Genomic DNA, 144,179 nt, shown 5'->3' with positions numbered 1-144,179 from the left:
ATCAAACTGACATTTGAGACCATCAGCGATTTAGCTGCAATCTATCTTTCCAGATTTACCTTCAAGTTTTCTTCTTTACACAGCTTACACTTTACTCAGTACAAGATTGATGAGCTCTCCTCCTCTTTGACCTTCATCACGCGTCTGTCACATGCCTCAGTCTTGGTTTCACCCATCAAGTAATTTAGGCGTGTATGCAAAGATGCTTGTACAAGGATTGCTTATAATAGCAAAATATTGGAAATGACCTAAATATCTATCTCTAGGCAACCGCTTAAACAGACTGTGGTAAATTCATGCAATGTATACTATGAAGCAATAATGATGTACACTCATGGAAATTGTTCACAATTTATTAAGTACATAAAGCAACGAAGTATACATCGTCTCATATTTGTTCAAATACATAGAAAATATCTGGAAGAGTATATGTTGAAATGTTATTTATTACAAGTGACAAAAAAATAGACAAATTAGGCTTCTTCAAAACTTAAACCTTTTGTACCTCCAAGGTCACCATGAAGGAAGTGAAAGGCAACCCATGGAATGTGAGAAAATGTTTACAAATCATATATCTGATAGGGGACTTGTAACCCGAATATATAAAGAACTCTTACAACACAATAATAAAAAGGCAACCCAATTAAAAAATGGGCAAAGGATCTAAATAGACATTTCTCCAAAAAAGATACACAAATGGCCGATAAGCATATGAAAAGATGATCAACATCATTAGACATCAAGGAAATGCAAAACAAAACTACACTGAGACACCACTTCACACCCACTAAGATAACTGTAATCAAAAGGACAGATATAATAAGTGTTAACAAGGAATTGGAGAAACTGGAATCCTCATACACTACTGGTAGGAATGTAAAATGGTGCTGCTGCTTTGGAAAAGTCTGGCAGTTCCCCAGAAAGTTAAACATCAAGTTACTGTATGACCCAGTGATTCCATTCCTAGGTATAAATTCAAGAGAAATGAAAATACATTCACACAAACACTTGTACATGGATGTTCACAGCAACATTATTCATAATAGCCAAAAAGTAGAAAGAACCTAAACATCCATCAACACAGATAAGCAAGGGACTTCCCTGGTTCCGCAGTCGTTAAGAGTCCACCTGCCAATGCAGGGGACACAGGTTGGATCCCTGGTCCAGGAAGATCCCACATGCCTTGGAGCAGCTGAGCCCATGCACCACAACTACTGAGCCTGCGCTCTAGAGTCCACAAGCCACAGCTACTGAGCCCGCATGCCACAACTACTGAAGCCTGCACGCCTAGAGCCCATGCGCTGCAACAAGAGAAGCAACCGCAATGAGAAGCCCGTGCGCCGCAACAAAGAGTAGCCCCGCCTCGCTGCAACTAGGGAAAACGCACTCGCAGCAACGCTGCCAAAAATAAATAAATAAAAACATAGATAAGCAAAATGTGGTATATCCATACAATAGAATATTATTTGGCAATAAAAAGAAATGAAATCCTGACACAGAGTGCAGCTTGGCTGAACCTCGAAAACATTATGCAAAATGAAAGAAGCCAGTCACAAAATACCACTTATTGTATGATTCCATTTATATGAAAGGTCCAGAATAGGCAAATCTATAGAAACAGCAAGTAGATTCATGGTTACCTGGGGCTAAGTGTGGAGGGGCATTGAGGGGAAATATGAAATGACTGCTAATGGGTACAAAGTTTCTTTTGGGGTGATGAAAATGTTCTACAATTGATTGTGATGATGGTTGCATCTCATTAAAACTGTTTTAATTTGAAGGTGTTAATGGTATTGCTTTTATAAAGCTTGGAAAGGGTGGTGGCATCAGTAGGGAAAAGGGGAGAAGGGTTTATAAGAAATGAGCATGCAACTCTGGCTTAAGCAAAAGAAAAAGAAATTTATTGGAAGGGGCAGTTCATTCATAGAAACTAATGAATTACTGAATAACCAAACCTTGTAGGGAAGGAATGAGGGCAGCTCTGGTAATTTTGATGGTCCAACTTTCAAATTCCCAGGAGAGTATTTGATTGTCTCAGCTTGGGTTAGGTGCCTATCCCTGGATCAGTCAACTCTGGGTGAAGGGGAAGAAGGCTCAAGTAGCAAGGACCTGATTGCAGGAGGCCTTCACTTGTGTATCTGATTCATTTGCATAGTAAGAGGACAACAGCTGTAAGTGGGGCAGATAAACAGACAGTAAGCGGTACTTACTAAAATTAAGTGAAAATGCAAGGTTCAGAACAGTTTGTCTAGTAAGACTCATCTTTTTTTTTTTTACTAAAAATTTATAAAATGTGCAAATTAAAACAGGACCCAGGCAGGTAACATATATGAGTATTACAGTAAAGCCTAAGATGTACTGGGACTGTAGCAAACTAGAGAGAGGGTCCCACATTTAAAGGGAGCAGATGCAACTCCATTCCATCTGATTTTGTCCTGCTGGAATGCAATCCACTGTTGCCAGATCTTTGGGTTTTTCTTTTTCCTTTTTTTTTTAAAAATTATTTTATTCATTTATTTTTGGCTGCATTGGGTCTTTGTTGCTGCGCACAGGCTTTCTCTAGCTGTGGTGAGCGGGGGCTACTCTTCATTGAGGCACGTGGGCTTCTCATTGCGGTGGCTTCTCTTGTTGTGGAGCATGGGCTCTAGGCGCGCGGGCTTCAGTAGTTGTGGCACACGGGCTCAGTAGTTGTGGCTCAGAGGCTCTAGAGTGCAGGCTCAGTAGTTGTGGCACGCGGGCTTAGTTGTTCCATGGCATGTGGGATCTTCCTGGACCAGGGCTCGAACTCATGTCCCCTGCATTGGCAGGTGGATTCTTAACCACTGTGCCACAAGGAAAGTCCCGATCTTTGGGTTTTTCAAGCAAAGCCAAACACTTGATTTTTTTGCGAAATTTCCTGGGTTTAAAAATCCTCTGGGGGCCAAACAAAGATCTCTATAGGCTTTGTCTGTCTGCAGCTTTCCAGGTTGCAACTTCTGTTCTATATACTTGTATATAAATAGAAAATGTTTAAGACAGACCCGAGTCTGTACCTGCTGTGTGATCTTGGATAAGTTATTTCCCTCTAACATGTAAAATGGGGACAATAATTCCAGCCTTCAGAGTTGCATCCATGAGTTAACATAAAGTGTTTAAGAACTTTCAGTTAAAGATGGTGGATTGACTGCACACATATAATTTTACTCCCTCCTGAAAACCCACTAAAACCACAGTAAAGGGATTTATAATAACAGAGATTCACAAGGTTAGGGGGAAAGGAGACAGCAGGAATAAAAATTTGGAATCTGGAACGCAGATGGACAAGTAGTAAACTGACTTGGCAGATCTAAGAAACGAAATCCTACACATAGAGAGGGAAAAGCAGACAACTAACCTCGTCTATACCACAGAATCTTCAAAAAATTCAGGAACTGAGGACAAAGGAAGTGAGAGATAAATTTAAGAAAATTGATTGAACACTGCCTAAGAAATGGATTCTTACAGTCTCCTTCATGTTTTATCCCCCCTGAGTAACTGCCTTTACTCCACTCTAGAGGAAGACTGCTGGGTTATTTCAGTCTAGAAAGGATTTTTTTAAAGAGAAGAAGAACGGGACTTCCCTGGTGGTCAGTAGTAAAGAATCTGCCTTCCAATGCAGGGGACGTGGGTTCAATCCCTGGTTGGGGAACTAAGATCCCGCATGCTGCAGGGCAACTAAGCCCGCGTGCACCACAGCTACTGAGCTCTTGTGCCTCAATGAGAGAGCCCACATGCCACAAACTACAGAAGCCCATGCTTCCTGGAGCCCATGTGCCACAACTAGAGAGAGAAAACCCGCACGCCGCAGCTAGAGAGAAAACTGCATGCCTCAGCGAAGATCCTGTGTGCCTCAACTAGGACCCGACGCAGACAAAAAAAAAAAAAAAAATTAAGAAAATAAAAAAAAGAAGACTCCCTGTATTAAGGGCTGCATGGTACAGTTGTGGCTTAATGAATATATGTCGAGTGAAGCTGAATGCTGAGACCTCCTAGCTCTCTTTCCCTTCCTGGCTCCCAGAAGACAAGCAGCCAGGTATCTACCCTCTGAACAGATGATTAAAACATTTTTTCTGAAGGATCTGATCAGCCAAAGGGGAAACAAATAGAGCATGCTGCACTGGGGGGCTGCCCGACAAATGGCCTAGTCAGATCATCCCACAGTGAAACTCCAGCAAGCCTCACCCATGTGCTCAAAGCTTTGAATCTATCTTGTGTCCCTTCTTCAACCAGAGCAGACAGTCAAAAATTAACAAACATCTGAATGAAACCTCTAACAGGAAAGATAAAGACCAAAACGAACAAGCAGATAAAAGTAACTTAAAGGAAAGAAAGATAACACAGGAAAAGGAAAACTTCTAAATCACTATCATTAATATGCTCAAAGAGATAAGAGAAGAATTGCTATTTTTCAATAAAGGAACATTCAGAGAACAAAACAGGGCCTGTGGAAACTGAAACCATGATAGCAGAAATGAAAAATTCAATAGGAAGGCAGGAAGTTAAAATTGAAAAAACCTCCCAGAAAGTAAGGGGAAAATTCAGAGATGGATGGTGGGAGAGAAAAGATAAGAAAATTAAAGGACAAGTCCACAATTCTGACATTCAAATAATAGGCACTCAAAGAACAGGAGTAACTGAGGGAAAGAAATCATAAAAGAAATAATTCAAGAAATTTCCCCATAACTTAAGGTCTCATTTTTCCAGAATGAAAGGACTCACAGAGTATCTAGCACATTGGCTGAAAATATATCCATATGTGGAAACTGGAAACGGGAAATTCAGAACATCATTGTGTACTTTCAGATTCTAAAAGCTTCCAGTAAGAAACAATAGTTTACATACACTCAGGAATCAGAATGGCTTCAGGATTCTTAACAGCAACATTGGAAGCCAGAACAGAATAGAGCAACGCCTTAAAAATTCTATAGGCAAATAGTTTCTGACTGAGAATTCTATACCCTGTGAAACTATAATCAAGTGTGAGGACAGAATGAAGACATTTTCAGGCATGCCATGTCTGAAATCACCCTTTCTCATTAAAATAAGAAAATACTAGCCAAGAAAACAGAAGTTCCAACAAAGAAGAAGATTAAGAGCACCTGAGAGGTGACAGTGAAGAGAAGTCCTAGGATCACAGCTTTGCACTAGGTGTAGAGGACAACCAGTCCTGATGAGAGCAAGGTGATTCAAAAGAGCAACATTGTGGGCTCTCACTGGGCTAAAACTTGTGAAGCCATTGGTACCTGTGAGCTCCCAAATAGGGGTGTAACCCAAGAAAGAGGAAGACACCAATTCTAGGCAACAGGGACTCCAACTCAGGAAAAGTTAAAAAAAAAAAAAAAAAAAAAAAGAATTCCCAGGATGACAGGGAAGGAAGGTCCCAGGAAGAGATCTGAGCATGAGGGCTAGAGTGCAAACAGTTCCCATAGGAAAATGAAGGTCTCCAAGAGGGCTGTCTTCAGGAGAAAAATTTGAACTGATAGACTACCTGATGCCATTGACCACGAAGAATACTGTAGTGAAAGATTATTGGAATTTATCAGAAGAGTTAGCTATAGGTAATAATTACAAAGAAAATTAAGCATATGAAAAAAACAAGGCAATTGTTAGGAAAAGCAAAAGTAGGAAAAAGTATATAATTTTGGTATACTTCAACAGTCAATTGTAAATAGCATTTGCAAAGGCACAATGACAACTGATTTAACCAAAAATTGTAATAAAATTCTATTGGAAGGATGGGGGAGAAGAAACAGGAGGGATGGAGGTGAAGAGAGCTAAATCCTGTTAAAAAGGGGTCACTACCCTATGTCTAAAACTGATTAATCAAAAGGTAGCAATAAGAACATATTATTTAGGAAAAACAGAGATTTATAAATGCCAGAAGAAACAGCTAAGGGTCTAAAATTGTTACCCCTGGGGAAGGAGACTTAGGGGAATGGGGAGGGGAGAGGCAGGGCAAGGGATTATTGTTTTATATTAGGTGTCTCTCAAGAGTGGGATTGGCAGGGAAAGGGTTTTATTTACAACTTTATATTCTCTATTATTCAAAATTTTTATAATAAGCACACATTACTTTTATAATTATAATAAAAAATAATAAAACCAACAAGTTCTCCTTATTTTCTGCCTTCTTGGAAATTTCATTTCCAAGCTGTTGGGACACCCAAGGATGTTCTCACCATCACCAGTGTCAAGACCTGTCTGTGGGTTTGTTTCCTTTAAGCTTGAATGACAGTAGGGCAATGGCTCTGTGGGTGCCACACTATGGTTTCTCTTGTCACACAAGGACCCATGTCAGCTTTTAGCATAATCCTATCTTCAGGTCATCTCCAAGGGACAGGAAGCTCTGGTTCCCTCAGCTAAGTTAGTCACAGTCTTGCACACCAAAGAGCCTTTATCAGACCATGTCCTGCTATGCAGTGTATTTCTCTACTTTGAAGTTCTCTCCTCCAACATTTACCCGTGCTCCCACTAGACAGTCTTTTCCATTTTTGTACCCCCCAGCTCCTGGGATAGGTATTTATTGGAGCATAATAACATAATAGTAACTATTTAAGTTTGTGTTTAGAGCGCACAAGAGAAAACATCCTGAAATCAACTTTGACATTCATAGTGTATGGTTAAAAGCTGGAGGCTGCCAGCAAACCAGCTCAACCTTTGCCCAAGACAAAGACATTTTCTTATTAGATGGAACAAGAAAAAAATCTGCCCTCTGCCATGGAGGAAGACACCTTCTCCATCTTCCTAGGCTCTTTACTATACAAACATCCTTAAAAAGATAGTATGGAACAAAGTTGATACAAGATGTACAGATATGCAATGGAGAATTGTCTCCCAAGACTGACCCATAGAGACAGTGAGATAAATGTTTGTTGTTTTAAGCCATTAAGGTTTGGAGTAATTTGTTACACAGCAATAGATAACTAATACACTCATATATTTTTATTTCTACTACTCTTTATTCCTTTGTGTAGATCCAGATTTCCACCTGGTATGATTTTCCTTTTGCTGGAGTAGTTCCTTTAACCTTTTTTCTAGTGCTGGTTTGCTGATAATGACTTTTTTCAACTTTTTTATGTCCAGAAGTCTTTATTTCTTCTTTGTTTCTTTGAAACAGGTTTATTGAGGTATAGTTTAAGTACCACAAAATTCACTCATTGGAAATGTAAAATTTCAATGATTTGGTAAATTAGGGGAGTAATCACTGTAATCCAATCTTAGAACATTTCCCATCACTTTAAAAAGTTCCCCAATGCCCGTTTAATAATTAATCTACACTTCTACCTCAGACCTAGGCAACCATTTAATTTACTTTCTATCTCTTTAAGTTTGCTCTTTCTAGGTATTTCATATATATAGAATCATATAGGTAGTTTTTACTTCTGGCTTCTTTCACTTAGCATGTTTTTGAGGTTCATCCATGTTGTAGTATGTAGTAATAGTTCATTCCTTTTAAATAATAATATTCCATTACATGGATATGCCACATTTTGTTTATTCATCAACTGATGAACATTTAGATTGTTTCCATTTTGGGCCTTATGAATAATACTGCTATGAAAATTTGCATACACGTCTTTGTGTGGACATAAGTTTTCATTTATCTTGGGTAGATTTATAGAAATAGAATTTCTGTGTTGTGTGGTAAGTTTGTGATTAACTTTTTGAGAAACAGAAAAACTGTTTTCCAAAGTGGTTGTACCATTTTATTGTACATTCCCACCAGCAATGCAGGGGGTTCCAATTTCTGCACATCTTCCCCAACACTTGGTGTTGCATATCTTTTTTATTATTGCCCTTTTGGTGAGTACATCATTGGCTTCTCATTGTGGTTTTAATTTTCACACGATTGACAAATGATATTGAGCATCTTTTCATGTGCTCATCAGCCATTTATCTTCTTTGGTAAAATGTCTCTCAGAATTTTTTGCCAATTTCAAAATTGGTTTGTTTCTATTATTGAGTTCTAAGAGTTCTTTATATATATATACATATTTTTTAAAATTTATTTATCTATTTATTTATTTTTGGCTGCCTTGGGTCTTCGTTGCTGCATGCGGGCTTTCTTTTTAGTGGTAGCGAGCCGAGGAGGCTACTCTTCATTGCGGTGTGCAGGCCTCTCATTAAGGTCGCTTCTCTTGTTGCAGAGCACAGGCTCTAGGCGCACAGGCTTCAGTAGTTGTGGCACATGGGCTCAGTAGTTGTGGCTCACGGGTTCTAGAGCGGAAGCTCAGTAGTTGTGGCACACGGGCTTAGTTGCTCTGCAGCATGTGGGATCTTCCCAGACCAGGGCTTGAACCCATGTCCCCTGCATCGGCAGGCGGGTTCTCAACCACTGCACCACCAGGGAAGCCCCTTTATATATTTTATATACAAGTCCTTTATCAGATATATTATTTACAAGTATTTTATCCTAACCTATGGCTTGTCTTTTCATTTTCTTAATGGTGTCTTTGAGGCACAAAAGTTTTTTATTTTGATGAAGTCCAATTTATCAGTTTTTCATTTAGGTTCATGATTTTAGTGTCGTTTCTAAAAACTCTTTACCCAACCCAAGGTCATGAAGATTTTCTCCTACATTTTCTCTTAGAAGTCTTATAATGTTAGCACTTACATCTAGGTATATGATCCATTTGAATAAATTTTGTGTATAGTGTAAAGTAAGTGCCTGAGTTAATTTTTTTGCATGTGGATATTCAATTGTCTTAGCACCATTTGCTGAAAAGACTATCCTTTCCCCCACTGAATTGTTCTTGACCATAAATGTAAGGTTTTACTTCTGGACTATTATTTCAGCTCCATTGATCTAAATGTGTATCTTCGTGCCAATACCATCATCTCTTTTTTTAAAATTTATTTTATTCAAGTATAGTTGATTTACAACTAAATGTTTTATTAATTACTGTTGTGTTAATTTCTGCTGTACAGCAAAGTGATTCAGTTATACATATATATATATTATTTTTCATATTCTTTTCGATTATGGTTTACCACAGGATATTGAATATAGTTCCCTGGGCTATACAGTAGGACCTTATGTTTATCCATTCTATGTATAATAGTTTGCATCTGCTAATCCCAAATTCCCAATCCATCTCTCTCCCACCCCCTACCCCCTTGGCAACCACAAGTCTGTTCTCTATGTTTGTGAGTCTGTTTCATAGATAAGTTCATTTGTGTCATATTTTAGATTCCACATATAAGTGACATCATATGGCCAATACCACCATCTCTTGATAACTGTGGCTTCATAGTAAATGTTGATTTCCTTTATTTTTGAGAGATATTTTTTCTAGGTGTGGCAGTCTAGGTTGACACTTTTTTTTCAGCACATTAAAAATCTAATGTTACTCTTCTGTGGCTTGCATCATTTCATATGAGACATCTGTTGTCATTATCTTTATACCTCTGTATGCAACATGTTTTTTCTCTAGCCATTTGAAGACTTTTTTCTTTATCATTGGTATAAGTATTATGCTGTACCTTAGTGTGTTTTCTTTTTTTCTCCAGATTTATTATGGTATAATTGACAAATGAAAATTGTAAATATTTAAGGTGTACAATGTGATGTTCTGATATGCATATATAGTGAAATAATTACTATAATCAAGCTAATTAACAACTCCATCACCTCACGTAGTTACCTTTTGTGTGTGTGTGCGTGAGAGTGATGACACCACTTTTAAGATCTACTCTCTTAGGAAACTTCAAATATACAATATAGTGTTATTAACTATAGTCACCATGCTGTACATTACATCCCCAAAACTTATTCATCCTGGTACCCCTGAAACTTTGTATCCTTTGACCCACATCTCTTTTTTTTTTTTTTTCAATTTTATTTATTTTATTTTTGACTGCGCTGGGTCTTTGTTGCAGCGTGCGGGCTTTCTCTAGTTGCGCAGAGCAGGGGCTACTCTTTGTTGCAGTGTGCAGGCTTCTCATTGCGGTGGCTTCTCTTGTTGCAGACCACGGGCTCTATGCGTACAGGCTTCAGTAGCTGTGGCACACGGGCTCAGTAGTTGTGACTTGCGGGCTCTAGAGCGCAGGCTCAGTAGTTGTGGCCCACGGGCTTAGCAGCTCTGCGGCATGTGGGATCTTCCCCGACCAGGGATCAAACTGGTGTCCCCTGCATTGGCAGGCGGATTCTTAACCACTGCGCCACCAGGGAAGCCCCTGACCAACATCTCTTTATTTCCCCCTCTCTCCAGCCTCTGGAAACTGCTGATCTACTCTGCTTCTATGAGTTCAACTTTTTTTAGATTCCACATGTAAGTGATATTATGCAGTATTTGTCTTTCTGTGTCTGGCTTATTTCACTTAGACTAATGTCCTCCAAGTTCATCCATATTGTCACAAATAGCAGAATTTCCTTCTTTTTTAAGGCCGAATAATATCCCGTTAATGAACATTTTGGTTGTTCCCATATCTTGGCTATTGTGAATAAAGCTGCAATGAATGTAAGAGTGCTGATATCATTTTTGAGATACTGATCCTTAGTGTGTTTTCTACATATTTCTTCTGCTTTGGGGTTCATGAAGCTTCTTGGATCTTTGTGTGGGTTTACAGCTTTCATCAAATGTGTAAAATTTGGGGCATTCATTCTTTAAATATTTCTTCTGTCCTCTTCTCATCCTTTTTCAGGATTTCAAATTATACATATATTTGGCCCCTGGAAGTTTTCTAGTAGCTCAACGATGCTCCATATTTTTTTCAGTGATTTTTCCTGTGTTTAATTTCTATTGTTATGTTTTCAAATTCACTCATACGTCATTTTATTGTGCTTCACAGATATCGTGCATTATACAACTTGAAGGTTTGTGGCAATGTTGCATGAAGAAATTCTATTGATGACATTTTTCCAACAGTATTTGCTCACTTCATGTCTGTGTGTCACATTTTGGTAATTATCACAATATTTCAAAGTTTTTCATAATTATGTTTGTTACGGTGATCTGTGATCAGTGATCTTTGATGTAACCAACATGACTTGCCAAAGGCTTGGATGATGGTTAACAATTTTTTTAGCAATAAAGCGATTTTTAATTAAGGTATGTACATTGTTTTTTTAGACATAATGCTATTGCACACTTAGTAGACTGCAGTGGAGTGTAAACATAACTTTTATATGCACTGGGAAACTAAAAACTGCGTGTGACTCGCTTTATTGAGATACTCGCTTTATTGTGGTGATCTGGAACTGAACCTATAGCATCTCTGAGGTATGTCTGTATTTTCTTCCTCAGTGTCTAATCTGTTAGTCCTATCTAGTATATATCTCTAGTATTAGGACTCCTTTTTTTCCTCCCACTTTCAGGAATCAGTGCCCTCCATTGCTTGTTGTCCAATATCTAAAAACAGCCATTTCATATATTTTGTCTTGTTTTATAATTATTTTAGGCAAGAGGTTAAATCCAGTGCCTGTTATGCCATCTTGGCTGGAAGTGGAAGTCATCTATTCCAATAGCCTCCAAAGTTCCCCCCAGGTATTCTCTCTTATTGTGCGAATTTGGTACACACTCATTGGATTGGTCTGGGAATACTTAGATAACACATGTGAAAAAGAATATAATAATTCCCCTATAGTAATAACTCTGCTTAGTGTTTTGTGTATTTCATATTTCCTTATAGTTTTCTTTCTGTCTTTTGATTTTGCATGATTTTAAATCAATCTTCCCTTTACTTGACTTGTTTCTAGCCCTTGACACTAATGATCACTTCCTCATTTAAAAAATTTTATTCACTGTTAGTCTCCAGGGAATCTCTCTCTTCTGGTTCTATTTCAACCCTTCCAAACCCTAAGCATTCTCCCTCCCAGAGAGGTCCACAATAGGCTTTGGAGGGCCCCTTGAGCTCTCTATATTATATGTGAAATTATATGTTTTGAGGATATTTTCCTTAAAAGGAGATCCATTCTAGTTAACAGATTTTCAGAGGGGGCCGGATTCACAAGAATTTAAGTACCTCTACCTTCGAGAGAAACCGTAGCCAGGAAGTTGTTTTCAGAAACCTGAAGCTCAGTTCAGAGCTTAAACTTCACCTTGGGAATGGGATGACTTCCCACTGCAACTCATGTCACTCAGTTCTGGGATGAGGAGAGAACTGGAGGGGGCTGTGTGCAGGAACTCTCCACTGCGAGCAGGGACGTTCAAAAGGCTGACTTCTCAAGGCATAGGACTGTCCTCTCTCTCTTTCTCTCTGTCCCTCTCAACATTTCATGTTCTTGAGCACACATACCAGAATGAATGCAAACTCAAAATTCAAATGCACACACACACCTCTGCATACACACAACATACACACCCAGAAACATGCAGCCAGGCACACACATACCCATTCATCTGCATGCACACAGATACACATGCACACACAAACCGGCCGCATACAAATATGCAGCCTAGGTGGCACACAGCCTGGCCCACGCATGCTCCATATGTAACCACAGGCACGCACACCAGCCACGCATGTGAGGATCACAGGACCTGGCGCCCACCTCCCCCCTGCAGAGAGCAAGCGCTGCCCCTGGCATCGGGCCCGGGGAGACAGCCGAGTGGAGCCATCTGTCAGGCTGAGGTTCCTGCGCCGCCCATTCTGCCTGAGCTCAGACGATGGGTATGCCAAGCATGCAGCCTCGCTATTCTCTCTGGCTGAATCATGCTGAGTGAGCTGGCCCGGCCAGAGTTTATCGAATCAGAACAGAATTTTGGCAAAACAGATGACTTGTGAGCTTGGCATTTGTGGGCTGGGGAGGTGGAGACCTGTAGGGGGAAGAAGGAGGAGTGGAAGTGAGGAGAGAGGAAAATTACTTGTCAACACACGGAGAGATGGTGGAGAGTGTAGTTCAAGAGGCAGTATAGCAGGGGGACTTCGGGACTGGCTGTAAAGTCAAAAAACCTAATTCAAATTCCAGCTCTGGCTTGTAATAGCCATGTGGCTTTGAACACATTAAAGCACCTCTTTGAGCTTTGGTTTCTTCTATAAAATTGACCTAATAAAATTATCTCATAGAGTTGACAACAGGATTTTATGAGATAGGACTTACCAACTAGCACAGTGCCTGGCAGCACTGTGACACTTAATAAATGATGGCTATTATAGTTAGAGAGCATGAGAGTTCAAAGAAATCAAGTAGAGCAGCAGCCCAGCCTGACCAGCCCTTTTAACTCACCATCCCATCCCCACTGGGCCTGGGTACCCCGACGTTGTTTCCAGTCTTCATCTGAAAACCAAATGCCCTGATCCACCTTGCACCCCATTGGCTTCTTGTGTGGCTTCCTACTGCTCCTCACACTCCCCTCCTGAATCTGAGAATTGACACTGCCCCTCTGATACTTACCTTCACTTCTGCACACCCCCTCGGGCTGCTTCTGCCTCTGGCACCTCAGCCCATGTAGCTCCTACCACCCCCATTATCTCATTTGGGTAATAGTCGTAAAGATAGTAGCAATATGTGGAATTTATTAAGCCCTCACTATGTGCCAGAAATTTGCAGAATAAATCTAATTTACCCCTCCTGACAACCTTGTAAATACTATTGTTATCCCCATTTTACAACTGAAAAAACTGAAGTACCGAAAGATTGGTATCTGCCCAATGTAAGACATTGATTGTAAGTCTCACTATTGTCTCTTGTACTGCTAGGAGACATTGGCAATTAAACCATGTTACAGTGCTAAGATGCTTTGATGCAGAGATGTTTAAAATAAGGGGGTGGGGGTGGGGAGCATACATTACAGAATTAATGAAATACAGTAGTTGTACTGGAGCCAGGATTTGACCTCTGGAAGTCTGTCTGACTCTAAGGCCTGCATCACATTGTACCACCCTCAAACTCACATTTATGGAACGCTCTCTGGAATAGACATTGTGCTAAATTCTTTTCTTTTTCCTAATAAATTTATTTATTTATTTTTGGCTGTGTTGGGTCTTTGTTGCTGTGCACAAGCTTTCTTTAGTTGTGGTGAATGGGGGCTACTCTTCGTTGCGGTGCGCGGGCTTCTCATTGTCGTGGCTTCTCGTTGTGGAGCACGGGCTCTAGGCACGCAGGCTTCAGTAGTTGTGGCACATGGGCTCAGTAGTTGTGGCTTGCGAGCTCTAGAGCGCAGGCTCAGTAGTTGTAGCGCACGGGCTTAGTTGCTCCGCGGCATGTGGGATCTTCCCAGGCCAGGGCTCGAACCCATGTCCCTTGCATTGGCAGGCAGATTCTTAACCACTGCGCCACCAGGGAAGCCCTGTGCTAAATTCTTAACATGGCCTCATTCAGACCTCATTAACCATCCTGTGAGGTAGGTACTGTTCTCCAGTTTGTTTTGCAGATGAGGAAACTAAAGCTCTGAGAAGTTATTTAATTTGTCTAAGGTATCATCCGAGGTCATGAAACAGATTCAAAACCAGGCCTGTCTGACTCCAGAGTCTTTGCTCTTAGCCATCATGCAAGTCAGATACCTTCTCTCAGCCTGGATGGTTGTTCCCAGAGTTCCCTCCAAAGGTTTCCTTGGGGGCCGGCTATGCGGCTGAGACACAGCTGTTGTCCTGGTGATTTCTAACTGTAGACTTGGTTTTGCTGTGGGTGGTTGCTCAGTCCGTGGGGGGCACAGTCCTTGGCAGAACACTGGGCGTTTTGTGCTGCTCTGTCTCTGGGTGGGATGACCCCTCTGCAGGTCCTTCTTGCACTGGGCCTGGGTTACCCCACTGGTAACGTGGGGAGAATAATCCTACGTCTGGACCTATCAAAATTAGTATTCTCTTCTTTGAGTTCAAAAATGGAAAAAATCTGAGTAAAGGATTAGTGCTTCAGCAGACTGTCATCTATGGATCTAGCCCCCAGCTAAATTCCAGATTTAGTTCCCAAAAGTTCCCACCAAACCAGGAAAATCTCCAAAGGACCCTCATGTCCCTTCTTTTGTTCACCCCTTTCCATGTATTGGAAAGGCCTTCTTCTCCTCACCTAACATAATCACACCCATGCATCAAGGCCTAGTTCATAGGCTTCCTTCCAGGAGATGTTTCTGGACAGATGTCCTTGAAGTGATTCATTTCCCCCACCTAGTCGTTGACTATAAGCTCTTAAGACATGCATCACTCATAGCCTTGTCATGTAATTATTAATGTATAGTACATTTCCTCCATGGAGGACTTGTGTTGGTTTTTGCCTCTCCCCCTTTTGTTAGCAGCAACTTGATTTTCCCCTGCCTCTTCCTCCGGCTTCTTCACATAACCCTTCCTCTTTTTATTTCTCTGCCTTGCATATTGATTGAACTATCATAGTGATTATGAGTGCAGGCACTGAGCTGTGAAAAATTTTGCTTCTGCCACTTACTAACCATATGATCTTGGGGAAAGTCACATCTTACAAATAAGGACATAGTTTTATTTGCTTCATAAGATTGCTGAGAACATTAACTGAAACTACAAATTGAAGGACTGGGCCTGGCACAAGGTAATGCTCAAGAAATGTTAGCTGCTATTATTTTTATTGTCACAGTTACGAAACCTTTAAGTACCAGGGAACAGAAAACTTAACTCAAACTGGCATAAACAGTAAGGAGATTCTTCATCTTCTATAATAGGAAGGCTTGAAGTAGAGCAGCCTCCAGGCATGGGATAATCAGGGCTCTGACTCTGGTTTCTCTGCAGTTCTAGCTCTGCTCTCTCCTTTGTATTGGCTTTGTCTGTAGCCTGGCTTCCCTCATTGTCTAGAGATGGCCGTGTCACCATGTCCTGAGCAACTGTGACAACATGCTTCCTTGTTCACATTCATCACAACAGAGAACAAACCTCCTTCCCCCCGCCCCCAACAGAAATATAAATCCCTTCTTTCAATCTGTTTAGGCCAGCTTAGGTTATGTGCCTGCCCCTGGACCAATGACAGTGACCAGGGGGATTCCCTGTGTTAACTGGCTTAAGCCTGGCTTCTTGAACCGGTCACTGGTAAGTGAGGTTGAGTTGCCAGGATTGGCTTAGACTAATTGGGATCCACCTCTGGATTTAGAGATGGAGTCCAGCTTTCTCCCGATCATGAGGTTGCATCCTGGCAAGTGGGGAGGGGTTCTGTTAGAGAGAAGGGAGGAATATCTGGATGTTGGCTGGACAACCAACAGCATCCTCTGCAATGATAACTATTTCATTGTTTGCATGCTAGCTCACAAGGGTCTCTTCAGGCCTTTGCTCAAAAGGCTCCTTACCAGTGAGGTCCTTCTTGACCATGAGACCAGTTACGTAAAAAACACACACACATTCCCACCTTACATAAAATAATACTCTTCCACTCCTCTCCTTTGCACTTCCTATCTCCCTCACCCTGCATTAGTTTTAGCTAAAGCACTTCTCACCACCTGATACATCCTATACTTCTGGCTTCATTTTTTTCTTGTGTCTCCTTCTTCTAGAAAATAGAGATTTTGGTTTGTTCAATGCTGTATTTCTAGTGCCTAGAAGAATCCTGGCCTGTAGTAGACACACAATAACAATTTGTTGAATGAATAAATCATTCTGGCCAGCCCAGATTTCTCTGCTTTTCCTCGGAGACTATCACCTGTTGGGGGTCCTAGGAATGATTGCATCCTTCACAGATCCTCCCTTCTTTCTCCCCCTGTTCTTTCTCTCCTTCTATTCCCTCCTCATCTGACCCCCTGTCCCTCCAGCACCCATCTGCAGAGCAGGCTGGCATTTGTAATTTTGCCTTCCTTCTACACAGTATTGATTGTAAATCTTTTCCTTCTCCCTTTCATGCTAAGGATTACCTCTTATTCACTACATGCAAAATTTTAAATAATTTGTGTTCAAACAAAATTAGAAAATCTGAGTGGCCATTCCATCTGGCAAAGAATTAAGACATGGCATCTCAGTTTTTTGAGAACTACATTTATGTTTTTACACATGTTGTAAATACACTGTGTATTTATAGAAATGCATATGGAGTGTTTCCCTATAGGTCCTTATGAGTGTACCACTCCATAGCTTCCTAAATTTGTATCCTCTCTAAAGTTTCTTTTGGTACAAATATTAAACAAATTTTTAAACCCCATTTGAATTTATTGATGATAGTCTTTAATGTACAAGGTTGAAGTGCTTGAATGCTTTGACTGAGTTACGACCTTACAAGTAAAACACACATGGTGAAACACTGAAATAGGGAAAACTGTAATGAAATGAGAAAAGGAGAGCAGCTACCAACAAACTTGCCTGGTCTTTTGTGAAAAAAAATTTTTTCACTATCCAAAGAACATTAGAAACATCTTGCACTGAATTATAGTACAGTTTGGAGAACACTCTCTCCTCCATGATTGAATCTGCAGATCAAAGCATGTACTGAAAGCCATTTGCAAAATACTTTCCATTTTAGCTTCCTTGGGAGGTGTTTCCTACTATGCCTTGTCTTCAAAAGTTTAAAAGACTTAGGCTCTCAGGTTAACAGGTAAGACCTGCTATGTTGCATTCAAAATGATTCTTCTGTTTCCATCAAGCTCATCACACTTCCCCCAGGAGCGTCCATCAGCACTCCAGGACAGTGCTGCCGTAGTTCAGAGGGTCCAAATTATACCAAAGAAGTTTTAAAAAGTAATACTTTCTAGCACCAAAACAGGGCATCAATGTCTGGGGTTAGGTGTAAAAGTCCTTTATTTTTTCTTTTCTTTTTGGAAGTGTGCTCTACAATATAGGTGTGTTCTATCTACATCTATGCCAAGCAAATATGCCAATTATTTATCAATGAAACATTTTCTGAAGAGTTTGGCTATAAGCAATCTTACATTACTCAGAAACATCTCTAAATGCTGCCCCCAGTGTATATCAGGAATGGATGTCACACAGTAGGATCTCTCTACATTTTCCTTTTTAATGTGAGGATCTGGTAAGAAATTCAGTTATCGCAGAAAATGTGGGGTATTTCTCGTTAGCCAAGAGATAGTTCAGCTTGCAAAAAATTCCACGTGGGTCTGGACTGAGATTTGGGTTTGGATTCTGCTAGCTTCATGACAGCGAGCAAGTCACCTAACTTTAGAAAGAAGTTTTTCCTAATTGAAGTATAGTTAATTTACAATGTTGTGTTATTTCTGGTGTACAGCAAGGTGATTCAGTTTGATGTATCTCTATCTATCTATCTATCTATCTATCTATCTATCTATGATACAGAGTATAGTTCGCTGTGCTATACAATAGGTTAAACACATTTTTAAGGGAAAAAAATCTCTGATCTCCCCCATGCCACCCCTACCCTAACACCTGTCTGCCTCTAACGAAGGACATGTAAGAGGGGCCTTCTTTCCTTGTGTGGTATTTTCTGACTCTAGGACTGGACAAGAGAACAATAATAAATGTAACAACACATAACATGTATTTGCTCAGAAATTTCCAATGAACCTGCCCGTCATGCTTTTCTTAATTATATAATTAATATGTGTTCATAAAATATTACTTGTTTAAAGTAAAAAGTGAAAGACTCTCCATCTTTTCTAATCTTACTCCCCAGAGGTAATCGCTCTTAATAGGTTAGTGTATATTCCCCGAACTTTTTCTTTGCATACTTGGCGTGTCCTCCAGAATTTCAGTTCCTTCTCCTCGATACACATTGTTGCCAGGAGCAGCTACCTGGGCAGGGATTACATTTTCCAGCCATCCTTGCGCCCAGGTGTGACCATGCATATCATTCTTTGCCAGTGGAATGTAAGCAGAAAGGACGTGTGTCATTTCTGGGCCAAAGCTTTCAGGAAGGGAGCGTGACTCTTCCACACACCCTGTCCTCCTGCCTGCTGAAGCTCTGGGGGACCACAGAACCACAAAATGAAAGGAACGGGTCTTTGAATCACTGAGGGGAAAAGGGCCACCTGCCAAACAACCATGAATTTAACGTGAGTGAGAAATGAAATTCTATTATGTTTGGGTCTTTATACCTTTGCGGATTTATTTGTTGCCACAGCTAGCAGTATGATAATTAATAGAGCATATACAAACACAAGTTTTTTAGGTTACATTATATTCACGTATACAAAATTTTAAAAAATGGGATCACACATTCGAGCATGATATCATTTGGCTTTCACAGCTGAGAGAGGTCATCTGAGAAGTAGGGCCAGGAGGTGAAAGAGCCAGAGCTGGAACCTGGGCCTTGTAGCCCCAAAGTCTGTATTCTTTTCAGCACCCTCAAGCCAGCTATAAACTGGCCTTCACCGACCTCTTTGATGGTGTTAACATGCAAGAAGGTGTTATTTTTTAGGCTTCTTTGATGACTCAGAACAGCTGCGCTCCCCTCTGAGGTAGGGGGTGAGTAACCCAGGTAGGCTCTGCCCACCCAGAAGCCTGTGGCTTCCTGCCTTCCTCAGTTCAAGGGTTTCTCAGAGAAGGAGCCCTCAAAATGATCATATTTCTCAGAAGACGTAGTTTGATTTGACAAGCACAGGTTGCAAAGACTGCCCAGGGCGCAGGGGTGTGGGGTTGTGATGACCAGCAGTGAGAGAGGAAGAGCTGCAGCTGAAAGCCTCCTTCTCCAGCCCAGCACGAGCACCCCCAGGGCCTCAGCATTTACAACTAGAGAGGTTATGTCCCCAGAGGGACCTCCCTCCTCCAGGTTCCAAAACACCACCAAAAAGCAAGCTGTAGAACACCAGATGGCCTCAGTTCTCATAGGCTTCCAGGAAACCTCGACGGTTCTAAGAAGCCCCTGTTTCCTGCCTCCCAGGAGTCAGGGAGGCCCTCACTGGCTGCCCCCTCCACCCCCAGAAACATTCCCTGGGGGATACATCCATGTGCACAGCTGCTCATAGAAGCAATGTGGGCAGCAGGATGGGGCAGGGAGGGAGGCCCCTCAGCTTATCCAGACTCTGGGTCCCCCACACCATCCACACCCACGTCTCCCAGTTCAGCATCCATCTATCGCCTCCTGAGCTAAAGACAGGTCCAGAGGTGAGCCAAAGCAACAGATAACTAAAAAGGTACTTCACTGTGGTTGTGAAATTTTAAAACTTCAGTGTTTCCCAGTATGGTAGCCAGATAACCTTGGTGGGACATAAAATGATTTAATGATTCCACATAAACACCAGTATTAAATAATATTTATTCCTCTTTTCACCCCTTTTCAACACTCTTGATTACACCAAAAAAGAATGTCTGTTGGGTGCTAGTAGGTCTTTAACACCTTTCTAATACCAGTAAGACTCATCAGGAAAAAGAAAAAAAGAGAGAAGGCACAAATAAATGTTAAACATAAAAATGGGGTCATAACAATTGACACAACAGATATTAAAATGATATGCCAGAAATAAACATTTTCTAATGTAATGTAATTTTTTTAAAAAAAGATACCCTTTACAAAAGCAACATAATTTTATGCATCTAGAAACAAATCTAACAAAAGCTGTGTTCCTGGACTTTATCAAGAAAATTGTAAAACTTTAATGAAAAAAATAAAATAAAACCTAAACAAATGAAGAGATATAGCATGATAGGAAGAAGACTCAATATTATAAAGGTGTCAGTTCTCCCAGATTACTCTAGAAATGTATGCGATCCCAAACAATATATGGACAGGGTTTTGTTTGCTTATTTGTTTGTGTGTATGTGTGTGAAATTTTTCTGACTGATTCTAAAATGTATTTGTAAGAGCAAAGAAGGCTGAAATTTTATAAATTTATTTATTTATTTATTTTTGGCTGCATTGGGTCTTCGTTGCTGCACACGGGTTTTCTCTAGTTGCGGCGAGCGGGGGCTACTCTTCATTGCGGTGCGTGTCTTCTCACTGCGGTGGCTTCTCGAGGAGCACTGGCTCTAGGTGCGTGGGCTTCAGTAGTTGTGGCTCGTGAGCTCTAGAGGGCAGGTTCAGTAGTTGTGGCGCACGGGCTTAGTTGCTTCGTGACATGTGGGATCTTCCTGCGCCAGGGCTCGAACCCGGGTCTCCTGCATTGGCAGGCTGCTATTTTATATAAGGTGGTCAAGAAAGGCATTTCTGGGAGATGAGTGTGAGGAGTGAGGCCTTCTGGGGAGGTTGAGCAAAGGCTCTGAGGCAGCAGCTGGCTTGGAATGTTTGAGGAATAGACGGGGGTCAATGTGGCTGGAGTGGGCTGAATGAGTGGCAGAAATGAGGTCAGAGAAGGATCCAGGAGCGGGACTGCATGGTTCTTGTAGGCTGTGGTAAGAGCTCTAGAATTAACTCTGAGATGGGAAGTCACTGGAGTTTTTGAGCAAGGAGTGACCCAACCTAATTTAAACATGTTAAAGATTTTTTAAAATTTATTTTTACTTTAATTAATTAAAATTTTTTATTTTATATTATAGTTGATTAACAATGTTGTGTTAGTTTTAGGTGTACAGCAAAGTGATTCAGTTATGCAAAAACATGTTAGAGATTTTGAAAGGGTTGGAAATATTCAGTAAACATGTTTTCAGGTGGTATGTAAGTGCAGTAAAAACTGCGAAGGAGGCACATGATTGAATGACTGAAATTTTGGAAAATTCTGCTTTGAGTAATCCCTTGGGTCACAGATTTGGTCTTTCTACTTCACTCAGTCCAAACAGAATGGGAAAGGATCTAAGTTGTTGGAGCCAACACTGACAAATGTACAGTAGGGCCAGACCAGGCCCAAGTCCTCTTCCTGCTCCTTTGGTTCGTGGCTGATGCCCCAGGGAATCTCCCCCATGGCTGGGCCACTGATTACAGCCTTCCAGGGAGTGAGTCCAAAAAACGCTAACTCTTCCGGCTCCTGAAAAATATCACTGACTTCCAGACTAATGAGGCTTAAAGAAGGCTAAAGGTGAAAGGGACTCCAAAGAGAATAACAAAAATAAATTATAGTACAACTAGCATGTCCCTAAGGGAATTCATTATCTTCTCTAAAAAACTGTTCCTTCTCTGGTGTTCCCTAGTCCAGTAAAGGGCAATACATTATCCATTCATTCAGTCAACAAATATTAATTAAGCATGTGTTGTCAGTATGGAATTCACTGTGATGAGCAAAATAGACACAGTCTCTGCACTTACCTCATGGAGCTTATAGTCTAATGTGGGGAGAAAGACAATTCAAAAATAAAGTAATTCTTACAAAATGCTTAGTGCTGTGAAGCAAGCAAATAGGGTGACGTGGTAGATAGAACAAGGGTACTACAGGCAATGGGAGGGCCAAATGTGGCCCACTGCCTTTTCTTTGTAAATAAAGTTTTATTGGAACACAGCCATGGTCATTTGCTTACATTTTGTCTGGCTGCTTTCATGCTAAAGTGGCAGAGTTGAGTAGCTGCGACAGAGACCATATAGATTTCAAAGCTTAGAATGTTAACTATCTGACCCTTTATGGAAAAAGTTACCTACTCCTATGATAGAGGATAATGGACATCTCATACCAATGTCTTATGGAACTTTCTGCAATGATGGAAATGTCCTCTGTTTGTGCTAACATTGTAGCCACTAACCATGTGTAGCTATTGAGCACTTGAAATGTGGCTAGTAACTGAGGTACTTAAAGTTTACCTCATTTAATTAATTTAGATTTAAATTTAAGTAGCCACATGTGGCTAGAACAACATAGTTCTATATAATGACACAGGTCAGAAATGTAGAGGTCTTCCCTGAATCCTCATTTCTTCCTGATGCTTCTCCTAAATACCTCCTAAAGTCCCAATAAGCCAATAAAAGTCAAAATAAAAATGTATGTTCACCATAATTGCAGTTGTGTCCAAATGTGTACAAGGATATGCCGAAGTATGTGTCTAATACTTGAAAACTACTACTATTAGTAGTAGTTACTTAATTAAGTGGAGAAGCATGGCAAGTGATCTTATTTTGCTCTTTCAACATTGCCCTTCATTCTGTTCAATCATTCTATTTATTAAAAATCTGAGATTAGGCTGTGCTTCATTCTTTTGGTTGTTGGGAATAAAGAAACATTCAATTCATCTCAAGTAGTGTGTCTGACATGAGTGTGAGAGAGAGAAATGAAAAAGGAGACAGATTTCTTATTGACTCTAAGGAGAGGACCCCTGTTATGTCATTGGGCCATAAAGTCTGGAAAGTTGTTCTGGATCTAAAGAGGCTCAAGGGAACCTTAACAATAGGGTTTCCATGGCCCTTCATGGCTCTGGTCTGTGAATGTGACTCAGGTAGTCTGTACACCTACATGTCTGTTCCATTTTCTCAATACTATTGCCACTCATAGCTTCTTTTTTTAAATTATCATTTATTTATTTTTGGCTGCATCAGGTCTTAGTTGTGGCATGTGGGATCTTTCATTGCGGTGCATGGGTTTCTCTCTAGTTATGGTGCACGGGCTCTCTAGTTGTGGCGCTCGGACTTAGTTTCCCAGTGGCATGTGGGATCTTAGTTCCCCAACCAGGGATCAAACCCACATCGCCTGCATTGGAAGGAGGATTCTTAACCACTGGACCACCAGGGAAGTCCCCACCACTCACAGCTTCTTATTCTTCATAATTTCTGTTTTCTTACAACTTTTGCCTGCTCATCATAGTTGCCCCTGGTTCTCTCTAAATCAGAATCCCTGAACATCTGCTCCTGCTGCTAAATATCTCATTCTCTCAGCATTTCTCTGTTTAAATTCCTAAATGGGGAAATGTAGTTATCCCAACTCCTATTTTTGTGCCATCACATTCTGTAGGTCATTGGCCAGCCTGTGGATTTGTTACACTTGAGTTCAGCTTTCCGCTTCCCAGTCAGTTGTAACCAAAGGGGGGGGGGTAGGATCAAGTGGTAAAAGTAGGGCTACCCTTGGCTGCAGCTACCATAAGCAGAGGGACTGTGGGTATAACAGTTGAGTTAAGTGACATGTTGAATACCGTCCTATAAAGCCTGCACTAGCTGGGACCACCTCCAGGGGCCTGAATCTGTGGTACTATGATTCTCCCATGAGGTTTTGGGCCCTGGGGAGCTCGTTCTGTGACCTGAATTGACTCTTTTTACAGCCAGAAGTCCCAGATGGTTGCTTGGTTGAGGCAAACCTGTTCCTCTCTCTCCTCCCATGCCCTTAACTCAGACTTCCCCTATCTGCTCCCCAATTTAGAAATGCTTCAGCAAGGGAGGGAAGGACAACACTCCCCCCGTGTGGGGCTCAGAGTCACCGAAACAAACTGCTGTCCCTTGGGAGGAAGCCTGCTACGGAGGCTGCTGGAGAATTTCTGATTTTCTGCTTTGGGCCTTAGTAATTCAGGGATGATGTGGTTGGAGCCTGAGGAGAGAAGTTTGCAATTTCACCCCTAACAGCATTGGCTTGGGCTCTGAAGCTTGCTTGGGCCACCTCTGACTCAGGGCTGAGTTAAGGAATTAAATCTGCTGCCTCCCAAATTTGGCAGGGATAGTAATGGGCGGTGGCTGCATAGGCCCTGGGAATCTCCTAGGCAGGCAGAGTGGGCTTTACTGGGCCATATGTGGGTGGGAGTTAGAGGGGTCTAGAAACTTTTCATTCCCAGCACGCCTTCCCCAGCTGCTCTAAATGCCTAAAATAAACCAGCAGATCTTTCCTTTACCTTTGGAGGCTTTGATGCCAATTAAAATGCAACTTCTTTAATGCTCAAGACTATCCTCAAAGCTGACCTCAGTCCCATGAGCTTTATGGAAGACTGAGTTTCACATCCTTCCTTCTTATCTGGTTTGGAGAGGGCGACAGCGGGAGCAGTGGGAGCCTGAGGGAGGGAGCGTGTGTGTGTGTGTGTGTGTGTGTGTGTGTGTGTGTGTGTGTGTGTGTTTTGGAGGTAGATGTGGGAGGTGGAATTCACAGAAGAAACATACTCAGAATTGCGGCTGGAGCCCTCCTGAATGCAGATGTACCTCTATTAAAGACCTAGGTCTCTTCCTGGCTGTGCCACTAATTCTCTGTATCCTTCAGCAAATTGCTTAACCTCTCTGGACCTCAGTTTCCTCATGTGTAAAATGAAGAGGTTGGGTAAGGAAGTCTCTAAGGGCGTTCCCGTTCTGAATCATTGGACCTGAAGCAAATGCCTTCTGTAGGAGAAAGCCAGTGAGAGGAGGAAGTTTCCACTGGAATCTCTCCTTTTAGGCTTTGAAATAGTAAGAGCAGCAGCAGTGGCTCATGCCCAGAAAGTTGGAAAATGGGGAGCTCAGACTGCTCTAGCTTCCAACCTGAAATTCCAGAACCTGCCAGTTTCACCTCCAATCCAATTGAAAAAAAAATGTGCCCCTTCTTCAAGGTACTTGACTACTGTCTTCCAGGAAATTGTCTTAATAACTCTACAAATCTAGAATGTCTACAATGTGAAGGGCACTCTCTGGAGCTGTGCAAAACACATCCTGCATAGTCTTAAGCAGCAGGTTTCCACACCATCACATGTTCTGCCAGGGGCAGGGTGCAGGCTCTGGAGGCACTGGGTACCATAGAGACCAGACTATAGAACAGTGGTTCACAGACTGCTAGGCACCACCCCAGAGCTTCTGATTCAATGGGTCTGGGGTGGACTTTGAACATTTGCATTTATAACAAGTTCCCTGCTGCTTGACTGGGAACTAAACATTGAGAACCCCTACTATCAAGTATTAGAGCAGAAAGGGGTCTTAGAGGGGAAGACCCCTCCCGTTCTACATCCTTTCTTACAGATTAGGAAACTGAGGGAAAGTGATTTGTCGACATGATGGATCTATAACCAGATTTCCCATCCAGTTTTCTTTCTACTGCATCATCTTGCTGTTCCCTGGATAGTGATATTGATGGAAAACCCACCATCCTCCTTAGCCTTCCTGGAGATTTTTGAGGAATGGTGAGGTTGAGTTGGGGCTTCCTGGAGGCTAGGGAAAAACCTACATGCAGCTGGCAGGCCCTGGGAAATTCTTTCTTAAACTCAGGCTGCACCAGCAGTGGTGAAGCCTGGGCTCATTAAGGGATGCTGATGGGGCACGTGGCAGCAGTTCTGGCCTCAGCCCAGAAGAGGGGAAGGTCTTAGCAAGGACAGCCAGTTCAGAATTAACTCTGTGAAGCTGCGGTTTCCTGCTCCACCTCTGCCACCCCTTGCTGACCTTGAGTGTATTGTTTGGCATTGAGGCCCCAAACCTTGTGTTCTATCCCTGAATTCCAAATCTAATTTCTCTATAAGGCAAAAACCCTGCTTCTGCTTGAACACCTTCAGTGAGCAGAAACCCATGCCTTCCCAGTTAAGTCCCCAGTCTTCACTGGAGAATTTCCCTTTTCCAAGGATTATGTACATTGATGCCTAAGGTTTTCCTAAGACCTAAGCACTTTGTCTTCCCAAGATCAGAAGGACTCCCTCATGCCTATCAGCTAATTAGGTGATTAATAAATACCTGTTAACTGAATAAAATGGGATGAGGATGTGCGGGCAGAGTCAATCTGACCAGAAGACTGGCTTTATCAGCAGCTACTTTTTGGTGCAGACCACTCAGCCTTACCATGGCCCATAAGGCCTTGCATGGTCTGGCCACTGACTTCCTCTCCAATCTCCTCTAACATTACTTTCCCTCATACTCATTACTTTTGTAACTTTATATTTATTTGTGTGACTGTTTAAATAATGCGTCTCTTCCACCAGATTGGAAAGTCCAATGAGGGCAGTGACAGTGTTTGTTTTGCTCACCAGTGTATCCCTAGCACTTAGCAAAGTACCTATTATATAGTACGTGTTCAAAAATATTATAAAAAGAAGGAAGAAAGGGATTGCCTACTCTATGGAGGGTCCTTGCTTAGCCATCTTAAGTTCTCTTAAATAGGCAGAATATATATAGTAAATAATTTGGCTTAAATACTGAGGGTAACACTCCAAGAAAGAGCCTATTTCTAAAAAGAATATTGGATGGACGTTAGAGTAAAGGCTAAGTTGCTCTAACAAAGGGGCCCAAAATATAATGACTCAGAGAAAATGGAAGCTCATTTCTCTCTCACAAAAGGACCCCAAGGTAAGCAAGCCAGGGTGGCAGAGCCCCTCCGATATGTATAAGCATTAAGGGTCCCAGTTCTTCCATCTTATTGTTCTGTCATCCTCAATGCCATTGTCTTCATCTGCATGGTCAAAGATGGGCCATGCATGACCCATACATGTTTCCATTTGTGAGAAGGGGATAGAGTTGAAGCCCAGAGCAAGTGATTTTTTTTAAACAAATGAGACAAAGTGGCACCCTTCACTTCCACTCACAGTCCATTGGTGATGACTTAGTCACAAGGCCACATCTAGCTGCAAACTAGCTAGAAAACAGGTGGCCATTTGCCTGGCTTACCCTCTACTGCTACGAAAGAAGAGGAGAATGGATTTGGGAGGATACCTGCCAGTATCTGTCACAATAATAAATAACCTTTACTCAGGAGACATAATGTTAACCCAAATGTTTAGGCCTAAGCCACTAAGTCCTACCAATTAATTGCCAGGAAAAAATTTTCTTTATGGGCTCTCCCAGTTATCCCTTTTTTTAAAAAATAAAAATTGGGGGCTTCCCTGGTGGCGCAATGGTTGAGAGTCCACCCACCGATGCAGGGGATGTGGGTTCGTGCCCCGGTCCGGGAAGATCCCACATGCCACGGAGTGGCTAGGCCCGTTAGCCATGGCTGCTGAGCCTGCGCTTCCGGAGCCTGTGCTCCGCAACGGGAGAAAAATTGATTGATTTATTGATTGCACCATGTCTTAGTTGCGGGATGTGGGATCTTTAGTTGTGGTGTGAGGACTTGTTAGTTATGGCATGCAGACTCTTAATTTAGGCATGTGAACTCTTAGTTGCAGCATGCAGGATCTAGTTCCCCAAGCAGGGATTGAACCCAGGCCCCTGCATTTGGAGCACGGTGTCTCACCCACTGGACCACCAGGGAAGTCCCCTCCCAATTATTTCTGAGAATGTTTCAGGGTGCTATTCCATATGTGTTCAAGAATAGGTCCCTCCTCGATTTGATAACATATATCAAAATTACAAATGTTCATACCCTTTGAATCAGCAAGTCCACTTCTAGGAATTTCTCTGATAGATATATTTACCAACATGGGAAATTAAACATGCACTCTTGGTGAAAGGAAAAGATTAAATAAAATATAATGTTCCCATACAATGAAGTACCATCTAACTTTTTTTTTTTAATGAGGAAGCTTTTTATGCACTGCTATGCTAGAATATCTAAGGTATATTGTTAAATGGATTTTTTAAAATACAGAACAGTAAGTAGATTATGCTACCATTTTTATAGAATAAGGAACAATATATGTATTGCAGTTGACGCTTGAACAACACGGGTTGGAACCACACAGAGCCACTTACACACGGATATTTTTTAGTAGTAAAAAATACTACACAGTCCATTGTTGGTTGAATCCACGGATGTGGAGGAACTGTGGATGTGGAAGGACAACTATAAATTATATGTGGATTAACCCCTGCATTGTTCAAGGATCAACTGTATATGTATATTTATACTTGCTTTTGTGTTCATAGGATATCCCTGGAAGAATTGAAAAGACACTAGTAATGAGGGTGGGGAGGGGATTGGTTGACAAGATATTGGGGTATATACTTTTTATACTTTTTTCATTTATACTTTTTCATTTAGGACCATGTGACTACATTGCCTATTTAAAAAGGAGGGAAAGATGGAGGAGGTGGGTGGAGGGAAAGGAAAGGAGAGGAGAGGAGAGGAAAGGAGAGGACAGGAAGAGAAAAAAGGCAGAAAGAGGAGAAAAGGAAGAAAGAAAAGAGAGGGAAGGAAGACAAGAGGGAGAATTATTCCTATTCTTTCTCTCTGTCCTTCCCTCCATGCAACCAAACTGCTGACTCTCTTATAACGATCCCTGAGGTTGCTGCTCCGCGGGCCCAGCTGTCCGCTGCTGGCAACTCCGGTTGACAGTATTTGGGTTTCACAGAGAGCATTGCTCTCCTTTTGGCTTCTCTGGCCCAAATGTGAGACAAAATCTTCTCTTCAGTGTCCCATACCCCAGCAGAGACCAACCCATAACATTTAAAGAGTGATCACTGATGACTCCAGAATAAAGAAAGGCAAGAATAACAAAAGACCATCACTTCCCATGACTGCACAAACTCAGATTCTTCCTCAGGATCCTCTACTGGTCCATCTCCCTGCCATGTTCCAGGTCTGGTCTCTCAGGAGGAGTCAATGTTCATCATCACCAGGACCTCTCCAGGAATATCCCCACTTCAGAGACCAAGCCAAACTCGCCCAGAGAGAGAAGGAAGTTTCTCCCTTACCCCAGTCTATGGGGTGGCTCACCAGAACTTACTTCCGGCTAAAGGACTGAATTCCTTTTTTTTTTTGCGGTACGCGGGCCTCTTACTGTCGTGGCCTCTCCCGTTGCGGAGCACAGGTTCCGGACGCGCAGGCTCAGCCGCCATGGCTCACGGGCCCAGCCGCTCCATGGCATGTGGGATCTTCCCAGACCAGGGCATGAACCCACATCCCCTGCATCGGCAGGCGGACTCTCAACCACTGCGCCACCAGGGAAGCCCCCAAGGACTGAATTCTTGCCAGGAGGATTAACAGTGGCAATACCCATTCCCTGCAGGAGCTATTCCCTGCATGCCCATAAGGGTGTATTTTGGCCTTATGGTCCTCCAAAGACAATTCCAAGAATCTGACTTGAATACAGTTCAAATACCTTGTCAGTGGGCTTCAGAAATCAAATTAAAATCAAGTTAAGGTATGTAATCTGGGATATCAATTGCTGACCCAGGCAGAAATATACCAAACTAAGTCCAGTTTCAGTTGGTCTCTCCTCAAGGGCTCAAAAATCCTGGGGTCCAGGGTTTTCCAGAATCAACTTATTACATAAAGAAACAACAACAGCCAGATCTTAGACACAGTATTAGAGAAAGGATAAGCATAATGGTACCAAGAGCCTGGGATGACATCATTATGGCTATTGAGCTCTACACATAGCTCTAAGTTTCACCACTGTAAGAAAGAATGATGATGGATTGTATAATTGTCCTTGTGTGGTGAGAGGATATTTGTCCACAGATACAAACTTGTAATTCAAGGAGAAATTCAGCACAGATTCTTATATAAAGGATAGGGAGCAAAAACATAAGCAGTGTCTTCCATGGGAGTGTAGCAAAAACCTCAAGGGAAACACAAGCTGTGTCCCTGGGGCTGATTCCAGAACTCAGTGGGGAGGTGGGCAACAAGAAAGAGAGAGGGGAAATGTTTTTGGGGAGAAGTCCACATCGGAAGGGAGGGTAGTGAGGGCAGCCCATGTCTCTTACAGAGATTGCTGTCTGGCCCAGGCTAGCAGATTAGAATTGCAGTGTGCGATGCCGACAGCTCCATGGTGTGTGAACCCACAGAGGACACTCTGTGTTGCCTTCAGCTTCCATTTTAACAGAACCATGATTTTGTTCTGCCATCCACTTCTCCCTCACGCAGCTATGTGCATCAGGGGAAGTGAACTTTGCTCCCAGCTCCAAGGGAGAGGCCTGGCTGACCGGTCTAAAGGCAGTCTTACCCCTTGCCTGGGATGAGTGTAGCAATATGCATATGACCCAATTCTGGCCAATGAGAATGGAGAAGTCTGCTGGAGGATTCTGGGAAAAGTTTCTTTGTTTCAAAGAAAGAGCCGTAGAGAGTCGCTCTCTCTTCTTCCTCTGCATTTTGTGTGATGCCTGGAACTCATCTTGAAGTCATTTTGCAGCTTGAAGGATGAAGTCAACATCGAAGATGACATACTGAGAGCTGGAAAGAACCAGGATTCTTATGACATTGTTGAGCTTCTGTATCAACCAACCTGGGAACCTACCCTACCTCTAAATGTATTGTAAAGCAAATTTCAGTTGGGGCTTCAGTCACTTGCAACTGAAAGCACATACTACACAAATATTTATTGGAATCCAACTATTTATTAGGTGCTGAGGAAACAGTTTTAGATGACAACACATCTGTACTTCATAGAGCTTATCTTATAGTGGAGGAGGGCTAGGCATCAGACAACTGACTTCACAGTTGTTTAATCGTGATATTGTAAAATGCTACACAGGAGAATGTTGCGTAAGAGAGGATCTGACCTTGTCTGAGAGTGGTGCATTTGTTTCTCAGTCTCTCTCATCTGGGCTTTTTTATTTCAACTGTGCTTCTTGTAAGAAGATAGTCTGCACTCAGTTCTAAGATTTGCTTCTTGGTAGGGGCTTGTGGCATCCATCTGACAACTATAGGGCTATCCACAGACTTAAATATAAAACCATCAGGACCAGAGCTGACATGCTTCTGTGAAAATTGTGGAGCCTGTAATGTGTTCCTTCTTGGATGGAAAGAGCCTAACCTGTGGTTTGCCTAGGATGAGCAAATCCCACTTCACAGGCCAGCAATGCCAGAGAAACCCTGGGAAATGAGAGACCTAGGAGGGCTGGGGACAATGCTTGGGAACTTCTTACAGCAGTGCAAGTATTGAATAAATTACAAGCATCAATTAGTAGACTTCTGATTACAAGATAGCAAAATCAAGGCCTTTTTCTTCTTCTTTACTCAGAAATTAGCCCACATAAACAATGAGGTCAATAAAAACAGAAACTGCATCTTTCATGACACAGTCTGAACTAGAGAAAGCAGGTGGCCTTTCCTTCTTCCCTTGACTTCTTTTTCTCCGCTTCCTTACTCCTTCTTCCTGGAATCATCTGCTGGATAAACTTCTGCACCCAGGTTCTTGTCTCGGGCTCTGCTTGTGGGAGAAGCCAAACTAAGGCAGAGGAACTTGTAGAGGGGACCCTGACAAGAAGTAAATTGATTTTCCCTGCCATATCATACAACGTACCCTCAGGAATTGGAAAGACACCAGGAGCTCTGGAAGGCAGGAATGAGATCCTCCAATGAACACGCCAGTTTTCTGCCTATGGGGAAGCTACAGGGAAGCCCTCTATCAACAATCCTGCCCCTAGGCAGATTCTAATCAGCATTTTAGTGCCACACTCTTTTCTTCCTCCAGAAGAACAGTAATTTTTAAAAGCAATCTCAAACTTACAGAAAGTTTGCAAGTATAATACCTATGTAGGTGTCGGTGGAAACTGATGAATTTCAATACACGTGGAATAACTTTTACTCCCCTGAACTATTTGAGAGGAAGGCACTGACATGATGAGTCAGCACCACTGAGTCTTTTAGTGTGTATTTCCTTAAAGCAAGAAAAGGGACTTCCCTGGTGGTCCAGTGGGTAAGACTCCACTTTCCCAATGGACGGGGCCCAGGTTTGATCCCTGCTCAGGGAACTAGATCCTGCATTCATAACGCAACTAAGAAATCCACATGCTGCAACTAAGACCCTGCACAGCCTAAATAAATAAATAGTTAAAATTAAAATAAGATAAAAGCAAGAACAATCTCCTACTTAACCACAATGCAACCATCAAAATCAAGAACTCAGCATTGACACATTACACCCAGGCAAGTTTCACCAGTTGTCCCAATGAGATCATCTACAGAAAAGCATGCCAGGTCAGACTCACATGTTGCATTTTGTTGTCATGTCTCTTTAGTTTCCTTTAGTCTGACACTGTTCTTCCATCTTTCCTTGACATTCCTGACCTTGACACGTTTGAAGATTACGGTCCAGTTATTTTGTAAAATGTCCCTCAATTTAGATTTGCCCGAGATTCAGCTTTGGCATATATATCACAGGAATGATGCTGTGTTCCCATTGCATCCTATCAGGTGGTATAGGGTTTCAGTTTGTTCCATCACTAATGATCACTTTGATCACTTGATTCAGGTGGTGTCTGCCAGACCTCTCCACTGAAAAAGTACTCTCTCCCTTCGTAACTAATAAGTATTTTTATTGTGGTTTTAAAAAACCACACATAACATAAAATTTAACATGTAACCATTTTTAAGTGTACAGTAGGGTGGCGTTAGCTATATGCACATTGTTGTGCAATAGAACTCTAGAAATTTTTAATCTTGCAATACTGAAACTATCCACTGAGCAACAATTCTCCTTTTTGTAACTAATAAGGATTTTGTGGGAATGTGTTTTGTAACCATACAAATATACTATCCTTCATCAAGTTTTCAATTTACTTATTTATTTATATCAGTATGCACTCATTGTTTATATTTTATATAGTGGATTATACTCCATTTTTTAAAAATAAATTTATTTATTTTATTTATTTATTTTTGGCTGTGTTGGGTCTTCGTTGCTGCGCTCGAGCTTTCTCTCGTTGCAGCGAGCGGGGACTACTCTTTGTTGAGGTGCGCGGGCTTCTCTTTGCAGTGGCTTCTCTTGTTGTGGAGCACGGGCTCTAGGCACACGGGTTTCAGTAGTTGTGGCATGCGGGCTCAGTAGTTGTGGCTCACGGGCTCTAGAGGGCAGGCTCAGTAGTTGTGGTGCATGGGCTCAGTTGCTCCATGGCATGTGAGATCTTCCTGGACCAGGGCTCAAACCCGTGTCCCCTGTATTGGCAGGCGAATTCTTAACCACTGCACCACCAGGGAAGCCCCCTATACTCCATTATTATCATTATTTATTTTGATGTGCAAATTATTCTAGATTTGCCTGGTGGGGGTCCCCTCAAGCTTGCTTCTATGTCCTTTTTACCTGTCCCCATTGTTTTTTGAGCATTTCTTTATTTTCCTTATACAAAAGGAGGTTCCAGGTTCATCTTGTATATTCCCTCATTGAGCCCTTAAATCAACCATTTCTCCAAGGAACCCTGTTTCCTTTTGGTGGAGGATGGTTTTTAGAAACCAAAAACTGAGTGCTAGCTATGCTCATTGTGTTTGGGATATCACTCCTTCCAGACCCTAAGAATGGGCAGCTAGGGAATATACTTATGTATATATGTGTGTGTGTGTGAGTGTATGCACACATACAGACATTTATATGTACAGTATATTTATTTCTACATATGTTGAAATTCATCAGTTTCCACCAATCCTAATTCAACACTACATTCTGGTTTTCCCCCTTTCAATACTTTTCTTTTTTTTTTTTTTTTGCGGTACGCGGGCCTCTCACTGCTGTGGCCTCTCCCACTGCAGAGCACAGGCTCCGGACGCGCAGGCTCAGCGGCCATGGCTCACGGGCGCAGCCGCTCCGTGACCTGTGGGATCTTCCCGGACCAGGGCACAAACCCGTGTCCCCTGCATCGGCAGGCGGACTCTCAACCAGTGTGCCACCAGGGAAGCCCCCCCTTTCAATACTTTTAACTCCATACTCTGACAGTGAGAAAACTTATGAATGTCTAGGATACTCTGTTGAGTGAAAAAAAGAAAGTTACAAAATAGTATTTGCACTATGAGATCCTGTTTTTTAAAGTTAATAAAGTTTATATGCATTGTAAAAAAAAAAGTCTAAAGGAATTTTATCAAACTGCTAGCACTGGTGTTTTTTCAGAGAACTGTGATTATGGGAGCTTTGTACTTTCTATATTACATCTATATTTACAGTATTTAAAATTTTGCCAAGAGCAGGAATTTATTTATTTTTTCTTTTTTTGGCCACACTGAGAGGCTTGTGGGATCTTAGTTCCCTGACCAGGGATCAAACCTGTGCCCTCTGCAGTGGAAGCGCAAAGTCCTAACCAGTGGACCGCCAGGGGATTCCCAGGAATTATTTTTTTAATAGGATGTTAGTAGTTATTTTCTTACTGCCCTGCAGTCACACTAAAGCTGAAAGCTGGAGGAAAAAAAAAAAACAGAAAATAACTAAATATCTCACCTTCTAAAAAGGACAGCCTACATTTGGAGGTATACCCCCCCATACCTTTCGATCTTCTCCTGGTACAGAATTTGCCCTGCTGCCACCATCTATCACCTCTCCACTACTATACCCTCCTTTCCAAAATATATTAAAATATAGAGTAGGGAAGACAGCAGAGATTTCTTGAGGATAGTTGGCCTGTGGAGACTGTAGCATTTCTTCAAGGTGAGTGGGTTCTTTCTTGTCTACCTGAAGCCTCATGCTGGGGCATGGAGGGGGAGCCCCAAAAGAATCATTTGCAAACATTACAGTTGCCTGCAAGAAGAGACCAGAATTCTATTCTACAGTGGGACATCTGCCTAGGCAGTAGATTACTGAACTATCTCATGTCTAACTGAACAGGAGAGAATAAAATTGGAGAGGGATGGCAGGCCAGAGAGAAGAAGTGGGGCAGTGGAATAGTCTGCACACCCACTGCTCAGAGCTGAAAGTTTCTGTGAGTTCCTTGAAGGTCAAGTGAATATCACAGAGCAAGGGGGCTTGATCCTTTTTATTGTTGTTCTACCTAAGAGGGCCATCTGCCAGACAGGAAACCCCAGCATTAAGAAGCTGTAAAGTATGCTCAGGGTTGATATTCAAAGTTGGATGGCATGGCTGCTGCTTAATCAGAATATGCACTAGACATGAGCACTTTGACCGCAGTACTGCTGCTGTCACCCTGATAGTGGTAGCTGGGTGTGGAAGAGCAGAGCCCCACCTCCCATGTCATATGTACTGCATTTTGTCCGCTTGCCTCTCCAGCTCCATTCCCTACCCTTCCCTGCCCTGCTCTATGACCTGGGAGGTTTACTTCTATGGACATTATCACAAGCCTCCTTTGCCCTCTGGTTTCCAGTTGGGTCTGGGCAATAGGAGACACTAGCAAGAGATGAGAGGATGGGAGGAAAGAAAGATATTTATCCCCCTGTCCCAGTGCCCTCCATGCTGGGCCACTGTTTTACAATAACTTCCCTCATCTTCCTATGGCCACAGCATTCGGGTGTCCCCTCTCCCGTGGTTAACAATTCCTTCCCTATATCCCTTCCAACCTAGTGGTGGTACAGGCTTCCCCCTGACTGCCCTTGGGTGCTTCAGCAGTCCTGGTTGGCTCCCTTAACCTTTTCCACTCCTCTGCCAACAGTCTCTTCATTAAAGTCTCTTCAGTTACTCTTTTGAATGTGGGGTCTCTTTCCTGACTGGACTCTTGACTGATTTTTCAGATCACTCTCTAGTGGGGAGGTTCCTGCAGTTCCCTCCAAGAACTCCCACACATTCTCCATGAGAGAGCCTACTTTTAGAAATCTGCCTGACAGAGGTCATCAATGGACCATCACTGTCAGCCAGAGAAGCAACAATAACCAACAGAGGGAGGACTATAGCTAGGGCCAGTCAAATTAAGACAATCTCTCCTTCCTTCTTGCCCATCTCCCAATACTAGAGGCTTAAAGAGGGAAAAGGATTATTAGAGTCTCTGATGTGGCCCAATCAGAGTACCCGTCCCATTGTCTGGATTCTAAACAAATTGAGTAATTAAACAAAGAATAAGTTAGATAGATGGTAGGCAAAATATCACCTTTTTGGTGATAAAGGCTAAGTTGGGACATACAGCTGACAGTAAGAGCCAAATAAGTCTGCTAACTGAACTCCAAAATTATGCAGACTCACCATTCAGTGGAGGTAGTGCTGGACCACAGCTGCCTGCAGATATGGGGTGCTGCCCAGGTAAGACATACAACGGGGAGGAGCAGAGGAGAACTCCTGTTCCCTGCAGGCAGGCTCTCACCCAAGAAAAATGAGGAGAGAAGATGTCACTGAATCAAACATATCCAGATTATGAATCACTAAGTCATTCCACTTTCTGTGGACTGAATAAATAAATGGAGAATGTCACACTAACCAAACTCTCCCACTTTGAAAGAAAACACTGATGCTGGAGAAGGCTTCCCCCTATTCAGGAGAAGAGGTATCTTCACGCTAGATTTCACTCCCCTACTTATGCTCTAAACGATCAAGTTCCCAACCTATAATCTTAAATAATGAGTTTAAGATTAAACCTTTTTAACTCCAAATGGATTAGAGACTTGAACGTAAGAGTTAAAACTATAAAACTCCTGGAAGAAAACGTAAGAATAAATCTTCATGGGACTTCCCTGGTGGCGCAGTGGTTAAGCATCCGCCTGCCAATGCACGGGACATGGGTTTGAGCCCTGGTCCGGGAAGTTCCCACAGGCCACAGAGCAACTAACCCCGTGCACCACAACTACTGAGCCTGCGTGCCACAACTACTGAAGCCCACGTACCTAGAGCCCGTGCTCCGCAACAAGAGAAGCCACCACAATGAGAAGCCCACGCACCACAACAAAAAGTAGCCCCCGCTGGCCGCAACTAGACAAAGCCCATGCGCAGCAACGAAGACCCAATGCAGCCTAAATAAATAAATTTATTTAAAAAAGAAAAGAAAATGGGGGCTGAATTTGAAAGATGGCCCTAGGTAATAAAGAATCTAACTCCATTAAAAAAAAGAGAGAGAGAATAAATCTTCATGACTTTAGGTTAGGTAAAGCCTTTCTAGATGCAACACCCAAAGCACAGGAAACCAAAGAAAAAGTAGATAAATTTGATTTCATCAAAATTTAAAACTTCTGTACCTCAAAAGACACCATCAAGCAAATGAAAAGACAACCCACAGAATGGGAGAAAATATTTGCAAAAATACATCTGATAAGAGACTTACATTCAGAACACATAAATAACACTTACAATTCAATAAGTGTTATCAAACACTTATTGAAAGACAAATAACCCAGTTTAAAAAATGGGCAAAGGACTTGAATAGACATTTCTCCAAAGATATACAAATGGCCCATAAGCAAATGAATAGATACTTAACACCACTAATCATTAGGGCAATGCAAATCAAAACAACAATAAGATACCACTTCTTTTTCACTAGGATGGCTATAATAAAAATGATAATAATAAGTGTTGCCCGAGGATGTGGAGACTAGAACCCTCACACCCTGATGATAGGAATGTACATGGTACGGGGCTTTAGATAACAGTCTAGCAGTTTCTCAAAAGTTTAAACATAGAGTTACCATATGACCCAGCTATTCCAAGAGAAATGAAAATGTACATCCACACAAAAACTTGTACATGAATGTAAATAGCAGCATTATTCATAATAGCCAAAAAGCAAAAACGAACTAAATGTCTATCAACTGAAGAATGAATAAATAAAATGCGTTATATTATTCAGCAATAAAAAGAAATGAAGTACTGATACATCGTACAACATAGATGAGTCTCAAATGCATTAGGTTGTATATCTATCTACCTACCTACTTACCTATATATCTACCTATCTATCATTTATCGATCTAGAGAGAAAGAGAGGACAAAGTAGCAGATGAGCAAGAAAATATTTGCAATACAGAGTGCAAAATTCTACCTCAGAGATTAGCTCTGAATACTACAGTACAGATCAGAGGTGGGGAATCACTGAAGCTTTCATGGGGTTGATGATGTTTTGAGTGAGCTTGGAAAGATGTGAAGGCATTAGCTAAATGAAAACGATAGAGAAAAATCCTTCCTGGTAAAGCAAATAGGATGTGGTAAATGCAAAGGTAAAAATGAATTCAGGAAATATTTGTCAAGCTCCTACTCTGTGCTAGGTACAGTGGTGAGCACTGGAATTCTGCAATGAAAATGATTATGGGAAAAGTTCTTGGGCCCAATGTCCACCCTGGACCAATTACCCAATGATGGGGATGATGAATAGGGTGATGCAGCAGTAACATGGCTTCTGGGAGTAAACTCCCTAGAGTGAAGCAGATGGTTTCTCTAGAGACGCCAATACCTCAAAATATGTCCCACTGGGGCTGTGAAGGTAAGTGTTGGGTGTCCCAGGCTCTGATGGGATCTCTGCAGTGTTGACAGCTTTTCTGTGTCTCTTCCAGGTTACATACTCCTGATCCTCCCAAGGTACAGTCCCCTACTCTTTGCTTCTAGTCCAAGTTGTGCCACCAAGGGATGGACAGTGAGTGACTGGCCAGGGCAAAGGGCCCTCTGAGTCTGAAGGAAGCAGGGAAGCTGAGGGTACAGCCCCCCACCCCCACCCCGTCTGGCCTGGGGACAATTGATTGGGCTGGCCCCAAAGGAGGCAGAGAAGATCTAGAAGACAGATGCCTACCATAAAAGGCTCCCTGCTGGGCAGCTTAACTTTGCCTCAGAGTCATTTCCATGAAATTACCACCCCAAGGCACTAATGAGGTGATCTGGGAGACAGCTGGTATTTTGCATAATTCTCAGTAAGCCAGTATTAAGTGGAGACCATAATTGATTCCCGTGTATCTTCCAAGAACAATACAGGCATGTATTCCTTAGATGAATGTCATCGAAGGAACAGAGACTGAGAGACACCTGGCAGCCCCCTGTTGAGCAGCCATCCCTAGGGACCCCTGGAGTGACCTTGGGAGAGGAGAAAACTCTAGCTTTTGGAATTCTGCTCCAAAATTGTCCCGTATCTGGGTCAGGCAGGGCAACGATAGCATCTCCCTGGCTCTAGGCCCCTTTGCTCAGACTATAAACATGCTCAAGCCTCATTCCACGTTTATAAAATCCTCCCCCACCTGCCTCAATCATCACATTATCTCTCCACTCCCCTTCACAGACAGACTTGTAGAAAGAGAATGTATCAGTGTTATTAAAGCTTAAACCAGTCCCCTATCTTCCTAGCTCCTCTGTAAGATGTTACACTGTTTTGGAGTCCTCTTCCTTTAGCTTCTATAACACCACCCTCTCTGCTTCTCTTTCTACCTCTCTGATTTCTCGGGATCCATCTTTTTCACTGAATTCCTGTCCATGGCCCTTTCCTTAAATGCTGTTCACTCAGGGTCTGTCCTTGGCACCCTTCCCTTTTTGTTCTGGGGGACCTCATCCATTCCTTTGATTTTCACCAACCCCTCACATACTGGTGACCCCAGATCCCTATCTCTTTTCTGAGCTTCCAGCCTCTGTATTGTCCTGCTACCTGGATATACTGTGGTCCCCCAACTCCATAGTTACACAACTGAGCTAATCATCAGTTCCCTCAAATTTGGTCCCGTGATGTTCTTCAGCTCAGTTGGTGGTAAGACTCTTTCACTCAGATACAAAAATAAGAAATCTAAGTAGCATTCTAGCCAATCAATCTGTGTCTAATATCATGATAACCTAACAGCGCCAACTCCCTCCATTTATCTTCCTATCTCCCACCTCAACTGCTACCATCACTAACTTAGTTCAGACCTCATCATTTATCTTCCTATCTCCCACCTCAATTGCTACCATCACTAACTTAGTTCAGACCTCATCGTCTCCTATATGGATTTTGCAACAGTTTGCTAACAGGTCTCTCTGCTTCTCATCCATCCATCCCTCTGTTCCATCCTCCATATGACTCTCTAAGTGATCTATCAAAAACAGAAGTCTATGACTCCATCACCTGGCTGAAAATCCTTTAATGGTTCCCCATTTTCTGCAGGATAAAAATCCAAATCCTTGACTTTGAATCCACGATGAAGTAATGCCATTAGGACCTGAGAGGAAGTCTGCAGGGCGAGTATTGGCAGAGGTTTTCCTCACTACACAAAAAGGATGCACGGGAGCAAATGCTCTTCTTCTTTGGAGATGAAATGTCTGCTTGTGATATCTAGAAATGCTTTGGTTATCTCTTAACCGTGAGGGGACATATGGCAGATATTGCAGACATGCTAAGGAAAGACAGAAAGCACTTGGATCCTGGTGATATTCCGGAGCCACTGAATTAACCAGCCCTGGAAAGGCTTACTGCTAGATTTTCTGGAGCATGAAGATAACAAATATCATAATTATTTAAAATGCTTTAGTTAGGTTTTCTGCTACTTGCAGTTGAAAGCACTCTGATACATTAAGAGTACGTTTCTTTTTTTTTTTAAAGACCTCATTTTAACAAATGCCAAAGTTTTTGTTAAAATGAAGTCTTCTTCATTCCTCTTAGGGAGAATTAGGTCTGTATCTTTGTTTGGTTCACATAGCAATAGGTACCTTCCTCTGTTGTGGCATTTAGAACCCAATTTTTGTTTCAGATTTCTTTTAACTTATTACAGCCAAAGCATTTACTGCTGTAATGGATAGCCAAATGCATTCCCAAATTCAGTCTCTTACTTATGCAAACACAAACTTCGCCACCCCTCAGAGCCATATCTAGCCTGCTTTAGCCCTTAGATCAATGCAAGGAATATAATAATAGCTAGTCAGCTACATTCTGTGGGGAGCTGGGTGTAACAGCTCATCTCTGCTGAAACATCTAGTTATGCTGGGCTGGTCGTCATGGAAACACAGCTGATGATGTTAGCATATGGCCTAGAGCCTCTGTCTCTTACATTCCCAGTGAGGGAGGGGAGCTGGTACTTGAGAACAACGTGACAATGTCCTGTATTATCTGTTGTGCTTGTTGAATGAAGGGGGAGAATAGATTGCTGCGGAGAGAGCTGAATTCAGGGTGCCGTGAGGAATTAGGACTTAGGGAGCTCTGGTTCTTCTGTAAGCAGACACTGAGTAAGGCCTGTGCACCTAAAATGTGTGCAGATGGACGTGTGGAGGGTGGAGGAATGGCGAGGAGGATGCGGGGGAACAAATGTAATGAATACTCACTGTGTGCCAGATAATCTATTACAGATAATAATAATAATTGACATGTTTTGAGCACATAGTAAATGCAAGGTACTTTACATCATTATTTCATTTAATCCATGCAACAAACTCATGAAGCTGATTCCATTATTCTCCCAATTTTTCAGAAAAGGAAACTCAGTAAATAATTGCTCAAAGTCACGCAACTTGGAAGTGGTAAGTCCAGGCTTGAATCCGGGTTGTCTATCTCTAAAATAGCTGCGGAAACCTAAGCTATGCTCTCTCTCTACTGTGATAAGTGCTTTGGATATCTTATTTTGTTAAAAAAAACATTGTTTGGGTATTAGAGTTCACACCAAGCTTTTAACATATAGTACAAGGTGCTTGTCTGAAATATCCTCACATATAGCCGATGAAAGTCTTTTGAACTGTTAATTGTATTATAGTGTAATTCTCATGATAATTTGGTGAGGATGCTAAAATCATTTCCATTTCACAAATGAGGAGTCTTATGCTCAGAGAGATGAAGCAATTTGCCCAAGGTCGCATGGCTGATGGTAAAGAGGGAGTGGAAACCAGTGAGTGTCATTCAAAGCCTATGCTCTATCTACTCCCTATTCTGTTTTAGGGCCAGGCAGGCTGCCTCTCTCTGTCCATTGTGGCTTCTGTTGCCATATTGGGTTGACTCTGAAGCCCCCTCCTCTCTGACTGAGAGGCTTACATATCTAACTGCCTTCTCAATTTCACAGGCAAACTTAACAAAACAACCAGACCAAAACAACCACCATCACAACAGGAAAACCCAACACAGCCAAAGTTGAACTAAAGGTCTTCTCCCCCAAAAGCTGCCCCTCCTCTCATACCCCAATCCCAGTAGATGGCATCATCATTTACCCTATTGCTCATTCCAGTAACTCAGGGTACATCTTTAACATTTCTTCTCTCTTCCCTTTTTCATATCAAATCCATTATTGAGTCCTGATGGTTCTACCACATTGGTCTATCGTCCTCACTACCCTAACCCATGCCATTACCATCTCTTGTCTGGATTATTGCAAGAGCCTCTTAACAGGTATCCATGCGTCTACTGTCGTGTCTTTCCAATCCAGTCTTCACTGCAGCATACTCTCACCATCACTGTTTTGCTTAAATGATTTCCTATGACTCTTTGGAGAATATCCAAAATCTTTAACATGGCTTCTCTGTCATGTTATAATCTGTTTCGTACTCTGGCAGCATCCTCTGTTTTTCATTCACAGCACCTATCACGTTTATGATTAATTATTCCATTAATTATTTGTATGATTATCTGTTAGATGTGTCTTTACATTAGAGTCCAGATCCTTCATTCTAGTCCTCACTCTGCTACTGACTGTCTGTTCAGGCTTGAGCAAGAAGCAAGATTACTGCTTTTGTGCCAGTCTCTATTGTCTGTCTTTGTCTATGTCCTCTGCTGAACTCTGAGCTCCTTTGACTAGAAGAATTTGACTAGAAACCAAGTCCATCTGACCTCAGAAGCTAGATTTCCTGATTCTTGCAACAGGACAAGAATTAAGAAAATAATTGTGCAGATGAGGAAACGGAAGCCCAGAGTGTCAAAGGGATTTGCCTGACATCACACAGAGCCAGAGCAAGAACTCTAGCCTGCTGGCTCCTAACCCAGGGCTTGTTCCTTCATCCCACTGTCTCCCAAGAGCAACACCTGGCAGAGGCCAAGTGGAGCCGAAAAGGCACCTCCATGTCTACCTTGAGCATTGGCAGCATGATTACTAGACTTAGTGGAGTCTCTGTACCCCTCTTCCCAGCCCGAATCTGTATTAGAGCTGAGCTCTGGATGAGCTCAGCAGGTTGTTCTTACTAGTCTGATGCAGCACTGCTCACTGGCTCTGCAGGGGTCCTGGGGCGGGGGCATCTGCTTGAAGGGGACATGTCCCCATCTGGCCCCAGGGGACCTGCCTGGGTTTCATATCACCTTGCAGTCCTTGATAAAATTGTCCCTGGGACCCACATGGGGCTCTGCTACCTCATATAGCACCGTAGGGCATATTACAGCAGGCATCCTCTCAGGTGGACAAATGGGGAAAGGGAACCATTCTTAGAGCCCAGGTTAAACAGCCTCCCTTCCTCTGCTGGCTCAGCCTCAGCTGGGGACCCTGGGCTGCCTCCTCTGCTGGGTGCTTTCCTTCGGGACACAAACTTCTGAGCCCCGGGAAATCCTTCCCCTCCTCTGGCCATTTCTCTTCATCCTGTACGATTTGTTCCAAGCTCATTCACCACCCACTTGTCAAGAGGTCTAGAGGATTCCACCTCCACTCCTATTGTTCCGCACCAACCGCCTGAATCATGGCTGTTCCCCTCCTGGTTCTCACGATCTAGGGAAAGAGACCAGGAAAGAATCCCAGGTGGTTTTGGGAGTCACCGAAATTGCATCAACTCACCTTCTTTCAGAATCAGACATGGGCTCATTAATGGGACCTCACAGGCACAGACCCTGACTGAGGGGTCAGTTAGGATGGTGGGGGGAGGCACTCAGAGAAAGGCAGTGGGTAAAGGGGAGCCAAGGGCACTGGACTGGAGGCCAGGAAGCCTCAACCTGTCCCTCCCCTGATTTGTGACCTTGGGCAAGTCTGGTCCCTTTGCTGGGCCTTGCTCTCCTCGGCATGGTCTGGGGAGTTATCTCCAGTGATCTTTGGGATCTAGGATCTTGGGCAGTGTGGACATGCCATGATGGGCTCTGTACAGTATATTAAGGAAAATATAAGGCAAGCACTTAAAGGAGTGTTATATGTTTTCTTAGGAAATTTTTTTTGTTAGACTTGTTTAAAGTATTCATTTACTAAAAGTACAGGTGGCATACAGATACAGCAAAACATGGGAGAGTGGTACAACAATGACTGCTACTTCAGCAATGTGGATTTAGGGAACATTCCATTTCCCCTAAATGGTTCCTTTTACATCTTCTCGATTGTAAAACTCAGAGCTAAATTCAAAACTCAGTCTCAGAAATTGTATTGATCTTTATATTAGCAGGTATGTGTTCTCCTTTGGTTTGCATCTGATTTCCTTTCTACGTCTAAATTATCGTTTCTCTGTGGAGCTTTCCATCGCAAGCTGTGGAAATTGGAAGGCAGCGAGGTACCATGAAATATACAAATCACATTCAGAATTAGAGAACTAAAAGGCATACATCTGATGAACAGGGATTGACATTAGCTTAGTCCTTCATAATTTACAACGCAGTTTTCACATACCCTTTCTTACACCATTTTTTTGTCTTCATTAATAACACGCAGAGTTACCTGTTGGGGTAAATATTATCATTATTCCCACGTCACAGATGGGAAACTGAGGCATGAAGCAGCAAGAGGACCTGCTCATGGTTGAATGAGTTGAGAGTCAAGCCTAAGTCTGACTCCTGTTTCCATATTTCTTCAGTGTGTGGATGAAAAATTGTCAAGCGTCATCTTCTTCTACGAGAATTAGTCACTAGCCACTGCAGTCGGTGACCTTCAACACATCCTGAAAGGAGTTCAGGGCTCAGATCAAGAGTGAGGCACTCTGTGCTCTGGGAAAAACTGGCAGAACAGGCCTTCAGATAGATATTTTCAGGAGAAGAATTTATGAGCTCAATTCTTGCATCTTGTCATACCTAGAAAAGCATTAAGATCATTAATGGAGACATCTGCTCCTCATGAGTAGCAGCAACCCTCCGCCCAAATGCGTGCTTGACTGCACGTAACCTTATTCACAAAAATCACATACATACTGATCTCCACCCCTGCCTCCTCCCAGCAGTTCCTCAGAGCTCTCTGAGAGGCTGTTTCCCAGGCTATAGTCTTCATTTTGCCCCAAATTAAATTTAACTCACAACCCTCATACTGCGGTTTTGTTTTGTTTTTTTCAGTTGACAAGTGTCACCATAATTGCTTTGTTTTTGTGTTTGTAAAACTAGACAGATACCCACCTTGGTGGGGACGGAGGGGAGGACAGTAGGGAGTGAGGCATGCCCCAGGCTCTGAGCTTACAGCACATGGTTCCCACCTCCCAGGCTCACGCCTGCCTTACCGGGGCCTGGCCGGAGCCCCACTGGGTTTACAGCTCTTATTCGGGCTCTGAGCGCTCAAGGCCATCTTCAGCAGGTTGGGGCGCTTGCAGAGCCACTTCCCCTAGTTGGCTGGGCTTTTCACAGGCTTAAAGCGTCATACCTCTGTGAGCATAGCCTGTTAGCAGCCCAGGTCAGCAGCCCTGGGTCCTTCCAGTGCCACCCTTCCAAGTGCATCCCCGCCAACCTGCGGCCTGCGTTTCCTCTGACTTGCCCAGCCTCTGTCTCTGTCGTCTGTTCCTCTCTCCTTGTCATCACCTGCGCTCTTGGCTCTGGGAGCAGTTCCCTAGGTTTCCCCAAGCTCGAGAGCTGTGGAGAATGTTGGGAATTGTGGCAATGGTTTCCTAGGCATATGGGCAGTCAGCAGGTTTTTCTTAAAAAAAAAAAAAATGGGGGAAATAAAACCCGCCTCCCTAATCCTCCATAATATTTAAGGGAGGAAAACATGAGAAAAGCATGAAGGAAACATACAGAAATTTCTTCTAATTATCCCTGCCTCCCAACCTGAGGACTGACCACTGTTAACATGTTAGCATCTGTCTTTCCATATTAATATATTTTATGCCTATAATAGCATACATTGTTTTCTCTACAGAAAAAAAAGTCACCAAAATAGTTACTATTTTGTAGGGTTCTTTGGTTTTTGTTTTTGCTTGTTTGTTTTTCTTCTTCTTAGCAGTAGATCATGAATATTTTCTATGTCAACCAATATTCTTCTACAATATGATTTTTAATGATTGTACAGCATCCCATTATGGATATATCATAATTTATTTAATCAATACTCTTGTTTGGCATTTTAGTGGTTTACATTTTTTTTTTTCTGCAATGCTGTGATGAGTATTCAAGAACTTAACATTCTGATGCATTATCTCTGATTATATTCTTACATTCTTGGAAGTAGTATTGCAGAGTCAGACAGCACGCACACATATAAAGCTTTACTCCAGTTCTACAGTGCTTTTAAAACTCAGTTTTATTTACTGTAAAAACAATATTAGAGCAGTAATAATGAATTCCTCAAAAGAAACATCACCCACAAATTTCCTTCTCTGACAAATCAGTTGCTTTTTTTTGCTCACGTTCCTGTCCATATTCAGAGAGGAGTTTTACATGATTGTGTTTATGCCTGTGTTAGGCTATTATAATTCCCAGGAATGTATACTCATACAGGCTTCAGGGTCTAATTGAAACCATTTAGCTAAAAGGGAAAAGAGTCCCACCAAAATTCAGCAAAAGGGGTTGGAATCTGGTAAGTCTGTTGGACTGGAGCTGGAGAAGCTGTTCTAGATCTCAGGCAGCTTTCCAGAACTCGGTCGGACCTCCTGATAGCCATGCCAACACTCTGTCATTTACCTCAGTTAGCTACTCTTTGTGCTTTTGCTTCTTTCTGCGTCTCTTTCTCTCCTTTCCCCCGGCTGACTTCCTCACACTCTGCTCTGTATCTTTTCTCAGCCTAATATTTTCCAGTTCCAGACAACACACATGTTCACAGCCTTTCATTCCCATACTTGACCTCGTGATCTACATGTCCTTTAAGCTTCAGCCTCTGATATGATTTGCCTGATTCTCTTAGTATTCCCCCAATTCCAACTCCAAAGGATGAGAAACCTGGACAGAGACAAGATGGCGGAGTAGAAGGACATGAGCTCACCCTTCTTACAAAAACACCAAAATCACAACAAACTGCTGAACAACCATAGACAAAAATACGCTGGAACCTACCAAAAAAGATATCCTACATCCAAAGGCAAAGAAGCAGCCACAACGAGATGGTAGGAGGGGCACAATCGCAATAAAATCAAATCCCATAGCTGCAGGGTGGGCAACACACAAACCGGAAATTAATTACACCACAGAAGTGAAGGTTCTGAGCCCCACGTCAGGCTCCCCAGCCTGGGGGTCCGGCCACGGGAAGAGGAGCCCCCAGAGAATCTGGCTTTGAAGGCCAGGGGGGGTTGATCGCAGGAATTCCACAGGACTGGGGGAAGCAGAAACTGCACTCTTGGAGGGCGCACACAGGGTCTCATGCGCACCAAGACCCAGGGATGAGAAACCTATTGGTCCAGTTTACTCCTGTTTGAGCAGAGTTTTACACAAAGTATCTCAGAGGATGTTGGCCCCTCCCCCGCCTCCAGCCATTGGGCTGTATGGAGAGGAGGGGTCATAGAGCCCAATGGCACAGAACATGGTTGTTGGGCTACTCTGCTCAGCAGGTGCTGTGGGTGATCCAGTTCCTTAAAAAGTGATAGCGGTAATGGAAAATAATCTGAAAAAGAATATATATATATATATATATATATATATATATATATATAAATGAATCACTTTGCTGTACATCTGAAACATTGTAAATCAACTGTACTTTAATTAAAAGTAAAAAAGGTAAGGAACCTGAGCTCCAGTGAGACTAAAAAAAAAAAAAGTGATAGCACCTATTATAGGTAGCTGGGTTTTTATGTATAGTACAATAACATAGATAAATTATGTGTTCTAGTGTTTGAATTATTTTGTCATAAGCATATAAAGACTTCATACTTATCCAGCTTAATGTGGGTGTAATAGTTCATCCAGTGGGTAGACTGCAGTTTGTTTAAGCTATCTCCTATAGTTAAATATTTAAATTTACTGGCTTTTCTTAAAAAAAACAACAATTTGGAAAATTCTGTAATGAACAGCTTATCAGTATATATATTTAGTTTTTTTAGATTTTCCTCTTCGGTGTTCAATTAGTAATGTTTTTAGCAGCAAGGAAAAGAAGGCTTCTCTAAATGGCCTTTCAAATTAGGGGTTATCGTTCTCATATAATAAGTTACTCAAAGGCAAAAGACTGCTGGCTTTGGTTCCTGTGGCCTTTTTCTCATGTCAGTGTTCTCAAAATGGCTGCTGAAGCTCTAATCATAAAATCAGTATCCAAGGCAGAAAGGAAGAAGAGGTAACGCTGGTTCAGGCCTGCATTTTGTTTTTATCATCCCAGAATCACCACCAGTAGGCATAGACTTAGGTCTGTCTGGCTGGAATTGTGTTACAAGGTCACCCCTACCTGCAAGGGAGGCTACAAAATCATCTTTCCAACCTCTTTACTTGGAGGCAGCAAAGAAGAAAAGAGACAGTAATGTGCCTTAAACCAGCCTTCCTGGTGTTGTCACAAGGGCTTCTCAAATGTGCTGAAGCTTCAGAAATCTTCCTGCAAATAACATCTTGCCTGGAAGCCTATTCGGAAAGCAGATAAATGTGGAGTTGCTTTAGTTGAAGTGAGGATGGGGCCTTAGAGCTTTATGTGGTCAACACCCCATCACCCAGTAGAGGGTATTTCCTGCTTTCCAACTGTCCAGCACCTATATCGTCTTGCAATTCATACCCAAGTTTTCTGTTTGGGGAGACTCCCCATATGTGTGGAGACTTGGGAGAGAATTCCCATCTCCCACTGGTAAGCCAAAGACGGATATTCTTCACCCCCACCTCCTGCTTTCTTACAAAACCCAAGGCATGTGATTCAGGCTCAATTAGGCATTCTTTTCTATGTCTTTGAATCAGGAGCATGTGACAGTATGGGGGTGATTGAGGTCATTTTCCTCTCAGCAGCAGGGCCGCATGCACCGGACTCTGCTCGCTCTGAGACATGTAGTGTGGTTCCAGCTCCCTAGCCTGCTGGAATTGTCTTGTTTTCTGCCTGCTTTCGGAACCTGCTTGTATAGCTTCCCACTGATTCTGTGAACCTCTGAGTTTTTTCAGTGCATTGACTTTTGGCTTAAGATAGCCAGGGTTAATTTCTCTTGCTTATAGATCCAAATCCTGTCTAAAACATACCTTTCCTAGCAGTCCCATGGACAATTCTGTGGAATTTCTAGGGTTGCAAGGAGCATAGTTTAAAATCTGCTGCCTTAGGAGTAACCCTTTGGAATGGAATTAAGGGACAAAGGTACAAACAGTTTAAAGTTTCTTGATAATTATTGCCAAAGAGCGTTCCAAAAGAATCGTGTAACTTTACCTAACCACAAGCACTGGGTATTCTCATTGTTTTAATTTTTGCTAGTATAATGGCAGGGAAATGGTTCCTATTAGTGTTTTAATTTGCACATACTTGAAAATGTGAAGCTAAACACATTTCCTTATGTTGATTTATGGTTGTATTTCTATTTATGGAAGAGATCTGTTTATTCAAGATTTAATTTTTCTTTTTAATGATATCAATTTCATATAATTTATATATTAATTCTTTGAATATTTACTGCAAACATTTTTATATTTTATCTTCCTTTTGTTACTTTTCTTTGCACAGAAGCTTCACATTTTTACGTAGTAAAATCTGTTCATCTTTTCCTTTGTGATTTCTTCTTTGCTTCAATGCTTGAAAAGTTATTATTCCTCCAAAGGTCTGATAAATAGTGAATTCAATTTCCTGCCAATTTTTCTGTGATTTGGCTTTCATCTATTTAACTCTTTTATCCATCTGAGATATATTTTTGAGTATTGTATAAAGGTATGAATCTAAATGATCACACTGAGTTTTAGATTGATATGCTTTTATAAATAAGCCAAGCCTCTGCATTTTTGTTTTGCTTTGATTTGAGTTTTAGTAATACAAAGAATATTGTGCAGGGAGCTGGGGCTTGTTATTGAGACAAATGTGAGTAAAATGGAGAAAGAACTTTAGACAATTGAGATAGAAACAGAGAGAGAGGGAACGACTGAAACAGAGACAGAAAAGCTGAAATAGATACTGAAATAGAAACAAAGAGAAGTAAAGACTCATGGAGAAAAGACAGTCTCTTCAACAAGTGGTGTAGGGAAAGTTGGACAGCCGCATACAAATCAATGATGTTAGAACACACCCTCACACCATACACAAAAATAAACTCAAAATGGCTTAAAGACTTAAATATAAGACATGACACCATAAAACTCCTAGAAGAGAATATAGGCAAAACTTTCTCTGACATAAATCGTACCAATGTTTTCTTAGGTCAGTCTCCCAAGGCAATAGAAATAAAAGCAAAAATAAACAAATGGGACCTAATGAAACTAATAAGCTTTTGCACAGCAAAGGAAACCATAAACAAAACAAAAAGACAACCAACGGACTGGGAGAAAATATCTGCAAACGATGCAACCAACAAGGGTTTGATTTCCAAAATATACAAACAGTTCATACAACTCAATAACAAAAAAATAACCCAATCAAAGAATGACAGAAGACCTAAATAGACATTTCTCCAAAGAAGTCATACAGATGGCCAATAGACAACTGAAAAGATGCTCAACATCCCTAATTATTGGAGAAATGCAAATCAAAACTACAATGAGGTATCACCTCACACCAGGCAGAATGGCCATCATTAAAGTCTACAAATAACAAATGCTGGAGAGGGTGTAGAGTAAAGAGAACCCTCCTACACTGTTGGTGGGAATGTAAATTGGTGCAGCCGCCATGGAAAACAGTATGGAGGTTCCTTAAAAACCTGAAAATAGAGTTGCCACATGACCCAGCAATCCCACTCCTGGGCATATATCCAGAGAAACCTATACTTTAAAAAGATACATGCATCCCAGTGTTCATAGCAGCGCTATTTACAATAGCCAAGACATGGAAGCAACCTAAATGTTCATCTACAGATGAATTGATAGAGAGGAGATATATATATATATATATATATATATATATATGTAATGGAATACTATTCAGCTATAAAAAAGAATGAAATAATGCCATTTGCAGTAACATGGGTGGACCTAGAAATTATCATGCTAAGTGAAGTAAGTCAGGAAGAGAAAGACTAATACCATATATCACTTATATGTGGAATCTAAAATATGACACAAAAGAACTTATTTACAAAACAGTAATAGACAGACATGGAAAACAAACTTATGTTTACCAAAGGGGAAAGGGGGTGGGGGAGGGATAATTAGGAGTTTGGAATTAGCAGATATACAGTATTATATATAAAATAGGTAAACGACAAGGACCTACTGTATAGTGCAGGGAACTATATTCAATATCCTGTAATAAACCATAATGGAAAAGGATATGAAAAAAAATATGTATATATTATATATATATATATATATATATATATATATATATATATAAAACTGAGTCACTTCGCTGTATACCAGAAACTAATACAACATTGTAAATCAACTTACTTTGTTAAAAGAAAAAAAAAAGAGTGAAAAAGGAAAAGAAGTAGAGACTCAAAGGGCAAGATGACAAGGAAAAGAAACGGAGGTCCAGTGCAGGAGAGGGTTTTTGTGTCTCAGGCCTGGAGCTTGGCTAAGTGACCCCTGGGGCTGGGGAACTGACTGGCAGAGGCTCAGATGATGTCAAGGAGCAGCAATGGGGGATTTCCTTCTGCTACAACTGCTCCATCCAGCTTGAGTCTGTCCATTGAGAACGCCAATTCCCATTCATTCTCCAGTTGGCTCCAGGTCTGGGGGATCTCAGGAGCCTAGAGGAAAGTATCTTTCCTTTCTCCTATTCATAGTCTTCCTTCTCTCTGGTCTGGCTTCAGGCAAGCGTTCAAGGAAGGACAAGATCCTGAAGACCAGTCATCTAAAATGACCACCTGTGGGGGCTGTATTGTCTGAATGTCTCTGCCTGGTCCTGAAGCCCCATTATTATCCTTATTAGAGGGGTTGAGCAATTGTACCCATCAATAAAAGGTAGATGTGGGATTTGAACCCTGGTCTTATCTAATTCCAAATCTTGTGCTTCTTTCCTGTGCATCAAGATATTGGGTTTATCCCACATCTCCACTAAAAATTGTCTTCTCCAGAACGCCCTTTGTCTCTGCTTATCTATATATGTCATCTTCCCATCACATCAGCCTAAAGGGCTGTTTCCCACCTCTGATTTCCTATAGCTCAGGCTTCCTTTGGCACTGAGGCCTTACTTTTAGGCCTGTCTTCTACTCTTACCTAAATATTGCGGTATTTTTGTCTTGTCTCCTCAACTGAGTTATAACTTGGAACTGTATTTTACCCCTTTGGACTTCCTTGCATCACTTCACACTATACTGTCCAGTTATTGGTTCATTCATTCACTCAACAAGTATTTTATCAGAAACTTCTATGTGCCAGGCACTGTGTGAAGGACTGAGAAGGCAAAACTAATTGTTTGTCAAAAAATATTTTCCAAATTAGTTTTAATACATTCCTGCCCTGTAGTTTGGCCCCAGATGCTGGCATGCTCCAGTCACAGAAAGGTATGAATCAACAAGCCCCTTGCTGGTCCCTATGCTCTGGCTCTGGCATGAAAATCTGTGCAGAAAGGCCAAAGAGGAAATGGCTTTCTCTATTGCTCACTAGGGTCCTTTCAAGCCTGGACCTTGGGGTATTATGACTCTAAAATATGATTCCTTTTTTCAAAGCTCTTATCAAGGTTTGCATCTTTAATAGGTAGCACTGAGAGGATGTTGGCATATATCTTTCCCTGGGATCAAATTCAGGTTCTGCTTATGTGGCCCTTAACCAGTCCCTTCAGTTCCCCAAGTCTTAGTCTCCTCATCTGTAAAACTAGGGTGATAGTAGCTGCAGTGAACACAAGAGAATGTGCATATAAAGCTCCCAGCTCATAGCAAGTTTGAAGGACAGGGGAGATGTTATTTATAACGAGAGCTTCAAAATCCCCAAGTGTGACTTTGGGTTCTTCAGTACCTTCCCTGTCTTTCCTTTCCTTTTTTTAAAAAAAATATCTCCCTGGCTAATTAACACATTGTCTATACATTTTAAAGCTCTAGGTGGTTGTTAATAAACATTTTCTAGACATATTGCAGTTTGTAGTGTTTGTAGTTACAGTATCTAACTCTAAAAATAAATGTGTTTCTGAAATGAGTAATAAATAATTTTCTGAGTGTAAAACTCTTTTTCCACATTCATTTTAAAGAAGTTTTTACCTAATTAATTTGTTTTTCTGAATAGATAATATAAGAATAGTCTCCCAGTTTCTTGTTTATCCTTCTAGAAATAAAAAAGTCGATGATACAACTAGCTACACATTTATATACGCTCTCGTTTTACACAAATGGTGGTGTATTATACATACTGTCTGTTATTTCATTTAAGTAAATCTTGAAGATTGTTCCAAGTTAGTATGAATTCCTTTTTCTTTTTTTTCTGCATAGTATCTCCTTGTATGAATGTACCTTGATTTATTTGACCAGTCTTGAATTAATGGACATTTAAATTGTGTCAATCTCTTGCTATCTGCTATCACAAATAGTGCTTCAGTAAACAGCCTCATGTATGTTATTTTCTACATGCATATACCCATTAAATAAGTTATTAGAATCAGATTTGCTAGGTCAAAGGGCATGTAAATTTGTAATTTTGCTAGATATTGCCCACTCCCAAAGAATGTTTACATCTTGGTTGGGGTTCGCCCAGAAAAGCATATCTCTGTGACAATAATTCTAGTGCAAGTAGTGTATTTGGAAGGTTCAGGAAACACCAGAAAGCTGAGGGGAAGTGGAGTGAAACAGGGAAAGGAAGGCAACCATTGAAGGGATGTATTATGAAACCAGCTAATACAGTATGTGACTGAAACTTAATCCCACTTGGAAATGATGAGAAATGGTGCAGAATACTTGCTTCTGGATTTCCCTAAACAAAGGTGAGGAAGCTGCATCTCCCCAGAGTCATTGGCTGAAGGCTGCTCTGGGAGCATGGGGGTGTGAGATACGAATAGCGAATAGCGGGGTAGGTGTTAATTCCCTGGTCTGGCCTTCTGGTGACCAGAACGGACTTCCACAGTTCAGAAAAATCCATCAGGCAAAGAGATGAAATTTGGGGGGCATTGAGTCCCTGAGTACATTGAAAGTACAGGCTATGGACTGGACTCAACTAGCAATGAATGAAAATTACTGTTTCCCCTGACTTTTGCTCCATAAAGTGTTATCAAATATTTGATCTTGCCAATTGTATAGGGGAAAAATAGTACTAATAACACAAAAAATAGTGACTCCATGTAGTTTTAATTTTCAGGTCTATTATAATCCACATTGATTTTTAAAATAAAATAATTTAAAACTCACCATCTGTCTAACACTTCTCTAAATATAAAGGACTCTTACATGTTCCAGTAAATCAACACACCCTCATCCTACCCTATGAATAGGTGTTACAGTTATTCCCATTTTAAAACAATAAAGAGAAGAGTAAAGAGGTTTAGTAACCTGTCCTAAACTACTCAGTTTATCAGTAGGGATTTGATGTCAGATTTTCTTGTTTCAAAACCAATGTATCCTTGGAAAAACTGCTCTCTTCTAAATGGGATAAAACAGACCAGCCACGTAACCTCTCCGTTTCTTGATCTGTAAAACAAAGAGTAGTGAACATCTATTGTTTGAGTCTTTCCAGCATCCATTCTCCATTCTTGAGATAGCATCAATATTATCACCTGGGAATTTGTTAGAATTGCCAATTCTTGGGCTTTACCCCAGACCTACTGAATCAGAAACTCCTGGGTTGGAGCCCAGCAATCTGTGTTTTAACAAGCCCTCCAGGTGATTCTGATTCATGCTGAAGTTTGAGAAACACTGACTCAGGGGAAGAGAAATAAGTGGAGCCATCTTGCCAACACCAGGGCAAATCCAGCTTGAGACTTGAGTCATATAGGACAAACACAGCTGAGAGATACAGAGTGAAAGAGTCCTGACGATACCATCTGAGCCTCTGAGTCTAGCCGTCCTTAAAGTTAGATCAACAGCTGTATCATTTAGTTACATGAACCAATAAATTCTTTTTATTTCAGTTTGAGTTGGGTTTCTGTCACCGGCAACCAAACAAGTCCTTATGGTCAAAGGAATCATTTATTCCTCCTTATATTTCCAAGTGGAGAGATTCTCTCTGAGCACTGGTTCTCAAAGTGTGGTCCCAAGATAAGCAGCATCAGCATCACCAGGGAACTTGTTAAAAAATAAGACTTATCAGACCATACCAGAGACCCAGTGAATCAGGGTTCTGGGGGTGGAGCCCAGAAATCTGTGTTGTAATAAGCTCTGCAGGTGATTCTGATGCCCACTAAAATTTGAAAATCACCAGAGTAAGGCTCCTAGCCTCTCTTGGCATCCCTTATTCATCCTTCTCCACAAAGAAGGTATGACTTCTACTTGACTATCCACTTGAGTTTGGAAGAATGATGTGGGCATGCTCTGTTTAACTCCTTCCTTTGTTTTCTTTGGGAGTCAGCCTGACTAAAAGGGGCAGTTATTCTGTGTTCCTCTATGTGCTACAAGTTTTATGGAGGTAGAGCCCCATAAGATGAGGCCTGCAGTTTTTCCAGCCCTGCCTATAACTCAATGGTACACTTATTCTGGGAACAGTGTAAGCAAGCCTACTTAGCCTCACGTCTAAGACATATCCTCCAGTCTGTGTCTTATCAGCAACAAAGCTGACCTTTGGATCTCCATCTATTGGTTTTCTGTGTCCTATTTCTCAATTGGTTCAAAACTTGGGTGGGGAGGAGGGCTGTTATTTATTGGGTCCCCTAACGCCCCCACACTGACTAATATAGGAGGTAGAGTAGACCTGTCAAGTCCCTTCCCTTTCTAGCATTTAGGATGCCATGTCTCACACTCTCACTCCAGGGCTCCTGAGTTTTCCAAAAAGAAAACCTTGTTTGTTCTGACCAGACCACTGGTGTTGCAGCTGCAGGAGACAGAAGTATCCCATGTCCCATGGGGCACAGGAGGGAAGATTGCAATCACAAAGCATTTCCTTTCAGTTCTCTCCTGAAACAGTGTAATTCTGTGGGGACAGGAACAGGGCTTAGAAACCACTGCATTTTAAAAAGCTTCCTAGGAGCTGTCTACCTTGCCTTATTATCAGGTTCTACCAGCTATCTAACCTAAATCCATATAGCTGCATTTGAAGTTGTATCCTTTTGTTCTGGAAGCTAGAGATGTCTTAGCTTATTCGAAAGAAGAAAGGACTTCGCTCTTCTCTCTGCCACTCTTTCGGTCTTTCCTGAGTTCTTCACAAGTCTTTAAAACAGCCATAGTCACAGTCCTGGTAAGGGGTGTGGGTGAAAGAGAGAGCTGTTTGGAGCCCTATAAACCAGGCCTGGGTGCTAGAGGAAGCTCAATTTTCAGGGCTCAGTCCCCATAGAGCAGCAGGCATGTCTCTCTTTGGAAAGCTGCTGCGGGGAAGAAAGAGAGAAAGCAGCCATCACTGTTCACCCTGACTGATGGAGAATGACATAAGTATTTTCTATATATTGACTCTGATTCTCAATCTTCCTGGAATAGTTAAGTCTCCCAGATTATCTAACTACCACTTATTTTTACATAGTTCAATCATACAGGTACAATTTTGGCTTCTGCTTTGCCCATATCATTAAAAATTGTTCATAAACATAATCTTATATTTTTCTTGACTAAAAAGAAATAGAGGTTGGACTTCATTAAAATAAAAAACTTGTACATCAAAGAATACTATCGAGAGGATGAAGAGCCACAGAAAATATATTTGCAAATGACATATCTGACAAGGGTTTAATATCCAGAATATATAAAGAACTCCTACAACTCAACAACAAAAAGGCAAACAAACCAGTTGAAAAATAGGCAAAGGGACTTCCCTGGTGGCACAGTGGTTAAGAATCTGCCTGCCAATGTGGGGGACATGGGTTTAAGCCCTGGTCCGGGAAGATCCCACATGCCGCGGAGCAACTAAGTCCGTGCGCCACAACTACTGAGCCTGTGCTCTAGAGCCCGCGAGCCACAACTACTGAGCCCACATGCCACAGCTACTGAAGCCTGCGTGCCTACAGTCCGTGCTCTGCAACAAGAGAAACCACTGCAATGAGAAGCCCGTGCACTGCAACGAAGAGTAGCCCCCGCTCACCGCAACTAGAGAAAGCCCGCATGCAGCAACGAAGAGTCAACACAGCCAAAAATAAATAAATTTATTTAAAAAAATAGGCAAAGGACTTGAATAAACATTTCACCAAAGAAGATATATAAATGGCAAATAAGCATATGAAAATATGCTCAACATCTCAACATCATTAGTCATTAGGGAAATGCAAACCAAAACTATAATCAGATACCACTGCATACCTTTCAGGGTGGCTATTATAAGAAAAGGAAGATAGCAAATGTTGATGAAGATGTGAGGAAATTGGAACCCTCTCACATTGCTGGTGGAAATGTAAAATGGTGTTGCTGCTATGGAAAACAATTTGGCAGTTCCTTAAAGAGACATAAAATTACCATTTGACCCAACAATTCCATTCCTAGGCATATACCCCAAAGGTCTGAAAACAGGAACTCAGGTACTTGTACACAAATGTTCATAGCGGGTGGTATTATTCACAATAGCCAAATAGTGGAAACAGCCTAAATGTTCATCAACAGAGATGAATGGATAAACAAATAGTAGTATATCCATACAATAGGATACTATTCAGCCATAAAAAGGAATGAAGCATGCATATGTGCTATAACATGGAGGAACCTTGAAACATTATGCTAAATGAAATAAAACAGACACCAAAGGACACATGTATACTTACACTTATATGAGATGTCTAAAATAGGAAAATTCATAGACACAGAAAGTAGACTAGAGGTTATCAGGGGCTGGGGGTAGGAGGGAATGCGAAATTGCAGGAAAAAAAGGTAAAAAATACAGAAAAATGAAAAGTGGCAAATAACCTAAGATAACTGAATATCCTGCCTTTCTTTTTTAAAAAAATCTATTAATAATGATTAAATACAAAGCTTTGGAGCTGAGACCTCATGGGTTTAAATATGTACTCTTCAATTTACTAGCTATAGGACACCTCTGTGCCGAAGCTTTTTTTTTGTAAAATACAAACAAAAATAGAATCCACTTCAGTTGGTTGATTTGTGGATTAAATTGGATAATACGTTTTAAGTGATTAGCACGGTGCCAGGTTCATGGTAACTGCTCAGTAAATGGTAGCTATTATATATATATATATATATATATATATATGTAACACCGGAATCATACTGTATATACTGATTTGTATCCCACTCTTTTCATTTTCCTATATAAATGAAAAATATTTTTAATGGCCACATAGTGTTCTATACTATGGCTATAGCATTATTTATTTAATCAAGTCCCCGTTGTTGAATATTTAGGTGGTTTTTGATTTTTCATTATTTAAAAAAATGCAATAATGGACACCCTTGCTAGATTCTTCCTGGCAGTTATGCCTGAGAAGGGTGGTGTGACTTTGGCCCTGATTAGCCTTCTGGACTCTTGGGCTCCCAAGGCAGTGTACTATATTAAGTCAGGCCACAGGTTGGGAGACAGAATCTGAGTTCCAGTCATGCTTCTGCTCTATCTCTAGGCAATGGTGGGGAATGCTCTTTTCTATCTGGGCCTTTGCTTCCCCATCTATAAAATGAGAGCATTAGAGGGAATGACTTCAGGGTCCCTTTTCTGCTTTAAGGCTCTGATTCTCTGATCATCCTCCACAAAGCTGTGGATTCCTCCAGCTCTGTTGTGGCCTTCCTTAGGGCTGCGTGTGCACACGCTCCAGCCTGTGTTTCAGCTTCTATTCTTAGCAGCGTGATCTTTAAACAAGGAGTAGATTTGTGCGTCTGTCTCATCTCAGATGCATGCAGCTCCTGCTGGGTTGTTTCATTCTCCACCAGCCATTCATTCACATTAGAAGCAGGGGCCTATTAAGGAAATAGGTGGATGGTGCCCTTCCATTAACTGTGATGAGATTCGAATGGTCCCTGATCTGGGAGTTTGGCCCTCTTTGGTCACCAGGCCTGGGTTCTGTCTGACTCAGCTGTAGATGAGGTCAGGGGAATCTTAGTTTCAGCACCTCCCTCCCCACTCCACCCCCAAATCCTTTCTCTGGGATGGGCCAGGAATGGTATTTCGGCAATGGTAATTTTTAGAGATGATGAGTAACAAACATTCCAGATGAGAGGGTCATTGTTTGTCCTGAAAAAAAAAAGAGTGGACATGCATGAGTCTACTCTCCTCCAAGAGTTCCCAACTGTGGTGGTGTCTCAGAGTCACTTTGGGTATTTGTTTATTTATTTATTTATTTATTTATTTTGAATTTTATTTTATTTATTTTTTTATACAGCAGGTTCTTATTAGTTATCCATTTTACACATATTAGTGTATACATGTCAATCCCAATCTCCCAATTCATCACACCACCATCCCCCCACCATCACTTTCCCCCCTTGGTGTCCATACGTTTGTTCTCTACATCTGTGTCTCTATATCTGCCCTGCAAACCGGTTCATCTGTACCATTTTTCTAGGTTCCACATATATGCGTTAATATACGACATTTGTTTTTCTCTTTCTGACTTACTTTACTCTGTATGACAGTCTCTGGATCCATCCACGTCTCTACAAATGACCCAATTTCGTTCCTTTTTATGGCTGAGTAATATTTCATTGTATATATATACCACATCTTCTTTATCCATTTGTCTGTCAATGGGCATTTAGGTTGCTTCCATGACCTGGCTATTGTAAATAGTGCTGCAATGAACATTGGGGTGCATGTGTCTTTTGGAATTATGGTTTTCTCTGGATATATGCCCTGTAGTGGGATTGCTGGGTCATATGGTAATTCTATTTTTAGTTTTTTAAAGAACCTCAATACTGTTGTCCATAGTGGCTGTATCAATTTACATTCCCACCAACAGTGCAAGAGGGTTCCCTTTTCTCCACACCCTCTCCAGCATTTGCTGTTTGTAGATTTTCTGGTGATGCCCATTCTAACTGGTGTGAGGTGATACCTCACTGTAGTTTTGATTTGCATTTCTCTAATAATTTCGCTTTGGGTATTTAAATACACAAATTCACATTCTTGGTCTGCAAATAGAGATTTCTATTTACTAAGTCTGGGGTGGAGCCTAGGTTCTTCATTTTAAGATACTACAGGGGACTCAAATGTGCATTCTAGGTGGAGAACATTGGCATATGGTAGTAGGATTTGCAAACTCTTAAAGCCCACAGAAGCCAGACGGGTAACGTCAAATGTGTGGAGTGTGATACAAGAGTGCTGATTACTTTGAAGAGCAGGAACATCCATACTGTTCTCAAGGGCAGCCTGTACTTACCTTTAGCCATTGTCCTATGATAATGCTGGCCCAGTGTTGGTAGATGTCCCATTTAATTTTTTCAGGAAGAGTTAGAAATCTAGATTTGTTCGTGAAATATTCTAAATTAAAATATCAGCAACCAATTCAAAAATTGTATTCAAAACATATCTTTTGGCCAAATCTGACCCTGAATCTGCCCACTGAAGTCTCTTGACACCCCTTTAGCCAGACCGTCACTCCACTGAAATCAAAATGGTACATTCAACATCTCTTTTGATTGGCAGCATCACTCTGTCTCTGTGCTATGAGGCTTTGTGGGATTCTGGGTAACACCCAGCTTGGCATGGGGCATAGTGCTCTGAGCATAGGAGTCAGGATACCTGTATCCTGCTAACAACTTGCTAGGTGACATTGGGAGAGAAATTCCTTCCCTAGTCACAGGATTTCTTTCGGTAAGATTAGGGGCATGATCTCTAGTGTCCTTTCCAAGGTTCTGGGTCATTCCTCTGATGAAGATTTTTGTACTTCCCTGTTATCTCTTAGCTACTTGAGAAAGAAACTTTTTAGATTAAGATGAAAATTCATCTTTAATTGGCATAAATGACAACTAGTTCTTTCTCTGCCAGATACTCCTGTCTTCAGTGGTTTGTTTTGCAGGAGAATTTCTTTTTGCTGTAGGCTTGTGGGATATTTTGTAAGGGCAAGAAAGCATTTTGGGACAGAATGTCTACGTGGAGTTGAAAATGTGGGCTTCTTCCTTGCTGAACACTTGACTTTGAGTTAAATTTTTTAAAAATAAAGTAGAGTTGACATGAGGAATATCTTGAAGTAAAAAGACATTTCCTTAGTAGCTCAAATAAAACCCTGCAATTGAATCTTTCATCCTCACAGCTTTGAGATTTGATTCATATGCCATAAAACTCACTTTAAGAAGTATATAGTTCAATGGTTTTTAGTATATTTACAGAACTGTGCAACCATCATAGATATCTAATTCCAGGACATTTTCATATCTCCAAAAAGAAACCCCATACCCATTATCAGTCACAGAGCTTTTCCCCCTCAGTCCTGGCAACCATTAATCTACTTTCTGTCTCTATAGATTTTCCTATCCTGGACCTTTCATACAGTGGGAAACATATAATATGTTGTCTTCTGTGACTGGCTTCTTTCAATTAGCCTAATGTTTTCAAGATTCATCCATGTTGTAGCATGTGTCAGTACTTTATCCCTTTTTATTGCAAAATAATATTCCATTGTATGAATACCCTACATTTTATTTATCTGTTCATCAGGTGATGGATAATTGAGTTAATTCCACTTTTTGGCTATTATAAATAACGCTGCTATAAACTTGCACTTTCAGGTTTTTATATGGACATGTTTTAATTTATCTTGGGTATATACTTAAGGCTGGAACTTCCGGGTCATATGGTAACTCTATGTTTAACTTTTTTGAGGAAATGTCAGATTGTTTTCCAAAGCAGGAGCGCCATTTTACATTCCTACCAGCAGTGTATGAGGGGTTCAGTTTCTCCAAATCCTTGTCAACATTTGTTATTATCTGTCTTTTTGATTCTAGTTATCCTAGTGGGTGTGAAGTGGTATCTCATTGTAGTTTTGATTCTGTAGTTGAATCTGTCCTTGATTGGCTTCACCTAGGTCATACGCCCATCTATCAGCTAATTACTGTGGCCAGTGGGGGCTGATAATCTTCAGTGAATTAGGGTAAATCCCTGGAGCTGCAGGTGGGAGTCAGTCACTCTCAAACCACCGAGAGAAAATTAGGAGACACTGTATGAAAGGAAGGAGAAACGGATGCCTGGGAGGCAACCAACACATGGTTTCTACAGCATGGGTTTGCTTGCTTGGCTGCAGTGTTGGAATTGTCCTGTACACAGAGATTGCAGTGGTACAGAGTAGGAAGAAAAGAAAATCTTGGTCAGGACTCAGGCAGAGAAGAAGCTCAGCAAATAAGGATGGAAATAGGTTCTACTGAAAATAAGTTTCTCCCTGAAAACTCGAGTCACTGAATATATATGTGCACACAAGCTTGTATTCATTACCACCTTATCCTCTTTTTCTTTTACTGGTCAAACTCTCATCAGGCTCAGAACCCCCTGAGTGCTCCTATACCAGATGCAGAGGCACAGAATACTAAGGAATTCATTATAATTGCTTTAGGACCAATACCTTATTCCCCCAGTCTAAATAGTTGTGACTAGTATAGTTTTTTTTGTTTTTTTTTTTCTGGCTGTGCTGTGCGGCACGCAGGATCTTGATTCCCCCGCCAGGTATCAAACCCGTGTCCCCTGCAGTGGAAGCGTGGAGTCTTAACCAGTGGACCGCCAGGGAAATCCCTATGTGTTTTTTTTTTTTTTCCCCCGGTCAGGGAATAACTTTCTTTCTTTTGGATATTTTTGAGATTTGATAAGCTTTTCAGATGATCATATCTTCTTGAAAGGAGAGAAAGATTCTGGATTGTACTTTAGAAGAAAAGCGCATAAGGAGGACTCATTGGTTATCTTTTTGGTCCTGAAGGATTATGGGAAATTTCAGGGCTAAACAGGCACTGAGAGGAGCATAACTGGCCCTTTCTCAGGATTTCCTTGACATGGGCTCCTCTTTCTTTTCCTTTCTTTTCACATTGCTAACACTATCTGCTTTAAGTCTTTTCTGGCTATTACTGCTGTGTAAAAAATACCTCCCTCCCCTCAAAAAATAAAAAGGTGCTAAGACCACCATTTTGTATCATATTAAGAAAGCTAAAGAGATCTGACAACTAAATGCAATGCCTGACCCTAGACTGGATTCTGTACTAGAGGGGAAAAAATTGCTCTAAAGCACATTATTGAATCAACTGACAAAATTGGAATATGAATGGTAGATTAGACAAAAGTATTCATATCAGTGTTAAATTTACTAATGTTGATAACTGTATTGTGGTTATATAAGATAATGTCCCTATTCTTAGGAAATACACACTGAAGCACTTAGGGGTAAAGGGCATAATGCCTGTAATTTACCCTTAAATGGTTCAAAAATTCATTTTAATATATGAATTATATATATACATAAATTTATCATACATTTATATGAATAACTATATCATATATATGAAAGAGTGAGAGAAGCAGAGATAGAGAGGGGAGAACGATAAAGAAAGTGGGGTAAAATGCTCACGTAGTTGAATTTGGGTAAAGGTGTATGGCTGTTCTTTATACTTTATAGATTGAAATTATTCCCAAAGAAAAAGTTTTAAAAAAGCACAACCAGTTTACTGTTTTATTTTGCTCATGATTTTGTAGGTCAGGAAGGGCTGACCTGGGTAGCTCTTGCTTGGGGTCTTTCATGCAGTTGCAGCCAGATGCCAGCAGGGGCTGCCGTCATCTGAAGGCTGGACAGAGCTCCGTGTCCAAGGTGTCGCACATGGCTGGCAGTTGATGCTGGCAGTCAGCTAGGAGCTCAGCTAGACCTTTGACTGGCATGCTTACATGTGGCCTCTCTAGCATGGCAGTCTCAGGGTAGCCAAACTTCTTACGATGTTTCTCCCAGAGTGAGAATCCCAAGAGAACAGGTGGAAGCCACGTGGCCTCTTCTGACCTAGACTTGGAAGTTATACAGCATCTCTTCTGCTGCATTCTACTGGTTCCAAGAGAGTCACTAAGCTGTTTCCAAGAACTTGCAGTCATGTTCCAAAACTGCCATAAATGCTTACTACATGTCAGGCACTGTTTTATGTGCTTTATATGTATTAACTCATTTGATTCTTACTAAAAACCCCGTTAAGGTAGGTAGTCCTACGGTCTTTATTTTAGAGAAGAGAAAACCGAGGCACAGAAGGTCAGTAAGCTTCCAACATGATACCAGTAGTGAGAGAGCTAGGATTTGAATCCAGTCTGGCCCCAGAGCCCATGGTCTTATCTACTGCCCTACACTGCCTCAGTATACAGCTGTGATTCCTGCTACATTTGGTTAAACTGCTACACATAATCACTTTTAATTTACAAGCACACTCCCCCAACACAATCAAAATCATGTGACACATGGCTTACCTTCTCCGCTCTGACTTCTTCATATGCGGTTTGCTTTCCCTGGAATACTATTCATCTCTCTATATTATTTATTCTTCAGGTCTTTTAGGAAGCCTTCCCTGACCACCCAGCTCTGTAGTGAGTGCTTCTCCCATGGCCACACGGAGCTATTAGTTATAGCCCTTATCATTATGCCTGACAACTTGCCTGTTGTCCTGGCCGTTTCCCCATTGGATTCTTAGTTCCCTGAGGGCAGGGAACTGTTCATAAAAGGATCGGTAGCACTGAGTACAGTGCCTGGTATGTAGTGTGTAAAAAAGCATAAATTAATCTCTCACACTCACACCCCTCAAATACAATTACCGCACATTTTTCACATATACACACAGCCACTAAGATACTCTCCTGATACAACATATGCCACATATACTCTTGTCCACGCACCCTCAATCACTGTGATTAAGTCTCTGTGACATCCCTCACACACCGCAAGCATATCACACACACAATTATTGTGACAGCTCTAATCTTCAAGCACTGTCATATACTGTTTTTCATACAGTCATGGTCACCATCTGTACTCTTAAAACAGGATATTTACCCTCCTACAAACTGAATTAAGATGACAACAGCTCTATTTTTCACACACGCCTTCGCATACTGTATTTTTTATCCACACAATCCCTGACCATCCCTGACATATACAATTATGGTCACACACTGTCTACCATCTTCTTCCCACTCCCACACTCTTTGTCACACACACTCACTCACACACGCACACGCGTGCACACACCCACTCACAGTCAAGGGATTGCAGGGGCACATCTGAGGGGGTCTGAGCCCTCCGTCAGCGCCCGAATCTCAGCCCATGCCAGCGCGGCCCCGCCCCTCCCCGCCCCCTCATGCATATGCAGCACCTCAGCCTGGCGGCCCGGCCCCCAGACGGCCATTTGTAGCTGCGCTGGAGGCTGCGTTCGGTAGGCGCTGCGAAGACGTGTGCAGGAGTGCGCCCCCCGGACGCTGCAGCCCCTCGCCGTTGCGGTCACTTCGCTTCTCCGCGCCTCGGTTGGGACCCGGCCAGCCCGGGCGCCGCGCTGCCGCCCGGACCGGCCCTCCAGCAGCTCCCGGCGCCCGGGACCCCCGCCCGGCCGCTCGCCCGCAGCCCGCCGGCCGCACAAGTCCCCGGAGCCGGGCCTAGGGCGGGCGGCGGCTCGGCGTGGCCGGGCTGGGCTCGGCGGCGTCCCCATGGCCGCGGCCGGCTGGCGGGACGGCTCCGGCCAAGAGAAGTACCGGCTCGTGGTGGTCGGCGGGGGCGGCGTGGGCAAGTCGGCGCTCACCATCCAGTTCATCCAGGTGCCTGGAGCGGGCCTTCCCCGGGGCGCCGGGGCGGCGGCGGGCGGGGGCTCGCGCTACCTGTGGCGGGGCGGCCGCGGGGACCCCGCCCCGGAGGTGCCGCGCGGGCCGGGGGTGGGCGGGAGGCGGGCGGGGGGCTCCGGCCGGCTCTGCCCTACTGCCCTGCGGTCGGGGCGCCCCGCTCCTGCTTGCTGGGCGCCCAGCTCGGCGTCCCGGGAGTCGGGCTTCTCAGGAATGTGTCCGGGAGGGCGGAGCTGGCGGGGTGGGAAGCGCAGATCCACCTTCTCGCTGCGGCCGCGGCCCGAGCCCTTCGGGAGAGGCAGCGCTGCCGCGCCGGGCTTCCTGCCCCGAGGCTGGGGCGCCGGGCGTGGGGCTGGAGCCCCGCGCGCTGGGTTTCCAACCGCCCCGGCCGCCTCCTGCACCGTGGGTGCAATCCCGGTGGCAACTTGGCCGCGGCTGCGCGTGATCTCCGGGCTTCTTCGCGCACGCCGAGCCGGAGCTGCCCGCTTCAAGCAGTGTTTCTCTTTGTGTGTGTTTGTGCTTTTCTTTTAAGTAATCTCTTAGGTAATACGTCCGGGTGGGAGTGTGTGATAATGCCCCAGGGAAATGGTGGCCTCGAGGAAGTTAAGAATGTTTTCCGATAGGGGTGAGACCATTTCCTAGGTATTCCTGGTGCCTTCCTGCCTCTCGCTGTGCCAAGGTGAAGTTTGGGGTGGGCCAGGCTGGGAGATGACCGACCGAGTCGTGCGTTCTGTGTCCGTTCCAACCTCTCTCTCCCCCACCCCCAATCCTCTCTGGTAGCTGGAGGCGGAAAGTCGGGTTGTAAAGGAAAGGGCGGTGGAATTCTTGATTCTTAGGATTTGCTCTTGGTAGGAGGTTTGAGTGATCTTTTTTGGGACTATTAAAAGAGAGAAACCCAGCTATCTCTCTGCTTTTGTCAACCTGCAAGGTGTGGCATATGCTGGGAGAGAATGAAGGTATCGCGTTATAACAGGTAACAAAGATACTCTCAGTATATCAAGAGTATTGTTTAAGATGCTTTGGTGAAATATTTTTGTTTGACCCATTTGTTATCAGTTGGCATACTTGAATAGCGTATTTCGTTTCACTTAATGTTTATAGTGACATTAAAATACCGAGTACTGTAACATAAATGTGATTGTTACCTTTCACATTGACTAAATGAGCAATAATTGCTGTTATACTATTTCAAAGTATTAAAAACTGCTGCTGAAACCTTTGTATCCAGGAAGAGATGTTTATGTAGTGAGCATTTACAGTATGCTCATTAGTGGGTTAAAAAAAAAAATCACACTAAGAGGTGAGATGGGCAACTTGTCCTTTCAGTTTAGCTGCAGAATCAGAGATGCCCGTCATGTTGCTATTTCTCATAGGGCCAAGAGATACTTTAAGTAACTGATGGCAAAGCAAAACAATTTATAGCCAAGTCTTTCTTTGGAAACTGTAGTTAGGGGGAGGTGGGAGGTTGGTGAGGAGTGAGAGAATAATCCTGGGTTCCAGTATTAATAAATAGTGTTCAAAAAAAACATAGTGTTACCTAAAAGATTTAAACCACAAATATTTCTTTAGTGTTTTGGGGGGAGGGACCATCGAAATGTATTTGAATCTGTAAGTTAATTATTTAGTTAAGGTATTGGAACCTTTTGTTTTTGGAAATAGTATTAGAAACCATTAAGATAACCGTAATTTCTGTCTGCTTAATGATTTTCTAGAATTCATTTGTTAAAGAAACACCTTTATGAATAGTGTTGTATCTAGGTGCTCTAGATTTAAAAGAAGTAAAAGAGGCGTGTGTGCATGAGAGACGTGTATTTATACATAGAGAAAGTGTGAGCTTTGAGTCATACGGACTTGAGTGTTATATCTTGCTGTGTTATTTATTTACTGGGAGAACATTGCGAAAATATTATTTAGCTTCTCTGAACCTCAATTTTCTTTTCAGTAAAATGGGTCTGATCGCAGTCTTCATAATCCTTTAAATTATGGGAACATCCTTAGCATGCGTCTAGTATGTAGTATGTGCTCCATTAATGATGGCTATTATAAGCTTATGTGTACACTTCTGTTAACACGTTTAAATGCAAAGGGAATTCAGAATCGAGGAAAAGTCAGTTTGGGAAGGATTGATGAGAGTACTGTGTAGACGTGATGGCAGGAAGAGAGGACATGTCTTACCTGAGTATGGGGAGTGGGGGAGTCATATGCTAGCTTGGAGAGAGGAAGCAGGCAAGGAGGGGAGTGGGATAGGCCCGTGACCTGGGGCCAGTGAAAGGGAGGAACATGGCCTCTGACTTTGAGGAGGCTTTCTGGAGAGGTAGGAACCAGACTTGGATCAAGTCTCATCTCTACCACTTGCTGCCTGTGTAATCTTAGGTAAATTACTTAACTTCTCGGTACCTTAGTTTTTCCCATCTGTGAACTGGGGACATACAAAGTACCACATACAGTTGTGAGAATTAAATGAGTTAACATATGTTCAGGGCCTAGAACAGTGTCTGGTACATAGTAAGGCTACAAACATTATTATTATTGTTGTTACTATATTAATCTTAGCTTATGGAGCTAAGGTGACTATCATCTACACTTAATAGAGCTGCTGTTTATTGCCTGACTCCTGGGAAATTAAAATTCATTCTGTTATGATTGTCTCGCAGTAGTAATTGGAAGGAGAGGAGACTGCAGAAGGATAGTAACCTTAATGAGCGGAAGCTACTTCTCTCTGTAGGAGATCAGGATGGTACAGATTGGTTTTATTTATTTTGTAAGACTCCTGAGATATGACACTTTTTTACAGTGTTCAGTATGTATTTTTCTATTATGTAATCTTGAGTAGAAAAAATATAATGAACACATTTGGGAGTGGAGAACTTGAAAAACAACTTTGCCTTTAACCCTGACTTTCCTTCACCTTAAATTTACTTGTTGCCTTTTATGCATATGAAGAGCTACAAAATTAGGAAATTAAGGCTATAATTACTTAATTGAGATGGCTTTTTCTCTTTAAAAATGAATGTAACACATCATAAAACATCCATGATTAAAAATGTAAAATATTATTAAGAGTATATGTGTGTGCATGACCTCCTTGTTTCTGTTCATAGTTTTTTGAAAGACGTCTTAAGTTTTATTGGTGAATACAGCCCCTAAACGATGAGTGGATTCTGTCATTAGGAAATGATCTTAACATTGTACAAAGTGAAATGGAAAGAGCCTTGACTATCTGGGTTCTAGGTCCCCCTACTCAGGTGATGCTGGGGAATCTTTTAATTGTCTGTAATCTCTTAAGGGCTTAATTTCCTCCATAAAATGTTGGGTTTGGGTGAACAAATCTCTGCACCTTTGAAATTCTAGGTTCTTTCTTACTCAGTTAACAAACTAGGTATGTGTCTTAGGTCAAGTTTCTTAAGTCCTCAGAGCCTCAGTTTCCTGTATGAAAAGGGAGACTAATATTAGTACCTTTAGGGTTTCTGGAGTAAATAAAATAATTTATCCAAATCATTCAGCACAGTGCCATCTAAGAATAAGTAAAATAATAAATTTGCTGCTTTTACTTCTGTATCTTGTTCCTCTAAAACTAAATTTGTAATTTATTCATTTTTTCTTGACATGTAATCTGATCTGTTTTAAGTCTTCAGCCCCTTTTCCCCTCAGCCTCATACTCCTCTCTCACTTTTGTATGATATTTAGGTAATGAATGTTGATCCCATTTTGAGTTGGGGAAATTTTATCAGTTGAGCGTTGATTTTTGGAAATAATGGAGTAACCATTGGGGTTTCTGGCAACTCTGAGAAAAGACCATACGTGTTTTACAGAATTAAGGAGAGGAATTTCCCAGCCTCTGTTCTTCATTTATTTAGCGTCCTGACTTATTATTCAGCAGTTTGTCAGATTTTGAGCTATGTAGGGGGTAGCTGATTTCTCAATTATTGAGTTTTAGTCAATCTTACAACCTGTTAGCCTGGAGCTGACTCAGACATTGCTTTTTACCTAATTTGCGTTTTGGTGAATGTTTTCCATTGCCTTTTCCTGGGGCAGAGATCCTAGAAGAGATTTCAAGGCACATGCATTTGTGTTAAAGTTAGTTGATCTTTGTGTGAAGTTTGTGAGTTTAGATTCCTGAATTTCTCTTCTGTGGCTACATCTTGAACATGTGCCCTGCATTAGAAATCACTTAAAATAAATTTTATCTGTGAATTTGAAACTATACTGTAGACTTATTTTTAGTGTGCAAATTACTGTTTTATATTTTCGGAGTAATTTACAAATGAAGTCTTAGCATTGAAAAATAAGGTACCCCTCCTAGTGGTGGTACATACTAGAGATTTCCTCATTTTGGTAGGAGTTGAAATGGTTCTTGTAATGATTTTTTTTTTTTTTCCTAGTCTTTTGGGCACACTGTGTGTCATATGGGATCTTAGTTCCCTGACCAGGGATTGAACCCACGCCCCCTGCATTGGCAGGGCGGAGTCTTAACCACTGGACCACCAGGGAAGTCCCAAGGAGCTGAAGTGTTTCTGATGACTCAGACATTGTAATTCCTAGATACAAATGTTAGGCACTCAAGGAAGAACACTTTCTTTTAGAGGATGACTGCTTTTGTCAGAGGAGAAATTCTAACCTAGGGTTTCTTAAAACTCATTCGTTTTTAACCTGTGTGTGTGTGTGTGTGTGTGTGTGTCTGTCTGTCTTGGGATGCGGAAGTTGCAGGAGTTTGGTGGGGATACTTCTATTGAGTAGATTAAGAATTCTGCTTTCCCTTGGTACAATACCATTTGAAGGCAAAGTGGTGACAGGCAGCTACCTACTGGGATGGGATTTTTAATTCATCTGTATTGCTGAAATGTCAAGGGTCATTCCTAAGCTTTGAAATGAAACTAGTCTGTTTAATTCAGTGAGGAAAGTAAATTGCTAACTTTAAAGTGGGGGAGGAGTGCAGAAAGAGACTTTCTTAAAGCTGTATTATTTTAAAAATTTTAAAAAGTTCCTTTTTCAAATTAAAATTGATCTCATAAAATAGAAACAGATTTTGTAATGCTGCATGAACGTTTATTTATTTATTTTTTTGCCCCTTTTGGTGAGGAGAAATAGAAGTGTCTTTAGGGTATTAGTTCCTTGCTGAAAAGTGATAATGAGTAAAAGACTCTGCTTGTAAACAATGCAGAGTTAATTGTCATTGAATCTTCTTGAAAGGCCTTGATCTTGAATTACTTTGGGTAGAGCCATGAAGTCTGAGTTTGGGATTGAAACTTAGTGTAAAGTGATGTCCTTGGTAGCCATTTGATTTATTTCTATTTCGCAAAGAAAAATGTCTCTCAGGCCTTTATGAAATAGACAAAGATTATATATATATATATATATATATGTTTTTCTTTTATTTACTGTGTGGTTCTGAAAGAGGCAAAGAAATAGAAGTTGACTAAAATTGTGCTACTGGAGCTATATTGGGCTTGAGTTCCTTCTAAATTATATTTTAGATTTAGTATTTTATAAGATCAATGTGATAAACCAGTTGTTTATTGGTTACATAACATTAAATCATAGTTTAATTAAAAATATTATAGTTACAGAATTGGTTGTTTGTATATATTAGTAGTTTAATATTGCCAGCCAATTTATCTTGTCACCTCATATGATGGTGTTTTTTCCTAGGAGAAAGAATTTATATACAAGTTAGTAAATGTTCAGTACTGAAAGTACGGATATACATGCCAACATGATATCTGATGTTGCTCTTTAAAAAAACTTTACCCAGATTTCCCACATGCTACCATTTTACTGTATTTGTTTTATTCCTCCCCCCCATGTATATGCACTGTTTTTTTCTCAATCATCTGAGTGTAAGTTGAAGACAATGCTGCCTTATTTTTAAATACTTCCATGTATATTTCCTAAACACAGGGTACTTGCTTACATAAACATAGTGTATAACCAAAATCAGAAATTAATATATTACTAATGTAATACGCAGAACTTTTTCAGATTTTGCCAATTGTCCCAATAATGCCCTGTATAGCAAAAGAAAATCTCAGATTATGCAGTGCACTTTGTTTCCATGTCTTCTTTAATTTGGAGCAATTCTTTAGTCTTCGTGTTTTATGACATTGACATCTTTGAGTACAAGTTAGTTATTTGTAGAGTTCCCTCAATTTGAGTTTGTTTCTTCATGGTTAGATTCATTTTGGAGGCAGGAATAGCACAGAAATGATGTGTTCTTCTCAGTGCATTATATCAGGAGACATAAAATGGATGTTGATTTGACTACATAGGTGCTTACCTTTTGACTCGGTAATCCCAGATCTAGGAATTTACCCTGAAAATGTACTTCCAACAGTATGAAAATACATGTGCATGAGGTCACAGCATTAGAAACAACCTACAGGATAGAGAGAAGTTGAATAGAATATGGTACATTCACCCAGTGGTGCAGCTATAAAAAGAATAAGAACCATCTCTATGAACTGATGGGAAATGCATTCCAGGATAAATTGTTCAGTGAAGAATACAAAGTGCAAAAGTATCTACTGTATTATTGATATACTACTTTTAGTGTAAGAAAGAAGAGGAAATGAGAAAATAGGACTGTACCCATTGGGGCAAAAACAGCACAGAATGGATGAATTTGAGATTAAAGAGATTATTGGTTAGCTATGGGGGTAGGTAGGGGTAAGGAGAAAGCGATAGAGGGAATAGGGATAGTGACTCTTCTGAGGATACTTTTCTGACTTGTGGAACCATGTTTAATGTTTCACATACTCAGTATATAAACAGCAAGCACCAATAAAATCAAAAGGTGGAATACAAACAAAACAAATGAACTGAACTTTATATCGGATGACTAACATAACCACACTGAAGGAGGGAGAGAAAAAAAACTAATGTAAGTAACTTTTGAACCTGGTATTTGGACTATGTCCTCAGGATAAAGACAAAAAGAATTCGAAATGAACTCTGGTTAATAGGCTTTTTTTTCCCCCCTCCTTCATCACAGAGGCATGGGTTTGTAATTCTGAAACAATTTTCTATACTAGGATTAAGTAAATTAGTAAATGTATTGTGGAAAATGGGAGCCAAGTTCCTCACTATTGGAGAAGGGAGTTATAATTGTGGAAAGGGTGAAGGCTAGGAAGAACTCTTGATGGTTGATTGGAATTGAGCATACTGGCATGAACTCATGGTTTAAAAAGTATAAAGATAGATATAGAAATAGGTGTATGTGGATACTCATAAACACATCTATCTATACATCTTTTTTCCAGCTCTGTTGAGAGTGCATAGAAACAGTGACACCCTATTAACAGTGAGAACGCCCAGTGCTGGATCTTGGTTTCTAAATATCATTCTTTACTAAAAGGAACCTTGGAGAAATGACTGATCCCCGGGCTGGGGCAAGGAAAAAATAGAAGATGAGCTTGGAGCATCTTATAGTGCCAGAAAGTAAAGAACTGCTCAGAAAACAAAATGATGGTGACATGTCAAAGAGACACAGCCAGCCTGGAAGAACTCCCATTGGCTAACTCTGGGACAGTATCATCATCAAAATAAATAATGACAGTAATTGATTATTGCCCATAAATAATGTAAGAATCTAAGAATCCATAAGGATAAATAAATGAAGGAGGAAGGGAAGTTCTTCCTTAATGTAGAATTCTGACTAATAAACATAGAGGAAATGGTAGAATTAGAAAATCACCATTTGGCAGTCAAGCAACTGATTTAAGTAACAATCATAAATGGATGTTAAAAGTAGTATGTAAAAGTTTGAGAGTAGCTGGATATTAACATAGTCTCAAAGTATCTGCCCATAACGTATTGTTATCGAATTGGGAGTGCATAATCTTAACCACTGGACCACCAGGGAAGTCCCAAATATCCTTATTTAAAGCAACCAAAAGTGTGTGTGACTGCAGTGTTTTTAAGAGATTGTTTTTTGTCTTTTGCGTTTGATTTTGCTATTATAATTGTAAATACACTCAGTGGTATTAACCCCTTTCTCATTAGGAGCTGTTGCTTTTATTTGCCATTTCTTTCATTCTAACTGGTTTCAGTGCTTACAAGCAGTCCTCATGAGCAGCTAGTTTTTACTTTGAATTGTTATTTAGAGAACACTTTCGAGTACTTTTTTAGTCTAAGATTAAAATTTTACTTTTGCATGATACATGATGACTTGGCTGAGTATAAAATTATTGGATCCCAAGACTTGTATTACAGCAGTTGGAGGTACTGCTTTATTTATCTTCCGTGTCTTTGCCTTTATCTAACTGGCCTCAAGTTTCTATTCTGCAGGAGTAACTAGTTTTCTATTTGTATGCTTGTAGCCTTCTCTTATCACTGGAAATGGAAACATTTATCAGGATATGACTAGAAGTTTTTCTCTGATCACCAGTTTTCTCTGAGAAATGATGAAACACTCTCAGGTCTAGGAAGGTTTTCTTCTTCATTTTTGAAGTCATTTTCCCAATTATCTTCTGAAATACCTACTTGTTCATTGATTCTTTGAAATCATTGTTCCATATTTTCTTAAGTTAATCAGTGAGAAGGCTAAGATAGACTCCATTCAAGAATTTGTCAAATTTGCCTTCTGTATCACTGATGAAATTTTCTGGATGTCAAATCAAATTACTCTCTTAAACAGATTTAATGCCCTTGATATCTCAGTCTAATATTAATCAGTGGTGATGTTATGTTCTCTTGTCTTTTCTTAAGGCCACAAAACTGGTATTTTCTAAAGCTTGGTACTGCTTAAGGAAACAACTCCAGCCAGGGAAGGGTTTTTTCTTGAGTGGCAGAATGTAGTTTTTAAATTTATCCTCTTATGATGAGTTGATCTTAGCCATTCTTGGTGCTGGAAGTAAAGAACTGGCTGTCCCTCAGAATTACTGCAGACACTGAGATTCCAGTTGATCTTAGCCATTCTTGGTGTTGGAAATAAAGAACTGGCCGTCCCTCAGAATTCCTGCAGGACACTGAGATTCCCATTTTTTTTTTTTTTGATGCTGATGGACAAGTTGATACTAGGGAGCTTTGATATTTGGAGTATCAACAAATATGAAATTCTGTGAAATCTGCTAAGCCATTCAGCCAAATTTATGTTTTGGTTTTTTTTTTGGCTGAGAGGTATAATTTTGGAGAATTAGAGGTGGTTAAAAGGGATAGTTTTCAAGTTTATTAATACTTCAAATCTAAGCTTTCTGAATTGAGGCAAGTAGAAGAGGCTAGGGAAGATAGTGGAGGGAAAGTGTGTGTGTGAAGCTGTAAAATGAAGATCAATGCAAAGATTTTTCTTGTAGGTATAGAAATTAGAAGGGCCTAGAATCAAAACTTGGAGTCCTTTCTTTAGCGTGTGTGTGTGTGTGTGTGTGTGTGTGTAATCTGAAGTATGCTTATTTTATGCTGTATTTTACAATTTCAAATATAAAATTTGTTGTGCTTTCTCCTTTCTTTAAAAAATGGGATTGATCGCCATTTATTTCTCACAGTAGTGCTTTAAGTAACTTATCTGCTATAATTTATATTTGAAAGGTATTTGAAAGGATTTCTAGTAAGAGGTTTTCTAGAATGTTTCTTACATTACCATCATCACAAAGTCTGTAGTATCCTTAATGACTTTTGTAAAAGCATTGTAAAACTGATTTTGCATTATTTCTTTTGTTATGAAATCTTGTACTTTTTATTAATTCTTAGATAATTTTAATTTCAGTTTGGATATTCCCTTAATTTTTTTTTTTTTTTTGCGGTACATGGGCCTCTCACTGTTGTGGCCTCTCCTGTTGCGGAGCACAGGCTCCAGACGCACAGGCTCAGCAGCCATGGCCCACGGGCCCAGCAGCCCCGCGGCATGTGGGATCCTCCCGGACCGGGCCACGAACCCGCATCCCCTGCATTGGCAGGCAGACTCTCAACCACTGCGCCACCAGGGAAGCCCTATTCCCTTAATTTTTACATGATTTAAATTTGAGGAAGGATTGAGTGGCAGTCTTTGTAGATTTCTAGCTTTGTTGGGCTATGGTCAAAGAATGTGACCTGTAAATTCCCTGTTTTGGAACATTAAGAATTTTTAATGGCTAAACATACCATTGATTTTTGTAAATACTCCAAGAACATGAGAAAAGAATGAGTATTTATTTGTAGCTTATAAGGTGCAAAGTTTTACATAAATCTGTTAAAATGGAATTTGTTGATTGTATTGTTCAAATCTTCTGTATCCTTTTTTCTAGTGTATTTTTAATCTGTGAAGCTCTGAAATTTTTATTAAATTTGTTTTAATTTTTTCCTTGCATTTCTAATTTTGCTTTGTTTTGATGTTGTATAATTTGGTGTATAAAATGTTATGATGATTACATCTTTCTTATGATTAAATAGTACCAGTCTTGTGCAGAATTTTACTTTGAATTTCAACCTGTGATATTAATGTTACCTTTTCTATTTTTTGTTTGTATGCATTTATTTCATTTATGTTTTACTTTTTTTTTTTTTTGGTCATTTTATGGTAAGCTTTTGTAAATAATATGTAATGTGATCTTTAAAAGTCAAACCTGAGAGTCTTTGTCTTTTAGCAGTGGAATTCACCCCATTCACATTTATTGTATAATATGATTATGTATTTATGAAATACTCTAGATAAATTTGCTTTGATCCTTTTTACTCTTTTTATATTTTATATTCTTTGTTTTTAACCTTTGTTTTTGCAGACTTAATTTTGTTTTTGTTGCTTTATTTCCCCTGCATTGAGAGTAAAAAAATAAGAGATTATTTTAAAAGTAGAGGTTGTGTCTGAGAAACTTATTCCTTGTGGTTGCCTTTGTCATAGTCATAAGTAGTCTGTGAAATTAAACTCCACAGCTGCCATGTTTTTGTTTTTTAAAAAGATGTCCTAGACCTGGAAAAACTCACACTGCTTATCTGAGAACAGGCAGTTTGATGTAGTATAAAGAATCCTTCTTGCGAGTTAAGATATTTCTCTAGATCTTGATTTAGCCACTATATGACTGTGGCTTTGGATAAGATAACCATTCTGTGTTTGATTCACTTTGGCACTATTTTAAACTCTAAACAGTAGACTGTTTACAAGTAAAACGAGTATTTTAATAGAGAATTTTTATAGGCTTGGAATTTTTGCCTGAATGTCTGCTCCTTGGTTATACTTGTTTGTACATTTTATTCTTCATATTTAGATTTTGAGTGTCATAGACCAGGAATACTTTTGTTACATAGAATTAAGCATATAGCAAAAATATTTATTAGTATTTATTAATTGCTAGTATTGGGTCTTGAGCAGGGCATAATAAATAATTGGAAAAAAGAGGTCTTAGGAAACATGAGTTGTATCTATTATGGTTCCATAGCTGCTGGTCACTGAAGAGGATGTAGAACTAAACTGTTTTTGATTTTGGATTTCAGAGTTTCTCTGTAATTAAAAGATTGTTTATATGTGACATATGCACATTTGAATCTTGAGTTTTAGAAGTTTTAGCAGTTGATCCCACAGCGTTCAGTTTTATTCAAAATAATCTTTGGAGGAGATTGTCCTATTTTAATTTCTCTCTGGAAATTCTGACTCAGGAAATGTAAAACAGCTTGAGAGTAAGGTCTTAAAGATTTATTACTTTTGTCTTGTTTCCTGGTGGGTTTTCTCTTAATGCCTTGGTTAAATGATGACATGTGGTTGAGATTACAACAGTCAGCAATTTGTTAGCTGAAAGGAAAAGAACAGTAAGCAAGTAGTTGAGTCAAACTGCAAAGGAAGATTTGTGATAGATATAGCATTTAAGTTTCAAAAATCTTGTGGAAAAGATATGTAACTGTTAAATTTATAATTTTGTCTCTTTTGCCTCTGAAATTAAGATATATCAATTAAATAAGGTAGGGAAATTTGCCTTATGTATGTATATGCATGTGCGCAAGTGCACACAGGTGTGTATCTTACTTAAAATGAGAAAGGAGTGAATTTAGGTGAGAGAAATGTTCATTGTTTTTGGAATCAGAAAATGGAGATAAAATATAAAACAAAGGTGTAGGTCTGTGATAATTTAATGACTTGCAGACGTTTAAATGAATAATAATAGTAGCTTAATTGAGTACTACATGAATTTATTATTTTCAGATATTGCCATGGTCCATGCTAACAAGTTGGTTTGAATTAGCTTCTTTTTAATTAAGTTACTTAATGTTAAAAATTTCTTATAACCATTGCAGTGTTTTATGGTAAACATAAATCAAAAGTGCAAAGTTGAAAGTTAAGAATGGAGTAGAAATTGGTGAGCTTGCACGTTAGTTATTCATACTTCATCAAATGTTGGGTTTTGGGCTTATTTCCTTGCCATCATGAAGTCTGATAGGTTCTATGGTCATAATTTTAGCAGGTGGTAAAATAGTATGGAAAACGTTGTCTTCTGTTACAGTGTTACAGTGTGATTCTCAATTTTTAATTTTACATTTTAAAGACAGACTGATGTTTTGTTTATTTTTTTTCCTTCCTCAAATTGCAAATTATGTATTTCGATTTCTTTATAGCAGATAGTTTCAGGAAGGAGCCATTGGCTGAGCTGATTAGTCAAATGAAGTTGTCTGACATGGGTTACTTTAGTTTGTGGTTTTAGATGAGAACAGTACATGGTGCACAGCTGTTGCTCCAACAGCTTTGTTCCAGCTGTCTTACTGGCCTGTCACAAAATACCCCACATTCCTTTTTTTTTTTTTAATGGAACCCCTTGTAATATTCTATACTTTATTACTTAAAATGGATCCTGCCAATTGCTTTAATGACTTTTCTTCACTTTTATGCCTATCAATAGCTATTAATTTAGAATGATGCTAAAATGGATTATGAGTAACAGATTTAAACTTTGTCACCTTTGTAATTTTTTGTTGTGAATTAAAGTTGGAGATGTAAAATACTTATACAAGTTGTGTTAAACATTGAAAAAGGCACCAAACTTAAATAATGTCCCCAAATAAGTAGTTGCATCTGGATGATGAGACTGGCATCTTCTAATTTTTTTAACCTTGTGTTTGTATTAATAAGCTTCAATAGAATTATAAGATGAAAAGCCGTGATTTTGTGTTTTATAAAGTTTGTACAGAACCTATATAGGTAGACTTCAGTTTATTTTTTTTGAGCAGGTGGTTGTACTTCAATTCATTTTACTATCTTACACAGTAACTGAATTATAATACTAAGGGCTTCAAGATTTGTTTTGTTTTTTAATAAGGAACAAGGACCTATGAAGAGTAGTTTGAATCAGTAATGACTAATATATATTGAACATTTTCTCTGTTAGATACCATGCTAAAAGCTTTACACACATTGCCTTAATCTTTACAATTTATTGTTTCTTTTTTGCAGACATGGAAACTGAGGCTCAGAAGTTAAATAAATTGCTCAAGATCCCACAATAATGACTGAGATGGGACTTGAAGCCATATTTTCTTGATTACATAGCACCTAAGGGGACTATGCTCTATTACATTGCCCAAATAAAACATGTTTTATTAAGTGAGTTACCTTAACAATGAAGTCTTTGCTGAAGTTTTTCTTTGATTAGGTTCATGAAGCACTTTCCATTTAGTTGAAATTAGGAAACCTGGGATTGAATAGGCAGTGAAGGGTTGTTAATAGTATCTATTGGCCTCCCTCTCGGCTCCCTCCTGCCTGTCTGTGATCAGTCTCCTGTTACTCCTGGGCTTGCTGTTTTGGCTACCGCTCTGCCCTGACCTGGCAACCCCCAGATACCTGCTCCACACCTATTTGAAATTCCTGCTCTCACATAGTGCATTATGACTGGAGAAACACAGTCTGATCACACTTAGTCACGATCTGTGTGAAGTGTACATCCATGACTCTAGCTGTATCCTTTACCAAGTAGGCCCTTTTAATCTAATTGTTAGTCATCTTTCTAGATGTGACTCAGGGTTCATCTGAGCCTTTCCTGAGGGAATATTCAGATTGGATGAGGTGTCCCTCCCGTGTGCTTCCATAGTATCCTGTGCATTTTTTTCCTGAACCTTTTCAGAGTAAGTTGTGGAAGTAATGCCCCGTTAGTGTTTGTTTCCTGAAGAACAAAAAAGAGAGTCTTTTATGTAACCTTTGTACAGTTATCAAAATCAGGATATTATCTAACTTACATTATTCAAACTTCACCAACTGTTCCAATAATGTCCTTTATAACGAAAGAAAAACAATGTTTTTTGCCCAGGATCCAATCCAGGATTGCATGTTGCGCTTATTTTTCATGTCTTTTAGTCTTAAAAGTTATCTGTAAAATATCCCACAATTTGGGTTGTCTTGTGTTTTCTTATCATTAGAATCAAATTGTGTAGCTTTGGCATAAATATCACAAAAGAAAAGTCTTTCTCCAGTACATCATATTTAGGAGGCAACATTTCTCCATAACCTTTGATGTGAAATCTGATGCCTTAGTTAATTGCTGAAAAATTGCTACTGTTCCCTTTGTAATTAACATCTTATGGGTAGAGATCCTGAGGCCAGGTTAATAACTAGTTATTTTTGAGCTTTTGGGGTTGTGTCTCTTACTCTTTATTGGATGCCCCTCCTTTCTCCCTTCCTCGTTTCCTTCTTCATTTCTTATTTAAACTTGCCATCTCTAATTTGTGTTTTGAGACAAGAGTTTTTTTTTTAATGCTCTCAAAGAATGCTTGTGTCATACTCATATTTTCTTAAGGGGCAAAAGCCCCCAGTTACTACATTTTCGTTATTCTTTAGAAAGATCTACACTTTCTTGGCCTTGATTTTTTTTCATCTATAAAATGAAGTGGCTGAGACAGATTATATCTAAGATCCTTTCAGATTCTAAAGCACATGGGTTTTAAAAAATTAGATTGTTACATCCTGTTTGACCTTTTCCACCCTAAGTTTTCTAAAAAATTGTTTTCCTACTTCTTTCTGTATAAAATATAAATGTCTCATTGCTTTGGATTGTAATCGACCTGTTCCTACTTTGGGGCCATGATGTTCTTCACACCTAGATAATGTCTCTTGCCAGACTGAAAGACAAAGTGGTATTCTTCTTTTTTTGATGGGGTGAGGGTGGGAGTGGCGGACTCATTCCCAGAACAGTCAATAAATAAATCTGTCATTCCTTGGAGTTTTCTAAATTACTTAAAAGAGAAGAGAAGAAAAAACCAATTCGGTACAATAATGTTTATTACCTTTAAAAACATGATTTATGTATACTTCCTTTTAGAGGGTTTTACAGAGTTTCTAATCATTATATCATGATTTCTAAAGAAGTGAGAATCTTGATTCATTGTGGAATTTAGAACAAATTATTTAGTTGTAGAAGTTACTGTGCTATAAACAGACTGAAAGAATCGAGCCTTATTTCAACATTGTTAGTAATTTTACGTTCTGTAGTAAAAGTATTAGGTTATTTAGTGAATTATTAAAAATTAATTGGCCACATTTTAACTTTTAAAAATAATTCTTCCTTAAGAATTTTGTCATAACTAGCATTTACCTTTTGTGATGTTTTACATTTATGTAATATTTGTTTTCAGAGGACTTTTACGTACATGATTTCCTTTATACCAGCACCAACCCTTTATGATTGGAAGGTGGCATGACATTGTCATGGGCATCATTATTTCCATTCTGTAGTTGAGGAAATGGAGGCTTGGGAAGAAGTGATTTGCTCAAGGTCCTATAGCAGGTAAACAGTGAAGTTGGGATTTAAGTTGGTTTTCCTGATTCCTAAAATACAGTGGTCTTTCTACAGAACTAGGAATGTTAAGTTGGAACAAAAATGCCAACACTTTCTAGAGGGGAACTGAATAGAGTGATACATACTCACTTAATGAATGGAATTCTGTTACGTGACTGTTACCAGTATGAATCTGGGAGGAGCACTGAATAGCGGAGGGGTGGAGAAAGGGAAGAGTAAGTGAGGTTTCAACCAGAAGCACACGTGATGACTTGATATTTCTGCTAAAACTGCTGATGATGGCACCGATGAAAGCTAGTGTGGGGCCCAAGCTGTGTAATGGCATCCTCTCTCTAATGTGTAGCTTCACAAGACTGAGGTATCTGTTTTACGAGTATCACTGTGGTATAAATGCGTGAAAATGGCAAACACCAAATTTAGGTATTTATTACCTTTTGGGGTGAGGAAGGAGAGGAGAGGGGAGTATGATTGTGGAGGGACATATAAGGGTCTACAGTCATATTGCTAATGTTTTATTACCTAAGTTGGGAGGTAGGTATAAATAGTCTTAATATTTTTTCTTCATAACATTTTCTGAGATATTTTATAGTTAATTAAGAACAAGAATTTGCTCTAAATTGACTTAACTATGTAGTCAAATGGAAACTTTGAGCCTTTCATTTGGTGTTCAAGGTATCATGACTTGGTTGACAAGACACAAGTGTGTTCTTTAGGGGTTTCCCTTCAGGGTGGGAAACTGTTTTCTTCCCTGTCTATTCAAACAACAAATAAGACTTTAAGTGCGATTCTAATTACGTTAAAAAGTTGATAATTGAGTTTGTGAGTAAAACTTTTGTATGAATGTGTGTGTATAAGAGTATTTGTTGTGATTTGCTTTTAAAACTACTATACCCAGTTTCTGAAGATTTCTCCAAAGCACAGTATCTGATTTCATCATGGTGGTTACAGGAACTGATGATTCATTTTGCCTTAAATTTCCTGTATGAAGAACTGATACCTTTACCTTTTCCCAGAATAAAATTCTTAGACTATTAGTAGATATAAAAAATGAATGCTCACATAATGTGGTTTTTGATAGGTGTGAGTAAGGATTAAAAGAAAATCTAGAGTATTATATACTAGACCTGTGCTGTGTGCTATACTGTTAAACATTTTTGCTTATGAAATTCACTCATTTATAAAATGGATAATTCCTGGACTATTATCATCAAAAATTGATAATTTTGGGGGGATAAGATTATTTATTTAAAAATATGCTACCCATTTGATGGCCTTGTGAATGAAAAGGAATCATATTTCCAAGTTTGGGTGATTATAGGATTAGAAAAAATGCTGTTGGTGGTTGTTCATATGAAAGCTTTTTATTTGCCTTTATTTGGGTACTTCTGCATTTTGGAGAGGTAAGATGGGAGAGAAAAGGAATTCTTTGTTCTTCAGTGTGAAAGTAAGTATGTACGGTTAGATGTTGCTAATTCCCACAATAAAGAAATGGATTGAAAACGTGATTAAAGGGCATCTTTAGATTTAAAGATTATAATGTGTGCTTAAGAGGAAGTGGGTGGGGTAGAGTGGGTAAGAGGTAGAAGGTTGGGGAAGGTGGAGTAAATGCTCTTGTTCTTGAGTTTAGAGGTTTGAATGATCTCTTTTGGGGGGGTGTGTTACCTACAAATTAACTCATGATGTAAGTTGCAGGGGTCTCTTGGTGATTTTGGATGGATTCTGAATGTCATGGAAGGACTGGACTCTTGTGGTATTGATTTTTGGAAACTTGAAAAAGTGTTTTGCTTCTAGCATGGTTTAATTTTATAGGTTTTCTTCTTCTGATGTCTTCTCATAAGGAGAGCCATTCTTCCCATTCCAGTGGCAAGTAGAAGCTGTGATCCATTAAGACTTTTGTAGTAGACAGAATTTGGAAAATGTTCTACATGCAGGGGTTCTTTGACCTTTTCTTTGGTACAGAGGACTCTTGGGATTCTGGTAAAGCCTCTGGACTCCTCAGAATACTGTTTTTTAAAATGTATACCACATAGGTTTATAAAAGAACCAATTACATTTAATACAGTTATCAAAATATTAAAAACAGAAGTCTTTTTTTAACACACGTTGAGTGTAAATGCTATTCTGATTTATCTGCAACAGCTGTTATATGAAATACCTGTGATTTCTATTGGTGACAGTCACAGGTACTGTTACAGTGGTTTATTGAAGGAAATGCTAAATTTCTGGTTAGAGGTTAGTGAAAAAAATTTTCCCCATCCACGTTTTTGAAGTTTTAATCCCAAGAAACTCTTTTTAATGCAGAATGAATGAATAAATACAGTAAGGATTTGGATCCAGATGACTGTTGGATTGAGTCTCGTTCACTACTTACTAGTATCTGCATACTTTCTCAACTCTGAGCCTTTTATATCCTCATCAATATAATGGAGATGGTAATAGTACTTGTGGGAACACCTACAAAACTAAAATCCTAGAAGTACTGTTACCATTTCCATCTACCATCACAGTTGACTGGTATTGTCATTCTGCCAGTTTGAGTGAAGTATAAAAACCTTACCTCCCTTTATGTCCCTTTACTCTCCCCTGTTGATAATACACTTTTTAAAAAAATTTCTTCTGCATACGTATAGAACTGCATCAGACCATATATAATTTTTGCTAACTGTTCTTCCTTCCTGAGGTTCCTTCTTTTATTGTTCCTTTTCTGTTTAGAGAACTTCTTTAGTCATCCTTTAAGAGTAAGTCTGCTGATGACAGATTCTTTATACTTACTTTATCTTTTTGCCATAAGACAGTATTTTTTCTGGGTGTAGGATTCTGGATTGATAATTCAGCACTTGAAAAATTGTGCCACTTCTGGTCTTCATGTTTTCTGATGAGATATCTGCTGTCATTCTGTTTTTCCCCTATAGATAGGTGTTTTTCTCTGACTGCCTTCAAGATTTTTTCTTTGTTTTTAGTTTTTAGAAGTTTAATTATGTGTCTTGGTGTGGATTTCTTCAGGTTTTTTACCTTTTTAGGGTTTGCTCATCTTCCTGAATGTATAGCTTTATGTCTTGCCAAATTTGGGAGTTTTTCAGCTATTATTTCTTCAAGTACTTTTTAAGCCCTACTCTTTTTGTCCTCTCCTTCTTGTATGCTGATAATATGAATGTTTAATCTTTTGTTACAGTCTCACAGGACCTTGAGGCATCATTCATTTTTTTTTTTTTTTTTGCAGCCTGTTTCTCTCTGTTTTTCAGATTAGGTAGCTTCTACCTACTGTCTTCCAGTCCGTTGATTATTTCTGTTCTTCCATTCTGGTTATTTTGGTTATCCTATTTTTCAGTTTTAAGTTCCCATTTGGCCCTTTATAACATATTTGTTTGCTGACTCTTTGATTTCTTTGCTGACACTTCTTTTTTTTTTTTCCCATTTATTTCAAGCAGGCTTGTAATTATTGAAACATTTTTGTCCAGACTGCTTTAATGTCTTTGTCAGATGATTTTAACATCTCTGTCATCTTGGTGTGGGTGTCTGTTGATTGTGCTTTTATCATTCAGTTTGAGATCCTCCTGGTTCTTGGATTTTTTTCTTTCTTTTTTTAAAAATATTTATTTGGCAGTGTTGGGTCTTAGTTGCCGTGTGCGGGATCTTTAGTTGCGGCACGTGGGATCTTTAGTTGCATGCAGGATCTAGTTCCCTGACCAGGGATCGAACCCAGTCCCCCTGCATTGGGAGTGCAGAGTCTTAACCCCTGGACCACCAGGGAAGTCCCGGTTCTTGGATTTTCTGTTGAAACCAGAACACATTTTGTTCTGAGGCTTTGGATCTTACTCAAACCATCTGTGTTAGCTGACTCTTTGATGCTGCTCTGGCAGAAGGAAGGTGGAGGTGCTGCCTTATTACTGCCAGGTGGAGGTAGACATTCCAGATGCTTCACCAAGGTTCCACTGGAACGTGAGGTGAGCGGAGACACTCCTTATTACTGCTGGGTGGGGTGGAAGTCCAGACTCCCCTCATGTTCTTCAGTGATGCTCCTGGGTGAGAGAGGTTCATTATTGGTCGGTGGGGATGAAAGTCCTGGCTTCCTACTTGGCCTTCTCTGATACTATCCAGTGGGGTATTGGGGTGCCTCTTTATGGCCTTGAGAGTGTGGGGTTAATTTTAGGCATCTCACAGTTGCATATTTTTAAAAAATTGGCTGATGATACAAACAATTCCTATGTTTCAGAAGAAAAATGGCAACAGGTGAGCAACAGACAATTAAAAAACAAAGTATAATAAATGTTTTAAATTGTCACCCCTTACTGATTAGCAAAAAAAGCCATTTTAAGAAACGAAATTGAGTTATTTGTAGTGAGGTGGATGGATCTACAGTCTGTCATACAGAGTGAAGTCAGTCAGAAAGAGAAAAACAAATACTGTATTTTAACACATACATATGGAATCTTAAAAAAAAAAAAAGGTTCTGAAGAACGTAGGGGCAGGACAGGAATAAAGACGCAGACATAGAGAATGGACTTGAGGACACGGGGGGAGGGGGGAAGGGTAAGCTGGGACGAAGTGAGAGAGTGGCATGGACTTATATATACTACCCAATGTAAAATAGATAGTGGGAAGCAGCCTCATAGCACAGGGAGATTAGCTTGGTGCTTTGTGACCACCTAGAGGGGTGGGATAGGGAGGGTGGGAGGGAGACATAAGAGGGAGGAGATATGAGGATGTATGTATATCTATAGCTGATTGACTTTGTTACACAGCAGAAACTAACACACCATTGTAAAGCAATTACACTCCAATAAAGATGTTAAAAAATAATAAAAAAATAAAAACCTAGTTAACTTTTTTTTAAAAGCTATTTTAAAAATTATCAATTGACAAAGATTAATAAAAGGTTATCTGTTGTAGGTTAGAGATATAAGGATATGGGTACTCTCACATTGCTACTGAAATTGTAAATCAAAAATCTGAATTAGTCTTAAATGTCATAAATTTTGACATAGTAGTTAATTTTCAAGGCATTTTTCCTGATGAAGTAATTTGCTATAAGGTGCAAAGATTTATATACAAAGTTTTGAGACAGTGTTACTTATAATAACAAGATTTTGGAAATAGCCTATATCAGGGCTCCCAAACACCTGGGCTGTGGACCGGTACCAGTCCGTGGCCTGTTAGGAACCGGGCTGCACAACACGAGGTGAGCACCGGGCAAGTGAGCGAAGCTTCATCTGCTGCTCCCCATCGCTTGCATTACCGCCTGAACCATCTCCCCCCACCACTGCCCCCGGAAAAATTGTCTTCCATGAAACCGGTCCCTGGTGCCAAAAAGGTTGAGGATCGCTGGCCTATATGATGAATAATAAAGATGGATTAAATAATTGTCCATGTCATTAAAATTAATTTTTAAGAGAGTATTTGGCAAGGAGGAAATACGCATTAAGTAGGAGGTAAATGCAGAGTATAAAACTGGACATTCAGTACAATAGATTTAATTATATTTTGTTTTGTTTTTGGCATTGTGGCTAGGGACCTGGTTTTTGTTTTGTGTTGTTTTGTTTTGTTCTAGCTGCACGCGGGCCTCTCACCACTGTGGCCTCTCCCGTTGCGGAGCACAGGCTCCGGACGCGCAGGCTCAGCGGCCGTGGCTCACGGGCCCAGCCGCTCCGCGGCATGCGGGATCTTCCCGGACCGGGGCACAAACCCGTGTCCCCTGAATCGGCAGGCGGACTCTCAACCACTGCGCCACCAGGGAAGCCCGGGACCTGGTATTTTTAGACATTAGAGACGATATTTTTCTTTAGTGTAGGGACAGATCCAAGTGTTGAGGGGCCTGAAGCCTATGTGATTTTGGGGACCCTCTTTAAGAAAGAATACAAAATTATGTACGCAGATGAATATTTGTTTAGAATGAGAAAAGAGGCATTTGTGTAAATGAAGGGCCTCAAAACCCAACATTCATTTTGTGGTGAATCTGCCTCTGCTCTAAAGTATAAAATTTGGTATATGTACACTGAAACTTCATTAATTTTATTCATATCTTTTGTGTTCTATTTTTGATTACATGCTGTAATGTTTTCCTAAACTTCCCATGTTTCTAATAGTTTTTGCATTGACTTACATACTTTTTATGTAAATAATTTTGTTTCCATTATTGCATAAAGACATTATAAAATCTCATTATAGCTCTTGCCAAATAAATTTTACCATGTTTGATAATGATGTTTTCATTGTTGCTTTCCTTTGTTGACTAAATTTGATACGTTTTTTTGCTCACCCTTTTATTGTTAGCCTTCTATTTTTTTGAGCACTATGTTGTTCAGTTTTATTTAAAAAGAACTCCTGTTGAGCCTCTTCTTTTTTAAGGAAGCCTCTTAATTTTATTACGATTATTTTGGTCTCAGTTTGGCCTCTTTGTATTTTTCCCTCCTTACTTCTGTTTGACATGTGTTGTAGTTTCTTTATTTTACAGAGACTTTTAAGGAGTAACATCTATTTTTATTACTGGCAGTGTGTGTGTGTGTGTGTGTGTGTGTGTGTGTGTGTGTGTGTGTGTTGGGTGAGGGGAGAGTAAATAAAATTTTCATCCGTGAAATTCTTACTCTAACGAGCTGTGGTAGTGAGTATATATGAATATGTGAAGAGTCGGTTGGAAGAGATTAAAATTATGTACTGCACATTTTCTTTTTCCTTAAAGCATTTAGAGGTTCCTTAAGTAGGGGAGAATTTATGTGGCTTGGATTCTGTTGCATGAATTTATATTGTTATAATTCTAGTTGCAATTTGATAACTTGTCTTTCAAATGAAATCAAGTGAATTTTAAGATAACTGGTTATTCTCCTGGTTTTATAATCCCCACATCCTTGTGGGGTCCTTTTAGGTCGAGTGTTTGTGTGTGTGTGTGTACACTCAAGCAACGCAAACTTAGTTTGCTTACTTTTTAGTATATTAGTGTAAATTAAAAGGCAGTTTTTCTAGTACTGATAAAAATACTTCTGAACCTAATACAACACTGCTTGCCTTTTCTAGTGTTAGTAATGGCAATTTGTATTTGCTCTTTAAACATTTAGGAATGCCCTGGAACTGATCCCTGCCCCCCAAGTTGAATAAAGTTAGTATATAGAACGAGACTCTCTTCCCGCCCCCCCTTAACTCTGAAGAAGACAACTTCCTTTATTTTGCATTTTTGGGTGGTGGTTATAGCACTTGTTTTGAGGTTTGACCACCTTTTGTTTCAGCTATTTTTATTTTTACATGTCACTTTGAGTATACTCAGTGGTGTTTTAACTACAATATCTTCTGTAATGAAATTCATGCATGCATATTATGTCTTAAAACACCACTGTTGTTTTGACTTAATTTGGCTTAATTGTTTTATGCTATTTCTGCTTTATCTGAGTTTTTTTTTTTAACCAGTGAATGCCTGTTTTTCCACAGCCGAACTCATATTCTTAATAGATTTGCAATGTTTGTTTTAAGATATGACATGAATTTCAGCTGCTTGGTTTGCTGAGTGTCCCCACCCTTCCAACCCCCAGCAACTCAGTAGAGGACAGACATTTTGCTTTTATTGGAAGCTGTGTCCTAAATTGAATTGGAACTCCTGATTTATATGCCAATGTCAGCTGGCATATAGGTATAGGAGAACTTTTACCCCTTAAATTTGTTTTTCTTACCCACTGTTTAGCTTTCACAGGGCTTACTAAACAGTGAAACTTAATATATTATTTTATGTTGAATATTTACAGTCTTTTCCAAAACTTTATTAGCATTGGAAAGCATATATTCCCTGAAATAAGTTTCAATCTCACAACAATTGGTGTAGTTTAATCTAGTATGTGCCATAACCTTTTTTTAAAATTAATTAATTCATTAATTTAGTTTTGGGTGTGTTGGGTCTTCGTTTCTGTGCGAGGGCTTTCTCTAGTTGCGGCGAGCGGGGGCCACTCTTCGTTGCGGTGCGCGGGCCTCTCACTGTCGCGGCCTCTCTTGTTGCGGAGCACAGGCTCCAGACGCACAGGCTCAGTAGTTGTGGCTTACGGGCCTAGTTGCTCCGTGGCATGTGGGATCTTCCCTGACCAGGGCTCGAACCCGTGTCCCCTGCATTGGCAGGCAGATTCTCAACCACTGCGCCACCAGGGAAGCCCCATAACTTTTTTTTTTTTTTTTTGTGGTACGCGGGCCTCTCACTGTTGTGGCCTGTCCCATTGCGGGGCACAGGCCCCGGACGCGCAGGCTCAGCGGCCATGGTTCACGGGCCCAGCCGCTCCGCGGCATGTGGGATCTTCCTGGACCGGGGCACAAACCCGTGTCCCCTGAATTGGAAGGCGGACTCTCAACCACTGCGCCACCAGGGAAGCCCGCCCCATAACTTTTTATTTAAAATAGAAGCATCGGGACTTCCCTGGTGGTCCAGTGGCTAAGACTGCGCTCCCAATGCAGGGGGCCCAGGTTCGATCCCTGGTCAAGGAACTAGATCTAGATCCCACATGCCACAACTGAGAGTTCATATGCTGCAACTGAAGTTCGCGTGCCACGACTGAAGATCGTGCATGCAGCAACGAAGACCCTGTGCAGCCAAATAAACAAATATTTAAAAACATAGAAGCATCACGTAAAATAGTTAACAATTGCATACTTCCTGGCACAGAAATTCAATATACAGAATTACTTAGTAGCAGCAGCGTTTTAGAAGGTATATAATCTAGTTACTTGTAGTTTTAAGTTATTACTGTTTCTGGTTTTATGAAAAATAAGTAAAGCATTAGGTATATGCCCTGAGCTTTTTAGATTTGCACATATTCTTTTGAAGCCTTCACTAATGTTTTCATGTTCCATGCCATGGGATAATGAGGTCATTTTTAGTGCTATTGAAGGAAAGAAAACCAAACTCTCTTGAAGAGATTCTAATATGTCTGTGTTTTGCCTAATGCTTTCCTGTAATATTCCCAGACAGAAGGTCTTAAATTTGAGGAAGTAGTCGGGAGATGCCTAGTGAGATTCTAAACTCCATCTTCTCTCACAATGGGACCAATTGCTGCTTCTTCCCCAGCCCCCACTCCATTTCATAATTGGGCAGTGGTATTTTATGCAAAAATTATCATTTTCCAAACCAAATAGAAGTTATGTTGGAAGAAGAGATCTGTTGTACAACAGCGAACAAAGAGACAATTCTTCCACATACTTAAAAAATGTATAACATCTATATCAGGAAACCTGAGAATGCTACCACATTTCACATAGAAGACCTAATAGAAAAGCACACTATACTCTTGGATTTGAAGATTCAGGTTCTTAACTGTGTCAATTCTAGAAGTCAATCTACAAGTTTAATGGCATTCTAAAAAAAAACAAAAACAAAACTCCACCAGACAGTTAACTCTGTTGAGGTATTAGTGTAAGCTCATTTTGTAGATGAATAAAATGAAGCTCAGAAATCAAGTAACCTCTCCAAGGTCAGAAAGCTAGGAAGTAGTTGAAGCAAGGCATCACAAGAAGGTGTTTGAGGGCTCAGATGTAATAATAGCTAATATGTAGTAAGCACTTAGGTTACTAAGCACTACTGTTCCAGGCAAAGTACTATGTATTTTCTATTTAGAATAGCATCTAAATATATTTAGAAAATCAGAATTTGTGAGGCCTCTAGGGTGGTTCTAGAGCTAAAGCATGCTGTATTTATGGATTTTATAGGTCTTTTATAAAATCTCCTCCTCCCAATTTCACTTTTCCCCATATGCATGAGCAATTGTGTTCCAGCATCATTTATTGATTATTCTAACCTTCCCCTATGATTTGTTATTCTGCTTCTTTATATATCAAATTTCATATATGTGGAATTTTTCTTTTTTGGCCTTCTGTTTTATTAGTCTTTTTGCCTATTCCTGTATCAGTTCCACTCTATCTTAATTTCATGAATGGTTAGGATGAGCTTCACTGCTGTGTTCATTCAATGCAAGTTTCTTTTTTTTTTTAAAACATTTTTATTGGAGTATAATTGCTTTACAATGGTGTTAGTTTATTCTTTATAACAAAGTGCATCAGCTATACATATACAATGCAAGTTTCATTGAACAAATACTTATTGAGCAACTTCTTTGTGCCAGGAATTGTGTAGGTGTTGGGAAAATAGCACTGAACAAAACAAAAAATTTTCATGGAGATCACTCTTGTAAAGAATTTCTTGGGTATTTGTCTTGCTTATAAGTTTTAGAATCAGCTTGCAAGTTCCATGAAAAACCTGAGAGCTTTTCAACTTTAAATTGTATCAGATAAGGAAAAATTGACATTTTGTCAATTCTATCCATGAACATAGAATGCTTTTCCATTCATGTGTATCTCCCTCTCTCCCTCCCTCCTCTGTTTTGACCTTTGTTTGGCTTTATAGTTTCTTTTCATATTTTATTAGGTTTATTCCCAGTTATCATATATTTGCTGTTGCTATTGTAAATGGATCTTCTATTTGACTTAAGTTTTCTAATGGCTTGTATACAGAAATGGCTTATTTTTGGCTGGGGGTTATGTAGATTTAGTTTTGGGTATTCAAGTATCCAAATACCTTGCAAGGTATCCATATACCTTGCAGAGCTCTATTTCTCATAATTATTTTGTGTATTCTGTAGGGTTTTCTACGTAGATAATCATATCATCAAATACAGTTGACCCTTGAACAATGAAGGGGTTAGGGGTGCCCCACCCTTCTTGCAGTGGAAAAATCCAGGTATAACTTAGTTGGCATTCCGTAAAGGTGGTTCCTCCATCAACCAACCATGGATCATGTAGTACTGTAGTATTTACTATTAAAAAAAATTCACATGTAAGTGGACGCATGCAGCTCAAACCTGTGTTATTCAAGGGTTGACCGTTTGTGTGTGTGTGTTTAAGAAAGAAATGGAAAATTTTATTCGCACCAATCTGAGAATTATAGCCTGAGAGACAGTCTTTTCAGGAAACTCTAAGGACTTTTCTAACTGTAATCTGTTTTTAATTCTCATATCATTTTGTTTTCTTGACTTATTGCATTGGTTAGGATTGCCAATATAATGTAGTAACAGTGGACATTCTTTTTTTTTTTTTTTGCGGTTCGCGGGCCTCTCACTGTTGTGACCTCTCCTGTTGCGGAGCACAGGCTCCAGACGCGCAGGCTCAGCGGCCATGGCTCATGGGCCTAGCCACTCTGCAGCATGTGGGATCTCCCCGGACCGGGGCACGAACCCGTGTCCCCTGCATTGGCAGGCGGACTCTCAGCCACTGTGCCACCAGGGAAGCCCTCTTTCTTTTTTTTAATTGAAGTATAGTTGATGTACAATATCATGTAAGTTACAGGTGTACAGCATAGTGATTCACAATCTCTAAAAGTTATACTCCATTTATAGTTATTCTAAAATATTGGCCATATTCCATGTGTTGTACAGTATATCCTTGTAGCTTATTTTATACCTAATAGTTTGTACCTCTTAATCCCCATCCTTAAAGCCCCTCCCCCCTTTCCTTTCCCCATTGGTAACCACTAGTTCTCTGTGTCTGCTTCTTTTTTGTTGTATTCAATAGTTTTATTTTTTAGATTCCACATATAAGTGATATACAGTATTTGTCTTTCTCTGTCTTACTTCACTTACCATAATACCCTCCAAGTCCATCCATGTTGCTGCAGATGGCAAAATTTCATTCTTTTTTTTTTATAGCTGAGTAGTATTCCATTGTATGTATATACCATATCTTCTTTATCTATTCATCTGTTCATGGACACTTAGATTGCTTCCATATCTTGGCAATTGTAAATAATGCTGCTGCGAACACTGGGGTGTATGCATCTTTTTGAATTAGTGTTTTTGTTTTTTTGGATATATACCCCGAAGTGGAATTGCTGGGTCATATGGTAGTTCTACTTTTAGTTTTCTTTTTTTTGGCCACACTGCGTGGCTTGCGGTATCTTAGTTCCCCGACCAGGGATTGAACCTGGGTCCTGGCAGTGAAAGTGCCGAGTCCTAACCACTAGACCGCCAGGGAATTCCCTACTTTTAGTTTTTTTAAGAAACCTCCATTATAGTGGACATTCTTATTCTTGATTTTAAAGAGTTTCACTGTTAAAAAAAAAATGTTTGCTGTAGGTCTTTGGTTCCCTTCTAGTCCCCCTTGCTATGAATTTTTAAGATAAATGTGACATTTTCTCATGCTTTTCCTGTATTTCTTATGATCATATTGTTTTTCCTTTAATCTGCTCATGTGGTGAATTATGTTTGTAATTTTTTCAAAAAGTCTGTGTATCCTTATATTCCTGGATTCTTGGGATACATCTGTCATCAGTCATAATGTATATTCTTGTTTATGTACTGTTGGATTGATTCTGCTTGCTAATATTTTGTTTACAGACTTTTAATTTTTTTTGTATCTATGGTTTTTTTTCTGAAGTTGGCCTATAATTTTCATTTTTCTTAATGTACTCGTCTGGTTTTGGTATCTAGGTTATACTGGCCTCATGAGTTGGCAAGTATTTCCTCCTTTTCTGTTCTCTGGAAGAATTTGTGTAATACTGGAATTACCTGCTCCCTCAAAGTTTGGTAGAACTGGCTTTTACAACTTCTGGACCTGTTTTTTTGTGTGTATGTGTAACAAGGTTCTTTTGTTTCTTAATTTTTCCTTCTTTATTGGTCCTAGAATTATTCACGCTTACCTAATTACCCTGTCCCCAAGCTAGGGTGAGCTCAAGTAAGAGAAGGGAGCATTTATTGATAAGAAAACAGGAAATGCAGAATTTCAGGAAGGAGTCAGAATTCCAATTAGGAACAAGCTGGAGGGTGGAAAGGGAGCTAAATCTGAGACTTCTCTCATGAAGAGGGGTCCCTCCAACCAGGCTGAAGTGGTCATAGGTGGGCTAAAGTGGTCTTAGCAGGTTGACGGCCCCCTGCTCTCTCTACTCCCACTTGCTTCCAAATGATCAAGCAAATGTGCACTAACAGAAGACAAGACAGGGCAGAAATAACAAATAACAGATTTAGGCTCCACCCACACCCTGAGCAGGGACATCAGGTATTTTGATACTTTTTGATCATTCTTCAGAGTGTCAATATAAAGAATGAGGGACTCCACTGCCATCCTTGCAGAGTTCCCGGCCACATTCCACCACCCTTCCATGAAGGGAAATTAATTGAGAGAAAATTTAGGTTTTCTCATTAGTCATGCTAGCAGAAGGAGAGATGGTATGGACATTCCCTAAAGATTTTAAAGTATCGACGTTGCATTTACTTGTTTACAATCAGTTTATCTTTTATCATTAAGTTGCTTAAGTTACTACAAATATTAACTTACATTTTCAAAGTATTTTTCTATTTTATATCATGCTTCTTTTCATGATTGGTTGTCAGGGTCATGAGAGATGAATTTTAAAATAAATTTAAATTATTTGGTATTTTTATTTTTGCTAATCCATGATACTTTATATAAACTGACAGTATATTTAGTGCCTTTTAGAAAAGTTCCATTCCTGTGCTTTTATCTTAAGCCATTCTTAGCTATTGTTTTTGCATAACTTTTTCTGAAAACAAAAATTTGATTAAGGGGAATCTCTGGGGAATGGGGAATCTCTTTTAACTATGAAAGCTAAGGTCTACAGAAAAAAAAACTTCCTGATACTTTTATTTTATTTACAGATTGAAATTAGCTAAATGTTGTAAGTAAATAAGCGAGAATTGCTTAAAAGTCCATTTAAAATTTTTAACTGGATTAATTTCCAGTCTCAGTGTCAATTGACTTCTGACTTTTGGTAGAGAGCATGTGACTCTAGACAAGCATGCAGTCATTCTAGGTATATTGCCACTTAAGAAAAGGGCTTTTTAAAAATCTGTTAGAACATGGGAAAAAAAGATCTTTCTCTCTTGTGGTTTTACAGGGTGCCAGAGGTTTAGTTGCTTGTATGTTTCACTCAGTTGCTTTCTGTTCAATGAGTAGGATCACCACCATGCATCACAACTTTGCAGACTCACTGCAAAGGAAATAGCAAGAGATAAAGTGACTTCAGATGAGTGTGGCTTTTTTGTGGGATGGGGTGGGTGGGCAATGCTACAACTAAATAAATTGAATTATGCAAGAAGGCTTTTATTTAACTCATCTTTATATTCTTCTCACACTGACTCTTTTTTGGGTATCATTTCTTAAAACATTTTCACAGTGACCAGTTCATTGTAAATATATAACAATTACAATGAGGTGTTTAGTATTTTTATAGTCGTATTTTGTTATCATTTCTCTAGTGAGCTCTTCGTTTTTCTCTTTCGGGCGGATAGCTTACATATTTTGAGCACCTTAAGGTAAGAGATCTTAGGCCTCACAATGTGGAACTAATCCCCTTTATCGTGTCATGTCGGATTCTTTTACATCTGTTTTTGTTAGTTTATCCAGCAAGTTTCATTGTTTTACTCACACAGTTATTTTGCAGTAGGAAAAATAAAGCTAATACTTGCATCTCTCTACCATAAGCCTTTTGGATAGGATCATGGCCTTTTATCTGTTAAGTGTTGGGTGTGAGATATTTTGATAATACTTTAAAGGGGAAGGAGAAATCCTTCAATATGTGTGGTAAGCTTGCAGTTTTCTGTGCTCTTTCTTAGAAGGCAGAAGGGAGTCTGGATAGTTTATATCTGTGTTTCTTGCAATGCAAGTCATACTTATGTACCTAGGAAAAACTTCGCCTGTTTGCCAGCTTATTGCCAATGTCAGGGTTCACTGAGGTCTGTGGGGAGAAGGATTTGAGGTCTGGACATCTTACTCCATAAATATAGAGAAAATAGGGGTAATACATTTGTTTTCTGCAGGTAGCTCTCAGTGTAACGTAGTGGTTTGGGACATAGAATCGAGCCAGACTGCTTGGAATCAATCTCCACCCTACCACTTACTGTCCTGTGGCTTTGGGCAAGTTACTTAACCTCTTATGTCTCCCTTTCCTCACCTGTAAGATGGAGACAGTAATAAGAGTACCTGCCTACTTCATGGACTTATTGTGAGGTTTCAGTTAACATATTTGTAAAGCACCTAGTGCCTGGCACATAATAAACTCTATAGAGGTATTGTGACTTAAGGTGTACAGATGTGTTTCCCTGAAGGGGTTGGAAGTGTGAAACTTAATTTTTCTAAAAGTCTGATTTAAAGTTACTTTTGAATAGCCCCCAAAGTGGGGAATGTAAGAATCAATAAAATGTCTCTGCTTGGGTTATCTTTACTGTACACTGTCTGCCTTCCTCTGGAAACATTGCTTCTGTCTTAGCTGCTCCATGGCCTGGCTGAGCTGGGCTCTTTGCTGGGATAACCACAGGAGGGGAGACTGAGTGAGGGCCTCACCTGGCGGGATACAGGAGTCCTGCTATGAAAGAAGGGTTTTTACTTCTCTCATTAGGGCACCTAATTGAACAGGTGCCATCTCATCTCTGGGCGCTTTAGTGTTAAAAAGAAGTAAACATCCAAATAGGACTTATTGGGCTAGTGATTTCATTCATTCAGCAAATACTTCTCCAGGGTTTATGTGCATGACCTTAAAGGAGTTTTTGCAAAAACGGTTTTCCTGTCCTAAAGTAGAGCTTTAGTCCTAACTGAAGGGAAAAACATCATGAAAATGTTTTGTTCTTTCTGCTATCTCTGAAAAGAACCCAATTCTCTTTTAGAAATGTAGTTTATTTTACGGTTGTCTCCCTTCATACGCTAAAAGCTTTACTGTGATTTGTTTTATAGAGGAAGATCAAGAGGAACAACTGTTAACTTCTCTCATCTTCTAAGTATCTCGTTGATAAAAAGGCTTTTCTTCTTAGGTAAAGAAATTACCTGTGAATTTTGTTTCCCAAATAATTTAGTGAAATGTCAGTATGAATTTATTCATGTTGGCTTTAATAATTTTTATTAATAAAGGTATTCTGCATCTTTACAGGTCTGTCTTGCCTTTTATAAATAAAGCTCTTCCTGGCAAGATGTATAAATTTTGAATTCTATTTTTCCCATTGATTTATAGGACTAAGAATCTGTGGAACTGCTTATACCTAACCCCCTCCCCCCGCCCCCATAAAGATAGCAATGTCAGGTGGTAGAACATTCATATCTGTGCTCCCATATAGTTTCTTATGCTAACCTACCTAAGGCTTATCATTCAGAAACTATAGTATCTTATCCATTCTAAGACACATTAAAAAATTCTTATTTTAATATCCTTGTAAGTAGGATGCATCTTCTAATTGATGGCATCCTTGAGTCAAGAAAAGATTGTACTTGTTTTCTTGTCTTGCCTCCTACTTGAGGATGAGTAGACTCCTTGAGGGTAAGAACTGATACTCATTTATTTTTGTTATCTCCAATGTCTGATTTGCATTTAGAGCCTCTGCTTTTGCTGAACTACAGTGTAGCAATTTTTAAGATCATCTCAATAAACATTAGTTAAAATGAGACTTTCACTAGGACACTTTTGCAGGGAGAAACATCTAAAAGGAGGGCCTGGTAATTGCTGATAAGTAGTTAAATGCTACTTCTACTTCCACTCCTTTGCACCCCTTCTCTTTTGGTTGATTCTCTTGCTTAGTACTGATGCATACCTCACAGACAAAGTATTACATACATTTTACCTGAATTGGTTGCTTTTAGCAGATGCCAGTGATGTGTAAGAGTAAGAATGTTATATTTTTATGATATACTGTTATTTTTTGAGCATCCTTTGGATATTGCATGGTGTCAAAATCACTTTCCATTATGTACATGAGGAAACGGTGGGGGGGGGGAGGGGGAGTTAGTTGCTTAGGGACATAATGTGTAGTCCCTGGTGATGGAAGGCCAGACTTCTTGCTCAAGGCTTGTGCTTTAGAAGAATCCTCTTCTGAATACCTTTCTTTTGTTATTTTCATTAGTTTAAAATTATCTGATTTACAAATAGCTCTGTGATTATGAGACTTCCGGGTTTTCATATCCTTACCATAAAAAACCAAACGTTTGGGCTTTCCTGGTGGCGCAGTGGTTGAGAGTCTGCCTGCCGATGCAGGGGACACGGGTTCGTGTCCTGGTCCGGGAAGATCCCACATGCCCTGGAACGGCTGGGCCCGTGAGCCATGGCCGCTGAGCCTGCGCGTCTGGAGCCTGTGCTCCGCAATGGGAGAGGTCACAGCAGTGAGAGGCCCATGTAACGCAAAAACAAAAAAACAAAAACTTAACAAACGTTTGCTTGAGAAGGTGGGGTAGATCTAGCCTCTCTTTATCTTGCCCCTGAGCACCTTAATTATCAGTCTTGCAAAATCTAGATGTAGTCTTGGTGCTAGAAGAAACTGCTGGGACTTCAGTGGTGACACAGTGGTTAAGACTCTGCCTGCCAATTCAGGGGACACAGGTTCGATCCTTGGTCCAGGAAGATCCCACATGCCGTGGAGCAGCTAAGCCCATGTGCCACAACTACTGAACCTGCGCTCTAGAGCCCCTGTGCCACAACTACTGAAGCCTGCGCACCTAGAGCCAGTTGTTCCACAACAAGAGAAGCCACTGCAGTGAGAAGCCCGCGCATCACAATAAAGAGTAGCCCCAGGGCACTGCAACTAGAGAAAGCCCATGCACAGCAAGGAAGACCCAACACAGCCGTAAATAAATCAATCAATCAGTCAATCAATCAATCAATCTACTCATGCTTCTTCCATTAAAAAAAAAAGAAACTGCTTAGTGGATCTAGTTGTTTCCTTAGGTTAAGCTTTTATGTGTGAGGGATTAGAAAAGTCTGATCTAGGACCTTTATTAGTATTTTTTCTGGAAATGACTGCCATGTAAAATTTTAAAATTAGGCTTTATTTTTTTAAGAAGAGTTTTAGATTTACAGAAAAATTGAAAAAACAGAAAGTTTCCATATACTGGCGGCACCCCGGTCCCCCATTGTTAACATCTTATATGGAACATTTGTTGTAATTATTGAACCAACATTGATGCATTTTTATTAACTAGAGTCCATACTTCATTCAGGTTTCCATAGTTTTTATCTGATATCCCTTTTCTGTTCCAGGATCCCACCAAGACACCACGTTACATTTAGTTGTTGTGTTTCATTAGGCTCCTCTTAACTGACCTTGCTTGTTTTTTGGTGACCCTGACCATTGTTTTTTGTTTTTTTTTTGGTTTTTTTTTTTTTTTTTTTTTGCGGTACGTGGGCCTCTCACTGTTGTGGCCTCTCCCACTGCGGAGTACAGGCTCCGGACGCGCAGGCTCAGCGGCCATGGCTCACGGGCCCAGCCGCTCTGCGGCATGTGGGATCTTCCCGGACCGGGGCACGAACCCGCGTCCCCTGCATCAGCAGGCGGACTCTCAACCACTGCACCACCAGGGAAGCCCGACCCTGACCATTTTGAGGAGTACTTGTCAAGTGTTTTGTAGAATGCCCCTCTATTGGAATTTGTCTGATGTTTTCCTCATAACTAGACTAGGGTTATGGGTTTTGGGGAGGAAGACCACAGAGGTAAAGTGCCATTTTCATCACATCACATCACATCAAGCGTACATACTATCAGCTCGGTTTATGACTGTTGATGTTGACCTTGATCATCTGGCTGAGGTAGCATTTGTTTGGTTTCTCCACTGTAAAGTTACTCGTCTCCTCTTGCTTTTTTTCCGTATTCTTTGGAGGGAAATCATTATGCGCAGCCCACACTTAGGGTGTGGGGATGCTGTGTGATATTGAATAAACATATTTTAATGGCACAACAGTTTAAAAACGTACCTGGAGTTAGTGAAATTTTTGTTTTTAACAAAAACATCACTGTTTAAATAAAACATTAAGGAATGTGCCTGCATTCAGAGATTTGGTTCGGCAAAAAGTTTCAAGCTTATTTTCATTCTCAGTATTTCAGCCTTTGCTATCGCATGGCAGCTGTTAGGTGTTCCTCTTTACCTGCTTTTTGTGTTGTCTATTTGTTACTTTTGAGAAAATAATATGAAAGGGAAATATGGGAGATCATTAGTCAGAAACTCTTGAATAAAATTTGTTGATATTTTGATCTTCATCTATTGCTTTTCTGCACATGAAAATATTATTTCTAAAATTGAGGGCTTAGTTGATATGTAAATTATGATTAGAGACCAGAACAGTTCAGGACCCAAAATGATCAAGGGAAAGCACCTTGTCGGAAACCCCCATGACAATAAAGCTCTCCTTGTAGTTCCCATTTGTGTGTTTCAATTATAAGACTTATGTTAAAATTAGATCAGAATTTCCATTGTAGACTCTCAATTTCATAGTTGTGTAACTGCCATACAAACTTGATTGTAAACAAAGGCCTTTAATGATGGGCCTTATTCGAGCAATTTAAGAAAGGGTTATTCAACTTGCAGGGTAGAAAATACATGTCTGGTTTCACATTTTAAGTTGAGAAATCGTGAAGACAGGCTTTGATTTTAAAGAGGAACTTAAAATTCTTTTTCATATGCTTTTCCAAATTTTCTACAATGAGGATGTATTATTTTATAATAAGGAAAAACTTAACTGTTAAATCTTGGCTTATATTTTTAAAAATAAATTTATTTATTTTTGGCTGCGTTGGGTCTTTGTTGCTGCGTGCAGGCTTTCTCTGGTTGTGGCGAGTGGGGCTACTCTTCGTTGTGGTGTGTGGGCTTCTCACTGCGGTGACTTCTCGTTGCGGAGCTTGGGCTCTGGGCACACGGGTTTCAGTAGTTGTGGCACGTGGGCTCGGTAGTTGTGGTGCATGGGCTTAGTTGCTCTGCGGCATGTGGGATCCTCCTGGACCAGGGATCCAACCTGTGTCCCCTGCATTGGCAAGCAGATTCTTAACCACTGTGCCACCAGGGAAGTCCCATTGGTTTATTATATTTTAAAAGAAAGTATTACTTTGACTGCTTTCCCAAAACTACTAGAAATTTGGAACTATTTAACTCCATTTGCCTTCATTCACTTTTTGTGTTTTTGTTAAATAACTGAGTCTCTCAAGTTTAGAAAATGAAAAATAGTTATTACATGTGTCTGTGTATATATCTTTGTATGTATCTTTGTAGTAAGTTATAGTGCCAGTACTGTGAAGACGGCTCAATATTTGAGTTCCAATAGCTTGTGAGTAGAAAAAAATTCTCTTTTGTCATCCACCCCTCTTGGGTTTATAAGCTACATACGGAAAATAATTAGGAAGATTGGGGAGGTCAGATTTTATAGGTCAGTGTATTTCTTTCCTAGGTCTGCTATAACAAATTACCACAAAGTTCATAGTTTTAAATAACAGAAATTTATTCTCTCACAGTTCTGGAGGACAAAATCCCCAAATCAAATTGTCTAACAGGGTTGGTTCCCTCTGGAGGCTCTGAGGAGGAATCTCTTCCATCCTCTCTCCCAGCTTCTGGTGATTGTTGGCTACTCTTGGCTGCTCTTGGCTTGTGGACGCATCACTCTAATCTCTGTCTCCACCTTCACGTGGTCTTCCCTTCTGGGTCTTCCCTTCTGTGTCTCAAATCTTCCACCCTTTTCTCTTATTAAGACACAGTCATTGGATTTAAGTCCTGGATGATCTCATCTGGAGATCCTTAACTTAATTGCAACTGCAAAGACCTATTTCCAAATAAGGTCATGTTCACAGGTACCAGGGGTTAGGAGTTAAACATATCCTTTTGGGTGCCACAATTTAACCCACTACAGTGAGTAAACCCCTTCCTGAATTTGCTAATAAGCACTGTACTTTTACTAAATGGAATAATAGTTATAGAATCTGACTTATATGTATATAAATGTGATTCAGAATTTAGTTGCATGTTTACTTTCTCTTCATGTGGTTTGCAGTTGATGTGGCATTCTTTCACTGTGAAATTAGGCTGTACACATACAGACAAGTTATAATTTGTGACTTTAAATGGTGTGAGCAAAGTCCTGAATTCTGTGAGCATGGGCCATTTAGCTCTTGGCTTTTTAAACCTTCATAGTTGGGTATTTTTGTAAGATGAATGTTTATATGGTTCTTTTTGATATGAATCATGTCTGTCTCCACTTAAAAGAGTTTAAATTTATCCAGTGATCTAGTCTGATTTAAATTTGTATGCCACAAGGAGGGACTTTACAGAAACTACTGAGAATTGCTGGGTGGATAAATGGGATTAGATAATCAGAAGTAAGCAAGGTGGTCCTTGGTGTGCATAGACAGAGCCACTTTCTGAGAACTGCTGGCCCAGCCTCCTGGCATGTGGTTTATTTGGAGAGACACTCTGGTGAGAGCATTCTCTCCTTCTTCTCTCCCATTTTGAGATATGAAGGTCATGAGGAATTAAGTTCTTATTGTTTTTAGGATGAAACAACAGCAATATAGGCTCTTTCAGGTAGTTTTTTAAAGTTTAGTTGTGGTATAAACCCATAGCTATAATATTTGACAATGTAATTTCTAAAAGCCCCTGCCCCCATTCTCTATCCAGAAGAGTCTGTTTTTTTGGTAGCACTTATTTCAAAAATTGTCACCTTCATTCTGCTTGCTTATATATTGTCTCCTCCACTAAAAAGTAAGTTCTGCAAGTGCCAGAACCATGTCAAGTTCTATTCTCATTCAGGACTATGTTCCAGTTTCAAAGTGGCAAAATACTTGTTGAATAAGTGAACTTAATGTATCATAGACACTTAAAAAACAATTATTTATTTATTTAGTTTATTTTTTAAATTTTTATTTATTTTTGGCTGCGTAGGGTCTTCGTTGCTGTGCGCAGGCTTTCTCTAGTTGCCGTGAGCGGGGGCTACTCTTCGTTGTGGTGCTCAGGCTTCTCATTGTGGTGGCTTCTCTTGTTGTGGAACATGGACTCTAGGCGCGTGGGCTTCAGTAGTTGTGGCTCATGGGCTCTAGAGCGCAGGCTCAGTAGCTGTGGCACTCAGGTTTAGGTGCTCCATGGCATGTGGGATCTTCCCGGACCAGGGCTCAAACCCGTGTCCCCTGCATTGGCAGGCGGATTCTTAACCACTGTGCCACCAGGGAAGTCCCTAAATTTTATATTTTATACATCAGGTTCTTATTAGTTATCAATTTTATACTTATTAATGTATATATGTCAATCGCAATCTCCCAATTCATCCCACCACCACACCCCCCTTTTAAAAAATATTTATTTGGTTGTGCTGGGTCTTAGCTGCGGCAGGTGGGTTCCTTAGTTGTGGCTCACCAGCTCCTTAGTTGCAGCACTTGGGCTCCTTAGTTGTGGCATGGGAACTCTTAGTTGCGGCATGCATGTGGGATCTAGTTCCCTGGATCAAACCTGGGGCCCCTGCATTGGGAGCGCCGAGTCTTATCCACTGAACCACCAGGAAGTCCCTCACGGACACTCTTGAAATTCATACATAGAGACTTACCTCATTCCCTTTAATGGCTGTTTACTATACTATTCTATAATGTACAGACTGTAATTCATTTAACTGTTCCCTGTTATGGACATTTAAGTTATCAGTAGTTTTTCACAATAACAAACAAACCTGCCCGAACATCTTGTTTGTGTGTATGCGTATCTGTATATGTATCTGTGGTAGCTTACGATGTTGCTTTCCTCCATTTATAGTATATTCCTATAAAACAATTTAGCACATTTTAAAATGTACTATTGAAATAATTTTCAGGCATAATTGACCCTCTGTGGGAGGGATCTTGGCTTAATCTCTTTGAAACAAAGTATCATAACCGTTCTGTCCATTATGTATAGTAAGACTGGGAAGGAAAGCAACAGCCAATAGAGGATGAGATTAGAGCATCAAACTCTCTAGTAGTTTTCATTTCATTTAGAATAAAATCCAAAATCCTTACCAAGACCTTCAAGGTTCTGCCCGCCTCCCTGTGAACTTTCTGAACTTGTTTGCTTGTTGTGTTGTAGTCATGCAGACCTCCTTGCTGGTCCTCTGACGTGTTACACATCCTCTCACCTCACTGCCTTTAACTTCGTGTCCTCTCTGCCTGGCATGGTGTGCCCCCAGGTAGCAGCATGGCTCACTCCCTCAACTGATGCAAGATTCTCTCAGGTGTCACACTGTCTCTGACGCCTTCTTGGCCATCTTTTGCATTATCACATCCTCCTCTCTAGATCCTGCTGCTGTCAGCTCCCTTGGTTTTTATTCAGAGTTTTCATCATCTCTGATACATTATGTTTGTTGATTTGTTGATGGTCAACCGCCAAAAAACTGCAGGCTCTGTGAGAGCGGGGATTCCATCCTTAGCTCCTGACACATTGTAGGTACTCCATTAGCATCTGTAGACGGAGTACGTTAGTGAGTGAACCTAAGGAAGATTCATGTGGAAGTTTTAAAAGTTTAGTAGAATGTGGGCTGGGAAAGTCATCACCCTCCTTTACTTGTGGTTTTGCTTCTATAGGCCCCTTTTCTGATCTAGAAGAGATGAGAAATGAAAATTGGGGTATAGGATATTCATAGGTAGCAGTGGATAGAGGGGAAAGGAAGTGAAAAAGGAAGTAACAACCCAGGCTCTGGGGAGCAAAAGTTACAGCCAGAGTGAGTTGGTCAGCTCCCTGCTTGCAGGGCAGCCTTTTGTTTCTAAGTTTGGAGAGGAAGAGAACCAATTTTCAAATGCCCATTTTGAGCTAAGCAGAGTACTGGGTACTTTACAGTGTCGTTTCACCTGCACAGTAGCTCTTTCAAATAAGAATCATTATGGCCATGTTACAAGTCAGGAAATTGAGATTTAGGAGATTAAATAACCTTCCCCAGATCACATAGGTATCATCTCAGCTTTACAGGTAGTAGAACTTGGTGTCAGTGATGTGATTTGCTACAAATCCTACAGCTACAAAGTAGCAGGAGCTAGGGCTTTAAGCAAACCATCCTGACTCAAGATCTGATATTCTATTATGCAACAAACTTAAAACAAAGACATTTTCAATAGCACCTACAAATTATATTTGACACACTGTGGGAGCTAAATATGTCATAATAAAATTAGAGAGCTGGAAAGAATCTTTTAAAAGATCATGAAGAGGAAATTGCTCATTTACAGCTAAAAGCCAAGAAAGAGGTTGACTCATCCAGGAACACTCATCTAGGTGTCGAGCTGGGACTAGAATCTAGGTTTCCTCACACTCCTGTGCTCTGCTTTTATTACTAAAGGGCTTATATTTAATCTGTCTGGGTCTTTTCCCTTAGTTCCTTCTTTCATTCACATGTTTCAGATTTCAAAACCTGCAAATTAATTTTCCCTCCCACTCATGTCTCCCAGCAACCCAGTTCTTTCCACAGGTAATCGAAGTTAAATAACAGTTTCTTGTGTATCTTTCCAGAGATATTTTATGTATATAAAGCAAATATTTAAACTGTGTGTGTTTATTTAATGACGTATCATGTGGACTACTCCATATTAGCATGTGAAGTCATTCTTCTACTTCTTTTTTTATTGGCTGCACGTGAAGTCATTCTTAATTTTTTTTATTGGCTGCATTCATATTGAATGAATGTTTCATAATTTAACCAGTCAATTATTGGAGAACATTTTAAGTCCTTCCAGTTTTTTATTTATTTTTTAATTATTTATTTATTTATGTTTTTTGTGGTACACGGGCCTCTCACTGTTTTGGCCTCTCCTGTTGCGGAGCACAGGCTCCGGACGCGCAGGCTCAGCGACCGTGGCTCACGGGCCCAGCCGCTCCGCGGCATGTGGGATCTTCCCGGACCAGGGCACGAACCCGTGTGCCCTGCATTGGTAGGCGGACTCTCAACCACTGTGCTACCAGGGAAGCCCCTTCCAGTTTTTTAAAATTAAGAACAATTCAGTAATGAATGACCTTGCACAGGTCATTTCTTTCATGTACAGGTGTATCAGTAGAATAAATTTCTAGAAGTAAAATTGCTAAAGAGTATATGTTTTTGTATTTTTTTATATTGCCATACTTAGACCTTTATTTATTTTTTAAAATATATTCTTTCAATCTGTGGCTTTCCTTTATTTATTTATGGCTGTGCTGCTAGGCATGTGGGATCTTAGTTCCCCTACCAGGGATCGAACCTGTGCCCCCTGCAGTGGAAGGAAGTGCAGAGTCTTAACCACTGGACCGCCAGGGAAGTCCCATTAGACCTTTATTCTTTTTTTTTTTTAAATAATAAATTTATTTATTTATTTATGGCTGCGTTGGGTCTTTCTTGCTGCGCACGGCCTTTCTCTGGTTGTGGCGAGCGGGGGCTACTCTTTGTTGCGATGTGTGGGCTTTTCATTGCAGTGGCTTCTCTTGTTGTGGAGCACGGGCTCTAGGCACGTGGGCTTCAGTAATTGTGGCACATGGGCTCAGTAGTTGTGGCACACGGGCTCTAGGCACGTGGGCTTCAGTAATTGTGGCACATGGGCTCAGTAGTTGTGGCACACGGGCTTAGTTGCTCCGTGGCATATGGGATCTTCCCGGACCAGGGCTCAAACCCGTGTTCCCTGCATTGGCAGGCAGATTCTTAACCACTGCGCCACCAGGGAAGTCCCTAGACCTTTCTTCTTTTTTTTAATGTATATTTATTTTTGGCTGTATTGGGTCTTTGTTTCTGTGCAAGGGCCTTCTCTAGTTGTGGCAAGCGGGGGCCACTCTTCATCGCGGTGCGCGGGCCTCTCACTATCGCGGCCTCTTTTGTTGCGGAGCACAGGCTCCAGACGCGCAGGCTCAGTATTGTGGCTCACGGGCCCAGTTGCTCCACGGCGTGTGGGATCTTCCCGGACCAGGGCTCGAACCCGTGTCCCCTGCATTGGCAGGCAGATTCTCAACCACTGCGCCACCAGGGAAGCCCTAGACCTTTATTCTTAATGTAGAAATGGAGTATTTTCATTTTGAATATAGCTGTTTTTAACTGTCTTTCCTATTTGGCAGTAGCAGTTTACAGTTAAAAAAATAACTTAAGAGTAATGGGATTTCTTTTTTAAACTGATGTATGCTGATGCTCTGATGTTAATATGGTGGGTTAAAGAAAATGTAATGGAAGCAGTATTGCTTTGGAGCCAGACCTGGATTTGGATCTCACTTCCACCAACCTACTGACCTTGTGACGTTTGGCAGGTCACTTAACTGCTGAGTCTAAATGATCTTATCTGCAAAACGGGAATAATAACATCAGCCTTATAAAGTTGTTGTCTAGAACTACCGTCTTTCATTGATTCTAACTCACATTTTTTCTCCTCTACATTTTAGTGTCTCTGACATTAAGCTGCTTCATAATCAAAGATGTGCCATAGTTGTTTTGGCATATAAAATAATGATGGTCTTAAAATTGATGGCATCTTAGATTTGATGAAGTAGGGCAACTCCAAATACTTGCACAAGGGAACTTTGCTAGGGCATTTCATAGGCAGAGGAAGTTCAGTGTGATGGGGAAAGTTCAGGGTTGGAGTAGGTGTGGATGGGTGTTAGGGAGGTGGGTATGGCAATGGAAATTTTGTTCTAGGCAAACATCACAGCAGATCCACTACACAGTGGGAGGATAGTACAAATGACTGATGGAACACAGGAGCAGATATTACCCAGAAATGTGGGTATATGGAAGTTGGAATTATGGCAGTTTGTTGGTGGGTAACAGGACTTTGGCTCATGGTTGAGATTTAGGAACTGTGTATTAATTTTTGGCAGGAAGACTTTATAAAATAATGGGACTGTTGGAGAAAATATTTGCAAGTTGTATGTATGATAAAGGATTTGTATGAAGAATATATTAAGAACTCTTACACTCAACAATAAAATGACAACCCACTTTAAAAGCGGGCTAAGATTTGAATAGACATTTCTCCAAAGAGGACATACAAATGACAAATAAGCATGTTTAAAAGATGCCCAACATTCTATTAGGGATATGCCAATCAAAACTGCAAAGAAGTAACTGCTTTATACTAGGATGGCTAGAATCAAAAAGACGGACGTTCAGTAACAAGTGTTGGTGAGGATATTGAGAAGTGAGAGCCCTTGAACACTGCTGATGGGAATGTAAAATGGAACAGCCACTTTGGGAAACAGTTTGGCAGTTCCTCAAAAAGTTAAACATAGAGTTACCATATGATCCAGCCATTCCACTACTAGTTAGTTATAGACCCAAGAAAAACAAAAACATATGTTCACACATAAGACTGTACATGAATGGTCATGGCAGCATTGTTCATAATAGCCAAAATGTGGAAACAACCCGAATGTCCATTACCTGATGAATGGATAAATATAGTATGGTATACCCATATGATGGCATATCATAAAAAGGAATGAGAAATGAAGTACTGATACATGCTACAACATGGATGAATATTGAAAACATTATGTTAAGTGGAAAAAGCCAGAGACAAAAGGTCACATATATTGTATGATTCCATTTATATAAAATGTCCCTAACAGGCAAGCCTATAGAGACAGAAAGTAGATTAGTCGTTTAGTGGCCATAGGAATGGGAGGGGATGGGGGAAATGGGAAATTACTGCTAATGGGTATAGGATTCCTTTTTGGGGTGGTGAAAGTGTTCTGGAATTAGATAGTGATGGCAGCTGCATAACCTTGTAAGTTAATAAAAACTATTGAATAGTCTACCTTAAATGGGTGAATTTTATGGTATGTGAATTATATCCCAATAACACTCTTAAAGGCAAACAAACAAACAAAAATGAGGCCCTGGTTCTAGGAAGGGCCTGAGTTACTTAGCAGATTATCAGTATAAGAAAAGAGTTCAGAGTAGAAGAAACCCAATTATAAGAGCTGGAACACATGTTGATTGGGAAAGTCTATTAAAAGGGAGGAGAAATGGTGAGATTGGGGTTTGGGAGCAAAATAGAAGCAGTTATCAGCATTGTAGTATCGTGCCAAGGCCCGACGAGTAACAGAGCTAACAATGCTGAGACTCTGAATGTGGATCTTGTAACAGTTGAAAATGTTTCTTGCCTAAAGCTGGTCCTGAGGTGTGTGTGGTGGGGCTGAGCCTGCAGAGAGGACCTAAGGGACTCCAGTGTGGGGAGGACCCTGATATGGAGAGGAAGGATGCAGAGATGGGACCCAGGTTAAGCCTGGACAGTTTTGTGCCCCTAGAGGTTAGGGGCAGCCTCGTTCATCTAAAGTGTCCCACTGAGGGCAGCATAACATTGTTTAGGCAGCTGTGGTGCGCATGAGGTAGAGGTAAGAAAGGCTAACTTAACTAAGGTAATGGCTATGGGGATGGAAAAGATGGGGTGGGTGTGGAAACTCCCTAGGAGTGCAAGGTTCAGTCAAGGCAAGAACTGAAAGACACAAGACTTGTGCCTTGGTGTGAAAAAGGGAATGTCTGAGATTTACTCAGATTTCCCATGGGGATGGTGTGAGGTACATATGATACACAGGCTTATATGGCCCTCTTTGTTTATCTATTACTCTTTCTGTGCCAGTTATCGTTGTGCTTTTAAAAAATTGTTAATTCTTATCCTTAAAACTTCCTGTAGGCTTTATATGTTATCTGTATAAGACTACAATAATTGGGGGATGAGAGCAAACAACTATTAAGTTCAAGGAAGTGAAATAAACTTTATCATGCTACATGATAGAGGCCACTGGCTTATTGTTGCTCAATGGTTTGTAAATATGATGCCAACACTAAAGGATGACTGTCCAGTTACGTCAGGTAGCTCCTGAGTCAAGCTTGACTTACATGCAAATGGTTTATATATATGAATCGTGGCTGTAGCTGTGGCAGCCCTTTTCCTCTTGCTGACAGTTTTCAAAATCACTCACTGGCATTGTGAATGGAAAATGTTGGGTGATCTTGTCTACCCCATAGGTTAGCTTTACAAGTTGTAGGGTGGTGGAGGGCAGGGAAAGTGGAAAGAGGACAACCTTTCTCTTTTCTTCTCCCCTTTTAAAGGCTGTGGGTTTGGAAGGATGAAAGCTGTGAAGAATACAGGGAGCTGGCATCATGAAATGGCGGTTTACCCCCCGGAATAATTTTCCCTTCACAGAGTCTGAAGCTTTTCTTTTTCTTTTTGAACCGGAGGTAAAAATGTTACTGAAGATTCATTTTGGTTTAGAATTTTGCTTTTGAAAAAGAGCAAGCATTAGCAGGGTTGGGGTGAGCTGTCTCATACTGCAGTGTGCTCTAATTTGGACTGATAATTGTCTACCTAGCGCCTCTGGGTGAGAGCTAGCTTTCCTGAGGGAATTGCTAGTTTTACTTTGAGAGTAGAAGGAACAGTGGGGAGAGAGGTAAGTGGTTTCGCACCTAGAATGTGTTCAGGAGGAGGCTAAAGCTAGGGTAAGAGTGTAGTAGTGGGGAGTTGGGGCAGAATGAGGAGTCTGGGTGTACAAGGGGTGCCCCAAGACAAGGTTTTTCTCCTTATAAGTGTGGCTTCAGCTGGCTCTGTACTCTGGGAAAGGAACCAAAACTCTTCCCATTTCTTCTTGGGCCGGACGACTCTGCTTCAGAGGTTAGACTCAGGGTTAATACTGGCTCAGGACCAAATTTCAACGGTAGTTTTTGTGGTCTGGCCTATGGACCTAAACACAGGTTAGAACAGTTTTTCCCTGGGAAAATGAGCACCAAATAACTGATTTTAGAAACAAACTTTTGTAATAGAACCAGTTTGTAAGTTGACTTCCTACTGTACTTTTCTTAGTGCATACTGGACCCATTGATTTGCAAGCAGTTACTTTGCTTGAGGTATGTATATTATCGCTGAGATTGCACAGAAGTCACATGAAAGGCACATGGTGGCTTTAGACAGTCTGAGACAGCAACATTGAAGGCCTAAGTTTTGTTAAAAAGAAGCTAAAAGATTACAGGGTTTAGGGTAGCTTTTATTATTCTGCATTTGAGTTCTGGAGGATAAATTATGGAGATCTCTGTAATTATACATGTTAGATTAAATGAAATACTCATTTCGATCAGGAAAAAAATACGTACTTGAGTGAAGGAATATCAAGCATATTGGAAACATTTGACATGAAAGTAAGGGAGGGTGTTGCAGGGAACAAAGGTTCTCTGTGACTTGACAGCTGCTGTTAAAAAGTGACACCAGGAAGCGCCGACTCTGGCTCACAGCTGCCTGAAGTTGCTGTAGTCTTCTCTAGTGTTACCAGAGGAATTTGCACTGCTCCTGTTTTAGCAAACAGAGGCTGCTGATGGTTACCCAGGTCCTTATAGTGCTCTGGGAAATTAATTCCTAACTCCTCATTATGATCTTCCTAATCACTGGGTTTTCCAACAGAAAATACTTTGAGGCTCCAAGTATGTTTGTGCAGAGTACCTTGCTTAATGCCAAAGAAATTCTGAAAGGTGTGAGGTAGACCTTGGATTCATCAAATCTAGTTGGACATATATAACAGGATTTTAACTGGAACTCTAACCTACTTTAGTTTCTCTTGAAGCCCCAAAGGCTGGGAATAAAGCAGTAGTTGCCAAGTGACTCTCATATTTCAAGGACTTGCATAGAAGGTGGCCTTAAGTTGCTATTGCACATTTAGCCCATACTTTATCTCCAGGAAGTGAAAGTGTGGAGAGTTAAGGGTTCTGAGACAAGGATGTTTTTGGAGAGAGCTGTCAGTAGGCTGTGTGTTCTTTATCCTTTCCCGCCTCCACACTCTGCAGAGAGGAGAGGATGCTTCTCTTAAGCCCCCTTCATTGAAGCCTAATGATGGGGGAAGCTCTAATAGAATAATTCTAAGAACTTGACATGTATCCCCAGGTGTTTGGAGAGCATAAGGATTAGTATGTGAACCTGCGGATTGATAGCAGAGAGAAAGGAAGAGGGCTCTTTAGTTAGCAATATGCACTTTGAAAGACAGTAGGTTTCCCTGAGTTTCTGGATGGAACCAGCTTAAAAAGCCTTCTAAAAAGAGACACTGTGCATGGTTACCTAGAAGAGGCTGTGAATCAGGAGGTGCCCATGGGAACCCCAAGGATTGAGAGTTGGAAGTGTAAATGGCCAGGACTCACTCAGGTCCTGGGAATTGCGCGTGGAGGGTCTCACTGGTGTGCTCTTCCTGGAAGCCCGTAGGCCCTCATGAGAAAGCTAGCATGGACATCAGATCTCATTGGCGTGGTCTTTTCAACCCCCTTACTTCTCCCCACTCCTTCAGCTCCAGCCCTTAAGGAGCCAGAGCAGAGGCAGCCTTGCTGAGGGTAGAAAAGATGCATAATAAGATGGGGAAAGAGAGAAGATGACTGGTCTTAACTATCCCCCCACCCCTTCCTATCGCAGACGTCTCAGCTCTGTGTAGAAAGGGGAGAAAGAAACTTTAATTTAGATGAGTATTGACTAATGCAATTAAGACGCTGTACTAGAAATCTTAATTATGTTTTTTCTTGTTTTTCAGTTTTTTTAAATTGAAGTCTAGCTGATTTACAATGCTGTGCCAATCTCTGCTGTACGGCAAAGTGACTCAGTTATACACATACATACGTTCTTTTTTTATACTCTTTTCCATTATGGTTTATCACAGGATATTGAATATAGTTCCCTGTGCTATACATTAGAACCTTGTTGTTTATCCATTCTAAATGTAATAGTTTGCATCTACCAACCCCAAACTCCCAGTCCATCCCTCTCTTTACCCCCCTCCCCCCTCCCCCTTGGCAACCACAAGTCTGAGCCGTGTCTACGAGTCTGTTTCTGTTTTGTAGATAGGTTCCTTTGTACCATATTTTAGCTTACACATATAAGTGATATCATATGGTATTTGTCTTTCTCTTTCTGACTTACTTCACTTAGTATGATAATCTCTAGTTGCATCCATGTTGCTGCAAATGGCATTATTTCATTCTTTTTTTATGGCTGAGTAGTATTCCTTTGTATATATGTACCACATCTTTTTTATCCATTCATCTGTTGATGGACATTTAGGTTTGTTTCTATGTTTATTTGCATTTGTTATTCATAGACTTTTTAATGATGGCCATTCTGACCTGTGTGAGGTGGTACCTCATTGTGGATTTGATTTGCATTTCTCTAATAATTGGTGACGTTGAGCATCTTTTCATGTGCCTACTGGCCATCTGTATAGACATCTTAGTTATTAAAATCACAATGTTCTTGGGGTTAAAAGTAATTGCACAACTATTTATAATTGAAGAATGATTGGAAAAAATTAGGAGATTTGCCTTAGATTTCATTCAGGTGCAAGGAAAAACTTGCGCACAGAAGGGCTTTGAAGGAATGTTTTACGTGTATAACCTGTTGAGTTTATTAGCTCAGTGTTTCATTTATATCTTCATATATGCACATACATGAAAAGATGAGCAATTATAAAAGGAAATTGTTAAGTACCAATTACATGGTATACATAAAGCTTGATATACGTATTTTCCAAATCACAACTTTTAATGATAAGGTAGAATATTTGAAGTTGGGAAAATCCAGACTATCATCACCTTAAGGGTAAGGGGAATTTATTTTATTTTATTGATTTATTTATTTTTTAATATGATATCACTTTTATGTAAAATCTAAAAAACAATACAAATGAATCTATATACAAAACAGAAACAGACTCAAAGATGTAGAAAAGAAACTTATGGTTACCAAAGGTGGGGGGCAGATAAACTCAGAGTATGTAATTAACAAACTACTATACATAAAATAGGTAAGCAACGAGGATTTACTGTATAAAACAGGGAACAATATTCAATATCTTGTAATAACCTATAATGGGAAATAATCTGAAAAATATATGTATATAACTGAATCACTTTACTGTACACCTGAAACTAACAGAATATTATAAATCAACTACACTTCAATTAAAAAAGATAAAATAGAGTTGTTGAGAAATGAATACATTTTTGCAAAAACAAAAATTGAGTCTAGGGCTTCCCTGGCGGTGCAGTGGTTGAGAGTCCGCCTGCCGAGGCAGGGGACGTGGGTTCGTGCCCCGGTCTGGGAAGATCCCACATGCCGCGGAGCGGCTGGGCCCGTGAGCCATGGCCGCTGAGCCTGCGCGATCGGAGCCTGTGCTCCGCAACGGGAGAGGCCACAACAGTGAGAGGCCCACGTACTGCAAAAGAAAAAATTGAGTCTAACCTGGTGAAGAAAAAAGGAAGGTATACCCTGGGTTTAGCCAGTGCTTAACTACTCTGACTTCCTTTGTGTCTGGTCTCCCAGTGTTGGACCTCTCCTCTTCTAATCAATATGGATTCTTGTCCCTCCCGCTCGTTTCCACTCACCAGTAAACTGTGACCCTACACTACCCACTGGTCTGCAGTGGAGGGAACAGCCTGAGTTACTGACGGCAGGCATGGCTCAAACAGCTTGCCGAGAGTGAGCCATGCCTACCAGACCCACAGCGCTCCACTTGGCTCTCCCCCATTTCACTCACGTGCTGGTTTCTGCTAAACAAGGGTAAGAGGAATTTAGAGCGTACCGAGATCATTTCCTGGTTGGAGTACTGGAGGCCTTGCAAAGAAAATAAGATGTGGTTTGGGCTTCATTACCTATAACTTAAGGCTTACTGTGTATCATAGGCTGTGCTGTAAAAATACTCCACATACATTATTTTTACTTTTTACAACAATCCGGCAAGGTTAGTATTATTTCCATCTTACAGACAAGGAAACTGAGGTTCAGGCAGGTTAAATGAGGTGCTCCAGTTTCCCACATCTGGTAAAGGTGGTAGAGTTGTATCCTGGTCGGTGACTCACACCTCAGGCTCTTCCCACTTCACTCTCCTGCCTCCCTGGCGGCTGCACGCCAAGATCCAGTGGTGGGATGGGCTGGGATAAGCAGGAAGAGGAGTGGCGCACACAGCATCACTGGTGATCTGAGCTGTTCAGTCCCTCGGGGCAGCTCTGTGAGCAGCCCTAACCCTTCACCGTCCCCCTTCCTTGTGCCCGCTTTCTGCCTTTCCTTTTCCCTTATCCTTCAGTGCCACATCTGAAGTGGGCACTGGAACATGCCCTCCTTAAATTAGCCCTGTTCTCACTCTTTTCTGTTGAGAAAATGGGCTTTAGAGATGTTAATCAAACTAAGAGGAAGTAGAATGGCATCTGTGTTTGAATTTCAGTTCTCTCAAACTCTGTAGCCCATCCGTTTTCTTCTCATCCTGCTGCTTCTGGTGAAGACTTTATAAATGCATGTAGTAATAGAAAGCAAGCCCTCCTAAAACCTCCTGTTTGGGTTTATTTTATCATAATTTAAAAAACAATACAGGTTTTGTGGCTAGAAGTAATAATAGGAAAATACTTAAAGTGGAGGGGAGCCAGAGAACCACAGAATTTTGTGTCTAGAATGTTTCATGACCTGGGTTCTGTGTGTCGCTTGGGGGAAAAGGGAGAGGTGAGCAGGATCTCAAGGAAGGTAAGAAAGGAACATGAAGTTGTTAGTCTTGGTTTTTCTTGTTTCTTATTTTTCATGGTACTTTTACTCCTTATTTATAGGCCAATAAAGGAATGAAAGATTTGAAATTTTATGAATTATATTAAATAGCAGGAATTCTGAAACATTCATGAGGATAAGATGGGAACTTAAATTGTAGTTCTCCTCCTTATTAGCTGTGTGACCTGGAAGAGGTAACATAATTCTGTGCCTCATTAAAAAAAAAAAAAATCTGTTAAGAGGGAAATATATATCTAAAGGACCATTGTGAAAATTAATTGGGAAAATTTTATATGTATCAGTTATGAGTCCCATAACAAATGCTCTATAAATGATGACTCCTGTTACTGTGATTGAGAATATTTCATTTTTAAAAAATGGGAGCAATGGAAGCAGGAATGGAGGATGCGTGTGAGTGTGCTTTAACTCCGAGAGTCAGGGTGAGTAGAGCAGAAGGAACATTGGCCAAAAGCCTGGAAACTTTGCTTTTAGTGCTGGATCTGCCGGTGATTTGCTCTTTAAACATTAGGCAAGTCACTCTACCTCTGACAAAAATCTCTGTTCTCATGGATATTATAGTCTAGCCGGGTTGGGGGAAGCATGGACAATAAAAGTGAAAAGATAAAGCATAAAGAGAGCTGCAAAATAGTCTGGCCAAGAAAAAAAATTCAAGTTTCTAGGTGAGTTAGTTGGTCTTGAGTAGAGTGAGGAGAAAGCTCAGGACTAAAAAGGATCCAGTATATTCTTCCCTTGATTTGACCCTTCCTGTAGTATTTAATGTGCTACCACCAGATTTAAATTCTTTTAAATAATATATGCAAAAGTAGAGAGAATAGTATAATATACACTCGTATACACATTACCCAGATTCAGTAGTTGTCAAGGTTTTCCCATACTGTTTAACCAGTTTCCTTCCTCTGCTCTCTCCCTTTCCCCTCTTCTTTTTGCACCCTATGTGTTTAGAGGACTCCTAAGAATCATGCTATGCTCAGAAATGCCCTGTCATTTGTTTACAGGTCCCCAGTGCCACCTTAGGTCTAATCTCCTGTCCTTTTTATAGGCAAGGGTGGTGGACTTTAACCAGTGAGCTGGATTTACTGAGTTTCCCAGAATCTCCAGTAAATTACCCATCCCAAAGTGTAGACCAGGCACCGCTCTGTGGCAGTGCTTGGGAACTACACTTTCACCAACAGCTCGGTGTCTGGAGAGAGTGACTTGTCACTCTGGCCCACTAAATGCAGAAGTTGCCTCAGCTTACTCTCTTTCCTCCCTGGGCTCCTCCTTAGCTTCCTTAGGGCAACTTCTTTGAATGGGAAGAGAACGAAGTGGCAGTTCTCTTAAGCCAAGCGTGAGCTCCTGTTGTGCAACCTAGTGGCATATATGCAGGAATAACATTCCCAGCTATCACTATTCTGTTACTGAGAGCTTTGGACAACCCTACTCAGACCAGAGTTTATCAGGGAAAAGTCTCCCTGTCTGAATGGGAAACTTCCCTAATCTTAAACTTTTCTCCAATAAATCCTAACAACCTTAAAGAGACTTAGGTCCACATTTGCCCTTCTTACTACCTGGAAGGCATCCCGCTCATTGAAAGGAGGCATTCCATTTCTTTCTGGCTGAGATTCTTCTCCATGCATCCTTTCCTGTGTTTTCAAGAAAGCACATTACTTTCTCCACCCCCGACCCTCATTCCCCCTTTCAATGGAATGAACTCTAGTCCACTGTGCTTTCCTGCCCTTGCCTGAGCCTCTACTGTCTTCCACAATGCAGTGCTGTGTTTTGTTTTGTTTTTCTTGCTTTCTGCTACAAAATATCCTTTCTGGGCTGTGGTTGGTAACTGTTTTCAGTTTCAGGAGAGAGGCTGTTTTCAGGCACATTGCTGGGGCTCTGTGTTCATAAGTGAGTTGTACACATAGTTCCTATATGTGACTGCAGTATTAACTGCTTAAATTTTGTTGCCCTCCGAACAAGCATGTTACTCGCATTTCATGCTGTTTCTGTTCTTTGGCCAATGCAATTAATACTCCCCATTCCCCTTGCCCCCAGTCACAGCACAATTGCTAGATGTGTGAAAAGCAGTGGGTTCTGTGAAAGTAAGGACCTTGTCCCTGTGATGCCCCATAAATAATTGTTGAACAAATGAATGAAACCAAGAGCAAGAGCAATCAGCAGAAGGGTTTCAGGTAGTGAAAAATAACACTTTGAATGGTGAACAACACACATCAAACTGGAGGGCTTTGTGAACTGTGTAAAGAAAGAGCTGGGGCTTCCCTGGTGGCGCAGTGGTCGAAAGTCCGCCTGCCGATGCAGGGGACGCGGGTTCGTGCCCCGGTCTGGGAAGATCCCACATGCCGCGGAGCGGCTGGGCCCGTGACCCATGGCCGCTGAGCCTGCGCATCCGGAGCCTGTGCTCCGCAACGGGAGAGGCCACCACAGTGAGAGGCCCGCGTACCGCAAAAAAAAGGGCTGGATCCTATAAGCAGTGGGGAACCATTTATGCATTTTATAGAGGTATAATTTGTATATGTACAAAAAAGTGCACACATCTTAAATGTACTGCTTGATGAGGTTTTTACATATGTATATACTTGTGTAGTTACTGCTCAAACCCAAAAAATATTTCCAGAACTCCAGATGGGGAGCTTTATCTTGATACACAACATTTTGGATGCCAAGTTTGGTCTGTGGTATAACTAGGGTTGGAATTATAACAGCTGTTCCTGGTATTAGCACATCTTTTTACTTGAATAAAAATGTTAGTTCATGCCATTTAATCACCTGACAGGAACACTGCACTGACTAACGTTTATTAATCATCAGTGTGCCTTGGTGCTTTATATTCATGACTTCGCTTGATCTGTTCCGTGGGGTTTTGTTACTCGCCTGTTTTACAGATGCTGAAGGTTAAAGAGGTAAAGTAACTTGCCTTAGGTTCTACAGCTAGAAGGTAGCAGAGTTAGAATTAAATCCAGGACTGCCCGTCATCAGAGACCGATTTCTTGTTGGTGATCTGCTGCCTCAAATATCTGGGGCCCAGGTTTAAGTAACAAAAATGTTATGTCTTTGTGGTAGGAGGTAATGATTATCTTTCTTACCTGCACACGATGATTGCTGTTTTTAGGCACATTATAACCTGTGGCTTATTAGAATTTTGAGAGGGAAAGGGATCTTTGATTCTGTGACAGTCAGGCCTCAGAGTAATGTTCCTTAAGATGGATCTTTATGAGGGAGGATGATGCTGTGAGGATGGCTCTTTAAAATCTATATGTAGCAAGGCCTCTACGCATTTTGAAAATAGGACACAACAAAGATGAAATGTAGACCTAAATATCCAGAAATTCCAACAATTAATTTGTCTTAAAAATTAATGAGTGGAATAAATGCATGCCGGTGGTAGTGAAGTGGCAAAATTCTTATAACATTAAGATTGTATTTCAAGAGCTAAGACATCCAAAGAAAATATGAAACTTCCACAGTCACAGAAAGGAAAAACAGTTTATTTTAACTGCCCTCAAAGTTGCTCGAACCAACCATCCTCTGTACGTGTTATTTTTTTAAATTTGGTATCACAATGCAAAAAAACCCATCACATTGCGAGAGTTCTAGCTATTATACATGACTTGGACATTTGAAAATATATATTTAATATTTGTCCATTGTGTTTTCAGACACAATGGGAGGGACATTTTGGCACGTTTAGGCATAACTTGGCAGTAGTCAATGAATCTTAGGTTTTACAAGATGAAAGCATGGCAAGAAGTGTCAGATTACTATGGAGAAACATGTTGCAGGAAACTAATCTTAAGATATAAATAGCATGCTTTATCCAGCTTGCTTGGTGAAAGACTGCTGTTTTGTGTTGTTTAGAGTAGTGGATACAAAGAATATTGTTATTGCCAGTTGTATTTACTTTTTGAAGAGGTGTGGGTGCCGGAAAGTCAGTTCAGGATTGTTTTGATATCTGTGTATTTTTAACTGGGGCTGGGGTGGTGATGGAGATGGCTTTCTACTCGAAGCTGCTCCTGTTGGTAAATGTTTCTGTTTTTAATAGACGTTGTTTAATAAATCATGCATTTAAATGAAGCCATCAAAAGGGAAATAGGATTATGGATACCGAATTCTGTAATTAAAGTTAATCCAAAAATATAAATAAAAAATAGAAGGTGTCATTCACAAATAAAATAAATATGTAGAGTCATGGTAGGGAGGCAGATCAGTCTCCCTCCCCCCCGCCAAACCAGGAGTTTCTTTGCTGTCCTGTTCAGAGTGCCTACTTCTGAGTAGCTTTCTGGTGTTTGTACAGCTCACCATGCAGGGCTTGCCACTTAAGAACGATATGTTCCTGGAGCCAGCAGGTCCGGCTTCCAGGAGCCCTTGCCTGAAGAGTGACTGAACACCTTTGGTGCGTGTTCCTAGCATCAAGCTGCCTTCTTCCAAGTCATCCCTCAGATTTTGTAATGAGCCTAGTGGCAAAACAGGCTGTGAGGAAGTCAGTCAAGAGAGAGAGAGAGCGAAGGAGATACTCAGAACTGATGTCAGTGTCCTAGTTAGTGCCCTTTTGTATGAAGGGGGAAATAAGTTGTCTTTCAGATTCTTTTTAAAACCTTTAAAAAAAGATTGTGAAATGTAATATACAAACATTAAGTGGTTCGCTAAGACTCTTCTCTTCTTACTCTGCTACCTTAACTGCCCTCCTTCTGGTGATGATATCATAAGATAACAGTGGGGTGGCTTTGCTAACAGAAGAAGAAATAGAAGTTAAAATGAAAAACTAACAAAAATATTAGTGAAAGAATAAGTTTGAGATCCACAAAGATGAAAAAAATCGTGAAATCATTTCCTCAGGATAATACACAAGGCAGCTGAAAGGGAACTCTAAGACAAGGTGTGCGAAAAGTGGAGAAAAGATGAGGCATTGAATCAGGCAGACTTTGTGTTATCCTGTTTGTTTCAAACTGCTTTGTTCTAAGGACTGATGCCTGCCATCGGGTTGCAGATAGACCTGAATTATAGCTTACTGTGTTTTTCTAGTTTTTCTGGAATTAGAGATCTAGAGTCTTAGGTGTATATAAGTTATTATGAAAAAAAAAAAGATCTACTGCAGTAGATCTTTTACAGTCTTCTTGCATATTTCAGGTATGAAAATTCAGGGATATTTAGTACCCTTTCTCTACTTGAAACCTGCTCGGAATAGACTTCATTTAATGGGGAATTGACATAGTAGGATAAACCTTAATACAGTGAAATTATTTTGATTAATTCTGGATAAAGTTACATTGGTACTTGGGCAGGTAAACATAAATTTTAAAATAAGGTTCTTTTTCTTACAGTCCTATTTCGTAACGGATTATGATCCAACCATTGAGGATTCCTACACAAAGCAGTGCGTGATAGATGACCGGGCAGCCCGGCTAGATAGTAAGTAATCTTCCTTTATTTGATGGTTCACGTATCATATTTTTAAAAGTAAGCTTTGATGTTTTGCTAGGTTAAATACTGCAATTGAAGTGTTAGATGATCTTGAATATAAGCCCATCTCTTTCATTAGTTTTGATTGATGAATCTGCATATTAGGCAATTTAAATATTCCTCAGTAAATGTTATGTGAAATAATTGGATTGAGCTTGTTCTGGTGAAATTGGTCATGTCACTGTAACTTGCTGAAGTTGTGTTTGTTGGGACATTTGGAAAAAACATGAGGTTTTGGCTCTTCCTACCTTTTGATGAAGGCTGAAATGGGTGAAGTAAATATAGAAAAGCTTCAACATTTGCTAACTTGCTTAGAGTTTATAGCACAGAGGCCTTAGCAAATAGTGTTTTGTGCTTGGCTAAACTTTCCACCTCTCCACAAAAGAAAGCCCTTTTCTTTTAACTTGTATGATTCTTTTATTCACAGAGATCAAGAAATACATTAGCATCTGTACATTCAGTATGGTATTTGGGGGGTGGGGTAGACCAGCATTTCTTTCTTGAATTTACAGGTATCTTTTTCACTTCTTTTCATGGAGGAGGTAAACATCCAAGAGACTTCAGAGGTTATCTGACTGTCTGCCTAGGTGTATTTGATATTCTTAACCTTGTAATTGCTATGCTAATATAGTCTAAGTACAAAATCAACCTGCACTGATGAAGATAACTCTGAAACTGTCTGCCATTAGAATATATTTGTCTTTAGCATTGAATAAAGTACTAAAAGGAGAATGCCATTTTTTAAATTATACTAAGTATGGTGTGCTCCAGAGGACCCAGTTTAACTGGGCCTGCCCTTGTGAGGAAGCCATTTTTGTAAGATGAAAACACGAACATAATTACATTTCTTGTTTTTTCTTTAGTTCTGGATACAGCGGGACAAGAGGAGTTTGGAGCTATGAGAGAACAGTATATGAGAACTGGCGAGGGTTTCTTGTTGGTCTTTTCAGTCACAGATAGAGGCAGGTTTGTATCAATATTCAATTGCAGGTCTCCTGTTCATGTCTAGATCACTGTTTCATTGAATTTGCATTCTTATTTTTATAGAAAAAGGAAAAGTAGTAAAGTAGTAAATGGAGCATGGGACTCTGAATTCTGATAGTTGACCAAATTGATTAATTTGTTTTTGTGTTTTTAGTTTTGAAGAAATCTATAAGTTTCAAAGACAGATTCTCAGAGTAAAGGATCGTGATGAGTTTCCAATGATTTTAATTGGTAATAAAGCAGACCTGGATCATCAGAGACAGGTGAGAAGGAATTTTGCTATTGGGAAGCCAATTATTTGTAATCATGTAAGTGAACAGATATGTTTAATGAGAAAGTGCCATGATCAAAAACACTGTGCTGAGTGTGGCACACTGGATTTTATAGAGGTCCTATGATAGGTGACAAATAAAAAGGAAGTAGATTTGGGGACGTTACATTTTTACATAGTATACAGAACTTCAGTGGACTCTATAAGCCAGCAAGTATTTGCACCAGCTCCATTCACATGTTGTAATTTCTTAGGTAACACCCACAGCTCTAATTCAGTTAGATACTCCTAAACTTACCTGTAATTCAGTATTAATGCTAAATTACCTCATTTAGAGAATGATTTTGATTTAAATTACAGTATTTGGGTTTTTCCTAAGTCCCATTAATGACTGAATTTTCCGTTAATTCTTCACATGGGCAGCTCTAACACCAGTAACCTGCAGGACAATAATATTTTTAGTATTTAGTTGCAGGCTTGTTTATACTCACTTGTTCTTTACCCACTTATTTCACATACAATTTAAAAAATTTTTGGTAAATATTGGCCTCATCTTTCTGTGAGGGAGGGGAGCAAGTTCAGATATAAATTAATGGAGGCTCTGCATTATTTGGGGGTTCTTTTGGTGTCTTCATTTCTTTTAGGTCTTTAGTCTCTATCCCACATCTGGAATACAATTGTTTAAATACTTAATTTTTGCCAGTATTTAAGTTCTCTTGTTTCTATATAACCTTGTGTTAACAGATTTTTGTGTTAACAGATTTTGATTGAAAGTGCAAACATCAGGAAAAATTGGTTGACAAACAGCATTGAGGATAGCCTTCCATTTTGTAGTTAACTATTATTTAAAATATAATCTTTGATTTGTGTGCTCTATTTGTAAATTTTGTTGAAGGTATATCAAGTTTAAAGCATGAACTTAAGAGAATGATATTGTTCTAATGCTAAGGTTTAGAAATGTTTACCTGTTGTAGAATGAATTTTACTGTCAGACCTCTTTCAAATCTGAATTATTATAAACTTAAGGTGAAAACATTCAATCTTCATTTCAAACCAGTATAAGCTGTTGGAAGTAATTTAGGATATGACATTGCTCACATCTTAAAACCTGGAGTAGACAGTCCCATCTTTTTTTTTTCTCATTTATATTTTATTTTTGGGGGACCATTTCCTTCAGTGTTTCTGAATCTAATTATGTTTATTAAATATTGCCCAGTAGAACCTTTTTACTGCTCTTCTCAGTCCTTTCTAGTACTAGAAACACTTTTAGATGTCGTTGGATCTGGGGAATAATGGCAAAGTAACTCTGCAGGGAGCAAGCAGTTCTTGCCCTATCTAATGCTAGATAGATATGTTTCCTGCTGTGATTTTTCTCAAACTTTTTTACGGTGGTAACTCCAGTAAAGGAGTAAGTGGTAGGCCTGGGGTGAGGTGGGAGCCTTCTATAGTTTAGGCAAGATTAGGGAGAACAGAGGAAAGGGAGTATGTCCATCAGAACTAAACAAGCCTTGCTATGATTAGCTTGGGGGCAAGGGGCCTGTATGAGTTACTTTTAAGTCATTTATATATTGAAGATTGCCAGTATTTGGAGTGTGGTTTCCATCTGTCTGCAGATATTAACATATTGTGGCACTTTGGCTTTGTTTTTACCATAGATTTATAAATTTTTCTTCTAAGTTTTTTCTTTTTATAAAAGTAATAGATTTCAGAGTAAAATAAGAAGAAGGTGGTAAAAGAAGCAATATAGGGGATGATAAGTTTAATATTTCCATCACCTTAAAGATAGGCAATTAGCTTGGAGTAAGTTCTTAATTTCTCTGCTTTAAAACATATACATAGACATTAAGTACTATGTACATGCTGAAAAGTTGAAATGTATATATATCCAAGGGAGAAAAGCAAATGGCTGAAAACTGACTGCTTAGTTTTCTGCTCGTTCCTATAGATTCTCCTCTCTGAAAGATAGGCACAAAGAAACATTTTATTCCTCCCATGCTTTGTCTTCTCTTTTCTAGGTTCCTTCACCCTGCACTCAGGCGTAAAAGTCATCATCATTACTCTTATGTGGGAGCCTTTAGTGCTGACTGGAAATCCTACTACATTTCTCTAGTCTATTCATTTCCCACTTGTTTGGATGATTATTACTTACTTTCTATTTTTAAATTAATAACACTTTCTTCCCCTTCCTCGTCCTCAGCAGATTGATGATGAGTGGTATTTTCCTATTTCACTGAGATATTTTTACATGTTCCCACTTCCACATGCACTAACCTAAGGGCACGTATGCCCCATTAATTCTGCTTCCTGCCACTTGCATGGATAAACTTCACCTCCCTGACCAGCCTCTCTGATAGGCACTGAAGCCCGTCCGTTGCTCCTCGTGGGCATCACCCCAGCAATTGTTCCATCCAGGTGTTCCATTTCTCTCCTGCATGATTATTCCCATCAGCTTGCGACATGCTACAATGCTCTCACCTTTAAAACAAAAAGTAATAACCACGGCAAAAGCTAATCTCACATTCCTCCCCGAGAACCTTTTTTGCTGCTCCTCCTAGTAAGCAGAACTCCTTAGAAGCGTTATCTTCACTCTACTTCCTTTCCTTTCTTTTTCTTGTTTGCACTGACTGCAGGCATGTAGCACCTGGTCAAGGTCACCACTTGCGCAGATGTAACATTTGACACAGTTGCCCACACTTTCCTTTTTGAAACACTTTGTTTACTTAGCTCTGGAACTCCATTCCCTATGCATCCTCCCCCCTCCCCTCTCCTTTTGTTGGTACTTCCTTGTCTTTCTCAGGTGTCTTAGGGCTCAGGCACACTCTCTTCTGTATACATTCTGTGTCCTGGATGTACAAAGACAAACATGCCTTACCCCTCCAAGCCTTGAGGGCCATACTCAGTGCAGTTGAAATTGAGATGCTGTACTAAAGGTTTTTACCTTTTAGAAGTCTCTTCAGAATTAAAGATGATGTTCTGTAATGCCTTGGCACCCTTACTTGCTCTACCAACTGATCCTGGACAGGCCACAGGCACCTCATAATAACTTCTTCCACTTGTTTGCAAATGCTGACTCTTTGGTCATCTCTTTAGGTCAGTGACCAGTCTGGCTTGCTCTTAGTTGCTGATCAGCTTGTTCTTTTCTGCCTTTGTCTTAGGCTCTACCCTTTGGACTTTCTCTAGCTTCTAGCCCGTTTTCTCTTACATAGCAAATGCCAGTTCCCCATGTTCTTTGAATTTGTGGGTCAGCCCTGGGCATTCCTACTACTGCTCCTGAGATTCTGAACACATCAGGGACGGGAGATAAGCCAGAAGAGGCTTTGCCTATTTCCTTTTGACTTCTGTATCTCTGTGGACTTGCTTCATCCACCCACCTATTCATCCAGTTTTTTATAGAACACTTTCTAGGCACTTATGACAGAGCGGTAGAAAAAACAAGGTCACCGAAATAAAGAGAGGTCTGTAGAATTTGAATGGCAGTGTTACCACATACCTGGGCCCTTAGAGATACATTGATCATTTTGTTTATTCTGTCAGAGGTATAGGAAGAAAATATGGGTAAATGATTTACTTGCCCTTGCTAAAATGTAAACATAGGTAAATATGACAACATATTGATTCTGAAATTTCATACAGCAGCTGTGTGTGGGCTTGGACTGTGGACTTCATGATAGCTCTGATTTCAAGTTCCTTGTCCTTGACTCAACCTCGTCTAGAAGTCAGTGGTTTTATGCCTTTTAAAAAAAATTTGTTTTTGCTTTTCCCCCTTTTACTTCTCCTGGCTTGCCTCAGTTTCTCCCTTTCCTGTCCCCCTTGTTAGGTACTTAATTTCTACTGGCCACCATTAATTCGAGAAAGGAGCCCATTACACTTATAACAATAGATTACTTAAGTGTATTAATCCCCACTCCTCTTATCTGTCAGTACCTTGACCACAATGTGCCCTGCAGCCTCCCAGGAAAAAGAACCCTCTCCCCCCAACAATAGAGTAAGGGTCTTCTCTGGCCTTACCTGTTGGTGTGCCTTGTCTGCAACTGATTCACTTTGTTACAAAGCAGAAACTAACACACCATTGTAAAGCAATTATACTCCAATAAAGATGTAAAAAAAAAAAAAAAAAAAAAAAAAATTTGTAAGCGCCATGACGGCTTCTCAGTTTTGACCACTTAGTTTTGTTCATGTTTTGTCCTTAGCACAGAGAACAAAGGTATGCACTCAGTATACAGTTGCTGAATGAATGAATCAAGGCATCAGTGAATCAAGATGTGGTATTAATATGATGACTCTTTCTACATAATAGATATTTTTGAAAAACAAAACAAGTTTTGCTTCTGTAAACTTAGGTTATTCATTAACTCAACACATCCCTAAGTGACTATGGCAGATGTTGTACTCTATTCTTACTAAACTTAGTTTGTTTAATAAAGCTGCTCTCATCATTCCCATTTTGCTCTTCTCTATTTAGAAATAGGTAGTATTAGATAAACTCATGTTATTGTGGATTTTCACAGATATTCATTTGTGCCTTAGAACTGAGTCCCACTGGAGGTTCCAAAATGTAAATCTGAATTTCTTGCATCAGGTTCACCTTTGTTGTTTAAAACAAAACATTTCTGGTAGCACTCAGACCTACTAAACCAGAATATCCAGGCTTAGGATTTGGTATCTTTGTAAAATTCTCTGGGTTGGGGAACCTCTGGGAAATCCTTGTTTGTGTAGCTTTCAATCTTTTGTTGATTTCTGGCTTCACAGTGTTTTGGCTTTGGTACATGTGGTGTTCTTTTTGTCATATTTTTTTCCTTTGGTGGTAGTGATGCTATCTGTCTTCGTTAAAAGTGCTACACCAGTAAGCTCATAAGCAGCTTTATGTGTGGTTAGAGATTTCTTGACCAGAAATGTGTGTATGAACTTTGCTGACCTCGATTCCTGGAAGACTGATGTAAGACCGTGCTTTAAAAATAAATAAATGAAGCACATAGACAGTCTTAGCCGTGGGATTGTTTTATCATCTAGACCATTAATTTTTCTCAATTGTATAAAGATAGGTCATTTGCTGTTTCCCTCTGGCCGAATTACATTATGTAGGTGGGATAGGGCAAGGTAGCTTTCTAAAGAATAATTGAGCAGAAATACAAGGAACAAAATTCTTAAGGACATATATTTCCCTCCCCCAATCAAATTATATTAGTAGAGTAAGTAATTGATTAAGACTGACATGTCGCAAAAATTTATTTTTACTTCTTTTATATCTCTTTTCTTTCACTTCAAGATGTAATTTTACTTCAAGGAATTTTATGTCAACTTTTCTTAAAAAGAATTGTCCTTTCTAAATTGGTGGCTCTGTAAAGATTTATTTTCCTACTTGGCTTCCTTACTTATTGTTAATTGCTTGCTTGATTTGATTGATTGATATTTCAAACCATAGGCCTTATGGTACCTGTGCTGTTTTGAAGAGAGGCAGGATAGATTTTAAAGTTACATAAACTTGGGTATACTAATACTATGTAGAACCTGCCTGCCACTCTTTCGGAATACAACAGAGTATAAACTGTTATGAAGTAATTGTTAGATGTATATGCATTAATGTAATGGCCTAATGATATTGCATTGAAGGTGCTGAATTTTGAGAATATAAAATTAAATTAGGAGAACAAGCTACCTGAAAGGATTAGAGGGAATAATACCTTGAGCTAAAACAGGGCCCAGGAATATTCTAATCAGCCAGAGTGTCAAACCTGATAATTCCTGGGGTATCAAATAGTGCATTGAGAAGGGTTTTGTTCTAGTAGTGGGGCAAAATCAGCCTTAGATGTAATGCTGTTCTGGTACTGTACAATAGAAAGGATCAAACTTTCCGAATAATTGCATCCCAGAAGAAAGCTCAGGAATATTTATAGGAATACAAATTATCCAGAACTCAATAGGTAAAAATCTAGTAGCCACGCATCCACTCAAAACTTACCAAGCATGTAAAGCAGCAGGAAAATATGACCCATAATAAGGAGAAAAGACAGTGAATAGAAACAGATCCAGAGATGACATAGATGATAGAGTTGGTGAGCAGAGAAATTAAAATGGTTATTATTACCATATACCATATGTTCAAGAAGCTAGAGAAAAGACTGAATATTGACTATGTTAAGTAGAGACATGGAAGATGTAAAAAGATCAAAATCAAACTTCTGGAAATTAAAACTACAATGTCTGAGATGAAAAATACACTGGATGGGATTAACAGCAGAAGTAACGGCTGAAAAATTTCTAAATTTGATGAAAACTTACAAAGCTCAACAAACCCTGAGCACGAGAAATATGAAGTAAAACTACAAGGCACATTATAATGAAATTGCTTAAAAGCAGTGATAAAGAGAAAAAACTGAAAAGTAACCAGAGGGAGAGAAACATTGCGTACAGAGGATCAAAGATAAGGATGACAGCAATCACACTGTTTCTCACAGGAGACGATGCAAAGAAGATAGTGGCACAGCATCTTCCAGGTACTGAGAGAAAAAACTCATCTGAAAATTTACTTCAGAAACAAAGGTGAGGGCCTCCCTGGTGGCGCAGTGGTTGAGAGTCCGCCTGCCGATGCAGGGGATACGGGTTCGTGCCCTGGTCTGGGAAGATCCCACATGCCGCGGAGCGGCTGGGCCCGTGAGCCATGGCCGCTGAGCTTGTGCGTCCGGAGCCTGTGCTCCGCAACGGGAGAGGCCACAACAGTAAGAGGCCCGCGTACCGCAAAAAAAAACAAAAACAAAGGTGAAGTAAAGACTTCTCCCAGATAAACAAAAAGTGAAAGAATTTATTACCAGCAGACCTACATTAAAAGAAATGCAAAAAAGAAGGAAAACCATACCGAATGGAAATCTGGATCTATACAAAGAAATGAAGAACACCTTTACCCATTTATGTGGGTAAATATAAATTACTTTTATTGTTATTTAAATCTCCTGAAAACATAACTGGATGTTTAAAGCAAAAATAATAACAATGTATTCTAAAGTAATAGGTAACAGTAATAAAAAGAGCAGGAGGGAGAAACATACTATTGTTATAAGGTTCTTAAACTATACATGGATTGACATAATATCATTTGAATTAGACAGTGATGAGTGACACATGTATATTATAAACTCTAAAGCAATTATAAAAATAACATAATAGGTACATAGTTTATTAGCCAACAAAGAAGACCAAATGCAATCATAGAAACAATGCAGTTAACCGAAAAGAAGGCAACTTTTGATAAGTAGAACAAAGAATAAATGGGATGGTTAGGAAACAAATTTCAAGATGACCCAACTATAGCAATAATCACATTAAACTTAAATAGTGTGAACACCTCAATTAAAAGGCAGACATTGTCAGATTGGATAAAAAGCAAGACCCTACAAGAAATCTACTTTCAACGTAAAGATACAAATAGGTGAAAAGTACAAAGGATGGGATAAGGTATACCATGCTAATACTAATGAAAGAAAAGTTGAAGTGGCAATATAAATATCAGACTAAGTAGATTTCGGAGCAAATACTATTACTAGGAATAAAGAGGATCATTTCATAATGATAAAGAGATTAATTCATCAAGAGAACTTAACAATCCTAAACATTCATGTAATGAATAACAGCTTCAAAATTCTTAAAGCAAAAATGGGAAGAACAAAAAAAAAAAATGGGAAGAACAGTTATAGTCAGAAGTTTCAGCACCTCTCTCAATAACTGAGCAAGTAGAAAGAAAATCAGTAAGGATATAGATGGTTTGAATAACACTGTTGGGCAACTTATCCTAACTGACGTTTCGTAAACACTCCACTGAACAACAGCAGAATATACATCTTTTGAAATGAGAATGGGTCATAGAACAAGTCTCAATACAGTTAAGGGGATTCTAGTCAGATGATGTATGATGATGTATGTTCTTTGACCACAGTGGAATTAAATTGGAAATAACAAAGATATCTAGGAGATCTCCAAATATGAGGAAATTAAGATACTTTTAATTTACCCTCAGTACAAAGAAAACACAGGACATTACAAAGTATTATGAGCTGAATGATAACTAAAACAGCATATCAAAATTTGTGGGGTGCTATTAAAGAAGTACCTATAGAGAAATTTATAGCATTAAATATTTGTATTAGGAAAAGAAAAAAGGTTTCAATTCAGTGACTAGCTTCTTACCTTAAGAACTGTAAGAAAAAGAAAGAGCAAATTAAAACCATAGTAATCAGAAGAAGTAAAATAATAAAGAATGGAAACCAATGAAATTGAAAATGGAAAAAACATAGAGAAGTAAATAAAAACCAAAAAGGGAGAGATAACCATCATTTCAAATCTTAGTAGATATTTAAAAGATAATAAGGAAATACTATAAACAACTTTATGCCAATAAATTCAGCAGGTTAGATGAAATAGACCTATTCCTTGAAAGGCACAAACTCAAGAAAAAAATAGATAAGCTGAGTAGTACTATATGTATAAGATAAATCCAATTTATTGTAAAAACCTTTCCTCAAAACTCCAGGCCCAGATGGATTCACTGGGCCAATTTTACTAAACTGATTTTGCTGAAACTATTCCAGAAAATTGAAGAGGAGAGAATTCTTTCCAACTCATTATATGAAGCCAGTATTACTCTGATACCAAATCAGACAAAGATATAAGAAAACTACAGTTCAATATTTCTCATAAACATAGATGTAAAAAATTTTTTTTTGATGTAAAATCTTTTAATTAAAATTTTAGTAAATAGAATTCAATATATGAAAAGAACAATGCATTATCACTCAAGTGGAGTTAATTCCAGGAACGCCATGTTGATTTAACAGGCGAAAGTGAATCAGTATAATTTATCATATTAACAGACTTTAAAAAGGAAAAATCATATGATCTCAACAGATGCAGAAGAAAAAAATTTGACAAAATCCAGCATCGGTTCCTGATAAAAATTCTTTATAAATGGAATAGTGAGGAACTTTATTAACCTGATAAAGGGCATCTGTAATAAAACCCTACAACCAACAGCTTACTTAATGGTGAAAGACCAAATGCTTTCTCCCTAAGATCAGAAACAAGTCAGAAGTACCGCCTCACCACTGCTGTCTTGGAGCTTCCAGGCAGTGAGGTAAGGCCAGAAAATGAATGAAAAAACATCCACATCAGAAAGGAAGCAACAAAACTGTCTTTATTAGCAAATGACATGATTGCTTATGTAGAAAAGCCTATGGAATTTACAAAAACAAAACAAAACAAACCCACCTAGATAAGTGAGTTTAGCATAGTTCCAGGTTCTAAGATAAAGATACAAAAGTTATGATTCTGTTTTGCAGAGAAAAATGTATATCATTGAAAAAAGATGAGAAGAATATGGTTCTGTATGGATGATAAGTTCCTAAATTTTCTTTTTTTTTCCTTTTTGCCCATCTGTAATTTTCTAACCTTGTGTAAGTGTTTACTTTTGTGGCAATGACAGCAGTGAAAGTCACTTTTTCAGAAATATGAATTTTCAGGCCCACTATATAAATATAGTTTAATAGTTGTAGGTAATTATCACTATTCCAACCCTCTACATTTAAGATATATATAGGGCATTTACTATATAGGGCTAATATTCAATTAGCCTTTTCTTACTCTGGCCTACCATTTATATGTCATCAGCAATGCCACCCTTCCCTGCCTACCTTCCTTCATTTCTCCATGTAAGGAAGGCATTGTGAGGGCTTGTGGTTCTATTCATTATTTTTTTCCCACATATTTATTGAGAGTCTTCCAAGTACCAGGTACTGGGGAATGCAGACGTGAAGAAGACCCCATGGCTTCTTGAGGCCTGCCCTGCTCTCCAGCCTCATCTCTTGCCATTTTCTCTCTTAGCTTATTGTATTCCAGCCACTCTAGGGCTTCTTTCAGTTTCTGGAACTTGCAGTGCCCTCATGCCTGCTGTTTCCATTGTCAGGGATACTTCTTCACCCTGACCCAACTCCATACACTTTACCTAAATATCACTTCCTCAGGGAAGCTTTCCCTGACCTGCTCAGCAGGGTTATACACTCCCATAGCACCTTGTACTTCCCAGAATTTGTCACTGTTGTATTTAGTACTTTTTGAGTAACCACTAGACTGACATCTTGCTTCTGTCATGTTCTGAGTTTTTCTGCGGAGGTGGGCTTCAGCACTATGAGTTAAGCTATTAAGTGTTTTGGTTCGTCTTAAGGCAAACCAGCTTGGTCTCTGGCTGGATTAACAGTGCAGCGTGTGGCCAAGCAGTAGATGGAGCAGATCTAATCGTTAATACTGTACCTCAAACACACCTCTTGAAATTTCAGGTAACGCAGGAAGAAGGACAGCAGTTAGCACGACAACTTAAGGTAACATACATGGAGGCGTCAGCAAAGATTAGGATGAATGTAGATCAAGCTTTCCATGAACTTGTCCGGGTTATAAGGTAAGCAAAACACATCCCAGAAGTTTGTTTTAGTTTATTGAATTTGATGGGTAGTCACATTATGCTTTTTAAAAAAATTAAGAAAAAAAATTACCATTAAATGTTTTTCGTAAGAAAGAGGAAATTGTATGTAGGAGTGATTCTTTTCTGGGAATCATTTTTGACATGGTATGTTAAAATTTTTAATTACGTACATAATTCTGGTTACTTCCTACATAAAAAGCCTAATTTTATTATATTGAAGTAGAGTACACATAGAGATTTTGAAAAGAATTGGTGCACCTTCCAAAGGTGGCGGTGGTGTGAAGATAGTGATGACAGCAGCTAACACTTGAGTGGTGGGTAGCCTCTGCCAGATCCTGTGCTAACTGCTTCACGTGCATTACTACATTTAATCCCCACCACAACCCAATAATGCCCCTACTCTCTGATGAGAAAACAGATACAGAGAGGTGAAATAATTTGAACATATTAAACGGCAGAGCTGGGACTTAAGTCCAGGTCTCTGATTCCAGAGCCTGTGCTCTTAGCTTTGCTTCCTACCCACTCCTCCCAGGCCACGAGGAAGCCAAGCAGTAGGGATTCAGCAGTCCCACAGCATATGAAGTATGATATCCAGACTTCATAGAGGTTTTCTGTTCGCTGGCCTAGGAGGCCTCTGTGGTTCAGAAAGTATTGCTGGGTTCCAAGAAGCTGGAGGCGGTGAGTGAGGTTGGCTGGAGTTGGTGTGTGTGAGAAAGAGTGAGTTGCTTTAGCAGGTGGGGTTTTGTGAGATTATTTTGGGTCTTGGTGGCTTGGCCTCTGTTTCATCCTCTGTTCTTAGTTCTGCTGTTTTCCCTGCTAGTTAGTTTGACAGGTATATGGAGTTAGTTCCTGTTAGTTGTACGTCTAAGGTGAATTGACATTTTGAGCTATGGGCTTCTACTTGTACTTTTTCTTAGCCCGTTACTAGGGCATTCTCTTTGTGGGGTGGAAAAGAGGATTGCTTTTTTTTTTTTTAGTAGTTTGTTAAAAATGCAAATTCGGTTTTTTTTTTTAATGAATACAGAGTTTCAGTTTTGCAAGATGAAAAGATTTGGGAGGTGGATAGTAGTGCACAACATTGTAAATATACGTAAAGCACTGAACTGTACACTTAAAAATGGTTAAGATGGTAAATTTTATGTGTATTTTACCTGCTCCCCCACCCCGAAACCAATGCCTTTTTTTTTTTTTTTTTTTTTTTTTTTTGGCCATGTTGGGTCTTCGTTGCTGCATGCGGGCTTTCTCTAGTTGCGGCGAGCGGGGGCTACTCTTCCTTGTGGTGGGCATTCTTCTCATTGTGGTGGCTTATCTTGTTGCAGAGCACGGGCTCTAGGCACACGGGCTTTAGTAGTTGTGTCACGTGGGCCCTAGAGTGCGTGGGCTTCAGAAGTTGTGGCGCGTGGGCTCGGTAGTTGCGGCATGTGGGCTCTAGAGCACAGGTTCAGTAGTTGTGGCGCACAGGCTTAGTTGCTACGTGACATGTGGGATCTTCCCAGACCAGGGATTGAACCCGTGTCCCCTGCATTGGCGGGCGGATTCTTAACCATTGTGCCACCAGGAAGTCCCACCAGTGCTTTTTAAAAATAATTTTTATTGCTTTTTTGAAATATTTAATCCTTGGTTTTGATCCTCAGAATTGATCCACATCCATCAGTCAGTCAGGAGTGAGGAGGGGGTACATGAGACTTTTTTGTGCCAGAGACTGTTAGACATTTGAACATAACAAAATCTTCTTTAATCCTCATAGCAACTGTGAAAGGTAGGGTTTTATTATCCCTCCTAAAAAAACACCCCTCAGAGAGGTCAACTAACTTGTTTAATACAGACTGTAGTTACGAAGTGGCAAAACCAGGATAGGAATGGCATACCTCATAAGGGCAGGTACTCTAGTGATGGATGTTCATTCCTAAGGATACCTTAGAGTCATGGAATTTCAAACTGGGAAGGGAATTTAGAGGTTGTTGAATTCAGCATCTCACCTAATTGAATACTCACCCATAAATGAAACTCAGACAGCTTTGCTTATGCTCATGTTGAAGCATTTGTACCTCCCTGCCCCCAAAGATTTGCTTTGACTCCCTAGTTGAAATTTAACATTGAAAAGCATATGCACATAAACCAGACTCATCCAACAATAACCTGCATTTATAATAATGTATTACCAAAAAGTCAATTATCTATAGGTTTTTCTATCTTACAGGAAATTTCAAGAGCAGGAATGTCCTCCTTCACCAGAACCAACACGGAAAGAAAAAGACAAGAAAGGCTGCCACTGTGTCATTTTCTAAGAATCCCTTGAATTTTAGCTACCAACTGCCAGGAAAAGCCCTCATCTTCTCCTTCTCTCCTTACAGTTTACATCATGTTGGTACCTTTCTAGCCTTAGATAAATGATCACCGTGGTAGCCTTAGACCAAGAAGCTGGCTAATCCTTTCCATGAAGCTGATCCAATGGTCAGTCAAGACAGATTTAAAGGAAACACTAAGGCTGCTTCAAAGATTATCTGATTCCTTTAAAATGGATATCTATATACACAGACACATTCTTTTTTTAAGGGCTTACTTTTAATAGGGATGGATCAGTTTTGGAACCTAAGCTGTTTGCCAAGCTGAAGTCATAGGTTGTGAAATAACTTTTAACTTCTGGAATCATATTGCCTACTGTTACTCTAAATAGAAACATAGGGAGTTTTAAAAAAATGTGAATTTTTGCCTATCTCTAAAAATTTTGATGTCAACTTTAGTTAACCTTAAATACACTGAATTGAATCCACAAAAGTGAGACATCTCAGACCTTTACTGATGCTATAGCCTTTTGTTTTCCAGTGGCCAAAATACCAAAATGCCTACTGTATTTATAGGTTAAAAACTGCGTGTAAAGCCTTTACTATTATTCCTAAAGATAATATTCTGTGTGGCCAAATATTTGGACTCATTCTGGACTTAGGCATTTTAGGGTTCTTGGTTTTTTAATTTAACTCTTTTCACAGCCATGTTGAGAGTAAAAATAAATAATTTCTGTCTGTCTTCCTTTTCAAGTATTTCTGGATAAGGGATTCAAAAAAACTAAAACTGTTTTTGTTTGTAATATAAAATATGGAATTGATCTTTCCAGGGTCAGAGATGATTAATGTTTTGCTATATACTTTTATACATTATTTTCTTATCAAACTAGTTAACAAGTATTTTTATATGTTTGTAAGCAAATATGCTTTCACAGCATACCTTGTGTATATGTAAAGATAAGTATTTAATTCTCACTTCACTTTTAGCTGACAAAGGAAAAAAAGTGAAAACTACAGAAACTGTGGTAGAACCTTACATGCTGTTCTGGTCCTGGTTGTACCCACCTTTGGCCAGTCACATAGCTACTCAAGAAACCTTCCCAATAGAGTACAACAGGATGAGAATCTGAAATCACTTCCGATATCCCCTACTAGATATTGACTGCTATATCAAGTAGTAAATGGTAAAACTTTTAATTGACAATTAGTATAACTGTGGGTGACTTCTGATTTTGTTTTTAATTCTGTGGATTGTGTTTAAACAATTCAAAAGTATGTTCCTGATTTTGAGATACTAAGTGGTATTGCACAGTTGTCACTTTATTGAATGTGTACAACAGTTCCATGAAGATTATAAAGCATACCCTTGTATAGCTTCAGGTGCTAGAATTAAAATTGATCTGTTATCACAAGATGATGCTTGATGACTTGTTATTTTGGTGGTTTATTGAAGGAATGAGTGTTGGAGGAAACTTATTTTCATAGCTCTATGCCTTTTCCTGAGGATTTGAATCTAAGATCAATACTGGTTATTTAGTAGGTGAACTTGAAGTGAAATGGCTTGGTGTTTTTAGTGATTTCCTGAATATTTTCTTAAGTCTTTGTTTCTTTAACCTTTTCTATGAAGTGCTCCTGACAGAGATTTCTCACTGTAGAGGGGAGAGGAGGGTGAATACATACACATATACTCTCTCTGGGTATGATGCCTAAAACAGCTGAAGCAAAGCACATAAATTTATTTGAATGTTAGTTAAAATTACTGCCCAGGAAGATACCACATTTATCCCCTGGCTTTTGGTGCTATAGCACTATCTTGTATCCTTGTTAGTACTTTCAGTTGGGGAAGTTTTTTTTATTTATCGTTGGTAACTTCAGATAATAAGAGGTAGTCTATACAACATTCATATTTAGTGGGAAACCTTTTATTTTGTTCTGAGTAGATGATTTATAACAAAGCAGCCTAAAAGTTAAATTTTGTTATCTCAGTTTACTTTTTTTCTCTCTGTGCTTTACTTTGGATAATTTTTATTCCTACATCTTCAAGTTCCCTAACGTTTTCTTCTGCAGTTATTCAGTCTGCTGTAATCCCATCCAATGAATTTTTCATTTCAGACCTGACGTTTTTTCCTCCTGTAGAAGTCCTGTTTTTTAAAAAATATATCTTCTGTTTCTTTCCTCATTATGTTCATGTATTTCTCTTACCCAGCCCCTCTCAATTGAGTTCCCAGAGAATTGGGTCTAATGCCTTATCTGTTGTATGTAGTGAATTAACTTCTGTGCATCTGGAATGGTTCTAGCTGTGTACCATCCTTGGGAGAATTGAGAAAATAATCCCTCAAATAACTTTTTGTACTGCTTAATTCTCTCGCAGAACCCTGGTTGAGAAAGGCTGCTTTGAATATTTGAACATGGTTACAATAGCTGTTTAACATCCTTGTCTGCTGATGTCTATAAGTTTTGGATCTATTTCTATTGACTGATTTTTCTCTAGTTATGGTCTCATTTTCCTGCTCCTTCACATGTCTAGTAAGTTTTTATTGATATTAGATGCTAGACATTGTGTATTTTATGTTGTTGGGTGCCTAGATTTTGTTGCCTTCATCTAAAGATTCTTGGGCTTTGTTCTGGTAGTAAGTTAATTTATTTGTAGTTGTTTGAACCTTTCAAGGCTTGTTTTTTAAGCTTCATGCAGACTCAACTAGCTTTTTTCCCAGGATAGTTTAGCTCCACTGCTAAGGTGTGGCCTTTTTGGGGTCTCTACTGAATGCCCTGTGTAATCACTGAGGACTCCAGTTTGGCTCATGGGAACTCAGACAATTCCCAGACCCATATGAGCTCTGGGGAACCATTCTATTCGCAGCTCCTGTGTCATTCTTTCCCTAGCCTCCTGGAGTTTCACCCTATACATGCATATGTTAATATTTAGCAAAGCCTCGTTGACCCTCTGCATATTTTTGGAGCTCTTTCTCTGTTTGGCTCTCTCCCCTCCAGAACTTTGTCCTGCAGCTTTCAGCTGCTTCAAACTCCCTGATCTCCAGTGTCTGTCTTTTTAGCTCAGGGAAACATTTGTGACCTGCTTGGAATCCCCTATCCCCTCTGCAATCTGGAATGTGTCTCTAGGCAGAGAGCCAGGACAGTCTTAAGGTTTAGTTTATTTGTTTTTCTTCCATCAGGGATTCTGGTCCTGTGCTGCCTGGTGTATAATGTTTGAAAACAGTTGTTTCACGTATTTACTCTAGTTTTCAGATTGTCTAAGGTAGGAGGGTAAAATGTGGTTCATGCTACTCCACGACTGGAAGCTGAGGTCGTTCGCATTTGATTTCCATCATATAATCAGAGGTACCTTGTAGCCATCAATCCATGACTTGAAATCTTTTCTCACAGAGAATGGCCAGTCTCGTGACACAAATAGTCCTTGTCTGTGTGGCCATTGTGTTTTCCTCTCTAGCTTGGAGGCTGGCAAACTTTTTCTCTAAAGGGCCGGTTCGTAAATAGCACCTTGGGCTTTGCAGGCCATGTGGTTGTTGTGCCAGCCCCTTAGCACTACCATTGTAGTGCCAAGGCAGCCATAAACAATGTATAAATGAAAGAATGTGGCTGTGTTCCAATGAAACCTTATTTGTGGACACTGAAGTTTGTATTTCATATAATTTTCTTTCTTCTTCCTTTTTCTTTTTAAATTATTTATTTGACCGCACCAGGTCTTAGTTGCGGCACGCAGGATCTTCCTTGCGGCACGTAGGATCTTTCAGTTGGGGCCCACGGGCCCACACGATTGCACACGCGATCTTTTAGTCGCGGCCTGCAGGATCTAGCTCCCTGACCAAGGTTTGAACCTGGGCCCCCAGCGTTAGGAGCACGGAGTCTTAGCCACTGGACCACCAGGGAAGTCGCCATGTCATTTTCGTGTGTCATGAAATATTAATCTTTTGAATTCTTTTCAAAAATTCATTTTAAAATTGTAAAGATAATTCTGTACAAAAACAGATGGCAGACTGGATATGATCTGTGGGCCATGGTTTGCCAATCCTGCTCTTCAGCACATTTAGCATTTGAAATTACACTCCCAACTTCAGAATGTCTTATGAATGTGGAAATTCTTTCAAGCAGGATTTCCTGAATTAACAGTCATGAATTTCTGTCCTAGGAATTTTCTCCCTATATTGTTTGGTTAGGGCTTTACAATGTTTCAGAGTTGAACATTATGCCCTATTGACACACCTCTTACACTGATGATTCTCTAAATTTGGGACTTCAGAGTTTTGTTATATATATATATACTTTATCCTTTGACTATTAAAATTCAGTGTAACAGGGCTTCCCTGGTGGCGCAGTGGTTGAGAGTCCGCCTGCCGATGCAGGGGACACGGGTTCGCGCCCCGGTCCAGGAAGATCCCACATGCCGCGGAGCGGCTGGGCCCGTGAGCCATGGCCGCTGAGCCTGCGCGTCCGGAGCCTGTGCTCCGCCAACGGGAGAGGTCGCGACAGTGAGAGGCCCGCGTACCGCAAAAAAAAACACAAAAAAATTCAGTGTAACAAAGTTGTATATACTTAAGGTCTAACTTGTTCCTCCTCTAACTGTTCGTCACCACTTGGTTTAATTTCTTTCTTTCCCATTCCTATACATAGTGATGCCATTGAACAGGTAACTGGCAGGTAAATGGGAGATGATGATAAAGTGATCACTTTTCAATATCATTCAAACACTTAAAGGTACTTAACCAGTGACTGCTTATAAAGTTTCAAAGTACTTTTTAGAAAAAAGGCATTTTAATTTTTTTTAATTTTAATTTTATTGGAGTATAGTTGATTTACAATGTTCTGTTAGTTTCAAATGTACAGCAAAGTGATTCAGTTACACATACATTTATTCTTTTTTAGATTCTTTTCTCATATAGGTTATCACAGAATACTGAGTAGTAAGTTTCCTGTGCTATACAGTAGGTCCTTGTTGGTTATCCATCTTACATATAGTAGTGTGTATATGTTCATCCCGAGCTCCTGATTTGTATCTCCCCACCAAGTTTCCCCTTTGGTAGTCATAAGTTTATTCTTGATACCTGTAAGTCTGTTTCTGTTTTATAAATAAGTTCATTTGTATCATTTTTAAAAAATGAGATTCCACATATGAGTGATATCATATGATATTTGTCTTTCTCTGTCTGAATTACTTCTCTTAGCATGATAATCTCTAGGTCTATCCATGTTGCTACAAACGGCATGATTTCATTCTTTTTTATGGCTGAATAAGAATTCCATTGTATATATGTACCACATCTTCTTTACCCATTACTCTGTCAATGGACATATAGGTTGCTTCCATGTCTTGGCTTGTAAAATAGTGCTGCAGTGAACATTGGGGTGCATGTATCTTTTCGGATTATGGTTTTCTCTGCGTATATGCCCAGGAGTGGGATTGCTGGATCATGTGGTAGTTCTGTTTTTAGTTTTTTAAGGAACCTCCATAGTGGTTGTACCAATTTACATTCCCACCAACAGTATAGGAGGGTTCCCTTTTCTCCACATCCTCTCCAGCATTTATTGTTTGTAGACTTTTTGATGATGGCCATTCTGATCGGTGTGAGGTGATAACCTCATTGTAGTGTTGATTTGCATTTCTCTAATAATTAGTGATGTTGAGCATCTTTTCATGTGCTTTTGGCCATCTGTATGTCTTCTTTGGAGAAATGTCTACTTAGATCTTCTGCCCATTTCTTGATTGGGTTGTTTGTGTATTTTTTGACTTGGAGCAGGATGAGCTGTCTGTATATTTTGGAGATTAATCCCTTGTTGGTTGCTTCATTTGCAGATATTTTCAACTCATTCTGTGGGTTGTCTTTTCATTTTGTTTATGGTTTCCTTTGCTTTTAAGTCTAATTAGGTCCCATTTGTTTATTTTTGTTTTTATTTCCATTACTCTAGGAGGTGGGTCAAAAAAGATGTTGCTGCGATTTATGTCAAAGAGTGTTCTGCATATGTTTTCCTCTAAGAGTTTTATATTTTCATAGTGTCTGACCTTACATTTAGGTCTTTGATCCATTTTGAGTTTATTTTTGTGTTTGTTGTCAGGGAGTGTTCTAATTTCATTCTTTTACATGTAGCTGTCCAGTTTTCCCAGCACCACTTATTGAAGAGACTGTCTTTTCTCCATTGTATATTCTTGTCTCCTTTGTTGTAGACTAATTGACCATACATGTGTGGATTTATTCCTGGGCTTTCTATCCTGTTCATTGATCTAATATATTTCTGTTTTTGTGCCACTGCCATACTATTCTGATGACTGTAGATTTGTAGTATAGTCTGAAGTCAGGGAGCCTGATTCCTCCAGCTCCGTTTTTCTTTCTCAAGATTGTTTGAGCTATTTGGAGTTTTTTGTGTCTCCATATAAATTTTAAAATTTCTTCATTCTAGTTCTGTGGAAAATAACCATTGTAATTTGATAGGGATTGCATTGAATCTGTAGATCGCCTTGGGTAGTATAGTAATTTTGACAATATTGATTCTACCAGTCCAAGAACATGGTGTATCTTTCCATATGTTTGTGTCATCTTCGATTTCTTTCACCAGCGTTTTATAGTTTTCAGAGTGCAGGTCTTTTGTCTCCTTAGGTAGGTTTATTCCTAGGTATTTTATTCTTTTTGATGCAGTGGTAGATGGGATTGTTTCCTTAATTTGTCCTTCTTATCTTTCGTTGTTAGTGTATAGGAAGATGCAACAGATTTCTGTGTATTAATTTTGTATCCTGAAACTTTACTGAAATCGATGAGCTCTAGTAGTTTTCTGGTAGCATCTTTAGATTTTCTATGGGTAGTATCATGTCATCTGCAAACAGTGACTGCTTTACTTGTTCTCCAATTTGGATTCTTTTTATTTCTTCTCTGATTGCCATGGCTAGGACTTCCAAAACTGTGTTGAATAGAAGTGGTGACAATGGACATCCTTGCCTTGTTCCTGATCTTAGAGGGAATGCTTTCAGCTTTTCATCATTGAGAATGGTGTTAGCTTTGGGTTTGTCATATATGGTCTTTATTATGTTAAGGTAGGTTCCCTCTGTGCCCACTTTCTGGAGAGTTTTTTCATAAATGGGTGTTGAATTTTGTCAAAAGCTTTTCCTGCATCTATTGAGATGACCATATGGTTTTTATTCTTCAGTTTGTTAATGTGGTGTATCACACTGATTGATTTGCGGATATGGAAGAATCCTTGCATCCCTGGGATAAATCCCACTTGATCTTAGTGTATGATCCTTTTAATGTATTGTTGGATTTGGTTTGCTAATATTTTGGTCAGTATTTTTATGTCTGTGTTCATCAGTGATATTGGCCTGTACTTTTCTTTTTTTGTGGTATCTTTTGTTGTGGTATCAGGGTAATGGTGGCCTCATAGAATGAGTTCAGAAGTGGTCCTTCCTCTGCAGTTTTTGAAAGAGTTTCAGAAGGATAGGTGTTAACCCTTCTCTAAATGTTTGGTAGAATTCACCTGTGAAGCCAGCTGGTCCTGGACTTTTGTTTGTTGGGAGTTTTTATTTTTAATTAATTATTTTTTGGCTGTGTTGGGTTTTCATTGCTGTGCGCGGGCTTTCTCTAGTTGCGGCGAGCGGGGACTACTCTGCATTGTGGTGTGTGGGCTTCTCATTGTGGTGGCTTCCGTTGTTGTGGAGCATGGGCTCTAGGCACGTGGGCTTCAGTAGTTGCAGCATGTGGGCTCAGTAGTTGCAGCTTGTGGGCTCTAGAGTGCAGGCTCAGCTGTTCTGCAGCATGTGAGATCTTCCCGGACCAGGGCTCAAACCTGTGTCCCCTGCATTGGCAGGCAGATTCTTAACCACTGAGCCACCAGGGAAGTCCCTCTTGGGAGTTTTTTAATCACGGTTTCAGTTTCAGTATTATGATTGGTCTGTTCATATATTCTTCCTGGTTCAGTCTTGGGAGATTGTTCCTTTCTAAGAAATTGTCCATTTCTTCTAACTTGTCCATTTTATTGGCATAGAGTTGTTTGCAGTAGTCTCTTATGATGTTTTGTGTTTCTGTGGTGTCAGTTGTAACTTCTCCTTTTTCATTTCTAACTTTATTGATTTGAGTCCTCTCCCCTTTTTTCTTGATGAGTCTGGCTGAAGGTTTATCTATTTTGTTTATCTTCTCAAAGAACCAGCTTTTAGTTTCATTGATCTTTGCTATTGTTCTCTTCATCTTTATTTCATTTGTTTCTGCTCTGATCTTTATGATTTCTTTCCTTTCAAAACTTTGGGTTTTGCTTGTTCCTCTTTCTCTAGTTACTTTAGGTATAAGGTTAGGTTGTTTATTTGAAGTTTCTCTTGTTTCCTGAGGTAAGATTGTATTGCTATAAACTTCCCTCTTAGAACTGCTTTTCCTGTGTCCCATAGGTTTTGGATCGTTGTGTTTTCGCTGTGATTTTTCTCTAGGTATTTTGTGATATCTTCTTTGATTTCTTCAGTGATCCACTGACTGTTTAGTAACATATTGTGTAGCCTCCATGTGTTTGTGTTTCTTACAGCTTTTTTCCTGTAGTTGACTTCTGATCTCATAGCATTGTGGTCAGAAAAGATGCTTGATATGATTTCAATTTTCTTAAATTTATTGAGGCTTGATTTGTGGCCCACGATGTAATCTGACTTGGAGAACGTTCCATGTGCTCCTGAGAAGAAAGTGGATTCTGCTGTTTTTGGATGGAATGTTCTATAAATATAAATTAAGTCCATTCAGTCTAATGTATCTTTTAAGGCCTGTGTTTCCTTACTGATTTTCTGTCTGGATGATCTGTCCATTGATGAAAATGGGGTGTTAAAGTCACCCACTATTATTGTGTTACTGTTGATTTCTCCTTTTATGGCTGTTAGCATTTGCCTTATATATTGAGGTGCTCCTATGTTGGGTGCATATGTATTTACAATTGTCATATCTTGTTCTTGGCTTGATCCCAGGATCTTTATGTACTGTTCTTTT

The 144,179-nt window shown here is 40.0% G+C and overlaps 1 protein-coding gene across 1 annotated transcript; it reads left to right on the top strand.

The window, feature by feature from the left end:
* The first annotated feature begins 65,423 nt into the window (after window positions 1-65,423).
* Window positions 65,424-136,633, top strand: RRAS2 (RAS related 2). Its single transcript, XM_029208779.1, has 6 exons — window positions 65,424-65,836; window positions 121,079-121,166; window positions 122,081-122,183; window positions 122,356-122,464; window positions 132,792-132,910; window positions 135,135-136,633. Exons 1-6 carry the CDS (start codon window positions 65,729-65,731, stop codon window positions 135,220-135,222), a joined length of 615 nt encoding a protein of 204 aa, XP_029064612.1. The 5' UTR covers window positions 65,424-65,728; the 3' UTR covers window positions 135,223-136,633.
* Window positions 136,634-144,179: the final 7,546 nt, after the last annotated feature.

The sequence above is a fragment of the Monodon monoceros genome, unplaced genomic scaffold (assembly GCF_005190385.1).
Source record: "Monodon monoceros isolate NGI ecotype Baffin Bay Population unplaced genomic scaffold, NGI_Narwhal_1 Super_Scaffold_7, whole genome shotgun sequence".
Taxonomy (NCBI): domain Eukaryota; kingdom Metazoa; phylum Chordata; class Mammalia; order Artiodactyla; family Monodontidae; genus Monodon; species Monodon monoceros.
Note: the sequence above shows the minus strand (reverse complement) of the source record. Positions and strands in the feature narration are given on the sequence as shown.

Excerpts from the sequence above, each read along its gene's own strand:
- RRAS2 (XM_029208779.1), top strand. The coding sequence starts at position 65,729 with ATGGCCGCGGCCGGCTGGCGGGACGGCTCCGGCCAAGAGAAGTACCGG. Across the intron at positions 122,184-122,355 it reads TCAGTCACAGATAGAGGCAG|TTTTGAAGAAATCTATAAGT; the intron begins GTTTGTATCAAT and ends TTGTGTTTTTAG. Across the intron at positions 122,465-132,791 it reads ACCTGGATCATCAGAGACAG|GTAACGCAGGAAGAAGGACA; the intron begins GTGAGAAGGAAT and ends TTGAAATTTCAG.